Source organism: Melanaphis sacchari, unplaced genomic scaffold, assembly GCF_002803265.2.
Source record: "Melanaphis sacchari strain LSU unplaced genomic scaffold, SCAv2.0 Contig174_pilon_pilon, whole genome shotgun sequence".
In the NCBI taxonomy this organism is placed as follows: domain Eukaryota; kingdom Metazoa; phylum Arthropoda; class Insecta; order Hemiptera; family Aphididae; genus Melanaphis; species Melanaphis sacchari.
Window position 1 is genome coordinate 481,107 of NW_020270814.1, and position 144,179 is coordinate 625,285.

General features: G+C 28.0%; 8 protein-coding genes across 12 annotated transcripts; 5 read left to right on the forward strand and 3 right to left on the reverse strand.

Moving 5' to 3' along the window:
* The first annotated feature begins 1,338 nt into the window (after positions 1–1,338).
* LOC112592423 (mitochondrial-processing peptidase subunit beta) lies at positions 1,339–4,551 on the forward strand. The gene is made up of 8 exons (XM_025336459.1): positions 1,339–1,491; positions 1,558–1,776; positions 1,851–2,022; positions 2,521–2,677; positions 2,739–2,926; positions 3,023–3,306; positions 3,402–3,605; positions 3,669–4,551. The coding sequence occupies exons 1-8, from the start codon at positions 1,423–1,425 to the stop codon at positions 3,807–3,809; spliced, it is 1,434 nt and encodes a 477-aa protein (XP_025192244.1). The 5' UTR covers positions 1,339–1,422; the 3' UTR covers positions 3,810–4,551.
* Positions 4,552–6,306: 1,755 nt separating this feature from the next.
* LOC112592400 (probable ATP-dependent RNA helicase DDX47) lies at positions 6,307–9,285 on the reverse strand. Its single transcript, XM_025336429.1, has 8 exons — positions 8,913–9,285; positions 8,564–8,822; positions 8,332–8,498; positions 8,027–8,263; positions 7,741–7,964; positions 7,534–7,666; positions 6,630–6,758; positions 6,307–6,563 (listed from the first exon to the last, which is right to left on the reverse strand). Exons 1-8 carry the CDS (start codon positions 8,976–8,978, stop codon positions 6,432–6,434), a joined length of 1,347 nt encoding a protein of 448 aa, XP_025192214.1. The 5' UTR covers positions 8,979–9,285; the 3' UTR covers positions 6,307–6,431.
* A 1,570-nt stretch (positions 9,286–10,855) lies between these two features.
* On the forward strand, positions 10,856–22,292 carry LOC112592428. Of its 2 annotated transcripts, XM_025336471.1 has the most exons (13): positions 10,856–11,319; positions 11,849–11,936; positions 12,004–12,159; positions 12,226–12,375; positions 12,456–12,599; positions 12,709–12,882; positions 12,937–13,032; positions 13,100–13,281; positions 13,347–17,278; positions 17,368–17,447; positions 17,565–17,693; positions 17,755–17,870; positions 22,165–22,292. In XM_025336471.1, exons 2-13 carry the CDS (start codon positions 11,871–11,873, stop codon positions 22,166–22,168), a joined length of 5,229 nt encoding a protein of 1,742 aa, XP_025192256.1. In that variant the 5' UTR covers positions 10,856–11,319; positions 11,849–11,870; the 3' UTR covers positions 22,169–22,292. The 2 variants fall into 2 exon arrangements, with proteins under 2 accessions (XP_025192256.1, XP_025192255.1); XM_025336470.1 differs by lacking the exon at positions 22,165–22,292 and having other exon boundaries at positions 17,755–18,167.
* On the reverse strand, positions 20,881–23,631 carry LOC112592429 (coiled-coil domain-containing protein 47). The gene is made up of 7 exons (XM_025336472.1): positions 23,362–23,631; positions 23,021–23,300; positions 22,833–22,957; positions 22,595–22,753; positions 22,345–22,535; positions 21,158–21,467; positions 20,881–21,089 (listed from the first exon to the last, which is right to left on the reverse strand). Exons 1-7 carry the CDS (start codon positions 23,542–23,544, stop codon positions 20,988–20,990), a joined length of 1,350 nt encoding a protein of 449 aa, XP_025192257.1. The 5' UTR covers positions 23,545–23,631; the 3' UTR covers positions 20,881–20,987.
* Positions 23,632–39,819: 16,188 nt separating this feature from the next.
* Positions 39,820–41,667, forward strand: LOC112592411 (heterogeneous nuclear ribonucleoprotein L-like). Its single transcript, XM_025336441.1, has 2 exons — positions 39,820–40,757; positions 41,102–41,667. Exons 1-2 carry the CDS (start codon positions 39,820–39,822, stop codon positions 41,448–41,450), a joined length of 1,287 nt encoding a protein of 428 aa, XP_025192226.1. The 3' UTR covers positions 41,451–41,667.
* A 17,509-nt stretch (positions 41,668–59,176) lies between these two features.
* Positions 59,177–79,643, forward strand: LOC112592397 (xaa-Pro dipeptidase). Its single transcript, XM_025336425.1, has 11 exons — positions 59,177–59,371; positions 59,498–59,681; positions 65,218–65,409; positions 68,323–68,370; positions 71,205–71,266; positions 71,334–71,378; positions 76,148–76,417; positions 76,949–77,097; positions 77,794–78,089; positions 78,395–78,546; positions 79,468–79,643. The coding sequence occupies exons 1-11, from the start codon at positions 59,358–59,360 to the stop codon at positions 79,514–79,516; spliced, it is 1,461 nt and encodes a 486-aa protein (XP_025192210.1). The 5' UTR covers positions 59,177–59,357; the 3' UTR covers positions 79,517–79,643.
* A 140-nt stretch (positions 79,644–79,783) lies between these two features.
* Positions 79,784–112,215, reverse strand: LOC112592432 (UDP-glucuronosyltransferase 2B17-like). Of its 2 annotated transcripts, none has more exons than XM_025336482.1 (5): positions 111,881–112,215; positions 81,673–82,580; positions 80,959–81,172; positions 80,267–80,486; positions 79,784–80,131 (listed from the first exon to the last, which is right to left on the reverse strand). In XM_025336482.1, the coding sequence occupies exons 2-5, from the start codon at positions 82,576–82,578 to the stop codon at positions 79,882–79,884; spliced, it is 1,590 nt and encodes a 529-aa protein (XP_025192267.1). In that variant the 5' UTR covers positions 82,579–82,580; positions 111,881–112,215; the 3' UTR covers positions 79,784–79,881. The 2 variants fall into 2 exon arrangements, with proteins under 2 accessions (XP_025192267.1, XP_025192266.1); XM_025336481.1 differs by lacking the exon at positions 111,881–112,215 and adding an exon at positions 83,383–83,692.
* On the forward strand, positions 88,121–120,124 carry LOC112592431 (C-Maf-inducing protein-like). Of its 3 annotated transcripts, none has more exons than XM_025336478.1 (15): positions 88,121–88,614; positions 107,280–107,952; positions 114,857–114,985; positions 115,124–115,174; positions 115,250–115,321; positions 115,407–115,496; positions 115,594–115,785; positions 115,885–115,988; positions 116,174–116,350; positions 116,535–116,627; positions 117,553–117,709; positions 118,240–118,500; positions 118,920–119,114; positions 119,211–119,316; positions 119,391–120,124. In XM_025336478.1, exons 2-15 carry the CDS (start codon positions 107,287–107,289, stop codon positions 119,513–119,515), a joined length of 2,418 nt encoding a protein of 805 aa, XP_025192263.1. In that variant the 5' UTR covers positions 88,121–88,614; positions 107,280–107,286; the 3' UTR covers positions 119,516–120,124. The 3 variants fall into 3 exon arrangements, with proteins under 3 accessions (XP_025192263.1, XP_025192265.1, XP_025192264.1); XM_025336480.1 differs by lacking the exon at positions 88,121–88,614 and adding an exon at positions 103,851–103,891; XM_025336479.1 differs by lacking the exon at positions 88,121–88,614 and adding an exon at positions 104,005–104,106.
* The last annotated feature ends 24,055 nt before the right edge of the window (positions 120,125–144,179 follow it).

Genomic DNA, 144,179 nt, shown 5'->3' on the forward strand with positions numbered 1-144,179 from the left:
TCTGAAAGGATGAATAATTGTGGCTCAAAATGTTAACTAAATGTACACATAAATATTTTCTAGATTATATTATCTTATTCTTAAATTTTAAAATACATACATGGAACATTTTAATTTTTGAACTATTTATAGTAATTTGAATTTTCTTGGTTTTTCGATCTATTTGTTAACATATTCATTTCGTAATTAAAAAACTATAACATAAATACTCGAAAAATCGAGTTAGAATTGTGTATTCACTCATTTATCCCTTGTATGATTTGGTAGGATAATATATATTTTATACAAACAAAATAAATTTGGTAAGTATATACATATCTAACATCTAAACCAGTTATAGATGAAGAATATACAAGGAAAGTATTTTTATTTACACCAGTTTCATACGATAAATGTACGCATTGAATATTGATATATTCATACTGGTCTTATATCATTATTATAAATACCTACTAAAAAAAAACTAATAATGCTACTAATATTAGTATTTATAATAAATGATGATCTATTGTTTTGTATTTACAGATATTTTAAAACCCATATAATAAATAGGTACCTACTAAACTAATTTTAGAACTATTTAGTATTTAATATATCTGTAATTACATAGGAAAATAGCACTCATAAAATGCAGACGAAGCTCTCCACAAGATGGTACATGACTACCCCTAGGAAGGCTACAGCCCCCCCTCCAAAAAAAAAAATCTTACCACCCTACATCTATGTCTGTAAATCCATTTTTAAAAACTATTACACTTCGTTTATACAATTTAAACCAATTGTTTACATTTTGATTATCTTTTGAGAAAAAAAAGTTGGTTTCAATTAAAACTTAGAAGTTTGCATTAAAACGAAAAATTCCTTAAATTATATTAATACTTTTAAAATGAACATTTTGAATAACATTTTAGTATTTTACTGACAACTATAAGTTATTTTTTCATTCGTTTTTAAGTGGGATTGAAACTTGAAAGATTAAAATTCTTTAGAAGTCCTTGCGAGTTTCCAAATTTTTGTAATGTTTTGTTGAATAATAAATATTTTAATTTTAAATGAAATTACTATAGGTATACTAATTAGCCACCTAGATTTTATAATAAACATTTTTATTTTTCGACTAATAGCTGTAGGCTGTACTGCTGTAGCAATGTAACATTGCTGCCTGCTGGCGATAAGTTAATAATATTATTTGTTTGTTCTTAGACTTGCAGTGTAGCTGATGGTATAAAAAATTAAAAAAACGGCCAGTGCATAACACGAATATTGAATAAACGGGGATACACTGTAAACGGCGTTGAATTGATAATCATATGTTTAAGGCGTTGATAACGATTTTCCCAATTTTTCTCTGTACTTTCAGTCCTTGGAGCGTGCACTCTACATTTTACATTAAGAACGTAAAGGTTGTAGGGATTTTCCAAAATGGCTTCTCGTTTATTAACCATCCAAACGCCTTTGAAGGCTCTTTCATTAAAATGCGGAGTCACCCAGGTAAGTGCTAATTACGGCGCACATACGTGGAATTGTTTATCTCATTATTCACATCGTTTTGTTCAGGTACCTAATTGCTGGAGATCTACTGCGGCATCGTGTGCTTCTTCCCGGGTGAACGTGCCCGAGACAAAGGTCACGACACTCGAAAATGGTATGCGAATCGCCACAGAAGATAATGGTTCGCAAACAGCAACCGTCGGTTTGTGGATCGATGCTGGCTCAAGGTGGGAAACTGCAAGCAATAATGGTGTTGCCCATTTTGTTGAACACATGTTATTTAAGGCAAGTATCATCATTTAAACCATTTATATAAATCTATATATTGCTGTTCCTTACATATTACATAACTTCTATAGGGAACACCAACAAGATCACAAACTGCTCTTGAATTAGAAATTGAAAACATTGGCGCTCATTTGAATGCATATACTTCTCGGGAACAAACTGTATTTTATGCCAAATCTTTAAAAAGTGATGTTCCTAAAGCTGTTGAAATTTTAGCTGACATTCTTCAAAACTCAAATTTTGGTAAGTTAAAAATTTCAGTTTAAATAAATGCTAGGTATGCTTTTATAACAAAGTCACTAAAATATTAATAAATAAAACTTCCATTAACTGCATTTCCCTTGTACATTAATAATCAACATCTTTAATAATTTATTGTTAAATACCTGACACATAATTTAATATTTAATTAAATTGTTTTGTTTTTTTTTTTTTGTATTCTATTATTTTGATTAATTGTTTATTTTTAATTTATTAACTATGAATTATAGAAAATATTTATTTTTTTCATCAATTATGTATAGCACATTTCTTTCAAATTTTATCGGAAATAATAAAATATTAATAATACCGTTAAAATACTGAATCTGTCTTTTTTTATACTAATTAAAACTTATATAATAATAATTTTAATTTTAATATTATTATTATGAATTTATATTTAAAGTTGTTTTAATTTAAATACAATCATTTTAATAGAGAAAAAATACATTTTGATATGTTTAATTTTGTAATTTACAGGAGAAAATGAGATTGATAGAGAACGTGGAGTTATTCTTAGGGAAATGCAAGAAGTTGAAACTAATTTACAAGAAGTTGTATTTGATTACTTGCACGCTACTGCTTACCAAGGAACACCTTTAGGTCAAACAATTCTAGGACCAACTGAAAACATAAAGTAAAACAAAATTTTTTTAAATAAAAATAATTTACAATAATTTTGTCTTTTTTGTTTATAGTTCCCTTAAACGTAAAGAACTTAAGGAATATGTAGACTTATTCTACAGACCAAGTCGTCTCGTATTGGCTGGTGCTGGTGGAGTAGACCACCAAGAATTAGTAGATTTAGCCAAAACATTATTTAAAAACCCAAAAAATTTGAATATGGAAGCTGATGTACCTCATTACTCTAAGTGCAGATTCACTGGTTAGTAAAAATATTCTTTATTTTTAGAGCTATTTTAAATGCACAATATGTATATATTTATATGATTAACTTAATTTTAAAATTATATGAATTCAGGTTCTGAAATCAAAGCTCGAGATGATTCCCTACCCTTGGCACATGTTGCAATTGCAGTTGAAAGTTGTGGTTGGGCTGATGCTGATAATATTCCTCTAATGGTAGCCAACACCATTATTGGATCTTGGGATCGTTCTCAAGGAGGCGGTAACAACAATGCCAATCGTCTGGCCCGCTTTGCTGATTCGTTAGACCTATGTCACTCTTTCCAGTCATTCAACACTTGTTACAAAGATACTGGTTTGTGGGGAGCATACTTCGTATGTGATAAATTGAAGATTGCGGTAAGTTAACAAAATTTATTAACATCACATTAAAAACGAGATGTTCATTTCTAGATTAATCAATGTAAAAAACATTTTTGAATTTGTTTTACTAGGAATTCACATTCCACTTGCAAGAAGAATGGATGAGACTGTGTGCTTCTGTGACTGAAGCTGAGGTAGAACGTGCCAAGAATGTTTTGAAAACTAACATGTTATTGCAACTGGACACATCTACACAAGTATGCGAAGATATTGGTCGTCAATTGTTGTGTTATAACAGACGTATACCTCCTCATGAATTGGAAGCTCGTATCAATGTAAATATATTATTTTACATAAATTACTGTTCAACTGTACTCATGTATTTATTTATTTTCCAGGATATCAGTGCCAAGAACATTCACGATATCGCTATGAAATATCTGTTTGATAGATGCCCAGCTGTTGCCGCTGTTGGTCCAGTAGAACAATTAGTTGATTACAATAGGTTGAGAGCTGCTATGCGTTGGGTAGTTTTGTAATTTTGTAAGAATAAGTTCTTTTGTTTTCATTCATACCAATTTTTATGCCGTTTCTGCATTAACATATTATTCTGTTCGACCGATATTCAAGTCATCAATGTATGTAATTATCAAACATCTTTATATTATTAAAATTCAGTAAAATTTTGTTTAGAAACGGTGTTAATTGTATTTCTGTTGATTAGGACAATATTTAATACAAATATATATATATTTTGTGAGACATACATTTTAGATTTTGGACTTACTATTAGTTTCTACTTCAAAATAATATTTTTATTTTGTTTTGTATCCATATATACACTTAAGTTGTATGTCTATTGCCTTGGGTTATTATTAGTTCTAAGCATTTGAATTGTAGCACTCTTAAAAATCTTTTAATCTTCATCTATATTATATAGGGCCTAGGCTATAACAATACCTTTAATGGAAATGTGTACCACAAATTATTTTACTAACATCAGATTAAAAAGTATTTGAAATAGTGTATCTTCATGTTTGAGTCCAGTGGTTATTATAACTGACTATGAATTTGATGAATTTGAGTTTACAACTTAAATCTGTCCTATCCAGGCTAGATTTAATTATAGAACTTCACATAATTTAAATATTGTAATATTTATGAAATTTCATGTCTAATATACAATAAATAATTTACCAATCTTTTATTGTATGTAAAGTGAGGTACAACCAAAGTATGTGGTTAAAAATGACAAATATTAAAATTAAAACTATCATCAAATGTTTGATCTGCTACACAGTTTTTTTTATATTAAATATTAAAGTTGGGTTAACAAGTAGGTATCACTTTGCTGTACATTAGGTATTGAGTGGAATACTATTATGAGTGTATCAAATTTAAATTTAATGATGTATCATTGTACACGAAATATGATTCTTTGAGGAAATGGTTTGTTAGTCTATATCACTAAGCATATTTCATGTATGTTTATGATAAAGCTATTAAATTCATAATCAATATTATTCTATGAATAATATAATAAAGATTACTGATAATATAAAAAACACAATTATTTGAAATTTTGCACCCTTACACTTTTTAAATATTAAAATACATTATATTCATGCAAGTATTTATTATATAAAACAGTATTTGTATAAATATGTTGTTTATAAACTGATTGTAAAAAACATATAGGCAACTTCTACATTTTAATATATCAATAATCAATTTGGGGTTTTTAAGTTAATCAGCCAGAATATTATATTCAATTATCAATTAATATTATATTTTAATGGCACACCTGAAACAAAAATAAGTTCTTTTTACGAGACACTTTAATTTTAAGCATAGCTAATGTAATATATGAATCAGATAATTGATACTTGATAGTCTATTTTTAATCTTGTAGAAAGGGGGGATTAAAATTTCTAGAAATTTTTACACCCCATAAATACTGAACACGAAAGCTGAGTCCGCCTATAGTTTATGCATAGTTTGAGAATCTACTTTTAATTATATTTGAAAAATCACTACCTAATTGACTTAATACATTTTATATGTTTTTAAAAATTTACTTAAGTAATTTATCACTACTATTATAGTAAATTGATTTAATTGTTGCAGTAAACATTGCATTTATTATATTATTAATACTTATTTAATTATTATAATAAAAAAAATGTGTATTTATGCCATATTATATTGTTATTAACTTTTGAATCAATACCACACTTACCATAAAACAGTACAAATAAAATCATACAAATAGGTAGAATGTAATATCTTAAAAGTTTTAAAGAAACTATGGTTACAAAACAATTATTTTAATAATATTAGATTGGCGTAAAAATTCCCATTTTTCTATAATTTTATTGTTTGATTTTTCAGATGATAAAAAAAAAAAATAGAAAATTTTAATTTTGACCTCTAAAGTACAAATAAATTATATAAAAAAAAGCACGTCTTTGTAAAATCATTATATTTATCTAACTCGCCTTAGAATCTGATAATTATTCATGATTATTCAATCTAAAACAATTTTATATCCTAATAAATATTATTTATAAGTTAAATTAAGCTTAAAAATTAAAATTCTTTGCTGATTGGAGTGATTTTGAATACTCAACAGCATCTAAAAGCACACAAATACACAATAACTTGTATACTAAAGAAATAATATTTTACTTATTTTTTTTTTTTACTATAAAATATACCAAAATTAAAAGTTAGTTACGGGGAAGACTGCATAAAACATTAATCTATTGCCACATGACATTAAATTTTGTGTGTAATGTATATCAAATAATCTTGATTTAATATAAAGATACAGAAAAAAATAACAATTTGAAAAAGTTTAATTAAATTACCATATTCTTTTTGTAGTAAATGAGCTAAAAATGCTCAATTATCAAACTTTAAAGTTAAAATGATTAATAAGCATTAATCACAATATACATAAACAGAAAAAAATAAAACCTTTGAATAAATAAAAAGTATAATTTATTATATTCATATAAAAGATGTAATCACTTTATCAATTAGATAAAATCAAAAACACTAAGGTTTTCAGGGTTGAATATTCAGAAAAATTGAATAAATTTACCAAACAAGGAAAAATTGTTTTAATAATCATAATAATATAACATATTTGTGTAGTTTTATTTTTTTTTAAATTTTTTCGATTTATTAGATTTGTGTCTACCAATATTCTTTTTTCTAACACCCATTGCACCTTCTTCATCGTCGTCAAGGTCTCTTTTACCTTTCTTATCACCCATATCTTTCATATTCTGAAATTTTAAATAAAAATGTTGTATTAAAATAAGTGTAAAACCTATGAAATTAGGAATATTAACCATTTTGGCTAGTCGTTGAGCCTCGGACACTCGTTCTTGTAAACACATAACTTCATCATCCTCAACTTGATATAGCGGTAATTTTTTGCCAATTAGTTGTTCTATCCTTTGATACAATTCAATATCATACTAAAAAATAATTAAATGATTCTAATATTTAATACATCAAATCAATTTTGATACACATCAGTAAGAGTCAAATTAGATTTATTTTATTTTGAAAGAGAACTATAGTAGTTGTGTGATTATGAAATTTATCACAAGTAGACATAATAATGCAAAAAAAAAATTTGAGATTTTATGAATTTACTTTTTTTTTTTTCATTTGATTGCATCATTCAATTGCAGATTACCGTCATTCAGTTGTTTTAAGCATAGAAAAAATATTACATGAACTCTAGTACTTTCATTTCTGATAATTGTTGTTTCAATTAATAAAAATTAGTAACAAAACACAATATAAATAAAATATATTTCACTAATTCAATTAAATTTTCTATAAAAGCTTGAAATTAAATTAAATTTTGATAAAGATATTTTATAAGTTGTTCCAAACAAATTAGATATAATTAAAGAACTTATATAATTTCAAAATAAATATATTGTACAACTTATATTTACTGTGATTTTTGACTGTATTTTTTATTTTAGTGCAATCTGCAATGCAATGCAATAAACATTATCAAATAGTTAAAATTTAACTCATAATCATTTTTATTTTAAACATATCAATTGTAAAAAAATTAATTTAATAATTAAATTGATGAAATATGTTAAAATGTTTTATGAAGTCAATAGATTTTTTGCTTACTTTTACAAAACTTAAATTATTACTAACTTAATCTCTTTTAAATTGTAAGGCACTAACACTTACTAAACGTAATCAATAATAATACATTTATACCTGAGTCACAAGTGTAATTGCTTTTCCTGATCGTCCAGCTCTGGCAGTTCGTCCAACTCTATGAATATAATCTTTACTGTGAGTAGGCATGTCAAAATTGATTACAACATCAACATGTGGAATATCCAAACCCCTAAATTGCCACAACACAAAAAATAATGATTAGGAATAAAAATAATTTTAAAAATATATAAAATAGACACTAACCTACTGGAAACATCAGTTGAAATAAGTATTGATCTAGATTTTGATTTAAACTTATTCAGTGAAGCCAATCGCTTATTTTGTGTCATCTGTCCATGCAATGGTATAGCGTCTAAACCTAAATTTCTGAGTAAAAGAGCTACACGAACAGTTCCATTGCAAGTGGCCATGAATACCATAAATGAATTACCAGCCATTTCATTTAATATATGTACTAAATATACATCCTGCAAATATTGTATAACAAAAATAACATACAAACACAGAATTTATAATTTTAGATATTTACTTTGTATTTAACAGGAATGAACATGTAATATTGTTGCAGCTGTTCAACTGTTTGAAATTTAGTAGATACTTCTACCCTTACAGGATCAACCAATGACGCTCGATGCAGCTTTTGTACCTTTTTTGTCATTGTAGCAGAAAATAAAAATGTTCGCCTTTCTCGGGGAATGACTTTTAAAATTTTATCTACTTCTTCTTCAAAGTCCATATTTAAAATTCGATCAGCTTCATCCATAACCTATTCAATATCAATAATAAGTAAAAATATTACAATTAGACAATTTTTGATTACAAATGGTAACTTACAAGCATTTTTAAATTTCGTAAGCTAAATCCTTTGGTGTTTTCGAGATGATCTACAAGGCGACCTGGTGTTGCAATAATAATATGTGGTTTCTTAGCTAACATTAGTGATTGAGCCATCATATCCATACCACCAACAATTACAGCACATTTAACACCAATACTCGATCCTAATTTTAAAAACGATTGCAGTTAATTATTAACAAAAGTAATGATTTTATTTGTAAGAATTTACCTAGGGCTTCTATTTGCTCAGATATCTGGAAGGCAAGTTCCCTTGTTGGTGTTAAAATAAGAGCAAAATACCGTTGAGGGTTTTCTAATAGTGCTTGTAAAATAGGAATGGCAAAGGCACCTGTTTTTCCAGACCCAGTTTCGGCAAGTCCAATAATGTCTTTGCCCTGCAGAGCTACTGGAATAGCTTCTTTTTGTATTTTTGTAGGTGCATTCCATTTAAGTGTTTCGCAAGTCTCACATAGTACGTCCGTTACACCCTATAACAGCCACAATAGAAAAATAAACGTTTTATTTTATAATTATGATTTCGTATTTTGCACATTCTAAAAGACACTATTTGTACTCACTAAGTCTTTGAAAGTGACTACCGCCTCGTCGTCGTCGTCTACTTTTTTGGGTTCTTTGGAGCTCATAGTTTTCGTGACTGTAGGATATGAAATTCAAATTTTCAACGATTCGGATAGTCGGGTACAATATTATTTTATTAATTAATTGTTGTTATTCTATTCTAGAAACAAAAGTCTATACTGATTACTGCAGCAGTCACACGAACAGCAAAATACAACAAATGAGATTGACTCAAAAATACACAAAACATAGAATACAGTTGGTCTGTTCTTAGATAAAATTATTAGTTGCACGTGCTATTAATCGTAATCAAATTTTGTTAAGAACCGTGGCTACTTATTGGTTGGTACAGTTTCTCCACAAAAAAACTAAAAGCAACCAGAGCAAATATAAGTTATCTTCTGGAAGAAACGATGAAATCATACCAGATCAAAATATATTCAGGCACTCCAACTTTTAAACGTAAAAATTCAATTATATCTAGATATTATACGATATCATAATTCATAATTAATATTTATTAAAATTATTATGAATTATATTTAATTCACAAATTTATACTTTTTTATCTTAAAAATATGGTTGTTATATGGTCTTTCCAGATTTAATGAGCCTAAAACGGAGTAAATAATTAATCTACAAACACGTACAAATGTACAATGCCGAACTTAGGAGTCTCAAGACTAAGACAGTAAGGCAGCTACTAAAGAACCTTTTAAATATATATTAATAATAACTGCTTTTAATTTTTATATATTCAACATAGGTACTTAATAAGAAATTATTATCATGATTAAAAAATAAATGCATATACCTTTATCATATATGAAAAAAATTGACAAGTCTTAACGACACTGTATACTTAATTTAATTTTTAAATGACATGAAATTTATTTTGCGAAAGAACGTATGATTTTATTATAGTCTACTGATTACATTATTTCTGATTCAAAATAGTAAACATAATCGAATGGAAAAAAAATAATTGCAATCAACACTATAAAAAAGAAAAATACAAAATGTATAATATAAGTACGGTTCTAATACACATTTATACATCCATAATAATATAGACTATAGTGTAACACAATATTAATTTCCAAGTTATTACCTTCTGGCTAATTCACAATAATATTATTTTAAGCCTGTTTCTAAGTTTTAAAAAAAAATAATTAAATAAATACCTAATACCTACTGTTATACATGAAATATGTTTTCATTAATGTGTGACATTTTTTGGTACTTAGCCGGTGATCTGGGCCCCTGAAAAGTAAGGACCTTTAGGCAGCTGCCTAATAGGCGTAAGAGAAAGTTTGGCATTGGATATGTATAAAATTTGTCAATTTATTACATATTGACCGCGGCACTTAAATGTGTAAAATGATTTTAACAGTTGATTTTTAGAATATTTACAAATTGAGTTATGCTATCAGTAATAGTTTTTAATTTTAAAGAAGTTTACAACTAAAATTGTAAAAAATAATGTTATAATTTGGGATTTTAAGAATTTAGATCTCTTTTTGTCATTCGATACAATCAAATCAACTAAAAAATACGACAATTTTTTATGTTTTATATAACTGTGTCTGTATGCTTATGCTATTAGTAAGTACAAAGTAACCGCGTTAAGTTGCTGAATAGGGTTTTGACCGTATATCATAATGATTGTATGATAGATAAAATAATAATTATTCATTATTATTTAATTATAAATAGAATGATCTATGATCTACCATCAATATTTTTAATTGTTGTCTTGAATTTTAATGTCCACATCCACATGATCTGCTAATCAGCTATAATTCTTATCAAGGAAAGAACTAATCCATCCCATTTACCGCTACGTCATGGTAACACTGACCATTGGCGTCCTTGAACTCGGCATATCACATTGGCTAACCTGTCACATTGTCCGTCGGACATGAGTGATTTGTTGTAAATTTTGATTATTTTTGTGTATCATTTGTATTTTGACAAATTTTTTATTATTATTATTGTACCCCGAGATTCTTATACGTACAGTTTCGGCGAGTTTTCCCTACTATTTTAACGTAGGAAGACTGCTGTAACACGCCTATTTAAAGGTCCCACAAGTACACCGCGTGAGCAACAGCCGCACCGAAGTCGTCTGATCATAGCTCGCTGCCGCCGCCGCTGTGTTCGTCGCCAAATCTCCGAAGGCCGAACACCAAAGTCTACTACGAGTGTAGAGTGAAGGGAGTCCAGGACAGGTTTTTCTGGCTAAGCGATATTGTCCCGAGGGAAGATAGCCTGACGGCCTGCCACAGTGCCCTTTGCCAAGAGACAGTCGGCTGAGGGATGTCGTCGTCTATCTCTCACGGGACACTAAACGTAGGACGACACCATTCCATCCCAGACTTCGTATCCATTTGAAATATATTTAAAGTATGTATACAGAGTTATTGGTCATTTGTAGTTTTTAGCCTTCTAATCACTAGTTCCACATTGTCACGCAAAGAAACTCTTAACAATATACGTTGACAAATACTTCCTCGATTGTTCACTCTGTTAGTGTAATTATCATGTTGCGACTTTGTTAATACAATTGAGTTAATTTTTCAATCAGTGGTTGACAAAAATTTTAAAGTGCATTTATACAGTTTATTTAATATATATAACATGTATATTGCTCTCAACTTTAATTATTGTCGTTTTAAACCCATTGATACTAGACATGAATGATCCACTTATCGTCCTATTGATATCTGAGCTTCTCTTTTAAAAAGACTACTGGTAATCAGTTTATTACACATAGACATAAGTATTAATTTAGGGTCGGTAGATTAGGTACTTTAACTATCAATATAAATTTAATATATTTAAAATGTTTGCAATTACTAATAAGTTATTTTTTATTTTAACACATAGTCTTATATTTATAGTGTACTCTTGTTTATAATTATATTATTTACAGAATTAATAGTCAAATCACAAAGATGGCAGATTCTGGAGACAGTGATAGTGACACAAATATACACGTGTATAAGCCACAGAAATCAAATGTTAGTTTTATCAAAATAATATTCATAGTTTTATGTTTTTTATTTATACTATAATTATTATTTTTAGATTATTGAAAGTGATGAAGAAAGCTCATCCATTAGTTCTGATGGCGAATCTGATAAATGTCCAATATGTCTCACCCGACTAGGACAACAAGATTTAGCTTCACCAAATGCTTGTTTACATACATTTTGTTTAAATTGTTTAACTGAATGGGCAAAAGTAAATTATATTTATTTATAATAAAATAATAATATATAATTTATTATACTTAATTTTTTTTATTAGAACGCCAAGACATGTCCTATAGATCGTTTGGATTTCAAATTTATCTTTGTGCGGAGTGTTGATGGACAGTTATTACAGACAATTGATATAAGCCTTAAAAATGAAGCAGAAAACCTTACAACAAATTTTGAAGACTTGACATATTGTGAGGTGAGTCTTACTTTTTTTTATCGTAATTAAAACTCATACAGTAATTATTATTCATATTGAAATTATATGAATATGTTAAGGTTTGCCATTTAAGTCATCGTGAAGATGAAATGCTTTTGTGTGATATTTGTGACTGTGGATATCACATGGACTGTCTAAATCCACCTATTTATACAGTCCCATTAGAAGAATGGTATTGTCCTCAATGTGAAGCAAGAGAAGAGGTTGGCTTCAGTTTCTAATACACTGAGCAACATTTTTATATTTTATAAAATATAGTTATTAATTTTAAGTTGTATTATTTTAATGGTTTATTTTTATTTGATTTAATAGCAAAGTGACAATGATATAGATCGTGAAGAAGTTATTGATTTATTAAATGATTTAAATGATGATGAGCAATTACCTAGACCAAGGCAGACTAGAATACGATTACAACAACGTTTGGTACCACGAACAAGAGCTAGTGAAAGAGTGCGAATGAATACTCAACGACTACGACAAAATGTAAAAGTTTATATTATTAAACAAGGATAATTAAAATAATTATAATATTTGTAGGCTACTGAAGGAGGTATAGTACAAACAACTTCTAATGGGAAAAGGACAAATAAATATTCAAAAAGAAAAGTCAGGGTTAAAAAATGGAAAAAAAAAGTAATCAAAAAATGTTGTTAGTAAATAAAATTGATTATGTATATTAATTTATGTTTATTTAAAAAAGGGTATTAAAACTGTAAGAAAAAAGAAAACTCAGTTAGCCGAAAAATTAGGAATGTGTTCATCGAGATGGAGTAAAAACTCTTCTGGTGATAATAGCTCATTGGGTACTTCATCAAATTTTATAGATCATACATCATTAAGTATATTTGGAAATCCTCATGAATTTGATTATGTTTCTGTAGAGTACGTTATCGAAACTAAGGTATTTACATGAATAAAATGATCTTATATTGTTGGTTACATTTTAGGTCTGATGAAGAACGAGACATAGGTGGTAATGGGCCTTTAAATATGTCAACAATGTCTCGAATACGTATTTCAACTGACTTGATCTCTCGAAAGGAAATCAGTGAAATTTTACATCGGCCAGTACGTAGAAATATAAACATATCACATAACACTGATTCAATCAATATTTTGGATACCATACTGAGTGTACAAGAAAAAATGTTTAAAAAGAAAACTATAGAAAATATTGATAAACACATCACTCAAGCTCCAATGTATTCAGATCATAGAACTGATAGGAACTCTGATAATGTTGGTAACTATTCATCAAATCGCAATAATAATAGAAACTATTCTAGAAACAATGATCAATCATACAATAATGCTGGAAATCCGAGTTCATATGAAGAATCTCATCAATTAACTAATGAACCAAATTTTAGTGAAAATCAACCAGTCAATCCTTTTCCTTTTAGAAACTCTGGTCCTATTAAGTTTCGTATGAATGTCACTAAAATGGGAGAAAGGAAGCAGCCTCGTACTCCTCCTAAGGCAGTCACTACTGAGTACAATGTTGAAGAAGAAAGTGGCCCTAGTACTCAAGTAGAAGAAACTTTTAAAGCACTTGAACCACCTCCTGATCCACCAGCTTTATTATTAGGTATCAATTTAGAAGATGATGATGCTGATAATCTTATAATTGACGATAAAGATTATTACGATCCTGAAAATCCCAGTGATAATGATGAAGAAACAGAGGTAAACAAACAAAGTGGAACTGCTTATATGCAATCACCAACATATGGTGGTTACATGGAACAAGTAGAGAACAGATCTATACCGCATATACCTATTTCTAATAGTAACAATATATTACGTCCTGATGATGAAGGCATGTCTTCTGAAGAAGATGAAAAAGAAACTAATGATGACTGCCCAAATATATCATTGTATTCTTCTACTAGTCTTAAATTATCTGATTCACCCAAAGAATATGGACCTTTTTTGGAACATGAAAAAGTCAAAAGTGATAAATTAAGCGGAGAAGCAGAATTACAGTTTATTCCTATGCCACCTGTTAGTCCAGAAATAGATTTGTTATCAGAACAAGGTGAAACTAGTTCAAAATCTGAAGATGAATGTTTGGAAACCATTGAAATTGTTGATGACACAAAATTATCTCCACCACACAATGATAATAAGTGTGAAAATATTGATATCACTGATGAAGATGAAAATAAATTAAACTCTGATGACAATGTAATTGATGTAATAAATGAAATTCATTCTGACATGGAACGCGAGAGCGAAGCATCTAAAGCATTAGAAAATAAACAAGAATCAGATTTAATAGATCTTGAATGTGATGATACTATTGTACCTATAGATGATGATACAGTTATAGATCAAGAAAATATAAATTTAACTGGAGATGCTGCTTCTGATGTATCATGTACCACATTAAATAGTTTAGACACTGATAACCAGAAAAAAGAAACTAGTAATCTAAATTTTGATCCAATATCAGATTCTGAAGACGAAAAGAAAAAGACTAAGGATGAAAAAAGTAAATCTGATAGTAATCAAAGAAAAGATAAACTTTCAAATGGTAAAAATGATGCAACTTTAGAACCTAAAGGAAATAAAGATAAAGATAGCAAAAATAAAGTAAAAGAAAAAGAGTCTGAAAAAGAAACTGTGCCATGGAAAAAATTATCTAAAAATTCTAAAGATAGAAACTATCGCTATGGAAAGGGAAAAGATAAATTAGGTGAAGAAAATGATCGAAAAGAGAAAAAACAGAAAAGAAAAGAAATAGAATTGTATGATGTTCGAAAAGTACTTGAAGACAGACCTAGACGCAAAAAAGATAAATTTGGAAGAGATTTATCTAAATCTAGTCATAGTGATTCAGACTCTAAAGATCGAAGTAGGCGTAAAAAACGTAAAAGAAGTCGCTCCAGGCAGCGAAGACGATCTATTTCTTCTAGTAAACCCAAAAGTCGAAAACATTCTAGGGGTCGTTATCGTAGTGAATCTAAAAATAGACATCGTTCTAAAAGTAGACATCGATCTAGAAGCAGACATAGGTCAAGAAGCTCAAAACATTTAGGAAAGTATGAAAAGAATCAAACAATTTCAAAAGAACGTTATCGGTCTCCGGTTTTGTATGAAGAGCGTGAAGTATCTCCATTATCAAAACGCCAAGCAAAAAAATCAAAAGAAAAAACAAGTATATACTCTAAAATAGAGAAAGACTATGAGAGAAAACTATTGAAAAATGATAAAATTTCTAAAAAAAAACTCAAGAAAAAATCCAAAGATTATCAGTTTTCGTCTCCATCCCCAAGATCATTGTCACCTGGTATGCCAGCATGGCAATCACCTAGAGATCACATGAGTCCATGGTCACATACTGATATTTCTCGTACACCATCACCTGCTTACACTCGTCATGCAGCAGATATAGATATGAATTATACGACTAGAGATCAAGAGTTTTCAGAGTATAATGACAACATTGCATTAAATAATTTAACAGTTATAGTGAAAAACGATACCTCCAAAAAATCCAAGTTCTCTAAACGACATACCACTCGTCAAATAGCTGTTCCACCTGTCAAAGAAGTATTTGCTTCTGGGGACAATATATTAGTAAGTGTAAATTTCAACAAAGACGCTACTTCCAATCAAAATTCCCAAGAGCCATTGAAACGTAAATGGCAAGAAACTGTACCATTATTGAACTCCAAGAAACCGAAAAACAATAATGCTGTGGCAGTGCCAGACACTACTTCAGCAAATCAAAAAACGTCCACGAAAAGAGCTTCAAACCCTAAATGGCAGAATCGTAAGAGAATTTCTCGAACAATTGAAGTGATTAATGCTAAACCAGTTGCAATCATAGATTTAAATACTTCACCTTTTAGAGAAATAGAAATGTCTCCGAAATCTATTATTGTTTTAACAGACAGTGATGAAGATAAACAAGTTACAAAATCAGAGACTAAGAAGGACAATAGTCCTGAAAAGTCTAAAGAAATTGTTATTGCTGAACAACAAAAGCCTATAGAAAAAAATGAAAATAGCACTCAAACATTATCAACAATCATGATTGGTGGTCCAAAAACTCCTCCAGAACCAGTTATCACCATTTCCAAACCAGATAACATATCTACTAACAGTTGTGAATTCAATAGTCAAGATGAAGATCACACTCAACCTCCTCATGATGTACGAGGCCGGGGACCTAATACTCCTCCAGAACCTCCTCGGTCTGTGGATACAGTAGTCAGCGAGACAGCATATGATCCTTTTGAACCTACAAAATCAAATTCACCAAGTCCACCACCAAGAATTGATATGTTTGAAGATGATGATGATGAGAATAATGACAATGAAGGCAATCATAATGATACATCTGCACAACCTTTAGAGGAAAACAAAACTACTGATAGTCAATCTTCTATTTCACCTCAGATAGTAGCTAAATCTATAACGCCACCGTTTTTAGAATCCCAAAGTTCAACTCAAACAGATAAATCCCCAGAAAAACTTGCTACCACCACTACAAATACACTATTTACTAGTCCAGTAGCAGCTAAAACTCCTAGCCCTGTTCAACCAACACCTTCTGCCACTAATCCAGATGAAATAATCGATTTAGATGATAACGAGGACAGTCAAACGTCAGCATTTGATAATGGTGCTGATTCACCTTATTCTCCTGGTGAAGGTTTTGTAGATGAAATGAAAGGTTCATCATCAGATAGTCCTATTCCTCAGACTAAGAATATTGTACCTATGTCACAGAACCAAAACAAAAGTGAAACGAGAAGTAAATTGGATACTTTGCTCAGTATACTACCACCGTCTAAACCTGGAAATGTTTTTGATAGTATAATGAAAATTAAGAACCTACAACCTCTAAAATTTTCGTCCAAATCAAAATGTAAGCATATACTGATTAGTAATTACCCTTTATATTATTAATTGCTTAACAGTTAAAGACTTATTCGTAACATTTTTATTCACTTATAGATTCTAAACATAATACCTCTAATGAGGATAATGTTGATGATTTACCTGGATCAGCTGTTGAATTGGAATCAAAAAATAAGGTAATGTTTCTTAATTTGTTGTCTCCTAGAATATTATTATATTTATTACTTTGGTTAATTTAAAAAAAATGTATTGTCTTAAGACACTCATTAATAATTTTTGATATGTTTATATAGTTTTTGGAAAAGCTAAATCGACAGGAGCGTGTTATTGATGAAGTGAAACTCGTGTTGAAGCCTTACTACAACAAAAAGCAAATAACAAAAGAACAGTACAAAGATATTATGAGGAAAGCTGTACCTAAAGTAAGTCAAAAGTTTAAAAAAAAAATAATTTCTTTTTATTAATATTATATTTTGTATGTAGATCTGTCACAACAAGAGTGGTGAAATTAATCCACAGAAAATACAGAGTCTTATCGAATTGTATGTGATCAAATATAGACACGCGCATAGAAAACAAGTACAACGGATCGCAAACAAGTAAATTGTTTTTTTAAATTTATTTACATAATTGTACATAACATACAGTATAGCTTATTTCTAATCATAAATAAATTTAAGCTGAAAGCTCAAACTCGATTGTTAAATGATTTAGGAAAAAAAGTTTTTTTTTTTTATTTATACTTTGTGTTCTTACCATTGCGTATTAGTATTAATATATTCTTATTATTCATCATTTTTGATAGATATTTTAAAACCAGTGTTGTTTTTGACCGGTTTGTCTCTGACTTACAATTTATTAATTGTAAAATAACAACATATTAATTGTACATTTATTTATTGTGTTATAATTTTTATACTATAATATGTTTATGATAGGGAATATAATATAATATGATTAATATATTATTATTATTATTATTATTATTATTATATTACTTTCATTATTGTACTGTATTGTAAATATCTTTAACCTAATTTGTACATTGAATAACATTACTTATTTATTTATTTAATTAAATACCTTATAGTTTAATCGTTTTATATTCAAAACTTTTTAGTCATAAATATAGTGAAAAATATTAAATTAGTTGGGCAAGATTTTAAAATTTTAGATTTATTTAATTTAGCCCGATTAAGAAAATATATTTATATTTATTATTTACCTAATATATTTGTAGTTTATTTTTATTTTTATACTACTTTCAAATTGTTTCCTATTTGTAGGTTGTTTCAAATAAGACTTGGACAAATGTTCATAATAATGTTTGGTTTTGTTCTTATTTATAATCTACCCAAAAATTAAGTTCACGATAAAAAAAAAAAATCCAAATTAATTATTTAATTTATTGTTTTAAATTTTAGCGAATACCCCCATGTTAAGTAACAAATCACTCAATTATCTTGTTTGTTGACTTAAAGTATTGCTTTTTTATTTTTAAAATAATTCATCGTTTACAAATATATAATTAATCAGTAAACATAATACCTAATGTATTATAATGTATAAATATTTAAACTCAAAATGTCTATAGTTAAATTAATTTGCCTTAAATTATATTGAGTTAAACTGTCCTTGGAAATTTAATCAAAAATCTATAACTAACCATTAATTAAAACCAATTAAAATAGTTTTTAACTTTTTAGTATCATAAAAAAAATTGTGTTTGGGCACAAAGTTGATTAATACTTCAAAATATTGTCCCTTTGAGTACTTTGAATATGTATATTCTATATATATTTATTTTTAACTTGTTATTTTATATATTGTATTATTAAGAGCATCTTTTCTATTGATGTTTGCTAAGTCATTTAAGATTTTTTTATCATACCAACTTGAAAATAGTAAATAGAAACAAATATTGAAATTTATTGTGGTGAGTCTTAGGAATTTTGATCTAAGCTTTTATATTTTTGTATGTTTTGGTAAGTCCTTTATAGTTTAATATTGTTAAATTTATAGAAACAATGAGAAACCCAAACTTTGGAGGCATGTTATCCTCCATTTTTCCAACTTATTTTATAGAATTGTACCTTCAAAAAAGTAATAATATGCCCAGTTTGATTATTTGAAATGTATTTTTAGCTAATATGTTTGTATACTATTTTAGAATTTATAAATTTTACTAATTATAAAAAGAAATTTTTTTATAAATTTATTTTAGATTCTGGGCGGAGTGTTAGAAGAAATTGATTTTTTAATAATGTATTTTTTTTGTGTTTATCATCACTCATAACCTTATGAGTTTTGAGACGGTTAAAATGCCTTGATTACTTTAGATTGGACAATGAATTATATCTAGTTACTACTTTTGTGAGGTTAAAAGTAAAAGATCCCCAGTTCTTAAGCTCTTTTAATAATCAAAAAAAAAATTAAGGAAAAACAGTAATTTTTACTCTAAACCAGTTTTCGAGAAAAAATGATTTCTTTATTTTTGTTATTATTCAAAAACTAACATCTGTAGGAACTTATAGACATTTTTATTAAGTATTTTATATTATAATTTTAATATATATTATTACAATTGTTCAAAATATCTATACTTTTAGCCTCCTATAACACAGTACTCAAATAACCATCGTACCTATAATATAAAATCAAAATTGAAGTCTCATTTATGAGTGGCTTTTCCAACAATACCTTTTTTTCCATGCTATTATTGTTCATATTAATTTATGAAATATTCTTACTGTGTATTTCTTGTATAAACGGTTTACTTCAGTATAAAAATATAAAAATAAAAGTAAAATTGCAATATCAAAAATAAACTATGAAATATTAAAATGTACTTAGTGTCTAGTCTGTCTAGTGATATAAGCTGACAAACCATTTCCACACAGAATTGTTTTTAGTATATAATGATTTTTGAACTTTTACTATGACAATTGAATACAGATTTAACACACCAATAGTTACGTTGACCCACTCGCCACCTACTATTCAGCTGAGTGATTCTCACTCGTCCATCTATTAAATTTTATTCAAAAAAATGTTCAAATTGGTGTAGTTATATTTAAATAGTTTAAATCATCAATTGTATTATCCATGACTTATCACAAATTATAACTCACACTGGCTACCGTCATTATTTCTTAGTATGAACAGTTAACATGAATTGAGAAAAACTGTGATTCGCTGTTAACTTTATTCAAATATCAAAGGTGTTATCAAAATTAGCAGTCATACCTTACCATAATATGCAAAAGGTAAACAATGTAATACAAAAATAAATTTCGATTGATTATTTATTTTTTTTACATTAATTAACATTTAATTTGATTCAATATACTTAGCTTATACATTTTTTGTCATGACTTATGAACAATAAAATGTAAATAAAATTTTTTTAAAACGAATGGCAGTCTGTTTATAAATATACCTAACTTTTACACACGGGTAACTTGCTTATAAATGTAATGAATAAGAAAAGAAATATATTATTTAGTTTTGGATAATATTAATACAATTTGAAGGTACATTAAAAAAATAACATAAAAAAAAAAAATGTACTAAAAATATATAATAAAATAAATTATTAAAATTAAAAAAATCGAACAATTCAAATAATAATAATAATAAAATTAACTACTTATTAATGTAACCAAAGACCAACAATTAATAATAAGAAAAACTAAAATAAAGCTCCACATAGTCTTTTACATAGACTTTACTTTTAGTTGTTTCATTCTTGGTGCTTTTTTCCTTTGTTGACGTTTCATCTCTTTCTCTTCCCACTTTCGTTGTTTTTCTGGATCCTCCTAAACAATAAAATTATAAAAGTTCATTAATACTTTCATAGAAGAATATAATACAAATCAACTTTTACTTTTAAAATTCTTTCTTTTTCTAGTTTTTTCTTTTCTTCTTTTCTTGCGGCAGCTGCTTCAGCACGTGCTGCATGAGTAGTTTTCAAAAATGCTTCCTCAACACGCAGTCTATTTTTTTCCGCTTTACTTTTGGCCTCTTTGCTGATTCTTAACCGCTTAATACGTTCCATACATTGGAATACGAATGACATTAACGGGTAAATGGCACTTATAGCTTCCTGAGGATCAGCATATTTATCAGTAGGAATAGTAAATGTAAATATTAATACTTTTTTCACTGCTGGTAACTTAGTGGGAACTGCAGTTTCGCTAGAATAAAAAATACAAATATATATTTCTATTAATTTTATTAATATAGATATTAAACAGGTGGTACTAATGGGGAGCTTTTCTAATTCATAAGTTTAATAGTTATTGAAAAAAAAAAGGCATTAAAGAGAAAAGGAAATTAACAAATTTTATAAGAATTTAACTCTTTAAAAATATATAAATAGTACTCTTGATTATCTGTGGTCTTCTGTAAAACCATGTACAATATACATACAAAATAAATATTATATAAATCATTATAATTCATTGAATTGGTTTAGTTGGATTGCATGTTAATTAAATTTGATCATTATCTAGGTCTGGCACATGTGCGTTATCATAATTTTGATTTGAATAGATTGATCGAACTATGCATTAACACACTATCTGTCTACTGCCATCTGCTATGAGACACTTGAGACACACATAAAAAATAGAACTACATCAAACTTCTTTTCAGTTTTATTATTTTTTATTACAAATTGAGTGTTCTTAATTAATTTTTCTTAAATACTATATAACAATTATTTTAAAATATAATCATTAAATTTGAATTTAGCAAATTATCTTGAAAATTTGCTTATCTATAAATGCCAAGCCCACCTATTTTGTTGATAATCAAGAGTATACTGTAAATATAATAGAATTCAAACATTTTTAAATATTTAGTAAAACATTGTATTTTTTTTTTTTTTAGGTGATAGAAGTTACTTTACCATACCTACAACACACTTATTGTGTTTTAATATCTTATAAAGAGCAAGCAAGAAGCCAATTTCATATGATATTAAGTAATTAAATAAATAATAGAACCAATTTATTTAAATTCCCAGTTAAAATAATACTTAGCATAGAAAATTTCATGAAAAAAACTTACTCTGTTAATTTAAGTCCTGAATATCTATCAGAAAAATGTAAACAATCAATAACATCTGAGTATTTGTTAATATAGTTGACAGTCTTTGCATCCAATATTAATGAAGATACCTCTCCTAATTCGCTGTGTACACTAAAACTATCAGTCAAACCGTAATTGGATCCAGGCTTACGTTCTGGACAAAATACACTCTAAATATAAAAAAAAAAATTAGAAATGAACAAAGTTTAAGCATTTTATAATTTCTAACAAGGTCAGCCATTTCTTTTGAACACCGAGCTGCTGTTTTTTTAGATGCCACACAAAAAACAAATGTATCCATGTCTTCTTTGTTCATATCAACTTTAATTTGTACTTCGTCTTTTACAGGTCGCAAAAATTGATTTAACATGGAAGCTAAATCTTGTCTCTAAAATACGTGAAAGTTAATATTTTGGTGTTGTTCACTGAAATGTGAAAATACTAAATATATATTTATATTTTATTACCTTAATAAATTTTAATTCAACCAACATTCCTTCACAGCAAGTGCGACCACTGCACCACAATGTATAAGTACTTTCAGTTTCTTTGATCAAGCCACTATTTTCTATTTCAATTTTACCGTCATCACCTGTACCAACAAATTAAATAAATTCTCATAGTAAAATACTTTTCATACTTTTTATATACGAACCAACTAAAGAAAAATTATCTTCTAATAAAGACTTATGTGTCTTAAACCATATATCTGCTAACTGAGCATTCTTTGATCGGCCATAGAAAAAATTAGCAAAATATGCAATAATACCAACAATTAATAAAGTTTCCATTATATAATTCGACCACTTTGTATGGAAAGGTACTGGTACAGAGGCAATAGTTATTTTAGGATCCTTGTCATCAACATGTAATCGTTCAGTGTCAAAACCTTCAAATTCTTCTTCGTCGTTAAAATGTTCGAATTCGTCATCATCCTATCAAAAAACATGTTAAAACATTTATACTCGTTTCGAACAATCTATGATTTAAACATACTTCGACGGTGATTTCAGCCTCGGTTTTTTCCAAGATGGGAGAAGAGTCATCCTTCAATTTCAGGTCAGGTTCAGTTCTGGGTAACTCTTCAAACTCCTCAAACTCGTCCACTTCTTCGATTTCAAATTTACAGTGAGCTAAACATATTAAAATTGATAATGATATGACTAGAAAATACTTCATTTTGTACAAATTATTGAAAAATTTATATTTCAGAATAGACTTAAAAGGGCCGAGGGGCCGAGTAAAAAAATGTATTAATCAGATAGTGGTTACGGGTATTCGGCGTTAATCTTATCTTGCGACAAATGGCATATTTTCATGGAAGAGCGCATGGTATCTTTAATCTATGCTTCCATGGTCTAACATACGCCCTTCAAATAAAGCAGTATCGATTTAAAAAAAAAAAAATCCTGTAATTACTTATAACTATTAGGTAATTAAAAAATATAAAATACCGACATATCATGTAACATTATTCTGAAAACTAAACCACATGCTGTGTGTCTGTGTAATAGTATGGATATCAGTCTATGATGCAGGATGAAAATAAAAATTGTGCGAGGAAGATTTTGGATAGGTTAAATGGGGTCTGATTGCGGTCAATAATATAAATCTTTAAATTTGTTTTCTTTTATCATTTATATTCTTTTAATGCTGGCGATGTCAAGAAATTTATGAACATTTTAATTTGGAACGCTCATAAAAAAATCATTGTCAAGATATTTATTAAATTATACAATAGGCATGTACCTATATCAAATGCTAGTATAAAACATTTCGTGAACATTTCAAATTTATATGATTTTCGTTTTTAAAGCACAACAAAATAAGAAAATCAATTTTATCGAAAACAATTTTTACGTATAAGTATAATAAAATTAAATTCATTTTCCTACAAGAAAAGATATTTAAGTTATTATGAAGTATTTTTTATTTTAAACGAACAATACATAAAAGACGTGTAAAGAATGATTGACATTTTCCTATAATACGTGAAGTATAAGGATTTTAATAATTTTACATTTATATACTCGTATGATATAAATGTATTTATTATTTGTTTTTTTTTTTTTTTTTTATACATATAATATAATTGTTCAAGTTTTAAATAAATTTCAAATTTAAATCACAATCAAAATATATCTAGTAGTTGAATCATTAATACGGTTAGGTTTTATTCATGACATGACTTTAATAAAATATTGATACATAACTCATTTCTAAGTTCTAACAAGCATCAACAAATAATTATTATCGGTCTTTCATAACTCGTCTATCAAGTTCAATGCTTTTTAATCAATGATTGAATGATAAAATATAATAATTCAAAAAAAAACTTCATAATCAATTAATTTCAAAATGCTAACAAACCTTTATCAATTTTTAAAAATGCCTACCTATTGCAAATGGTTTCAACATATTGATACTGAGTGTGACATCATTGCATCGGTTTAAATTTAGGTACAAATCAAAATTAAATCCGCCAAGTTTGGTAAATTATAGTTAAAATTACATATTACACCTTATTATTATAATAAAAATCACCATACATTTCAAAATATACATTGTTTTAATTTAGGTAAATTGATTGCAGAGGAAATATGGAATCACAAATTAGTTGCAGCAAATATTTGAATGGATTTGGATCATACAAAGTCTTACATTTTTTCTTATTAATTTAATTTTTTCATAGATAATTTCATTTATTCGTTGAAATACTGAAAAATCGACGATTCTAACTGGCATAATTAACTATATTTATTCTGCTACTGCGAGTAAATAGTTGGTTTTAAATATTATTATTCGTTTCTGCGATACATTAGAATATCATAGGCATTGAGCCATGCCGTAGTAAATGAGAATACGGAATACAACATGCATGGTAGATACAAAATATACGGCGCATTAAAAATATGTAAGTTTCAATAAAACGGTTATAATACTATGAATTATTACATTATAAAAATATACAAATCACCAACCAGTTATTATAATGTTATTAAAACGTCGTAATAAATTATGTATATTTATTGTATAGTCATATAATATATTATATAGTTATAGGTACTTAATAAATTATGTCTAACATTTATGACTACTGAAGTTTCATGAAACATTTAAATATTATTTTAAAAATTATTATTAAGAAATTTTTTATTTCAATGCACAATTAGATACCTACTTTAAGCCTTAAGGTAAGACAGTTTTTTTACGAGTATTTAATTAAAATATTATATACAGTAGAAATATATATGTCAGTTAAAGGCATTTATAAATTATATAATATCAAATGCATGTCACAAACCTGGCAACATTTAAAATTAAAATTTTTACTTTATTTTTTTATAACTATCTGTAATAAAACGCTTTAATCTAATCCCAGTAAAACTTTAATGGTGTTTATATATATTAGATTAATTGCTCTAGCACTGTGGAAAAACTGAGTGATTGTAAATTCTACCAATTTAATTTTTTTACCTATAATTGGTATATAAAAACTTCACTAATGTTAAAGCTGACATTAAATACGTTGACATGTTTTGAAATTTCTAACATTAATATTAGCTTAATACGTTGAATTTATTAATTTATTGATATTTAAAAATAGTTTTATCTAAAAATTGTATCACATCATTTTAGTTCACAGTTCAAAATATTATAATATATCTACATTTTTTATGATCATTACGATTATTTATTATTTATTTAATGTTTTTTACATGACAATAACATATTTAATGTTTTTGAATAATTATTATAACTATTTTTTTTAATAATACATACAAAGTAATTTTATATTTTTATCTATAACTTTCTAGTTTTATTTATTATTTTAGCATATTACACGTAATTATTCGTTAATTGGACCATTACTAATTTATTATCATAGAAAATTATGATTTATTTTTAATAATATAACGTATATACATTTTATACTGTCACTTAATTTTTTCTCAGGTAAAGTTTACACGAACCCAATTGTACCTGTTTTTTTGTGGCGGAGTTTATAATATGCGTCCGGAAAAATTACGCACCAATGGGCAATAGGGCTTTATTACTATCGATCTTGTGTCAGTTCCTATTGCTTTTCATCTAAAGATATGAGCTAAGTATAAAACATGCTTGAACAATATTAATAAATATTATTAGTTGTTGAAATAAAATATTATAGTTGGTAATAAATTAAAGTAAATGTGCAATTGATTTTGAAATATATAATCATAATTAGATAAATTGATTATTAAATTATAAAGACAAAAAATTAAATATAAAAATATACATTAATATATTTGTATCTATAACATTTTAACTTATAACTTAATACGTTATATTAATAGTATAATGTGCATACAAGTTGAGCATACAAGTTGTATAAATCATTATTAATGAGTTAATTTTGAATAATTGCGAAAAAAAAAACAATTAAATGAAATTTTTATTTTCCTGAAATATTAATGATTGTAATTAATGTACAAAAATTAAAAATATAGATAATATAAGTACTTACTTTAAATAAATAAATTTATAATGTATATTTTACACTTAATACCTATAGCTGAATTTAAGCAGTAATACATAATAAACATAAAAATATTTCCTCCTTAAATTCATATTTTACTCTTATTTAAATTCTTGCTGTCATTCAATTTGATGATTATTGATTAATATCTAAGCTTTAAGGTTATAAGTTAGATCTTTAGACAGCGTGAATGTGTGATTAATGATATTTGTATTACTGATTTTATCATGTGACACATTCTATATAATATTTTATAAATTATTGATTAATCATGAATTACATTTCTGTAAGTACTCTTTAATGTTGTTATTTTATAATTTAGGGGTCTAAATGAAAGTTATAATAATTAATAAATAAATTATACAAAATAGATTGCTATATAAGACATACATTTATAAAAGTAAACAGTTAAGTAAACACAAAATATTAAACTAAAATTTAATTAAATACATAGAATTGCAGAAAACGATTTGATTGATAATAAAATGACAAATCATTAAAAGTTAAGACATACATGATCATATATTTGATAGTTGATAGTATAAATAAATGTAAACAATATAAAAAATATTAAAATATAATAGGTATGTAAATATTATAGGCACATAATTTCAACTATCACAGGAAATAAAAATATAACCTATATCGTATTTTTATAAAGGTATAAATTATTATTACTTATTTTTATTATTTTTTTCTGAACAAAATTAATTGATTACAATAATATTATTATTACAAAATACTTACATTTTGTATTTTAATTTATAGTGATTTACTTTTTATGAGTTTTCGTCAAAGCTAATTAATTCAAATCTACATTATATACTTATCTTATCATTTAAAAAACATAATTATTCATAAATAATTGGCTAAAACTTTTTAATTTATAACTATTATCTAAAAATTACGAAATATTACGTTAAAGAAACTAGCATCCAGAATATTGATAAATTAATACTGAAAAGATAAAAAATTAAATTAAATAACAAATTACCTATGAAAGCAACTTTGCAACTAAATTTAGCACACACGGGGAATTAAAGTAACAGGGATTTTATTATCAATATTATTTTATTACCTACAAAACAATTAAAATTTATAAGAAAACGTTTAAACAGATTTTTGATTCACCTATAATCGTTTTTTGCATATTTTGTTTATATGATATTTGTGCTTTAGAGTAATAAAATAATCTGAATTTATTGATTTAACCAGAGTTTTAATGTTAACGTTTAAATTTGATAATTTATTCAAAATTTTGAAATAATATACAGAATAACATGTTAAATTATTAAATTAAAGATGATCATCCCTAATGAGTATCACATTACTAGAAATACTTTAATTGGTAAAAAAAAAAATAGTAGGAGGTTGAAAAATTGTAAAAAAAAAAAAATATTGCATATTTAAATGTCCTATAGGTTACGATATAATTATAAGGATTACCCATAAATATGTTTTAAAGACTCTCTGTCACTCCCAAGTCTTCTCTTCAATTCAATCACTGCTTTTTAAAAACTAAATTTATGAGTAAGATTTTCAAAATACTCAATCAACATTATTATGGAATTTCTATCCATCAAACAAAGATTAAAATAGCTTAACAAATAATAACTGATATTAAATATAAACTAAGCGTTCGGTACTATAATGTCATTTTATCCTAATAGACACATTCTACGGAAATAATGATCCTGTATTACTACCCTGTCTCCTGTAGAATTAACCAAATTCAATTTTACATCATTTTTAATTTAATTGATGTAATTATTCTATATCATTTAACTCTGATTTTAATATTTTTATTTTAAACTTTATGATATATTTCTTTTAAAAAAGACAAATTTAAACTTTTTTTCATAAATGTTTTTACTTTATACCATTATTTGAAATAAAATATTAAATCAGATTTCAATGTGTTCTATAAAAAGTCTTTTTCTTTCAGATAAAAAACAATTTACAAAATCCATCAATTTGACGAAATTTAATTTTTTTTCCTGAAGTATTTTTTGTAATTAATACAATACACCGTACCCCCTTAATAGGTATCAACATTCAACAATAAAATTAGTGAAAAAGTATTACTATTAAGGTGATGATAAAAGTATAAAATAAAATTTTCAAATTTTATAGAATTATGGAGAAATTAGATAATCACTACCCGGGTCCTTTAATTAAGTTAAAAATAATACCATTTCCTTTTTTTTTTTTCCAAAACATTGTTTAAGTAGCAGTGTGATAGGTAAAAAAGCATGCGATCATTGCCATCCTAGAGTTATCTCTTATAGTTGACTTCTTGCCAAATTTTAAGTGTTAGAATATCTTTTTATGCTACATATATTAGCTACATAGCCACCATATTCCAGCTATAGTTTTCAACCGTGGTGCACGTGAATTATGACTCATTAACTCAAGCACGTGTATTTGTAAAATGTTTTAAATAAACGTAGAATTATAAACAATTTTAGTACCTTTATAAGTCAATATTGATGTATTTATAGTATTCATACCTTATAACTGAAGACCGGATTTATATGCATTTTAAATTTTAAAATATGCATGCAAACATGCACTAAAATAAGTTAAAATATGCAAGAAAAAGATGCAAAACATGTAAAATAAAATTTCAATTTTTATTACATTTTATATTTGATTTTAATTTTGCAGTGATAATTATTTATTAGTTTTATTAAAATTCTCATAAACAAAAAGTAAGATGTACTCACTACTCGTATAATATAACAAATATGTAGTACAATAATGTAATTTATTAAATTTTAATTTAATTTTTAATCATTGATACATGATACATTGTAAAAAATTACAATGTCTATTGTAATTTTATTAAAATTAAATAGTAGATATATATTGATGATATACTGATATAAATTGGAAAAAAGTATGAACAATTGAATGTAGTATGTTAATTGGAAAAACAATAACCAAACCTATTTTTAGCGTCCGAATATTCTTTAAGATGTAAAATATTTGATATTAATATTATATAAAAGTAAATATAATCTGTTTTTTTTTTTGCTCAACACTTTTTTGAATTGTTAGGTGTATATTTGTACGGTTTTTTGTTATAATATGCAAAAATATACAGAACATGCACTAACATGAGAATATGCAAAAATATGCACTATAAAATTTTGATATTTAATCAATTAAGTAATGATTTGTGGACACTTATTGACTGCATATATATGAATTTAAAATATCAACATGCATTTTATACGAAATCCGGTCTTTACTTATAACGTTCTAAACAAGGTTCGCAGTAAAAAAAGCTTAAAATTGTATTATGTACAGAAAATTATAATTAAAGTAATGATGACATATTTTAAGTTTCTATGGAAAATATTTTTTGAGTTATAAAAAAAATAAGTCGTTTGAATAAAAATTGTAATTTTAAGTAAATTCTATCATTTTACAATTTCGTCAAAAATTGAACTTTAAATAAGGCCATAAAAAAAAAAAAATAATAAATAATAATAAAATAAATGTAATAAATAATGTAACAAATTCAGTTCATGCAATAAAATACAATTTTTGTAAATTTTTCTCTAATTTAAAAGTGTATTTTAAGAAAAACATAATTATTATTAAACAAACCGTTTACTCTTCACCACAGTCAGGTTTTTAATTATGTAAAATTTTGATCTTAAATATTAAAATGTGCTTAACATAAAGTATTATCATTTGATGGCATTATACACGCATGACATAACATGTCTGTCATCATTTAGGCATGCATGGTAAAACAAGATTATGTTAAAATCTACACATACTCGTATGCACGGCCTTAGACTATCGCTCGTACGTATTTATAATTTATAACCTATGGAGATAATTTATAAATATAAAATAACAATAAAAATTAAATAATACATTAATTAAAATAAAAAATCGTATAGGTAATAATACATATGTAAGTTATATACGAGTTAGTTAACAAACATATTAGAAAATATATAAATAACACATATTATACTTTCAAGTAGAATTATAAACAAAATTGTGTTTTACATTCCCTAAGATCATTATAAATTTATAAATACCTAACAACGTATTTTTACTTCACACTACATTATCTAGATTTTGTAAAGTATTTTCACTAGACATATTATTGCATCGATTCAGTACATTTACTTATATATGAAGTTTGGCAAGTGCCAACTATGTAATAGTGTGTTTAGATTTTAACTTTATTTGTTGTTTTCAGAAACTATTCTTATTTCTTATACATAACGTAGGATGTATTTAAGTATTTTTTTTTTTTTTTATCTATTTGCCGTAATTCATTTTTGCTTACCTATTTGATTGGCTATTAATTTTAAAATTTATACTTTTTAATATATTATATTGAATATACACAATTATTAAAATTATTAGTAAGTATAGCTGTAAAACTATTTATTTTTTTTTTTTTTACTGTAACTCATATCAATTATTAAAATAGTACCTACAGTAAGTCTTATAGTTAAGTCAAGATGTAGGTTAAAAGTGGAAATAGTAACTATATTGATATGTGGAAAGGTTTATACTATAATAATTATCATGAACAAGGACAATACGTATAATAAACTCGACATCTTATAGAATAACAGGATGATTTACTAACAGTTAGTATGTCAAAAACTATTAACGTCTGTTTAAATTCACTTAAAAACTATTTGTTTTTTTTTTTTTTTAAATTGATTTTTTTAATCGTTATGATTTTTTAAGTTTTTCATTCTTTCGAATTACGACATACGTACAACTAATTAATAATTAATTAACTACTCGGTAAAAATATAAAAATTAAACATTTTTTGAAAAATATTCTGCTTCAAAATATAATAGAAATATTTGTTGTCCTAAAAAAAAAATAAAAAAATAAAACTTACTAAATTAAAAAGATAAAAATAATACAAATTCAATTTATTGTCTCATCAAAGTTGTTTTGTATAACGAATTTAAATTATATGATTTTTTTTTTTTCAAAAAGCATGTACTTTTCAAGTTAATCAATATTTACAGTTATAATAATCACCTATTTGTAATATATTTTTGTATTGTATGTTATATGGCATACGCAATCCTTTGCCGTCCATATGTCAGGCAGCACTACAGAGCTTATATAGTTAATTATATACTCTATATAAAAAACTTTTAAATGACATAATAATCTGAAGACCACTCGAATGTTCCAAAATAAAAATTTAATCGATTATTTTACTAATTTTTCTCATGATTTAAGTATATAATCCGTTCGAATAAGACAAAGCATAAAGAAAAAAATTTGAAAATACGACAAATGTATACATGATGACCATTAATGTGTTTACTTGACTGTACAAGCGCTATTTTATTGTTTTATTAAATTTACACACAAATCAGTAATAAATAATCACAAACAGTTTTAATGAATCGAAACGGATTTGATGATAAATTATCAACACCTTATAAGTAATTAACACGGAATTACATTTAATGACTTTGGAGTTTAGATTGTGCCTACATTAGTACTAACCGAAAAATACATCAATAGAGGTACCTATAAATGATTGAAGGTTATCAATTATATTATACTTTATCCAATGTTTAAGTATAATTTCGAAATAATATCATGTTTTGAATTATAGCGGATGTCGAACAAATAAAAATAAAACATTTTGGGAACTGATGTAGAACATTTTATAAATTAAAAAAACACCTAATACATCATAATATTGTTTGGTAGGTTTGATATTAAATGTTTCAGTCTGTATGAATTAAATATAATTACTCACATGTGGGATGTTTGATGTATATAATTTAATTATTATATTCAACTGTATACTGACCATGTGTGACTTTGAAATATCAATTATGATGTTTTAATGATATTGGATAAAGAACAAATTGCTAAGAACATTTGGAACGAGCTCAAAAATGTTTACAGCGTTAACACTTGTGTTGTTATTTATTGTTTATCAGACAAAAAATAAAGTAGGTAGTTCATATAGGTATATAAATTATATGTATATATATGTATACTTTATTTGATATTCAGTAATGCTATGCACTTAAATCATGCAATTTATTATAGTTTCGTACATTTTAAATTAAAACATGAAAAGACGTGTAAAGATGTCTAAAAAAACGTCTTATACATGTATACATATCATTAGATGTATAAGTAATATATTATATTTAACTAGGTTAGGACAGAATGATAATACGTTTTATGTCTTACGTATTATGTTTTTTATATTTCAATTTCGTAAATGTCATAAAAAAAAAAAAACTTTTCTAGTAATTTTCACATTTATATCGCTTGTGATAGAAGTAGTATTATATAACTCGATCATATTATAAATAAGCGTACCTAGTACCCATATGGGTGCAGATCATATACCTTTATGTACAATAAAACAGGCGTGTATCGCCTCTATATAGCGGGTCATCGCGATGTTTTCCAGCAAATCTAACACGAAAAAATGAGTTAATACAATGACTCGTCGGCTCACCTGGTATGTGTTTGGTATATATTGTGTATTGTGTGTATAATTCTGATAGCAGAGTATTATTATTATCTTATCGTTTGGTAAATTATCACGAAACTATAAAAAATATATTCCTTAAATATTTGTTTAATTAGATAAGATTCCTTAGGCATGTACCAACGGTTTCCGTTAACATTTAAAACTACCGTTTCTGCCATAGCTTTATTTCTGCCTATTTCAAGCAAGTTTGATTCCCGTTTCCGCCAATACCTATGTAAGTACCTACCTACTTTGGAAAAATATTACTCCTTGATAACTTGGACTGGATCCGTTTCTATAGTTCTGTAAGCTGTACATATCTTGATAGAATAATATCACTTTAACAATGTCATACATACATTAATGATAAGTGACTTACAGTAAATACAAATTTCATATATATTTCCTATTAAATATTATTTTATTTTTTGGTATTTTTTGTTTTTATTTATTTTTTTTTATTTTAGATTCTAATAGAAGCGAAGAATGTATTGATTTTGCAATGATGTTTTTTTTTTTATTGTGTCTAAAGGAGCCTTTTATGTTAGAAAAATAGCTCAAATTATATTTTGAAATCTGGAAGAAGTTTTTGGTATCAAATTATAGTAATAATATAATAAATATAGTAGTGTATGCCATTATATAATATAATTATTTTAATTGGACGAATTAAACGCTAAAATATTGTAATAATTATGTCCTATACGTATCATCAACTCCATATATAATACACCGTAATCACAAGTGCATCATCCTTACACAATTTTATTTTCATACAAATTGGTTTCTAAATACCCAGATACTAGGTAGTAAGTACCTATTTAAGATTCATGGGCATTTAGCTTCCTTAGCTTCATATACATTATACAGAGATACTTATAATATTTAACTTACTAAACAAAATATGCTCAAATATTGCCCAGTCTGTGCCTCATTGCGTAGTATAGATATTATATAAATATATTTGTTATTTTTAACAGCTTCCCGCGGTTGATGAAAACTGAATACGTACGGAAGACCGAAGGATATAGACACCATCAGACGATTTAAAGATAATTATTATTGCATTTTTATTTTCCTTTTTATTATACAATAGCTTTTAGTTAATATCACATGTGGAATTTATTAGGTATATTTTCTAAATTTTGTTTTTTTGATCCATTTCAATCCAGTTTATCACACGATCGTCCATGCATAAATTACAATGTAACTAAAAACTAACTTACAAGGATATAGGTTCCTTAAAAAATATACCAATAAATCTTTCTAATCTCTATCAAGAATATATTACATCACATAAATCAGTAAACTTCGAGCTAAGTTCGTAGATTTATTCTCTACGGGTGATTTAAAAAAATATAAATTAAAAAATATTAATAGAAATGTAGAATACTAGTATATAGATTAAAGATATTTGCACCATCCTTGATATGCAACACTTTTATAAATAGTTAATATATATTAAAATCGTTTAAGCCCCTCTAAAAATCAAATCCCAAGTTCTCATATGAATACAAAACTCGGTGGCGTGATTTTATTTTTGCCATGATAAAATAGTAATTTAATTTAACAATGAAAATTATTCTTAATATTGAATAATCAAGAAAAAGGACATATTTGGAACTTAAGAATATAGACGTTTATTGTATACAATTCTATACAAACAATTATTTTATTAGTTTTATCAAACATTTATTATTTCAAAATCTATAAACGTTTTTTAAAATATTTTTTACATAATTTCCAGTTGAAATAAAACATCACATTTACAGTTATAATTTATAATTTCTTAAAGATAACATATATTTTGAAATTCATATTCTGAAGCAGAATATCTTTTGTGGTATTTCGATAAATAAAAATCTTTATTCGGATAAGTAGTTTACGCGTTATAACTATTTAAAGTTAAGTTTAGAGGAGTGGAATGTATCCATCAAAATTATGATAGTTTACTATTTCGTTCACCGAAATTTCAAATATTTATAAATAACATATAGTTATAACAATTATAACTTATAAATTAGAAACTAATCATCCGAAGTAAGGATTTTATGTATCAAAATACTTGAAAAATATTCTGCTTCAGAATATAAATTTAAAAATGTGTGTTGTCATTAAAAAAAGTAAAAATCTTAAAAAATTATAAGTTATAACTATAAAAAATATTAAAAATATATATTTAAAAAAAAAAATGTTTTATTTTGATTGAAAATTATGTAAAAAAAATATTAATAGATTTTGAAACAATGAATGTTGTTCGATAAAAGAATCACCTACTATACTATATATAATATATACTATACTATATGTATATTGTTCCCAATATATAATATTATATATGAGGCACACCTTAACATAGCAATGTCTGGTATAATAGGATAGACCGTGTAACTATTGTATCGATCAATGGTGGAGGAGGAGGTTCCGGTAAACTATTTTTTTTTATACTATACGCCAGCAGTTGATGGAAGTAAGGGGAGAGGGGCATAAATAGTCTTTAGAATCAAACAGTGACTAAAACAGTTAAAATAATCGGAACTTCTAAACGTTTCGTACAGAATACGTACAGAACACGTCAATACATGTAATTTTTGTATTGCAATATTATTTATACGTCCTAAATATCATCAAAATTTAGTGTTTTTCCATATTTTTATACCATTCATTAGTATTCTTCCACCCACCACTAATAAATTAAAAATATGCAAAAAGTATAAACAAATATTATTCATAAATTAACATATTAAACACATCACATTTTCATATTTAAAAGTGCTATTGTTACATTAAATCCCACCAAAACTAACCAAAAATGTTAACATGTATATAAAATAGTACAAAATGAATATAATTACTATGAATAAAATATAATATAAATCAATAAGGACGGTTTGTATTAAAGTTTTTACGATGGTAATATTATGACTAATATAATTTTTAAATAATTAAAAATATTATTGTGTATTATTATTTTAAAAAGTTACACAAAACGATTTATCATACATATATTATCCTAAATCTTTACTGAAATCGATATAGGTATACTAGAATTACTCATGTAAACTAGTGTCTTAATGGAAAACCATATATTTTAATCAAAGTTGTACATTTATTATTCCACTATTCTGTTAAATTATTGTTTTATAAGTAATCATCCTATAGTTCGTATAGCTTAGTTAAATTAAATTCTTTCCACGGAAAAGGACTGAAATCAACCAATATAGTATACCTATTGTATATTTGTATATTAAGATTAAAATAAAACAAATTGTCACATTTACATCGATAGTGGGTAGAAAGCATCCAGCAACTCGATAAACAACAACAGAGGAACACCCATAAATATTATATAACATTCATCTGCATCATTGATCTTTTGATCCATTTCTCTAATCAAAAATTAGTAAACATTGATTATTCTATACGCAATGTAGATCACTACAAACACGAAATCAGTAATACAGAATATGTTCCGTGGTTCGCAGTATATAAGTGAATCGTACATAACATGGGTTACGATTTATTGAATACTTCAAAAAGCACTGAGCACTGAGCAGCCTAATCAAGGTCAAGACTCACGAATTTTCACGGTTGCAATTATAGGTATAGTGGAAAATACAAAACAATATGAAATGAATATGCTTTTTAAATCCAAAATAATCCACAATTCTACTTAAATACGGAACCCGACAAATATCTACAGAATATATGACTATTATAATATGTTTATTTTAAACTTAAAATTTCAAAATTGATATTATTTCATTAACTTTTTTGAATTTTCAATACTTCAGTATCATTTATAAGAACTAGACAATTGTTTTCAATTTAAATATTTTCATCACGTATACCAAGTTCTTTTTTATGACTTGTTCTGACTATGATCTATCTTATACTTACAAAATACAATTTATGGGACAAGCTGCGCATGTTTCGTGAAAATGTACTCGAATCATGCGTGCATTTAAAGTAAACGCGACACAATAATATGAGGTACTAGGCTACTCGCAATGACTACACGCACACACCTAGAGAGTCGTTCAAAAGTTTTTTAGGACTAAGGGCAAATTAATTTAAGGTCTTGTAAACCATCATAACATGATATAATAAAAAAAATAGTCACAGAAATTTGAAAAAATGTTTGCAAATTTGACTAACTTAGGTCATTGAAACTTATAATATAATTGTTGATGAAACTCGTAGTTTTTAGTATCGAAATAATAACATTCTAGTAATCGAAGTCTATATATTATTAACTGTAAGATACTGTAAAAAATAAAATATAAACAATAAATAATAAAGTACTTAACAACGAAAACATTAAACATTCAATAACGTTGAACTAACTAATAAGTAATAACTACGATCAGTAGTCACTGTCCCGATGCCACATCGATACTTGGCACATACACTAACAAATTTATACAATGAAATTTGGATATTTTTATCCATTTATCTTTCGTATACTCTGGCATCGCGACAATGATAAATGTAAAAGACAATTGAAAATTTAACATTTTCGAATAACGGGTACAATTCGAAATACGGAAACGAAGAAATATTTTATCGTTGCATTTTTATAGGATAAAAGATTTTAGTTATGGTGGGTCCCAGTGGCCCTGCGTGTCTATATAACCATGACGGATAACGCTGAGTAATCACAAATCCCAATCAAGACGTGTTATCGACTAAACAGTTAACACCCAAGCCCATCTAGAATTCTTTTTGGGATTCCAAGAACCTGTCCTGAAATGAGGCACGGGTCAAAATGTCCTTGCCGTTAACTGCAGCCCTCCTCCAACCACCGCCACTGAACTACAGCAGAGCAGTACACGCAAGTATCCGGAGACAGACACCTATAGGCCGACGCTCCCTCGTCGTTACAGATACCTCGACCGCCGATCGCCATACTTACTAATAGATAAATAGTGCGCATCTATATAGGAGATAAAATAAAACACGTCTTTACGATGTGCGCGTTACTTTAGTTCGCGTCGCATTGTAATAGTCCTATAAATAAACGCGAGTCATCCCTCCACCCATCGCCCTGCCAACCGGCACCACCTCACCACCTCACCGCAGACCTGACGACCGTCCGAAACCAAAAGTGCCGCAGTACCTCTATACGCATTATTATAATACGGTACGTTCGCGCGCGCGACGCGGGCTAAGCCGCTCTCATCTACATCCTTTTCCGCCGGCACGGGCGATGGCTCGCGTCCAAGGAATTTCCCTCGGAGCCACCGGCGGCGGCGGTGGCGGCCGGCTTCGCGCTAAATTACGATAACATAATTAAAGTCTTTTGTATTCTGGTCCACGTCCCGCTGTGGGCCGACCGGCGGGCGGACGGCCGAGTACCGTGCGAAAGTGTCGGCGCGCGTCGTCCCTAAATGGGCCGCGTTTATCAGCTGCTGCTTGCGGCAGCAGGCGTGCAGGCAGCAGCTTGCGCGTGGACGCCGCCGAGGGGTTCTCAAATCGTTTCTCCGCGACCGCGTCTCCCCCCCCTCATTTTTTTCCACTCATTTGTCGCGCGACACGCACACACGCCAAACGCCGACCGAATAACGCGCCACTCGCGCGCGCCTGCCTTATCGTCGACGACGTCGTCGCTGCTGCCGCCGCCGCCGCCGCCGTCGTCGTCATCATTTACGAACCCGAACCTTCCGACCGTCCGATCGGCGATCACTGATCAGTGCGCTTTCGATGTTCGAACGTTTCCGCCACACTCCGTTCAATCACCCGAGGCAGGTCATTAAATTTTTTTTATCGTCGTTACTGTTGTTGTTGTTGTTGTTATTGTTGCTACGACCTGATTCGATAGTATAATTCAATAATAATAATAGTAATAATAATTTATAATTATTATTATTACTACTGACATCGTCGCGTGTGCGCGCGCATTTGCCGCGTGTTAGTGCGTGCGGGTGAGTTTCGCGGTTAGTATTGTACAAAGTTGTGTGTGCGTGCGCGCCTCCACGAGAGATATCGAGACAAAATGGCGTCGGTCTTATGATAGCGCTGGTCTGAGGTGCACGATATATATATTATACTGACTATTATCGTTTTAATATCGTGAATTATATTCAAACGTCGTTTTTTTATCGCTGTCATGCTCGACGCTGTGGGAATGTGAGATGATGTTGATAAAATGGTCTCGATCGACGACCGTGACATCATCGTTGTCGTCCGTACCGTTTTGACGCGATCAATTTTTTTCGGCCTCGTCGGAAACGATTCGTCCGCCCGAAGTGCCATGTAGTCCTTTGAAATCCGTCTGAGCTCCGCTTCCTCATCTTATTCTCCGTTTTTACTCTCTGTCTCTCATTCTCTCGGTATCCGTACTTTGGACCATGTCGTCCGTCGTTTCGCCGATGACCAATAAATAACGTTTTTTCCAGAACCTGGGACGTGTTTCCCTCGAAAATTATGATGTCATTTAACCATTACGGTTACAACAGTTTGAAACACGAACAGACCAACAAACGGCTGAGGACCGCCGACTACGACCGAGAATCACGAACCACCAACAGTTCCGTGTCGTCGTACGAAGACGGCCGCCGCAAGAACGCCGAAACGCAGCCCAATCACATACTTTTGTTGACCATCACCAAAGTGACGTACCCGATAAACACAGACGTCATCCACACCATTTCCAAAGACCATGGTAACGTTCTGCGCATAGTTATATTTAGGAAACGTGGTGTACAAGCCATGGTAGAATATGAAGAAGTGGAACAGGCCATACGGGCCAAGCAGTTGATGGACGGTGCCGACATTTACCAGGGGTGCTGTACACTACGGGTAGAATACGCTAAGCCGTCCAAGCTTAACGTTTACAAGAACGACTCCGAAACGTGGGACTACACCACACCGAATCCTGGCGAGAAGAAAACTGCACCTTTGTTACCGGACCCTCCTAGAGCTCCTCTCATATCTACTCGACCTACATTCCCTCGATTTGATTTCGAATGTCGGGGTGGACTGTTATCTACACCACATGATTTACCTAATAATAATTATGGAGATAGCTATCCAGCAGCACCTGGGCGTTGTGTACTAATGGTCTATGGTTTAGATCCTGATAAAGCAAATTGTAATCGACTGTTTAATTTGTTTTGTTTGTACGGAAACGTAGTTAAAATTAAATTTTTAAAAAGCAAGGAAGGTTGTGCAATGGTACAGATGGACAACGAAATGTCTGTAGATCGTTGTATGGATAATTTGAATAAGCTAACACTTATTAGTGGTAATGTGTTACAGCTGCAAGTATCAAAGCAAATGTATTTGTCTGACATTATGGTACCATATGATCTGCCTGATGGCACTCCATCATTCAAAGATTATTCCAATTCAAAAAATAATAGGTAATATTTAATTGGCAAACCATTATATTAATATTGAATGTCAATTTAATTTATAAATATAATTTTGGTTGATAGTAATATTACTTGATAAAAAAAAAAATCTTAGTATATATATTATTTAAATGGTATATAGTGATTTAATAGTTTTTGATGAAATCACTGCTTACCTAAATAGATAGTTTAAAAGACACATTTAAAACTGAATTTATTTTAATTTTTCAACATTGCAAATAGTTATTTTAATCATTTAACAAACTATCCTATAACTTATAAGTATTTTAATTTATTTTTTAAATTGCTCTCTAAAGAATTAAATATTAAGCAATGTATAATTGTGTTTGCAGGTATCATTCAAATTCTAATGGAAAAAATCGGCGTCAGACCCCATCCAGTGTGTTGCATTTCTTTAATGCTCCACCAAACATATCAGAAGCCGATTTATCCCAGACAATAAGCAAAGCTGTAAAAGATGTTGATCCAAAAATTATCATTAAGATGTTTCCACCCAAAGGTACAGAAGCACGTAGCTCATCTGGGCTTGTTGAGTTTACAGATATGGCTGTAGCTGTGGAAGTGATAATGGCTGTCAACCACTGGCCGATAAAATGTGAATCATCTAAGTTTCCATATTTACTCAGACTATGTTTTTCATCGCTACCCAAAGGAATAGCGAATGCCGAGATGGCACAGTGACATTGCGCTGCTTAATGAACTACCGTATCTCATGTTTGTCAATTATTACTTTTTAGTGCATAATATTGGGTTATTTTTATTTTTTAAAGAGAAATCGACTATGTTTCACATTTCCTATTAATAAGTTAAAAGGACTATGGTTAATGTCTACCACCCACTTAAAATGTTTTTCATATATTTATTATTATTGAATATAATAATTGTTTTTTTTTCTGTATTTGTATTATTAATTAATGTAGACTTGTCAATTATGAAAATCAAACCATATCTTTGCTATTTTTGTTTCTATTTATAATTTATACTTTTGTGAACTTATTTCTGATAATTTAATTTCAGAATATGTCGAAATTAGGGATAAGTGGTGGGACCAAAACCATAATCTTGCCAATAAACTGTCCTAATAAAGAATTTGAAACATATTTTTTTGTCACAAAATGCTAATGATGCGTGCACATATAATATGATACTGAAATATATGATTCCTATTATTAATATTATTATTGATTATGGTACTGGTACTATTTGTTTTAGGAGGAATATTTTTCCCAGAGATATTTAGCTTGATAGTAGATTGTTTTTAAATTTGTTAATACTTGTAAGTAAAGACAATTCGTTTTAGTTTTGTTTTAATAGTAATAGATCCATCATAGTTGTTTTATGTTTTCTTTATTTTGCAATAATTATAAAGATTTAGTTGAATATTTAAAATGTATATTAGACTAGTTACAATAAATTATTAGGTTGTATTTATTTTATTTTTAATTTTAGAATAAAATTGATATATGATTAAATAAAATTATGTAAGTTACCACTTTTTTTAGTTTCCTAGCAACTTGGGTCATTGAATGTAGTAACTTCAATACCAAATAGGCAGTGAATTTGTTTCATATTGTTTTGACTAGATAAAAGTTTTATATATTTGAATAAGTTATATTGTAGTATTCTTTTTATTTTTCATTAAATTTTCTTAAAAATACTTTTGAAGTTATTGTGTTCAATCCTGTCTAGTTCTTAATAATTATTTTAAAAATATACACCACAAATTACATTATATTATCGTTGAATTGTTAGGTATATGTTTTTCACACTAAATTAAAACTATTGTTATTATTTTAATTTTAATTATGTTTAATGATTTTTTTTTTTTTTTTAAACATAAAATAATAAGTCGACTGAATTCTATTTTTGCAGTTTATCTCTGCTACTTACAGTTATAACTTATGATATATATTCTTAAATCATAATCGTAATGGTAAATTGTAGTATTTTACACAAATATACCTTGATGAGTCAAAATTTGACCTGCTCTTACAAATTCAATGACCTTGTGTTATTTTAATTTATGTCTATTACCTCTCAATATTGAATTATCTATTTGAAGGTAAGTATTTAAGACTTGGAAGAAGTATCTAATTCAATTATAATTAGTAATTTAAAAATTGGTAAATAATAAATTTAATGCTAAGTCGATTTGGTAAATTATTGTTATTCTTAATAGCTAAGTAATTAATACTATTTTTTTGTATTAGTTAGGTAATGTAATATTCTTTTATTTTATTATTTATATAAGCATAAGCGCTTAATTTTAAATAGGTACATCTAGACTAAAATTTAAAATAAATTTTTACCAATTAATTTCTAACACTTTTATTTTTAAAAGGTTACTACTATTAAGTCATTAGGCAAGTATCCTTCAAATAACATTATATGAAAATAGTAACTACTAATATAGATTAAATAGAACTAAAACAAGTAATATTTCGCCCAAGTCCAAGTCGTCTGCCTATCTGGTATCGGTGATTTTTCATGACGTGTCTATCTACAGTCTATTATAATTTATGGGTATTTAATCTATACTACTAATTAGTAAGTAGTAAAACAAAATATTGCTTTCTAATTATTAAACGCGATTGACGAATTCCTACAGATTTTATATTTAGTCACCTCTTTTAAAAACAATGTGATGGTAAAACATAATCTTTGCAATAATATGCAAATGCTATGAAGAACTCTTTCACAAGAAAAGATAAGTAGCTAGGTGGTAGGCATATCTATAATAGATTTAAATAATAGATGAGTACATAATATAAAATACCTAATGACAATTGACAAACGTTTCAAGTTCTTATGGCATGTAATTAATATTTTTTAAATATTCAATTTTATAGAATTTTGGACTTCAAATGTTTATAAAAAAATCATTTATATTAAGATGTATATTTTCAATGTTTTTAAATTGTAAAACAACATAAAATCTACTGTCGATAACTGGAAACGATGTGTAAATATCCCGTTTTCTCGATTATTTTAATAATTATAGGTAGGTACCTACTGAGTATTTCTTATTATTAATCCTCAAGACCCGAAATACCAACTATAGATTCAATTTTCGACTGGAAATCATTCAATGTTTAAGATTGAATCATTTTTATTAAAACTAAAAGTAACGTTACTACCTACGTCTGGCGTCAGATATACAAAAAAAAAAAAAAAAAAACACATTGTACAATCAATAGTTGTGTTCAATGCTCCGCTCCTAATCTAAAATGGGACCAACAAGACAACAACATTCCATTTTATGTTAGACTGTGAGTATACAATATAATTATACTAATTAGTAAATAGTAATTACTAAATACTAGCTACGGCAAGTTGGTAGATATCGTGTGGCTTGTCCCTACATAGTTCCGTGATGTCGTTCATTAATTTACTATCTATTGAACTATCAAGAGTTTATAGTTTATACCTACCTACCTACTGCATATTAAGCATACCTAATATATTATAATTTATGCGCGAACCTACAAACAAAAATTATTTTAGTAATATTAGCACACAGCAGTTCTCGTGCAAAACAATTTTTTATATAACAAAAGCAGTGATTTCGTCATGTATGTTTGTCATATTAGATTTTATCTAATAACTATTAATACGACTATACCTAAACATTATTATAGTCAATAGGTAGGTACCGCTATAGCTTTATTATAATATTACCTTTTCATACCAGCTTTTTCAATTATAGTTTTATAGTTCAAACTAGAAACTAGATAGCTATTGTTATTGGGCATGCAGTTTATAGCAAACTCAAATTTATAAATATTTTAAACTTATGATGTACCCGAGGACAGAAAACAGAACAAGAGATTTTTATTAGACAGGGCCACTTTTTCTGATCAATTCAGTTGTCTACGTATTTATAAACTGTGGGAGGAGAGGTGAAAAATTCTTAATTTTATTTTTTATTTTTTAATTGAATTTGTTGTATTAGTACCTACACAATTTTGTATATTTGTATTGATTATCTACGAATTTTTATTTAAAAATTAAAGTAATAATGTATATTCTATGTATAATAATGTATATATATATATATGAGTACTTACACACTACAGTTCACTATTTTTTTATCTTTAAAGTCGAAATCCGAATTTCTTTGATTCAATATATTGCCTGTGTACTGTTATATTTGTATAGCATTTTTATATTTAAAAATTACTAAATTCAAACAAATTATATTTCTTAAAGTAACATAATTAACGCATTTTAATATTATTTAAATCAAGAGAATACTTTAAAAATATCAAAGAATATTTATAAAACTAATTAACTAAATGACTATAATATTGGAACCATTTTTTTTTTTAAACATTTTCGATTACTTAATCGACGTTGATATTTTTTTCCATGATTTATCTCAATGTATGGAAGTAACAAATTGTCTATAGACGTTCCTGTGTCATAGTGGTACAATAGGTTTAGTTTTAACATGTATAGGTGCTTGTGGTTGTAGTAGGTACTTATACTCAAGCCCGGATTAAAGGGGGACACGGTTTATCTTTATTTCCAACATAAATATATATTTTTAATGCATTTAAAAAAGTTTAAAAAAAATTATGTTAGTGGGTACAGTAGATAATTAATAATTATAAAATAAAAATGCTCTTGATTTTATATCACGAAAAAATTACTAAATTGTTTTTCTCATAATTTTATTGATAGCGTATAAGTGGTAATAATTTATATTAGGTATTCTTGTTCTATTCGCAATTCGCATGAGATGCCCATATTTGTATTAAAAATAATTATTCGGCTGAAAGAGCATCTTCCAAATTAATCAGAATAAAAAATAAATATAGAACAAGCCAGATAGCGAACAATTTAACATCATTAATGATATTATATTCAGAAAATTATATTTTGCAATTGATCGATTTCAATGAAACTATTCAATAACTTACAAAAGAAAAACCAGGGAAAAAAATGTAAATAATTATTCTTTTTAACTAATACAATTTATATATATATATATATAATATGTGTATAATAAATTATTAAATAAATATTAATTTATATAGCCTTATACATATTTTTTTTTGTGCTGACAAAATTATACTAATATACAATAATTTACAGTTTTTAAAATATAGTGATACAATTTTTTTGAAGTTAAAAAGTTGAAAAAGGATCCACTAAGTTTATGGTGTCCTGAAACTCAATCGATCCTAATCCGGGTTTGCTTACATTATTTTAATCGAGACCATTTAAAATGAGCGAAAAGAATAATAAAATATAAATGAAACACTACAGAACATAGGTAATATTATTTATGGGTTCCACATTATATTACATTTTCAAAAAATAAATAGGAACAATGTTTAGAATTTTAGTTATTTTTAAAAATTTCAGCTAGATTATAATTGATTATTGTTTTACCAAGGAAAAAATCATTTTATTTATTTTGAAAATTTTCACTTATTTTCAAGCACATTTGGTACATATGATTATGTCCATTTAATTTATTACGTGTACTGTAAATGTTAGTACGGTGCGAGATTTGCCTGGACCAAGGCCGAGTATTGACCCAAGCCGCGGTAGTTCCGCCTTTATGGATGTACCAATGTGGCAATGTATGAATTATGTGGAAAACTGCAAACGCGGTGACCAATAGCGTCTAACATGCAGGTGTTCCTATACACCTAATATAGAAATTTTAAAATTTTATCCATTAATATATTGATATAGGTAGAGCTAATCATTAAAAGTCTTAACATATTAATATATGTGAAGCAAATGAAAATTCGTTCTAATATCTTAAAAACAATAAATGTAATTTATATTTTGGTGCCAATATATTATTGGCATAGCTGTAAACCAATGATTTATCAATTTTCTATAGAATATTACAATGTATAAAGAACAAACATTCAATCTGTAGGTAATATTGGCAAAGTTTTCGCATACCATTCGTAGAGGACCTCTAAAATAAGGAATTTATTGTAAATTAATTGTAACAATATTCAACTCGGTTTTAAAATAAATTTTGTTGATAATCATTTGAATTTGAACAAATTGGACTGTAGCGGAAAATATCTATAGGTATAGGTAGCCCATTATACATTATATACATTAATTTTTAATAAGTATACAATTTACCTAAATCAGTTAGATTAAAATGTTGCTAATTATAATTTTAGTGGAATTTTGAATTATGAATTTTGATCAGCAAATAGGGGAGACATTCAGACTTGCGGCAACCAGGCAGCTTATAATATACCTAATTACTTTATTATTTTTGACTTAGGTATATTACTATATTATCTAACTCAGTAGCACCGAATAAAAAAAAACGAAACAGGTAGTTTAAATAATTTGATTAATCCACTTATCCTTCAAGACATTATTTTGTTTTTAAAACATAGCTATTAATAAATATACAATTTTAAATATAAATAATTTAATGACATTCTTGTGTTTAATAAAATTGTAGAAGAAAGACTTGGCACACTTTGCAGTATTCTACTCAATTACCAAAAGTGTGTGTTCGGCTCTACAATACCTATACAAATTTTAATACTAGGTATACAATAATATATTATTAAATGTTAAATATTTGAAATTTGAAATATTGAGGTTATTTTTCTCTACTTTACGTACCACAGTCATATAAATTACTATTTGCATATAGGTAAGTATACTTTAATTTAATTTTATTAAATGACAATAAACAATTTTATTGTCGTTTAATAATGGGCATATAAATCTAAGTAGGTAATTTAAAAATTCTAGAGCTTTGTAATGCATAAAAATAAAACATAGTATAAAAAATATAAATAACTAATCGTTTATTAAAAAATTATGTTGCATTTATAGTATTAATAATTTTGAATTTACGATTTCAATCTTATTAATTTTAATTGTTCACATTAAATTAATATTAATTGAATAATATATAATAATAAAACTCTCTCGCAATGTAAATATATATATAGTTCTAGTGGCACCGAACCCTATGTTTATACAGGTAGGTTAGGCCATGGCCTGAATATGTTTTTTTATAAATGTGAGACGAGGGTCGAACAACTATGATTTGCAATTAATACTTGAACATGTATGTTTACTTGATGAAAATAAAGGATAAGTTAATACTTATTTATATAATTTTTATTTTTTAGCGTCACTAATTGTAAAAAAAATTATTTGTCCCGCTATTTTGCCGTAGAATTACAAATAATTATGAAATTAGATTTTAAAAGTACAATTTTTTGATTATTTTATTTCAAAATTATAAGCATTAGACTACTGGTAACTTGATTGTATTAAGTATTTTTCTAAGAAATAATGCATATATAGTTACTAACACCCTTAATTATTGATTCAATATTTACTATAGTCTATAACTACTTATAATAATTATTTAATAACTGATACTTATAATGTGATATTCAATATTTTCAAAGCCATTAAAATATTTAATAGGAATTGTTTTATTTAATTGTCTGTTTATAGTTTATTATTATATATTTGATTTTAATTAGCTTATTTTATCCTCCAAAAAATTATTTAGCTTTAATAAAATATAATTAGTAATTAGTAATAACTATTTAGGTATTATTTAACTTAAATGGTTATATACGATTTACAATTGTATAAATAAAGTATAAACACCATGTAAAGTAATTGAAAACAAATTTCTAGTATCAAAATATTTAAAAATACACTGAACTTTTTCAAGTGTATCTTGCTTCAAAATAAACAAATGTTAGAACAATATAGATAACCCATAATATTTGCGTAAATGGTTTCAGTACTAAATATTTCAAATAAATACGTAATAATTGTTTATTTAAGATAACTGTAAATGGTTGTATTGCTGCTTTATTTATTTATTTTGAGCTTAACAGTCAAAATTTACAATTAACAATAAAACGTATAAAAAAAGTGTGTACCAATGAACAGTATTAACTGTATATTATACACTATAAATTATAATACATTAATACATACTTATTTGTATTAAGTTGTTACAGTTGATGGTATACTGTTTTTGTTGGTACGTAAAATAAATACACAATACTACGTATGTCGTATAGCCATTACCTAGTTACCTATTCCTATACGTTAGAGGTTACCAAACTTGTTTTTGCGTACCACTCAAGTTTATTACGTATCAGTCACGTACCACTATAATAGTATGGGTCTTCACTAAAAATTAAAACTGTTTAAGTATGATTGAACAGTAAAAAGTGTATTATTATAAATAATAATAAATTGCAATTTATTGAATTTGTCACTAAATTATTATTACAAAATAATATTAGATCTATCGACTACCACATACATTAATAAATAAAAAAAAAACAAATTAATGTTTCATACTACCGTATGATCATCGCATAATTGTCGGATATAAATGTATTAATGTGTATTTTAATAATATAAAATATTCAGTATTAATGTATCATATTAGAAATTTTAACTTTAAACTTTAAATAAATAAGTAAGTTGTTTTAATACAACCGGCTAGAGGCAAATGTTTAAAGTTTCAAAACTTTCATAGCAATTAATTTCTATCTATAAAAAATAATATTGATAGATATTGTAATAAAATGTTTGAAAAGCTTAGCTTTTAAGCTTATTTGTCACTTCTGAATTGTGCGTAATGTGTTAACTTGAAGATATTCACAATAAATGTGGTCTGGAGTAACACAATTTTTGATCAGATAGCCCAGATTGTACTAAAAATGAATAAAAATTCAAATTTTTGTCAATTGATCAAAAATTGCAGTAGTTTTTGATAATACTTGTACAATTTGTACATACATTTTCATCTTAAAATACCGTTATTTTAAAATATTTGGTTAAATTTTAAATAACTAGCTAATCCTGCACGGCGTTACCGGTGGATTTACCCCTTCTTAAACTTTATTAAATGTAAGCTACATGAATTTTCAACACAGTAATTTGAATTGTTTTACCATATATAAAAGGCGTGTGTAAAACTATATTCAATTTACCAATAAGTATATATAATTATTCTTATTGTGTCTATTATGTCTATGTCTAATAGGACCTAAATAAAAAAGTGCTCCACATGTACGAGTATGTAATATTATGTATGATAAAAAATCTTTGTCATTCATTAATGTGTGTATAAATAATACATTTTAATAATTACAAACTATCTACTTATTCTGGCTATTCCTGTTTGTAATCTGAAACAAAGTTACGTAGTAATCTCGTATAATTATAATTAATATAAATATATCAATTATTGCCTGTTGGTATTTATTATTTTGTAATAAGTTACGTGGACAATTTATTTTAGTGTTGCATTAATTAATATTTATACCATTAAGATTTCAGTTAACAAGTCGTTCATAAATATATAAATATAAACAGAACGATTCACCAAGGTTCTCATTTAAACAGAAATTTGTGTCACCACAGAGCGCTCATTATTATCTTAAAACATTACTTACAGTATAAAAAATCTCAAGAATTTAAGGGTGTGAACATACTTAGTGAAACTCCCTGTGTGTAGTAAACAGTTTATATGTCTGTAAATATTTATAAACTATAATCGCAATTCGTACAACATCGTATACATTATATACCTATTACCAGCAACGTTGTCATTTGAATACACATTTTACAGTAATTCGAATTGTTGACTCTAACATTTTTTTTCGTATAATACATATTACATATGTACTTACATATTGCACATATATAGACTTTTAATTGCTTAATTATAAAATATTTTTATCTAAATTATTATTTTAAATTTGATGAAAAACCATATTTTAATTGCTATTTATAATATATAGAATGATTCATTAAGTATGTTAATTTTTTTCCTTATTAATTAATTTTTTTAAATTCTGATTTTTATTCTTTTTTATTATATGTATTAATAAATTATTAAAGGAAAAAGTGTGAGAGTGATCAATGAGCACGCTAAGTGAACAACTATGTTTATTAGTGAGCTTTAGGTATAAGCTGTACCTAGTAGCTAGTACTTTCGTTGGGGGTTCGGACTGTTCGGTAAAGTTTGGGGGTTTGTATATCATTATATCAATATTTCTCATGACACGTAGTTAGTTTTGCCTATCCTAATCCCTTTGCACAATGCTGAACATACTAAGGCAGTATAAAAAAAATTACCAATTAAATTTTTAAAATTTAAATAATATATTTATAATGTTACGTTACACGATAAAATTTATTGTTATCACTTATTATCATTAATAAGGTAAAATTTGTTTCTCAATTATAATTTACCGTGACTATACATTATACACAGTATTCAGTATTGTGAGTATAATAAGTATATAATATACTAGCATGGTATACATGCCACGAAAACTTAATTACCTACTTCTAGTTAGTTTAAAAATATAAAATAATATAATATAACATCGTATGATTTTAATGAATATATCAATTCTGTTTAAAATAATTTAGAATTAAACATTTATTATTTGATTTTGAAAGTACTTCAGTGTTTGTTATTTATGTCTTTTATAAGTTATCAATGTTATCATTTTGTAAGATTATATTAGTAAATAACTATAGTTTAATTGAATTACCTGATGAATTAATTTGATTTAGATAAGTAATAAATTTATTTATGATTGTTTTTTAAGAAAGAACTCGAGTACTTTAAATTATATACGTGTCTATTCATGAATCAATGAATAATGTTAAAAATCTAAAAAATCTAAAATTATATGGACTTAGTACAGTTACAATTATAACAGTAAAAATCTCGATTATTTAAATTATTTTATATTGCATTATATTATACTTAATGGAGTTTTTCATAAAATAATCTATATTTAATACAATAAAAATACTACATACATGATACATACAGACTAGGTACAACTTAATACTTATGAAATGATTAAATATGTGTATGTCATACCTACACCTACTAAACTTTTATACCTACTCACAGATTTATTGATGTTGTTTAATATCTACAAACATGTAAATAATATTAATAAATCATTAGTAAATATTTTTAACGTTTTTATCATATTATTCATTCAATATTAATAATTAATTAAAATTTTGTTGAACCAAAATGAGATTTTAAACAGTTTGTTAATAATACGGTGTTGGATTAGAATGATTATATATATAATATATTATATATACCTATACATATATACACGTTCGTTTTTCGAACATGATAACACTAGTTGTATCGAAACAAACAAATTATACACGCTTAAATCACTATTTTTACTGTATGTAATTTTATATTTTATGATACATTATTAATAATCAATATGTCAATAATCTTGTATTCAAGCAATCACGAGTAAGTATGTGTAGCTAGAAGTATAATGGCTAGCGGAACGTTATCTTATCTATATGAATAATAGCTGATAGAATTTATACGTATATATATATATATATATGTACAAAAACAAATAAATAAAAAGAGTTATCTTTTTTCATCATAAAAAAAAAAAAAATTGGTAGTTACTATGATTTACGAGTTGGCCATTAAAATATTATGTAATTCACAAATAGGTACGTTAATTTTAATATCTACCTGCTGTTAATAGTCAATAGGAATTGTGTGTATTGTGTACACAGCACCATTATCGCAACATGTTGTTATTATTTATATTATACTTTATACTCGATAGAGTTTCTTCGGTTTCTCGTGTGCCAAAAACATTTTAAGTGTGTTTTAATACCTACGTAGGCCTAAATACCCATGTTTTACGCAGTAGTGCGTAATATTTTAAGTTTTAACCAAACTGCCGACTGCCGAGCGTGCAGCGACTCGTTTAACAGGTGTTGCCGAAAATTATTTTTACTAGATAATATTTTAACTATTCGTTGAACTATAGTCCCATTACTCCTTTCAGGTTACGTGATCGCAACGCTCGGAATTTTTTTTCATATCAAAAGTCGTTCGTAATCGTTACAATAATAACAATTATTATTGTCGACGCGTTATTTAAATATTTATTAATTCGCGTACTGCGTTGTACGAAATAATTTTTGCCAGCGGTATGTCAATACGCCGCCTCTAGAATCTAGTGGCTAAAATGATGGGCCATATTTTTTTAGTGTCGTTACTCGTTGTGATATTATGAATTCCGCGCACCGGCGCGTTGTTCGAGGAGCGTTCAATATTAACGATAAAAAAAATTTGATGATCATGAATTATTGCGACGCGATGATGATGATAGTAATAATAATAATAATAATAATAATAATAATAATAATAATAGTGGTAATAACAATAACAAAACAATAATAACAATAATAACGACGACACGGCGACTCGGCCGCGCCCCGCCCTCCGAACCGTCGCATTGGTGGAAATAATATATACATATTATATTATGTACTATACGGTAGAATAGTAATATCACCATTATTATTACTATTATTATTGCAACGTGTTATAATAGCGCAGAAGAAGAATAGATTAACATAACCGGTGGCAGAAAGCCGGCAACGCGGCACGTACGAAACGGCGCGACGACCGCGGCGTTGCCGGATCGTTCGCGGTGTTTATAAACAACAGCATATTTTTACGACGCACGCCTATTATTACCGTTCGGCAGCCGCCGCCGCCGTCGTGTTTACGTTTCTCCCGCCGCCGCCGCCGCTACTGCCGCCGGTGGTGTTTGTCGGCTGACGAAATAACCTTGGCCCCATACGTGTACCCGGCGTGTGCGTGTCCCGTCGACCGTCGTCTTGGCCCGCACCGCAACAGCAGCGCAGCAGTGCAGCACCAAGCCACCAGCAGCACCACCGCCGCCGCCGACACCACCACACCGCTCCAGCGACGTCACCCTCTCTCTTTCTCGGCCAGTCGACCAGCACACTCGGCAGCGCAGAGCCACAGACGCGGACACCCGCCGTGCGACACACCGTGCGAAAGCGATACCGATCTGCAATCCAATCGAGTTCCGTCGCCGTTTGTAATTCGTTAGAATATTTTGTCCAAAACAACGCTGTCACGTATTTTCGTGCTAAACGGCGCTGACGACGACGACGTTGCACGACGCTTTCGTCTTCGTCGTCGCCGCGCGAGGGCCGATTTCCGCCGGAAAACGCGTGGCCACCGCTTACTACCCGTTTTCTGCACGTCGAAACGTCGTTTTGGTCGGTCGCCGCGGCGCCCGCACGCGACGTCGTTCGTTTGATGTGTTTTGTCTGCGAGCATTGGCACCAAAACAATAACACGAGAGTTGTTGCCGCCTCGTCTGCGGGTGTACGTGCGTGCGTGCGTGTCTTTTACCCCTACCCCGCGGACGTGAGTCGTCACTAACCATATCGAGAAAGACACTCGCACACACACTCACACACACACGCAAACCGACATCGGTGCCGGTTAGTCAGTACTAAAAATTAATTCTCCTCCGCGGTGGTCACCCGTACGACGACGACTACGTCACGTAAAACGATATTGTTGTGTGTAATAATAATAATAATAGTAACAACACTATACAGTACACACGTATCGTCACGTAACAACCACCTAGCCCGGTTAGCTCCCTTTTACGACGAACAACACACACGCCCTTGTTCCGTCATCGCAGTTGTCAGTTTATCGTCCGGTCCGCTTGTCGGAAAAAAAATAAATACTTCGACGTCTATCCGATGCGCGTCCTCGATTGATTGGCGTACGACGACGTAGACGACAACAACGAAGACGACGACGACGACGACGACGACGACGACGATACGACGTTTCCCGTAAGTATGTGCGACACGATGCACAGCAGGGACGTAATGACGTCTGCAGCGGCAGCCACCGAAAAGCCAAAGTTGTTGTCGTTGGACGTAGAACATCTAGTGTCCGAGATCAAAGAGAATCTGCGGTTATCGGGGCTCAAGTCGAGACGCCACCGCACCACCCACTTTGCGAGGGTGAAACCTTACACCACTAGGCCTGTAGCTTGCGACTCTTGTGCCGCCAGACGACCGTGTCGATGCGATGATGACGACGACGATACGAACGACGACCCGTACGAAATGTTACAGGAGCTGTTGCGGGAGGGCAGTCTTATCAAAGAAGCAGTTCGCCGGCTGCAGATCGGTCTCTCTCCCAAACAAAGGTATTATTATGAATCGGACGAAGAGTCTTCCAGGAGCCCCAAGTTTAGATTGTGTTGAGAAGTGTAATTTGATCACGCTATGTCCATAATAATATATATTTGGTTCCTTTTTATAAAATTGTTATTAGGCTGTTTATAAGTTTTTCAGATAAATACTGATGTATTGTTTAGAATTGTCTCATAAGTAAATGATAATTAACTGCGATTTCAGAACAAAGTTTTATACTTGACATTTCACATTTTTCACTAAATTTTTTTGGTAACTATCGATTAGCAAATCTGTAATTTATATCTAGTCCAAAGTATAAATTTGCAATTTGACTTAACATTTAAAGAATAAAATATAAATGGTAGATACATTTTTGTAGATGAAACAAACATGATCAATGTTATTAATACTAATGTATTTTGTTTATTTAATATCTAGTTTATTTGACAACAAATAAATATATTGTAGTAATCATTGATTTGTTTTATATGTGTAATCAACAAAAATAAATTTTGCATCACATTTTGAAATATTCATTAACAAAACAGATGTTTGAAATTTGATTTATTAATCAAGCATTATTATGATAAATATTTTTGACTTGTTCTGATACATAATTATTGTTTAAACATGGTATCAAAATTTTTGTTATTATTTTATTAACTGTTAAAAATTAGATTTATTAATTTTATTATTTAAAAATTAAAAGAAAACTTTCAATTCACTCAATGTCTTTCTGAGTATTAAAATTAGAGTCTAGTTGACCATAGATTTTTAAAGTTACCTTATTCTAATTAATTCTAAAATTGTGTAAATACTATTCAAAATTATGTTTCTGTACCAGTTAATGTTGGGTAGTTTAAGATGCCATGTTATTATCAATATACTCACATATGTATATATTTTTTATGTTTTTTTTTTTTTAACAAATTCATATTGCAAATGTATTGTGGATTGCTTGTTTTATTTAGTCAGCATTCAGCAAGGAAATAATTTAATTGTTTTGTTAAAAGTCTTATAAAATATGATAATATGTACAAGTTCTTTTTTTTTTGTTCATCAAAACTTATTTGATAAATGTTATTTAAACCTCATATTGTTATAAAGATCTATTTAAGTTTATATATTGTAATTTGTATATAATGTGTGCATAACTCAAGTGAATGGACCAATACCATTAACCTAAACTGTTATTTACAGTAAGTGAAAGTATCATTATTTTCTTTATTCAACAATGTTAGTAAGTGCTTAAAAATCTGTAAAATAACTAAAAAAAATGTTGTGATTTTTTTTTTATTAATAATCTACCTATTTAATTCATCAAATGCCAAATTCACTTTCTTTTATTTATCTATATTAATTATTGTGGTAATTTATGTATTTATATCATAGTTAATAAAAAGAATAGTTTTTATAACAATTGTGTACAAAACCTTGTATAGTATAATAATTTTATTAAATGGTGATTTAAAATAGGTATTTTTTGTATAAATTTAGTTATGAATGGAGACTGTTTTTTTTTTTTTTGTTTTAATTGTAATCTTAGATTTAACAATATAAGGGAAAATATATATTGACAAGATATTTGTTATTACTATTTTTTTTTTTTTTTTAATATACTATCTATCTCCCATGGCTCAGCTTACATATTTTTAGTAGTTTCGTTATGATGTGTATATAAACTAAAAAAATTAACCCATGTCATTTTTTAGAGTTCAAGTGATGACTATCTTCTTACCAAATTTCATCGAAATCAGTTCAGCGGTTTACTTATAAAAACGTAACAGTCCTAGTAACTTTTATTTATTATTTATATATATATACAAATATACTATGTATAATTTGGATTTTATTCCTAATTATTTTTGAAATTACAATCATTTTAACTGTGATATAGGTAAGGAATTTGGATATTCACTTCTATATGATGATAATAATAATAATAAAATCTGATTATTCACAGTAAAATTGTCTACCATGCAAGTGGTTTTTTTAATTTTCTCAAGTATCAGCTGAATTACAATACTTTGAAGTGTAAACAATGATCAGCTGATGATAGGGAGTTTAATATTTCTGTTTGTTCTATAGACTGTTGAGCAGTGGTTCTCAACCTTTTTTTGTTCACATCCCCTTGGGTGTTTTTTTATAAATCATGATGTATCTCATATATTATACAATATATTTGAAAGTTTTTTGTTTTGAATAATTTCAAGGTACACAGGTTGAGAATCACTGTTCACTGTTATAGTTAGTAATATAGTACAGTCAATATTATGCTATATTTTGCGCTCACTCAGTTCCCCTTTGTTTTACTGTGTTTAGTTGTAAGTTGTAACTACAATGTTTATTTAACCTATAATTGATAAGTGATTAGGTTTTTTGCTTATATTTGGGAGTTTTATTAAAATAGAATTATTCATTATTCAATCATAAATTTTTAATTAATGTATTGGATGATTTTATTGAATCATCAGTGAATTAAAAATGTCTACCAATCATTCTAAATCCTTAAATAATGTAATAGAAACACTTAAAATCGATTATAATTTTGTTTTCTCGTCAACCTAAATATTATTTAATTTAATTATTTTTAAGTACAGCAAGTAGTATAAAATTATTTTCAACTTGAATATGTTAGGTACGATTAAGTTCTTAAAAATAGTTCTGCATGACGTGTTATTATGTTGAATAGGTAGCTTATCAATGCACAATGTTTATTGTGCTTATGCTTCATAAATTATATATATGTATATAATATTAACCATTAAATCATCTTATCAACAAATGGTGTAATTAACGAACTAACTAAAGAGCAAAGACAGTTATACTAAATTATTTAGTGTAATATTTTTACTGTTTCAGAAGAATCGTATCTTCACTCTTCAGTAATAGTTGATTTTTAATTATTATTTATAATTTATTTAGTTTCTAAATAATTATTCGTTGATATATAATTATAAAAACTATAAGTAGAGAATATAATAATTTATAGTATATTGTATGTGTTTAATTTTTATTTCTGATAAAAAATTGACCTCCCATACACAATTCCTGGCCTCTATATTTGTCATTTGAACGTGTTCACTAATATTTACACAAGGAAATTAATCTGAAGATTGTCACCAAAAATGAATACATTTAAAATTAATATTTTACAGATATGTACCTACTACCTAGTATCTATAATCTATAATATATATATTTTAAATGAGTATTGCAATGAAGTACTGGGTAGTATTATAGGATATTATGGTTACTATTAAACATAATTTTTGTTTGCGTACGTTGAAACATGTTCATAAATAAAATTGTTCTTTATAGTGGCATTCATTATTTTATAGATAACATACCAATAGCTAATATAGGTAGGTGTACCTATTTTCAAATAGAAAATCAATTTTCTCTGTGACTGGTTTTATCTTTATCGTATTAATTGTTTGTTACTATTAAAAACTGTAGACGTTATTATTGTTAAAACTAAATAAATACAAAAAATTGATATAATGACGTCAAAAAGTTGATTATTATTATTATTTAATTCAGGTTAAAGCATAGACTTTTTATTCAGATTAAAATGTCTATAGGTTAAAAGGTTTAACATAATTAAATCTTAATATTACTATCTGATTTGAAATTGTATTAAAAATGTTTTCATTATTTTATAATTAAATATTGAGAATATAAACCAAAGTCCAGTAAAATAAAAATATTATGGATAGGTATATACTAAATAAAATAATAAAATATACTACAATATATTTCAATAACTTTATTTTCATTTCTTCAAAACGTCTAAATGAAGTGTTTACAAATTATTAGGTAAATAATAATTAAAACAAGACTAGTCATTTTGCTCAAAAATCAAATTTAAATATGAAACAATGTGTATGGTACCTACATCTAATTATTAGTCTATAGTCGCTATTTTCAACAAATATTTTGATTATTATAAGAGAAAGTAATGAGAAAGGACTTATAGCTTGATAATGTTTATAGTTTATAACAGCTAGGTATCAGTTTTTGTTTATGATTTAACATTTATTTCATTTAAATAATCTTAATAATACAATATATAAATTATAATTTCAATATTTTTATTTTTTAATGATAATAATAATAAACAAATGTATTATTTTCTACAAAAATATACTAATATAGTATTCTTTATATTTTATAAAATTACAAATATTATATCAAATTATATTTGGTTTGTTCAATCCTTCATATTTTTACGGCTTTAGACACTATTGTATCTATAATTGTGATAATTTTTATCGTTATCACTTATCACTGTTATCAGTGACGATGGCACAGTACTTCTGTCTCATTATGTAAATATTTAAATAAATATTATATTGTTAGTTGTTACTGCCTTACTGGTTTAATTTATAAACACCAATTACCTATTATTTGTTGTCTATAATTGCTAATTGAAAATTGGTAATAGTTAATTAGAACGAATATTACTTAAAGTGATAAGGTATTTTAAAAGGTAAAATATAGATTTCATTTACTGTATCAGTTTCAAAAAATAATACAATGACATGTATCAGGTAGGTAGTAATTATTTTAACATTTGTTAGTAATGTTGTACTAACATTTTTTTTCAACGATTGAATTAACATGCATTAATTAATTTTTTGGAATTAATATTTTGATATTCATTATTAAATTATTAGTCAAGATGGAAAATTCAGTTTGGGAGAACATACGTTGTCAGTGCCTATGGAATTATTTAAACTTAATCGAGAAAGACTTTGTAAACGTTTATCAGAAGTTGTGGACAAGGATGCTTATGTACTATTACAAGGTGGATCAAATGTATCCCATTATTGTACTGATGTGGATTATGTATTTAGACAGGTTAGTTTATTTTGTTTGACTTATAGGTAATGCATTTTTAAATTTATTAATCATGATTATTTATTTATTTTTAAAATTGTTGTTCTATATCTGTAATCATATTAATAATATATATATTATAATTCAATTGGAGCTGTTTGATTTTTAAATTTAATACAACTGATTAACGATTATTTATTTGAGTGTATATAACAGGTTTGACCTGCGTAAAGAGCCTCGCGAGCCTCCCAATATATTAATAAATATGAAAGAGTCAAAATAAAAATAAAAATGTCATATTAATATAAATACAATTATCGTAAATAATCGTAAATCGATTATTTCAATTTTTGTATACAGTGGTAGTATGTCTATATTTAATTTTAAACAGGTATCTAGTTATTCATTTCTTTGTTAAGTTACATTATATTTTTTCTATAGTGTATAACATAATATTAGAATAAATCTGTGCAATTGTCACTCAATTTTCATGTTTAATGATTTATCTTAGATGTTATGATGATGAATGATTACTGATACAAACATTTGTCATTTCTTATTGTCAAAATAGAACTGAAAGGTTTAATTTTTAAACCTGATTAAAAAAATATTTGGGTCACGGAGTTACTGGATTTAATATATTTCATTTGTTTTTAATTAATAATATTATCTGTCATTAAACAACCAAATTCAAAATAGTTAAATAGTATGCTGATAAAGTTAGTTATAGGTAAATTAGAAAATGAAATGAGTATTATTTTAGTTTTTTTATATATTTTAAATTTACTTCTATATTTATATTAAAAATGTGTAGATATAAAAAAAATAAATGCAGATATGTATCACAAAATTTATACCAAGTTAGCCATTGGTATAACCCTAGATAAAATAGTTACTGATATATCCATCTAAAATCATAACAAAAGATATTAAATACTAAATTACACCCCAATCTATTTTAAAATCGAGATTTTTATAAAAAATGAACTTTTAATATTCCATAATAGTTAAGAATTTGGTTAATGTGAACATTTGGAGCTCAACTTTTGTTGTATACCAAACTATCTCCATGAATTCTACTTCTTGGTTCGTTTCAAATCACACTCTATTTATATATTATGCAGATTGTTAATCTAGCCAAAGTCTATTATAAGAAAATTCATTTTGGATTATCTCACCTCTTAAACCCAATAATCTTAAAATAATAATAAATAAAAGGTATTCATTTTTTTTTTTTCATGAAAATAATGTGGACCATTTTAATGAAAAAATTATAAATCTAAATAGGAAAACTATAAAATATTTAGACATAATAATAGACAAACATCTAAAATAAGTACTATAATATATGTTAAAAATGTAATAATATGTACCAGAAAATTCTTTTGTATATTTAAAGAATTACAAAATATTTTAGATATTAATAGGATATAAATTATATATCTTATATGTCTATCTTTAGTACAATTGATATTGATATAAAACATATGGTTTAATTGTGCGAGGGTCATATTACAAAAATGCTTTTGAACTACTTAAAGACTTAATGTAGTACAAGAATGGTAATTAGCATTAGGCTAAAACTAAAAAACATTATTATTAAAATGAACTATTGCACAGATGACTTATTCAAAATGCTTATTATTCTAACTCTTGAATATCTATGTAGAATAATGTTGATTTTAGAAATATCTGTATAAAAATAGAATAAATTTTAAATAACAAAAAAATTAAAAGAACAAGAAATACTAGCAATTAAAATTTAACACTAACAGCCAAAAAATACCATATTAATTAATTATTTTTTTTTAAATAGAAGAATTAAGCTATTTAATTATAATATGTTTTATGATATAAAATTATTCAAAATAAATTAAAACTTAAATATGAAATAAAAAAATGTGTATGCAATTATTTTATTAAATGAGATCATTTAATAAAATAATAAAATTACTAATTAATTACTAATTAATCAGTAAAATTACTATGAAAAATCTTACCACTGTTTTTGTATTTTATTTTATTTAGTTTCTATACTAAATAATTGTAAACTTCCTGTTTTCATTATAAGTATTTTAGTTAAAAGGAACATTGAACAAGTATCAAATAATGATATATTTATAAGAATATGTTTATATTATCATAAGTTTAAAATTAAAAATTTGTTATTAAGTATTTTATTATGTTTGTGTGTGTATTAGTATTTTAATTTCAATAAAATAAGAAAAAATATACTAATATTCTATTAAAATTCTATATAGGTAATCCTTTTTTTTGGCTCAAAATACACTATATAGTGTTGTTGAGATCTTTTTTATTCTGCTCTTAATGCCAAACTTAGTTCAAATCGGGTCTTTTCATTGATTAGTTTCTCATAATGCTGTTACTCAATCTCAATAAAATGTCTCAATTTATGTATTACTATAATTTTTTTTATTAACTATTATATTAATTATATATAAAGTGTTTTGATGTATATTTTTATGTTAATTTATATTTCATAAATTTAATTACTAAAAGTGTCTTGACGGAAAACACATTATAAGAGTGATAGGTAACTTAAATTTTTAATAAGATATGTGGCAGATATCTGATGGGCTGGGTAAATTGTGAAGAATTTGGTTTACTATTCTAGGTGAGTAATCCAACATAATATGTAAATAACATAGTTAAATATTTCACTAATAATTTCAATAGCTACTTTTTATTTTAAATCAGTTAAAAAAATTATTAAACTGATTAATATTTATACAGGTTTTAGTTTTTCTTTTATACTATATTAAAAATGTATGTATTATATGTTTTTTATTTTTCATTTTTCTTTTAAGTTCTAGGAAATCGTTAAATTTTCTATTATTGATTTATGAATGATAAAATGTATGTTAATTATTTCTTATTGGTGATATTTTTAACTATAAATACTCATTGTTATTTCAAGAAGTATAGTTTTATAAATATTTTTTTTCACATAATCTGAGATAATAACAAAACAACAATTTTGAAAAAGTTATATTTTTACTATTTTTTTTAAAGGTTTTTACTTATTGAATCATCATACATTTTTTGTTTCGTTTTTTGAAGCAAAACATTTTTATAATTACTTTTATTTATAACAATCGAATTCCAAAAAAGTAGTAAGTCTGAAGTCATTAGTGTTAAAAGTTTTGGCATGCAAAGTTGTAAACCGACATTTTGAGGGTAGACACTACCCTCAACTCTACTTAATAATACTTTAAATATACACTTATAAAAATATGTAAATAATTAACGAGTCACTCAAATCATATAAATTGAAATTTTAAGAAAAATATTCTACTTATTTAATTTTTTGCTTTGGAATATGAAATAAAAGATCTTCATTGTTTATCAAAATGGTTTATGACAAAAAAATATTAATTTTTTAATTTTTTGTATTATTAAACTGTTAAGAAAATAAATTCTAAAACGTTAAATATTTTAACTTATGTGATAATGAGTGTTAATGTTATTACTTAAAGGATAAATATCCGACTTCGTGTGTATGAAAAATGTAGGAAATAATTTAATTTAAATACAACAATGTTATCTGTTGTAAAATCTATTTATAATTTATGTAATAATTGCATATAGGTACAATATTTAACGACCAAATATCTTTTTTATAAACAATGTAACAACAACAATAACAAAAATAACAACAAATCACAATATCTATTTGGTGATGTTTATGATATTTGTGGTGGCTAGAGTAGTAGCACACGAGCATTTATGAATATACTAAATTATAAGTTGCCCATGTGTAGAAATTCAAGGTTTGTATTTATATAGGTATATATAATTTTTGTTTACGTGAGTATGTGCCTCTATCAGCCAAAAAACATATTATAGATATAAATGGGATTTGAAACTAATTGATATAATATAGTTTCAATTATTATTTAAAAAAAACATGTTCATATGATACATTAATTATAAATAAGTGTTACACAATAACTACGTTTGCTGACGCACATTGAAAACGTGTTTAATGCATTAATGCATATTATAGGTATATTGTAAGACGGTGTTTATTATTCTTAAAAACAATTAACATAAACTATTTATAATTTGATAATTTGTACTATAAGCAATGTGTCTTACATAAGGTTCAAACTTATAAACTTTCTAAATAAATATCAAATATACAATGAGAAATTATACACTTAAAGTATTAAAAATTTTGTTATTTTTGGTAGCAATAACATTTAATTATTAATTAGAGTATTAAAAAGTAAAAAATTCCCAGTTATTTTCAAAATAATTGGAAAATTATTTTTTTGTTTACAATAATTGATCATATTTTAAAATTTAAAAATATAAAACAGTATTCCACCTAACTTATAAGTTGTTTTTTTATAAAAATTTAAAAATCTTAAGAATACAAATGTACAATTTTTTATAGACTTTTTAATTAGAAATTTTGACAAAATTGGAGATCAGTGATTTTAGTTATTTTATTAAAATTAATATTATTCGTAGAGACTTACGTATATTATTCCTTACTATGTATATAATTATTTGCTATATATACTTAATGAAATATTTAAAATATTTAGATTAATTATATGCTATTTTTAACATGCACTTATCTATATACATCGTTTAACAATGCATTGTTATTAATTTACAAGTTAATAAATAGTTATGCTATTTAACAGTTTTTTTTCTCTATTTTTTAACTCTGTACACCAACTGTCATTATTTTTTTTGTAATTGAACATTAAGTCCGTAATTTTAATTATTATAAATAAATAATAACGCATTTAATAATAAAATATTGCAGTATAATATGCTATCGGTTTTTAACAAAAATTTGTCCAACCTACCGTAGCAATTACTAATAGAAAAATAATTTACTTATAACAATATCATTGTATTATAAAATACTCTTGGGTATATATTATGTATTATACTGATAAATAAGTAATGACAGGACGTATAAGATGGGACTTATTTAATTTTAGGTAATAGGTATACTCAATATCTAAATATCTAATATATAACAGAGTTCCTCGATTTTTATGCTTAGATTAATATGTTTTTAAATTGAACATTTCATAGAAACCTTATTTTAAATTAAATATTTTTTAAATATTTATATGATTCTCTATTCCTTCTACATTTAAATTTTAATTTTCTCAGTTATTTTTTAATAACTAATAAGTGTTACTAAAAATAACTACAAAATTTGAACATTGAAGAAAAAAATAATATTATTGGTTATATATGAATTCATGACATGGCTATAATGTTAAAATATCAAATCGGTGTCTTTATTTTGAATTTTAATCTTTAAACATAAAAAAAAATATGTACTAAAAAACTCTAGTATTTGGTTTGAAAAATCATGAAATTAAATTATAACTTAAGTACCTAGAAATAAGAAATACATTTAATAATCTAAATAAAAACTTAAAAATATACTATAAAATTTGAGTTTAAGTTTTACATATATATATATATTAAATAAGAAATGATATTCATAATAACATATTATCGTTTTCTATTCGTTTGTTTAAAGCTTTTATGTTGGTTTTAGGAACCTTACTTCCATTGGACTTTCGGAGTCAGCGAACCCGATTGTTATGGCCTAATACATGTATCCAGCGGTGAGGCGCATTTGTTTTTCCCGAGAGTTGGAGAGGAGCATTTAGTATGGTTGGGAAAACCGTTGTGTTTAGATGAATACAAATGTCGGTATAAGGTCAACTACGCGTCGTACGTGGACACGGTAATAAATAATAATTGTTATAAAACTGTAATAGGTTTCTGTTTATTTTGTTGAAAGAAGGTACGCCAGGAGAATCATCCCACTGGTTATATTAAATTATTAGTAGACCTAAAGCACTTACGTGTAACACTGTTATAGGATTACACATAGTAATTAAGTATTAATACATTCTTATTGGAAATATTTAAAATTGCCATCAGTTAAATTGTGAAATAAAGATAATAACTTTTGTAGTTTCGTTTTCATTGAAAGCTTTTTTATATTTCGCAAACGTTTATAGGTTTGTGTTTATTCATATCTTAAATATTCTTCAAAGATAATATTATGTTTAATTGTGATGCTTGTTTGACATGTATTGCATGTTATTGAAGGATATTTGCTATTTTAAAAAGAATTTAATTAAATTTATTCTTAATTACTTCTTTATTGGGGATTTAACTTCAAACATGTTCATGTTACGTATAAGTCTATGTAATGAATTAGGGCAGCTTATTCTGCTTATTAATATATATATATATATATAAATCATATTCTAGTAATAGCAATTAATTAAGACGTTTTAAAATATTAATTTTTTAGTATAGATTTTATTTCTGCTACAAAATATAGAGTAATCGTTAACATAAATTATATGTCTAGAAATTCTAGAAAAATATTGTTCGTAGCAATTATCGGAACATTGTAACGCTCAAGACTGAATGGAAAGCCTGTTTTATATGATATTAGTGTTTGAAAGTTTGAAAGTTCATTTGGAGCTTTTAATTGAATTGAGTAATTTTTAGTAAAATTTTTTGAGGAACTAGAAAGATTTTTTATTAATGTTTCATTTTTAAATAATTTGTTGGACATGTACTCTGTTGTGATACACTATATGTCCTAGGCTTTTTTAAGGTATAATAATATACTACCAGTATAAGATATTGTTTATTGTGTACTGTTCTTCAGATATCTGTATAAGTAGGTATTCTCATACCTAGAGGTGGTTTAAGATTGGAGGTTTCACCAAAATCCACATTATTCGCTAGGTAGAAATTAAAAGTTTTCAAGGTATCAAATTAAACGTTTGTTTACAATTTTCACCAATAGTTAATAATTGATAAAATTAAATCTTTTTTTATTGGTTTAATTATTGCGTTCTATCACTGGTCTGGGCAGATAAAAATTATTGTGTAAGCTCGTATCTATGTTATATATTTTTCTTAGGATATATTATAATATAAAATAATGTTGTATAGGTACCTTTTTTTATTTTGTTTTTTGTGATTAACCACCACATGGTATTTATACTTGTGATAGACGCGTCGTCAGAAACGCATTGACTGTTGACGAAAATAGCACCTTTACAGCATAGGTATATATTATGGCATCATACTAATGTTATTTTCTAGGACAGATGCCCAAATGTTTCGCGTTAAGATCGTGTCTGACAAGTAACGATGAGTGACAATAACCAAAATTTTTACAATATGATCAATAGTAGATACAGGTTATAGAGAATTAGAGTAGGGTTTTAAATTCCATATTTTACTATACATACTCAATACTCATATATAGGCAGGTGCGCTTTGCCTAAACGAATTACTATTCTGGCGTTTGTAAGCACGCTAAAAAAAGCCACAGTTTGGGACATAGGGGCAAATGCTAAGGGAACCAAAATAATTGACCTTTTTAAAAAAAAAGTATAAGCTTTCTTGAAAAATTAATGTGTGCTACATTAAATTATACTCATGTTTGTTAGTGTATTTTTTTTAATCGCCGAAATAATAATTGATAATTATAAAATATATTTAAAAAAAAATATTTTTCGCCATGTTACGTTAATATAATTCTATAGAACTAGTAGAAAAAAATACACGAATATTATTGCAATTTAAAAATTTAAAACTTAATATGTGAAGTAAGTCACGAGTACTTACATTAGATACACGATACACCCCAGTTTTTTCTATATATGTTATAACGCATACCTTCATATGATCATTGTTTTATTTCAAATTGTTGCCGTAGATTTGTTTTGTTATATTATTATAGAAAATTATCAAACTAGTAATAAAATGTTGTTGACAAGAAAAAAAAAGTAGTACATTACATTAATTGTTATTTAAAGGAACTATAATAAAAGAGTCCGTGTAATAAACAATTTTATCTTAAGTATTTTTCATTAAATATTTATTTTAAACTTTTTAAGATAAGTGAATTTATACAGATTATTATTTCTTAATATGATTTATACTTTTAAAAATTGTAGTTCATTATTTATACTCTACGTATTGAATAATAATTTATAATAAAAAATCATCAGTAATACTATAATAGTATAATCTTAAATATTTAAAATTATAGTAATGTGAGATTTTAAAATTTTTTGAATGTAAAAAGTAATATGGTTGCTACAATCTTAAATGTTAATATATCGATTTTTAAATATATGTTCTATGAACATAATTCATGTAAAAAGATTTAAATGAAACAAAATTTCTGATCCCAATCGCTTCTATGACGTTTGATAATATAATAAAAGCTTTGATGTTTTGATTCATCTTCTATTGATATAGTATAATAAAAAAGTTATGCTCAAAGCTTAAAAATTTTTAATTTGAATCTTATGAAATATTTTTATTAAAGTATCAATATAATTTAATATAAATTGAAATTACTGTATAATAATTATTTAATTAATCTATTGATTATTTGTTTGGTATAATCAATGGTATAACACAGTAATGAAAACGAACATAATTCATATCAATTTAATAATTTATTGTAATAAATGTGATTAAATTATTTAAAAGACAATTATTATGGACAAACAAATTTTTTTTTGCTGATAATTTTGTTTAAGCACATACGCACACAGATATTTGTACGATTGTTTATAATTATAATAATTGTTTGTCTTATATGTTTTATTAGCTTGGTGAAACACTGAATACATTGAAACCTTCATTGATATTGACTTTGGTAAGTAAAACAATTATAACTTAACTATATTTAATTATATTTATTATGTTTAATTTATATATACCTATTTTGCTATGTCCTTAATATGTACATATATTGTGTAAGTTTTCTTAATTTACTGTATCGTTGATTTTATATTAAAATTAAATTAAAACAGAAAACAAATAACATTATATCTGTATTGACATTTAATATAACGCATTCAGCATTGTTGCCAATTTACGTTGATTAAATCTACTTTCTCGGTAAGTCGAGCCTCTCAAGTAAATTGTGAATATGTACTATTACAATATTTCAATGTATTTAGTATAAAATTATAATATCATTATTTTTATGACGGGAAAGTACTAAAATACTAAATAGAGTAAAATTGTGACTTTTAATAATATTATTCAATGCAATTTTGTTATGTGTAATATAATATTATATGTATATAGGTACTATATAAGTATTTGAAATGTTAACTGAGTAATATTTATTTAATATACTTTTATAAATATTTCTAAGTTTTAACTAAGTTTCTGTATTGATGATGGTCTTAGTGCCAGTTTCTTTATTGCCTTAACTAAATTATCGTTTTATTTTTAATGTGTCATACATGCAACGCATAACATAAATAATTATTTTATTTGACGATTAAATATAAATTGTTTACTAATATTTCTGCCATAACTATTTGCCAATATAAAAATATGTGACACAATCATTATCTTTTTTTCATCGGCTTTAATATAATAACACTATAATAGCAATAACACACGAGTTACTGAAGTAGCGTTAATGATAAACAATTTATTTACATTGTTCGTTTATTTACCCCGAGACTAACGATTTATACGTCCTAATTTCGATTTCTTTCTCAATTCAAGATCTGTGCGTATGCAATATTAGTTGAATGAATAATGAATATTATGTTTTAATGACTGATCGTTATGAATTTAATCAATATAAATGCGTACTTAATTATAATAATTAAATGTTCTTAGATATTTATGGTTGATGTATTTTATTGCGTTCGAAAAATTTAAGTAACTGATAAAAAAATTCAAATAGTTTTGAACATTTATTGAATGTAAGCTTGTAGTTATACTGATTATAGATAAATATATTCTTTGTAATGTGAATAATGAATATGATACATAATATGACGTGTAAGTGTAACCTTGTACAAAATCACCAAACTTAATGTTATAAATGTGATTAAAAGAGATTTTTAAAAATTATTTTTATTCAAACTTTAAAGCTCAATAACTATATTTTTGGTTTATGGTTTTTTCATTAGTTATATGGTTAAAATAAAAAATGATTATTTGTTTTAGATTTTTATGTCTCGTAAAAATGTAAATAGTAATTTAATTAATTATGGTATGTTAAACCTTAATTTCTCAGTGATTTACTTTTAATTTGTTTTACTAAAATTGTTGGATCAAAAGCAATGATTGAACATTTAAAAATATTATTTATTTTTTTTAGATTATTTACTTTAAAGAAAATCATTGGGATAAGGGAGGGGAGTTTTGTGTACTTTATATTTTGTAGAATTACCATAAAATTATTAAAACTGCCATCATTATAATGTGTGGTAGCTATAAATTAAATTGATTTGCCAATTATTGTATAGTTTAAATGTATGTAAAATAATAAAACTTACCAAAATAAATATATACTTCTATTTTAAAATGCCTTTTACATTTATAAGTTATATGCTACAATTAAGTTTTAGCAGATTGGTGTGAACAATTATTTTGGGGCTCTTATTAAAATGTCTTATAACAAGTTATTATTTTTATTAGCCAAATTTTTTTACAATATTGGTTTTATGGTGCAAATAAAAATATTATTTTTATTTTTTTTTAAATAGACATGTATTCACAATCTGTAATATAATAAAACAACAAGTAAATTTGATAACTTTTTTTGTTCAAGGTTGGATGCTTGAGTAAAAGGGGCATCCATCGACACTACTTCAATACAAATATTTACAAATTTACTTTTCTAAATGTTCTGTATTCTGTGGTGTACCGCAGTATCATTAATTTAATGATTCAAAATAATTTTAAGTTTATTATATAATCAATGGATTATATAATAAACTTAAATGGGTATTTAATGTTTTATATTTCTAAGAATAATTATTGAAATATATTAACTAATTGAAAAGTTTTATATTTATTCCTTAATAAAGTAATATAAATATATTTATTTTACTAAATATTTATATATACAGAGTAGATAATTTAACATAGGTATTGATATTGCATAAAATAAAATATCTAACAAATAAAAATTTAAAAATCAAGAAATTTTATTTATGTGTCTATATAAAGGTCTGGAGATATGTGTAAGACTTTATATATAGAAATATAATACTTAGTACTTAACAAACATTTTTTAAACTATATACTAATCTAAATAATTTTAAATGAATATAACTTCTTTAAGTAGGTACCTATTTGTAACATGTTATTTTTTTCGTGGTGATAGTTTAAGTTTAGAATATTTCAAATGAAATGTTGATTAATAATGTATAAATAACAACTATTGTTCTGTTTTCAATATTGTTTATGAATTATAAGTATTTCTTGAGCAAGGCAATATAGTACAATTTCTCAAAACAATGTTTTCCAAGAATTGTATTCTGCTTGAATTTACATAACATTTATTATGGTTTATATATTATGTAATTGGGATTAGAAATGTTTGGTTTTAGTATAATTGCTGTATATTTGTTGAATGCAATTTTTTTATTGTTTTTAATAAAAAATTTTAGGTACCTACAATTTTGAAGTTAATATAGTCAATGATTTTAATACTTGTTTCTTCTTTTTTTTTAGTTTGGAAAAAACACTGATAGTGATTTGACATGTAAAGAAGCACATTTTGAAGGAATAGACAGGTAAAAAAAAAAAAAGTTTTAAAATATTGTATTAATATTAATTATAATTATTCTTTTTTAAATTAAGGTTCATATTGGACAACAAAATATTACATAAAATCATTGCTGATTGGTGAGTAAATAAAAATTATTAAATAACATACATAGTCTTTTGAAAGACATTAACAAGAAGTTAACATATTTTTATATCTATTGTTAATATATTCAGTCAGTTCAGCAGGATATTTGAGTTCTAATATTTTTTCGTAGTTGATAGTCATGACATTTAATCCAATTTTTTGAAAATGTCGTATTCTAGTGGTTTCAATACCAGTTAAGTGTTCTTTTCCCCAGCAATAGTGTTCTGGTAAATGAACTAAAATCACAGTGCATAGACCAGGATGTTTCTTGAAATTTATGTATCTACTGTCAAGTTTAAACTTGATTGGGTGTACTAAAGCATCAATTATGTAAATACTCATAAGTGGTAGTTGACTTACAATGGTCGAGTAAGAAATTTTGTAGTTTTGAAAAGTGTTTTCAAGAGTATTACTGATTTCTTTTAAGAGTCGTTTTATTCTATAGTCACACCAAGCGCTCTTTGCAAATTTATCCTTGGGTAACACTGGCCCACGATAATGATCACACTCTAATGTCATACACTGGTCAATAATTTTTAATTTTATTTTTGTGTAGTCATCTATACTTCCATTTTCATATAAATTATGTAAAAAAGAAGTATTAAATACTCTGTGAACAAAATTCAACGGATGTTTCTCTAAATAAACACAAGATAATAATATATCTATTGTTTCTCGTGTCTTAAAGTTATAAAACTCTTTATTCATTATATTTTCCACTTTAATCCAAAACTCAAAAGCTGATTTAGGTTTATAGTTAAGCTGACCGAATGGCCAAAATAAATCTCTAAATTGAGAAGGAGTTATGTTTGAACCATATTGAATTATGTACTTAGCACATCCTTCAAAAATATCTTCAGAACGTACATTAAATTTAGAACAGTAATTCATTATTTCTACCATTAATAAAGGACTATTTATCATACTATGTTTGGCTTTTATGTAGCGTTCTAATGCTCTTACAATACCAATATCCACATAGTTGGAATTATTTAACTCGTTTACAATTGAAGTTAGATTATTTTCACTCATAGTGTGTATGTTTGTATTAATCCACCTGGATATAGTCTTAAAGATAATAATTGAATTGCATTTTGTTAATCGTAATGTATATAACATTTCTATCAAGTCATCAGTAGACAGATGATGCCAAAAGCGCTTTAAAGATCTCTCTAACAGCTTCATAATGGTTTTTCTACTTTTTTTTAACAAGTATAAAATTCTAAAAACTTGAATTACATTTTTTTCATTTATTTGATCAGATTTGTCCATTATTCCAATCCATAGCTGATCTGCTTTTTTGACTTCATTTAATTTAGAAAATGCATCAATTGCTCTGCATAAATCATCTATATTAAGTTTATTTTCAGTTACTCGGCATAAGATTTCTTCAGATATTTTATTTTTAAAAATTTCAAATGGTAATACTCGAGCACGATCAATAGATATTAATTCTAGTATTCCAACAACAGCAGAGTTATTATCTCCCTTCATAATTATTTCCAGCAGTTTTTCTAATATTGGTGTTTTGGTATAATCTATATTTGGTTTTGTATCTATAATTGATGGAAATTTATTTGATGCTATATGCAATTTAAAGTTCTCTAGTTCTACAATTTTTTTTAAAGCACATACCGCTACATCTGGAGTTATTTCATCTAGCATTACTATTTCTAGTAGATCTATTAGTGATTTTACTGAAGAACATTTTTTAAAGCCTCGAATAACATCCACAATTTCTTCATCAGCTTTTTTACGATCTGTTTCATTCTTTAGATTATTTAATTTATTAACTAGTTCATCATTTTTGGTGTCTGTTTTTTCAGTTGTGGTACATTCGTTACAGCAAATTTCATTGCTACATACGTTACGTACAATCAATGGTAGTTCTCTTATTTCACTTCCATCTTGGATAAATGCAAACGTATGTCCAAATTTGTCAGCTTTATATCTGTATTGTGTGATGTTTATTGTTTTTAATATATTTAAATAGTTAATCCTATTAAAAAAGAATTGTTGGATTACTATTCTTGACATGTTTGATATATTTCACTACTTCAATATTCATAGAACTAAATAAATACCGGAACTAAAAATATTATTAAAAGATTATTTAATGTTATCATAATTTTGTTAAATTTACATAATACTATGCAATAAAATAAGAAAATGTTTCGTATTAACTATTAAGTAGGTATGTAAATATTTTATTTTTGAGTATTTACTATTTTGTATTTGAGTCGTAATCGTAAACTTGGAACTAAAAATTGATAATAGATAGTATATGGTTATCAGAATTAATGTTTTTACCAATGACGGTTATAGTGATAGTGTTGGTGGTATGATTAGTTTGGTTAAAAATTTATTGCGGTAATTATAACTTTACTGCTAGATATCACTACTTAGCTATATTATTGTAAATACAAAATTATGTTCACAAATCTTTATTTTTTGAGACGAATCATAACGTTTTAATAATATTGTGTATTAATTACTACATAATTTACAATAATTATCGTGTATTTTATATTTCAATACATATTTGGGATTAATAATAAGCTATATTGTCATTCGTGTGTGAAATATTTGTCATCTTTTAAATTCCGATTAAGTGGCCAACGATTGTTTATAAAATACAATATCAATGTTTTTGAGTGTAACGCATGAGAATACGACCAAATTAAACATAATATAGGAAAGATCATCAAAATTAAAAACATTCCTCATCGGTGCTTATTGTTTAGTTCTCAGTAGTAAACTGATATTGATGTTTTTTCCTTTATTCTTATAAGGCTATACACGTATACTGAGTATGGTCAACTTATTTAAAAATTGTTACTTAAGTTACATTATCACAATTAAAAAAGAGGCGTTTATTGGGATTTAGCAACAGTAAGTTATAAATTAAACCTGTCAAAACATAGAATATAGATACTTAAACTAATAATATATACCATAAGAAAAATAAATATTGGTTATAGAAAAAAATTAAGTTTATTATAGGTACTTTTATTTTATTTTATTATCTAATAATAAATGATGCGTCGATGTACTCATGATATACGAACTTGTTGAGTGTTGAAAAGATATTACGTTTATACATAGTTGCTAAGTTATAACGAATTTGTTTAAAATATTTAAACAATTAAGCTTTACGTGTTTTCATTTTATTGACTATATTTTTGCTATAATGTAAGGTCACTTTTTATTTTAGCGTTTATTTATTTTTTGTTATAACTATATGATGCCTTTGTTAAATAACTTGAAGAATTATTTTTTTTATTGACTATAAAACAGTCGAATTATGAATGATTTTGAACATTTGTTCGAATTTCAGATAATAGGTTAACAATGTTAACTTAACATAGATCTCGGTATATATCATCGTGAGTAGGTAAATCTGGACCATTTTCTGTTGTTTTTAAAATTTATCCAAAATGTCATTTGAATACTCCAACGTATTTATTTATTTTTTATCTCGCTACAAAATCTACTTTTTACACAATATAAATGAATTGTTTTAATAGAATACTTGAAATACGATATGAGATAAGTAAATATTTTTTACAACATTCGGATTAAAACTAAAATAAAAATGGTACACTTTTAATACATTTTTTCAAATTCTATAGTAGTATTTATTACTTATTTTATAATACTTGAAAAATATACAGTAATTTTGACTGTTCTCACTAACTCATCGAACTCTTGTGTCTTAATTTTTTTTTTTTTTTTTGTAAGTGTATGTACTTGATCGTTGGTTCACTGACAAAGAGAAAAGAATTGGAAACGTGTATCCGTTGTTTTATGTTAGAATATAGAAATTATTATAATGACGCATCCATATTATTATTATTCATTATTCAAGTAATATATACATGAATATAGTTGCAGAATAATTAAGTTGTATTACGCCAATTGCTTTGTCATGAAATAATTTTATTAGTTTTAAAATCTTAAATTTTTTTTTTAAGTTTTTAAATTATTGATTAAAATTATAAGGTATGGTCTAATAAGTCTTATTAAAATTAATGTATAGATAAGTATAGATCATATTCAAACGTTTAACTTTGATAATAGATTAATTTACTCTAATATTTAAACTAATGAAATACAATTGATTTTGACGAGTGAAAATTTATGTATTTGTAAGACGGAGACAACAAATAGGTACCTAGCGTCTTCTTAAACCTGTTAAACGTTTTATCGTTGATAATATATATTATATCTATTTAATGGTATTAGTGAATTTCTATTTTGTTTTAAATTAATACAATATAGAATAACATTCTTGTAGTGTTGATCGTTTCATTAGAACGTTATATAATCACTTGTGAGTTTAGTTGCCTAAATTTTTTAAACCGGTATACGTTCTGACTGTTATAATGTAATTTATATCTAATATTAAATAATTACATTAGTGGTATAACCATTGATATATAAAAATAACAAAATATAATATACAATAATAATAATAATAATAATATAATAATATTATACTCTAATATACTATAATATATTATAAAATCAATGGTATAATGTACACATATTATCCTTACAAAATTAATTTGAAAGAAATCGATTTATTATTTATTTTGTCCTATGAATTGATAAACAATTTAGTAGTGTTTGTTGTGTCAGAGTGTATGTATACTTATAATTTATTAGATTAGGCGATTTGTGTAATTCGTTTGTGCGTAGTATATTATCTAAACAATATCAAAGGTACTTATACGTTATTGTCGTTATTTGTTTGTTTCAGTCGCGTCATAAAAACGGATTATGAAAAAGAAGTTATGAGGTACGCGACGAAAGTTACTTGTAACGCTCATAAGTCCGTGATGACAAAGTGCAAGCCAAACATGTATGAATACCAATGCGAAGCAAATTTCCTGCATTACGCATATTACGTCGGGGGGTGCAGGCATGTGGGCTATAACAACATATGCTGTTCGGGCATGAACGGTGCCATTCTGCATTACGGACACGCCACCGAACCCAATTCTAAAAAGATCCACGATGGCGATATGTGGTACAATATTATAATATTAAAATTAAAAATACAATATTAGATTTTGTTTATACTTATAGATTTTGAAGCATGAAAATGTATTTAAAACAATCATGTGTTTATGTACGGGTATACCTATTAAATAATGTTTAAGTATCTATTTATATTATATTGTGACGATAAAAAACACAATATTCATAAAAAATAATTAGCGATTCTTATCGTTTATTGTCATTTTTTATATACGTTCCATTATACGGATTAAAAGTCGTACAGAATTACCATGCTGTGTAGATATGCGCGAAAAATTGAATAAAAAAATTTCGTTTCTGACATCAATGCTACGATTATATTCTATAGGATACAAAGAACACTGTGCGAGATCGATTCGGATTAAATTTAATAAATATGTAAATCTGAAGATTTTTACTTGTATTTTGTGCAACGTATTATGTCGATAAGCTATATTAGTTATTAGGTTATACGATTTAATATTATATTGGTTGTCAAAATAAATATATTAAACATGTATATTGTATTTGTTATTTTTAGTCTGTTCGACATGGGAGCATCTTATTATGGCTATACGGCGGATGTGACTGTTTCGTTTCCGGCTAATGGAAAGTTTACTGATGATCAACGTGCGATTTACAACGCTGTGCTTGCGGCCAGCCGTGCTGTGATGAACGCAATAAAACCAGGTATACATTTGTTAAGCTTTTTATGTGAGTTTACTCGAATTATTCTAGATTGACCCTCAACTTGCCCACTATGATATATTTTTATTAAATGAAAGTTACTTAAATTTTCTTTAGATTAAAATTATTATTTACTCAAATTAGGAAGCCGATTCTTTAGTACTCGTATTGTTTCTAATTTTTTTTTATTGATGTAAAAATTAGTGGCTGTAATATATTAATTTGTAACTAAATAATTACTTATCATCATTATTATTGATATCATAATATAAAATGTTAATATTTTGATTGATTTAATTATTATTTAATTTATGAAGAGACTTTTTGATTCAGTAATAATGTGTTAAGAGTTATTGTATTCAATTAAACGGTATTTCAGTTTTGAAATATTGTTCTTGTTAATCTTAGTTTCATGTTGTGTAAAAAATAAAGCTATATATAAGTTAGGTATTATAATTGAGGCTTATTTTTATTCTTTTGATAATAAGTTAGAAAATTTATATGATTTAGTTTGCTTTAATTGCTTACATTTATCTTTTAATGTATAATTTGTGTATAGAGAATAAAACCTCCACGGTGGCGCATTATAACTATTGTTTAATAACAGTACAAAAAAAACTTTTTTCATCCCAATCTACTAAACACAAGTATCCATTATCATTGGTTGAAGCTTATAATATTAAAATAATATGGTTTTAGGCGTTTCTTGGGTGGATATGCACATATTGGCTAATAAAGTTATCCTAAGAGAGCTGCGCGAAATCGATTTACTTCGTGGCGACATCGATGAAATGTACGAAGCCGGTCTCGCTGCAATATTCCAACCACACGGGTTAGGGCATCTACTGGGAATCGATGTGCACGATGTTGGTGGTTACTTGGAAGGACACCCAGACCGGCCGCTTAAGCCAGGCGTCAAGGCCCTGAGAACGGCCAGAAACTTGGAAGTGGGCATGGCACTTACTGTTGAGCCAGGATGTTATTTCATCGAACCGGTATAACAGTATATTTTTTGAAATTTGTTTTCAGTTTTATACACTATAATGCACCCTTGATGTTTTGCAAATTGTTTAGCCGTATACACACGGAACAGTGACTACTAGTGAGTGGAGAGGAGGTTGGAGATAATCTTCTTCCCAACATTTTTTGGATAGGCAGTTTATTTTGAAGTGCTTTGTTTTTTTATGGTCAGAAAAGGTCACACAATTTCTATATTTACTTCTCCCCAAATTAATTTCTTAGTTTATCTATGCTTAGGAAAAATATCACGATTTTAAACTTTATCGTGCAAATGTTTTAGCTGTTAAAACGAGCTCTTGATGATCCAGTATTATCCAAGTTTTTGAACGAAAAAGTACTGAAACGGTTTTGGAAGTTTGGCGGCGTGCGTATTGAAGACAACATTTTTGTTACTGAACGTGGAATTGAAAACTTCACTCCAGTGCCAAGGACGTAAGTTTATAATTTGTAGTATAGGTTTTTGTTCTTTTATTGATGAAACATCGAAGTTTATTTACGTTTTCTCATATCGGTATAGAGAAAGATCACGTGATCTGTATACAATAGCGGGTGTTGAGCCAATATTATTAGAATAAAAATATCGTTTTCTGTTGTGTTAAACGATGAATAATGATAACTAGGGTCAGATTTTTTATAAAAATTGGTATGACGTGTTCTTTGTCACGTTCTTTTAAAAATATATGTAGTAGGTTATGTTCATAAATCGCCTAATATTGACATAAATGATTTATTTTTTTATTCTGTATATTTTTGCATATTTTAAGAACAATGCGTATTATTAAATATTTTAATTATTGTAAATAAGAAAAATTCATGTTTTATGATATGAACATATAAACGAAATTAGTGTAAAAGGCTAGATACAATTTTGTATCATTATATGATTCTAATTTAAATTTTATAAAATAAATTATTTTGAAAATTTATTAAAAACGCTTTATATTTGTTTAAAAATTAGATTGACAAAAATTGATTTAGCTTAAATTAAAATACAGTTATTTGATTGACTTTAAAATTATAAAATGCAACTTTTTCACTCGACGATAGTGTGGAAAATAATTGGTAATTTCATTGTATATTTCATTATTTTATATCGGATATAAATTCTAGCTTTAGTTGTTAAAATTAGTTATCAATAATAATTATTGTATTTTCATATCTAATATTGTAATGTATATCACACTGTTATTGACGGCTAGGTAGAATAAATTTTTTTTAATATTGTTATATTGCTCGTTGAGAAAATACTGAACAGAGACTACTAAAATCGTTTTATAATTTACTGTGCAGTAACTATACAGCAGGCAATGTTAATTTATATGCGTTTAATTCATTTTTTTTTTTTTGTGTTAGTGTTGAAGAAATCGAAGAGTGGATGAGTAAAAAAGAAATGGTCGCTTAATTCTATGTCATCGAAGACGACACGTTTACGCAATTTCATATTGTTAATAGTTAAACGATATTATTTATTTTAATCTAATAATCAAGCATAAAATGTTTAAAAAAAATTATACTTATTTTCAGAATTATTGCTCAATGTGTTTATTTATATACTGTTTATTATATTATTATATGGATGTATAATTTTGTTAAAAATTACATTTTAGCTTCAGTGATAAACTCAACAAATTAATTTAATATATTTTATGAATATAGTATAGAAGTGATATTATAATAAAATGTGTTATACATTTTTTATTATACCTAATAATATGTACATTTTAGTTTTGGGTATTTATGGATTTCATCAATCGCGTTACGAGTGTGTTATAAATTAAATCGTATACATTTTTTTATTCGTAACGCTATATAAAATAAAAATATAAAAATCAACAGTCCGACGCCAACTACATCTAATAAAAAATATTGATAAAAATCATAATCTATTGCCGGAGATGCGGTATTGGTCGCATTGCCGTGTGTGATGACATATTCGGTCCAAAACACAGCTGTTTCCAGTGGACTAGTTGGCCTGTCCCTGAATCTTGCAGACAACTCGGATGCCTTTGACCGGTATCTTAAATCAATTTCACAAAGTTATAATATTGTGTACATATTGCAATGGTTAAGTGTAAAAATAATTTATGATAGTAATTGGTATGTATTTAGTGTTGATTTTAGGGGTTATAAATAATATCAAGCAAAGGCTCACTTGCTGTCCGTGACGATGGCTTGAATGCTTTTGATCAGTTTTTGTGTGGTGATCAGTCGGTGATCGAGTCTGATGGCTATGCCTTTTGCAACACAATTGGCGACGTTTGACTGTTGATCGCCGAACACAGGTATACCAATCATCGGCACTCCAAAGTACACGGACTCCATAACGCCCATGAGGCCACCGTGCGTTATAAACATCTTGATGTTCCTGTGACCTGTGAAAGCACAATTATAATAATTATAACTATAATAAAACGCGAACACAGTAGTTTTGTATTAATAATAGCCTATCCACAACGCCGTATGATCAAAATATAATATATTATGAACAAAATATGATATACCAAGTGGTGTATAATACGGACTCAGAATTAGGACGTTTCTTTTGGTATGTTAGCAGTTATTTTCTTTTAATTTATAACGATAGGAGTTTTAACCTTTTTCCTCTTAAATCAAATGAATAACACTCTAAAATGGTCGATCTCAGTGTTATGCTATAACCGACAATCGTATTTATATACGGTTTTAAATTTTTTGTAGTGTAGGTATAGGGATGTAGAATTTACTCAACCACCACATAGTTTTTCTCAACAAATAGTCATACTTTAATGTATTTCAATTATATTTTGTAGACGATATAGTATGCAATTATCAGTATAACGACTACGTTTCCGTCGTGAGTCTTACTCAGAATCTGCTGTTGGGGCATCCATTTGGACACTTTAATCCGTTTGGATATCAATTCACCCTCATATTTCCATAGAACGCAATACGGTAGTGCTTCGAAAGCCTGCACGAACGCCGTTGTGAATTGAACTGAAAACGACGATCCCTTCAACAACGAGCCAAAAGACACGTAAACGACGCCTTGGTCACACAAATCGCAGTAATCTGTCCATTCCTATTACATCACCAACACATAAAAATTTAAATAAATAGTTTGTGACTATATAATTATGTGATAGGGGGTTTACATATTTTATTGAGTGAATTTACTACGAGATAGCCGGTCACTACCAATGTCGTTATGTGGGAGATGCGCACCGCCAGACAGATCGTTAACCGGTCGCCACCCGCTGTATTCTCTTTTAAAACGGAATATACGAATGTCCGATAGACAAACCTTGGATAGCGTAACACTTCAGATTGTATTAAATTGCTTCGTAAGACCCGGTTTTACATACAAACAATGATGGTGTTGTATTCCAACAGATACTTCAAATATTTTCAAAGATAAATAGAATTTGGTCGTCAATCATCTTAACTTGGACGGTAGAAGTTAGTTTTTTAAAACGTTTTCACATTCCTAATATAATTTAATGTTTCGAATTTTTTCTATCCGTTCCCCTCGAGATTCCACTGCACAATACGAGTTTACCGTGAGTATAGGCAGGTACTTACATTTGCCGCGTTTTGCAGTTCCGCGGGCTGTGTGATGTGCAAGCCGCCCACCTCTATCGCGTTGGGCACCGTTGGACGGGGCTGAGACAGGCTGTGGTGGCCGTTGACCAGCACGAGCGCGGTGCGCCGCCGCGCTATTTCCGGAACGGACGGCGTACCGCGCCCGAAGTGCCGCCGGACCAGTTCGGTGGACGGGTCGTCGGAGAAGGCGTGGTAGCCGACCGCGCCGAAGTGCGTGGCCAGCGTGTTGATTAGCCGCTGGACGAACGACATGTCGTGGCCGGTATACTCGAGCAGGTGGTTGACCAGGTACGCGGGGTTCTGCGGGTTGGCCACGCGCCGGTTGAGCTGCGGCGAGTAGTCGGACGTCCGGACGGACACCAGCGGTGCGTCGTACGCGTGCGCAAACGCCGCGAAACAGTCGGTGGAGAACGCTTCGGTGAACACCACGTCGAATGCGCCGGGCCCGCGGATCAGCGCACGGACCCGCGGGTGCTCGAAAGTGGCCTCGCACACCCGGTGGTTCATCTGGCACAGGTTTCGGAGCCCGGTAATCGGGTCCACTTGGTGCTCGAACTCATCGGTCACGTTCATCTCGCTGATGACCGGCGGCAGCGCGTCCGACACGTCCACGTCCACGTACCGGCCCGCGCCGCCGCCCCTGTCTTTGCGTCGCGGGAACGGGCTGATCACGGTCACGTGGTGACCGCGCTGCGACAGGGCGACCATCAGCGGTTCGACCATGGCGAAGTGACTGTAGCCGTTGTACGGGAACACGGCCAGTACCCTGGCGCCGTTGGCCGCGGACGTACACGTCAGCAGCAACGCCGTAACCGCGGTCACCGCGGCCGCCCGTAGCCTTACCTCCCAATGACCAGTGACGGGTTTTACGACTGCAGCCGCCATCTCTGTGCGGAAATGATATTTATGTTAGGATTACGTTATTTATATACAATATCATAAGACCACGAGAGGCAAAACTTCGTTATAAAATCGAATTTCCAGGAGACGTATGCCCCCGTACAGTCAACATTTTCATAAACGCTCAAAAGACCGCCCAAAAATAGGACTAATAGTTTTGGAGAGAAAAATACTCTACGCGTGATCAGATGTTTACGTGTGTCGATACATTACGCAGTACTCGGCTAGTGATGCGTGGACCGCCCAGGGGCAAAATATTTATGATGTTCAAAGTTACAGTTATTTTTTATTTTACTCTTATATTTGTTCTTCAAAATTTGTTTCATTGGGTCGATTGCCCAGCTTTAAACGTTGGGTACACACCGCTCTAATACGAAAATTCGTAGGCAATTTTGATTGTTTATTATTTATTATAAGAGTTAAAATGACACATAACTTTTGCACACTTAATTATTTTCTGCGCTATTAGATTATATATAACAAAAAAAAATAACAATATTTTTCTATCATTTCTTTCGTTTTAAAGAAGCAATAAAACTATCGGAAGTCGTTTTTGACAATAGCACAACCCTTATTTTTATTCGTTTGACATTTAGATGCGTTTGAAACACTCACATTTCTTTTTTAATATGATAGTACAAGAATTTTATTTTTGACTGTGGAAAAATGGTTAAATAGAAATGGGATGATAATAAAAAGTATAAATGTCTAGTCCAAGACTGTGTACGTATATTATTTATAACAAAAAAAAAATATATATATATATATCTAGTGAAAAAACGCACGTACTTGTCTTCGCATTCTCGTTTATTACCAGGAAATTAGACGTCCCCTGTAACTTGGATGATTATTGCTGAGAATGATTTTCGTAGAAATTCCGATTCACCAGGATAGAGTGTGATGAATAAAAAGAAGGTTGTATATTGACACTGCGACAGTGTACCTCAAATATCATCTGTAGTGCAGTCTGTTTCACGAAGTCAACGACAAACGCACACTGCATGTGTAAATACTGTATCAGTTTAACGAATCGTCCGTACGGTTGTATCGCGGTCATTCGTTGTACCAGTTATGTAAAAACACGTCGACCCGGTTCTAATATGATATAATATATTGTAAGTAGATACATAGTATTAGTATATACTATAGTTTGTTAAGTTTTAATTTAACACGCAGTGCCGGATTTATAATTTGAAATTCACAATAATTTTATTATTTTGAATAATATTAAGTATTTAGTATTTTCTAAAAAAAATTTGGAAGCCCCTTTTCTGGCTAGGTCATGGTTTCCTCTTTCCCCTCTAAGATCGATTCTGATAGTGTGTGTATAAACTTATAAGATCCAAGTAAACCTTGGTAAATCATACCATTATAGTCGTGTGATGCCCTGCATAACTATTTTTAGTGTAAGTGTGTAACTACTGTACATGAGTACCTATATCATATATCTACTAAACGTATTACATAATCTATACGTTTGTGAATCGTTATTGCAGCTACGCATTATACAATTATACAATAATATGTTAGGTTAGATTTAAAATAGATCTCATATGCATCACGTTTAATGGCAAACACCATAAAAAGTTATTTTATATTTATCATATTGTCTAGTCGACAATGATATCACTGGGTAAGATACGAATTCGACGGAATAAAGATGAAGAGGCTCATCTAAATTCTGGCATGGATTAATTGCGCCTAAAACAAAATTTTTATTTAGGGTTAGTGTACCGATTTTGCTTGTATTTAAATTTTCCTATCTTCAAATATAAAAATATTATTGTTCAATCTAATTCCATTAACATCGACACAAAAATGCTTATAAATTAAAAACTTATTTATTGATTAATTAATTACTGGTTTAAGTGACTAGTTATAATATATTTTATAACAGTATCGGGAATTTTACAAAACATTATTATTATTACGCACATTTAATCGTAGGTACAAATATGAATTTGAGTTATAGACGAAAATAAGGTTTCATTTTCGTTGGATATTTATCAGCCTAATAATTGTTTCATTACACAATATATACTGTATTATATATATATGATATCACATTAACACATTGATGATATAACCGTTACTTATATCTTTTTGTTTAGTATTAGTTCGAGTTGTTTGACATTACAATATGGATTGTTTTAAGCAAGCTCTTAGTGAAAAAGGTAAACCGTTGTTACTTCTCGATGAATTTAAGTTTCGAAAATGTACTAAATCAAAAAATGAAATTAAGTGGAGGTGTACAGTTAAACCATGTCCTTAAAATTTATTATTTGATGAAAGTGAAACAGTGCTTTTAAAATCTAACTATAATCGATGTGTGTATTAATTTTATATATAATTATAACTAATTAATAAGTTTTCATTAAGTATTTTAAAATGTATAGAGCGCAATTGTTATTTGTTATATAAAATAGTAATTTTAAACGCAATAATTGGTAAACTCTCGTAAATTACACCGTTTGCGACCTTTTTTCATGTATATTCTACCAATTCATTTTTTATTTGAAAAAAAATCATTATTCCATCGATACGTTTTTTTACCTGAAAAAACATCTTCAGAGTCTAAAAACTAAAAATACTAATCCAGTAGCAAATTCTAAGCCAGTCACCTACTTTGGTTTTTATTTTATTCTTTTCCGTGTGGTTAGAGTTTTTTAAATATTGTAAAATATATTTATCATACATTTAATAAGACCAATAAAATCTAAAAAATTACCATATATCTATAAATAGTTCAATAAGTGTGCTAAAATGTCTTGAAAATTATGCCATAACTAGTGAAGTAGAGAACAGTAATAATGGTGAAATTTTTATTATCTATGGTTATTTTATTTTGTTGTCGAAAACTGGCGTTACGTAAAATATTCTTGTTGTTCCTTCTCTTCTTAACTTGATTAAATTGAAATGTACCGAATATTTTTTGTTAAAGTTTTAACTATAAATCTGATTAAATAGGTACCATGGGTCATCCTCAACAATAAAATTAGACATGAAAAACAAAAATAAATTATTCGTTATTGTGAAAATATATTTTATGCTTCGCTTAGATTCTAAAATATATGTTAACGGTAATCAAACATTACATGCATACTGCTGGTGAGTTAAGTGGCTATACCCAGTGTCTATTTCAGATTTTCTATCCGGGAAGGGGGATATCATACATTTTGAAGGAGGTATAATAAGATAAGAGCAAATAATGGAGGGAAGTAAAAATAAATCTAAATTGTATACACAATCATTTTTGTAGATTTTGTTCACACAAGAAGTGAGCTTAATTAATAAGTAACTGCATGTACAACAATACAACCTATAACGTCTAATCATAATATTTATTTTATTTTATTTTTGACGTAGTAAATCTTACATTTTTTCTGGGGTGAGGGGGTAAACATTTTTTTTCAGAGGATAATACCCCTCCTCCCAGTTACCCCTCTGAAATAAACACTGGCTACATCTACTCTCTTCTCCAGTATACGAATAGATGATAACCGTGTTCGGTAATGATGAAACAATAATCGCATTGTATTTCTGTGGTGACTATAGATAATTTTCTATTGTTATGTATGGCGGGTTTAGGGTATAAACTGCAGTATAGGTACCATGTTTACTAAGTAAGAACGTTGCACCGCAGTGCAGTGGTGTGTGATATATCAATTTGTAACGTTCGTTGGAATGTAGGTAATTCAAAACAAATTGTATAAATTAAATTCATTATAATTGCGCATAATAATAGAATAATATTGTATCAGAATGAACATCGACCGATTGTTGGCGACAATAAATTTCGATATCTGCGGTAAAGTCGAAAAACGCGAACGCGACCCACATTACACCACCACAGGGATGCCTCGAACTACGCAACGTATCTATACAGCATAACGATGGGGTTTTGCCTAGAGGTGGATGTAGTCGTCGTGGGTGGAAGGGTATGTACAATTTATAAATTATTATACACGGATCCACATCAAAGGGGCTCATCTGCAGCGGGCAGGCGTCCCATGGCGTCTTCGGTGGTCGGGTGGCGATCGCTACTGCAGCAGTCGGCGAGCGAGTGTAGTATAATATACGATATGATTCAGCAACCGTGCTCACCCCTAATTTTTCATTAAATAATAATTTTTTTCAAATTTTGTCTTTTGGAACTTTTAAATATATTTTAAGATTATATTTTCGAATTTTTAAGATTTCTTGTACTATTTATGGAGTGTTCTGCGGCGATAAAAACTTTTGTTTTACAAATGAGAACTATTTTTTTACTATAAATTATTTATTTTATTGGATAATTATATGTTATTATTTTTTTTTAATTTTGATGTACCGAAATATGATTTAAGACGAACAAATAGCTTTTTAGTTATTAAAATGTTTAAATTAAGGATAATAGTCCTGAAAATAGTTTTATAAAAACATAAAATAGATGTAATATCAGATATAGTATATTTTATTATATTATTTGGACCATTTTAATGAACTATAAATATATTTATCGATTAATATAGATCATTAAAATTTCAAAGCAACCGTAGTCCCTATATTTTTCAAACTCATTATCACGGAATTATTCTTTAGTACTCAGAGTTGAACAACTCAAAACCTACTAATTGTTCGTATTTTGATTTCGATACGTCAAGATTTTCAGGAGAGTCATTCGCCAAGTAATTAAACGGTAGACAAGGCAGGTCGCGAAGACAAGAGCTCGCATTTCTACGGGATCATTCCTCGAGTCGTGGAAAAAAAAATCTCAGATCGCACTCGAAAATACGGACGTCAATATTTAAAAGTTCAAAATCAAATCCCGAACGCTGCTGGAGAAAAGCCGGCAGGGGCGGGGAGGGAGTGCGCTCGGCAGAATTAATACCTGCGACGACGAGATGGCGGTGAGAGGGGGTGAAAGCGATTGGTCTGCACCATTATACGGCGGCGTCGTGCGGTCGAAATTGAGTAACCGGCCGCCGTCGCGAGTCGATTCGATCGTGCTGGGAACGCCATCTGCTCGTCAAACAGCTGTGCGCGCCTCTGCCCGTCGGCCCTGGGAGGCCGCTGGCGCGCGGCGGCGTGTTCCCGTCCGATCGATTTTCGCTCTCGAGCGGCGCGGTCGATGCTCGTGGCGCTGACCGGCAGCGATGGCAGCAGCGCGCGCGTGCACCGTCACAGTCCGGGACTGGACCGCCGCCGCCGCCGCGAACTCGCGACCGACGGAGCCAGACCGCGCGCACGCAGCACCGTACACCGCCGACCATCGTAGATCCGCGCGCCGTACAGCCACGTTCACCGAATCGTTTTTCACGCTACAACAGTCACTGTTGCTGCCATTGCAGGCGAAGGATTAAAAACATCGAGATTTTCGTGCCAGACTCCCGCGGTCAAATCGTGCGCCGCGCACCGCCAAGTTTCCGGAGCTGGTGGCGCCTCGTTTGCGCTCGTTCAATCGCCGTCCCGCCGCCGCCATGCCGACCCGCTCGCTGCCGTATACGCACGTCATCTACTATTATTATTATTATCGTCAGTCAGGCATCGTAGCGTCGTACTGCAGAGCCGACAGACCGCGCACACAACCGCGTCCTATATCACCGGCGGCGTGGACGCGGGGCCTCGAACACCGTCCGTCGTCGGACTGCAGCGAGCAGAGTCCGCTGGCCCGCGTCCGGCGGCGTGCGTGCTCGCTTCGGCCCCGAACGCGCTAGCGAGCGAGGGCGCGCGCGCACATCGCCGCCGACGGCGCACGCAGTGAACGCGCGCGCGCGCGCGCGCCCCTCTCCCCTGTCTGCTCTGCGGCGGCACACTGCACTTGGCGAACCACCCACGACCACCCCGGCCATCCCTGCGCCGCGCGTTCGTGTGCCGGCGGCGCCAAACACGGTATATAATACGAGCGGCACGCGTAACAAGTATAAATGGTAAACAATGGCCGGCGACCAGTCCGGGCGCAGGTAAACGCATCGGCCGCGACCCGACGAACAGACGTGGACGACATCATCGCTGCTGCCGCGGCCGCCGCCGACGTCGCAAGTACGTATTCGCATCGTGTGTATATTATTTTGTATATTGTGTAAGCGACATCGAGACGTGTACCTACACCGCGGTCATGTCTATGCGGGTCGCAATAATTATGTGTGTCATATCATTATTGTAATAACATTATGTATACTCGTCGGACGGCATAAAGCGGCGGGACCGCATACGACGCGGCGACGTCCTGCGCTCGTCGTCACCCGGTACCGCCGGCGTTGCTACATAATATCGATGAATGACACCGCATTACGACTTTATAATATAATATCGTTGTTTGATCAGCTGCTCTCGTTTTGATGTTGAAATCAATCTCTAGGCCGTTCGCGTCGTAACGTTTCGCGTTAATTTTTCTTTCGTCGCAGCCCCGTGTTATTATCGTATAATTTTGGTAACGAGAGACGTTTGTGTTCCGCTTAAAATTTTACCGTCCCTGCTGCACGAGATAGGTAGATATACTATAGACATGTAGAGGTACCTACGTGATAATAATTTATCATGGCCAATCGGGCGCCGCGAGTATGGTATTATACGTAATGTGCCTTGTTAAAATCAATTTAAAACAAATAAATAGGCCGGGTGTATACATTTTTTACGACACGAGCGGTGTTTGATTCGGAAAAGAAATATTAGATACCTGCGATGACAAAAAAAAAAAAAAAAAATTAAAAAATATTCGATTTCCCCGCAGGGTGATTATAGCATAACTAATGAAACCGTCGAGAGATTTCCCCTCATATCTCCTTAATTATATCATAAAAAAATATGTCACCGCGAGTCGACAAGTATTCCATTATTCGATATCCTTATTTATAGATAGCTGATACTCTAAAGATATTTCAACTAGCCAATAGACTTTTGTTGGAATTTGAGACGATACTGGTATTTTTTTTTAAATCGATTGTTAATAAATATAGTTTTAATATTTTAGTTAAGTTGGTTATTTCAAATGTCAAGTGTATTCATGACCAAAATCAGTCCCAAACTATAAATAATAATAATAAGAAGAAATATTCAAGAACTAATTAACTGTCATCCCCAAGAGATCTCTAACCTTTTAACGGAATTAACATAATTAATTTAGTATTATAAACAAATAATTTTTATTAATCTTCGTATTTGATAAACTCCATAAATTAGGATAATTTTTATTTATAATAAATATCTTCTTACATAGAACTTTTGTTATACTTATATCACCTTATATACTTTAATATTGAACGTAATTATTACATAGTTACTATGCATCACTTCATTAGGTATATCAATACTTAAACACATATTTTGTAAATAGTTTTACCTTTTATTTATAAAAATATTAACTGTAATTTTGTAAAAATACTTAATAAAATACCATATTATGTGTCGAAAAAATGTAGGGTAGGTATATTAAAATATTCATTAATTTAGTTGGGGTACGCGGTTCACTTACGCTTCTCTCTAAATCGCTCATTTAATAATCATGATGAAAAACCGATTGCCTTATATTTCGTTATTATTATTGTTGATCGCAATTCGTGACACGCAGTGATTTCGTTTGTGGGACGAGGGCGATGGAGGTCCCAGACTTTCGACCGATTAGACGATGCGGGTCTCCCGGCTGCCGCGTTCGCCGCCGTTTCGAGGGAGGTACGCCTGACCTCGACGTTGGGTTCGGGTCGTATCCGAAATCTGTTCACGATATCGTTCTGCACGCGAGCGTATAACGTTTTACTGGCGACTAACTGACGCTGAACGCATAACGTATATTATGTTCTATTTTGTCGTAGGTATATCGTATCTCGTATCATATACCTGTCCTAATATCATATATTATTTATTTATATCTGCTCATTGAATTGCGCATTTGGTCTGTTGCGCTGATACAAATATTTTACGCCTCTTCCCTGTGCGGTAGTGTTTGACGCGATTTATTTTTTCATATTTTTCCATGGATATTTCCGTGGTGGTTATTTGTGGCGTACGGGTGTCATATTTGCGTTCATATTTAATTTCTGCAACGATATAACTTAATAATGGATTTGACGTCATTGAAATTAATATAATATAAATGTATATGTAATATGTATATAATTTATATAATTCCTACGTCGGGCCATTTGAAAATGTGTGTAGTCGTATAGTGTATATAGTATAATGTATTTTGCACTAACGTCTCGACTCTCGACCGATTTATAGACTTTTTAGTTGTATAATCTCACTTATACGATTAAAGTGACAGATTCACTCGATAGAAGTGAGCTTATAATATGAGTTAGGTTTTAAATAAAATAGCGGTTTTATAATTGTGTGGAGGTAAAATGGAAATGAAACGTGTGTATGATGTGTGTTTCTATGCGCATTCATAGCTTTCTAAGTTCTAGTAAAACTGATATCTAGCAAAGGGGACGATTCGTATGAAAAACCATGTTAACATCTTGATGTTGGATCAATTTAATTAATCAATAGAATTTGATGTTCATATTATTAATGTAGGTTGTTGATCTTCAAACTAAGTGTGGACGATTGTGAATGACTTGTAATAATCTGTATTGTTTATAATAAATGATAATATTGTACAGTGTGGTTAAGAAATCTCGCTCATGGATTTTTTTTTGTACGGACCGTGCTAATAATAATTATTGTTTATCCAAAAATTACATACTAGGTACTGATATTATAGTGGCGAAGGGAAGTTTTTTGAAATACATTTAGATAAAGAAAGAAGTTTTTTTTGTGTGGGGAGGAGTTGTGACCCCTTAACCACTCTCCCGCTATACTGTTTGCGCGCCACTGATTGTATCATCTTAATTATCTTTGAGGTAAATAATATGTCTAAATGTGATTTTTTAGCAGTAATCCATATCATATTTATGCCATTAAAATGGAATTTTCTTATCAATATTTTTTGAAAAACAACTGTATATATCTATGTAATTAATTTCTATATAAAACACTACCTACAGACACAGTGATAAATTTTGACTGAATTGTTCGTTCAATTTTATCGTTTTATATGTCTAGTTTGCTGTGCATGTATTTTTTATTTCCTCATTTTGAATCGATAAATTTTATGTTAAATTTCCGTATTGTTGAAATTATTTAATACAAAATCACAGTTTAAATTATTATTATTATGTTCATACGTCGTATATACTCTTTAATATACTATCTGTATTACAAATATATCTAGTGCTTTTAGAAGGTTATTGAGCAAGACAAGAGTATAAGTTTTGAACTCTACTACTCCACTTGGTATCGATGATATTTTTGATTTTTCAATGATTCGATTTTGTTAAATATAATATTATATTAAAAATAAATTACTAAGAAATAAGTCAATAATAATAATGTTTGCATATATAATTCCTATGTGTTCAAGAAACGTCTGATTTAAAAGTGTAAACGTTTGAATATGAACGGAGAAGGACACAGTTATACTTTCCTGGTTAATATGTTAGAGAGTGGGTTGTATCCCTTTTATATTATGTGTACCGTACAGTGCATATGTACACTGTAAAGTTATGTATCATGTATGTAAACACATTACGTTATTAAGATGCAATTACTTTTATGCACGACCTTTGTGAGTCAGACCATTACGCTCTATTTGACTTTTCTATTCAGGACTATAAATTAACAGTACAATCAAACATACACAAACAATTATATTTACACTATACAGGGTGCAATAGAAATAACTAACAATCGATTACATTTGCTAGTTATTTCTGTTAATCCTGTACATTTTTCTATAGGTATATAGTGAAACCACAACGGTCTAATTCAAAGTCTCCAGAGACGATTTGGGATACCCCGAGTATTACTCGGGATGACCCTACATATTGCTTACTATTTAATACATATAGGTACAACGATATTCCCTAGGTGAATGTAAAACGTATTTTTCTTACACACAAACTTGGAGTGTACGAAACGTATGTATACATATATTGTACATTCTATGTTATAGTTCTAGTAGAAAAATTGGTCATTGTAAACACTGACTAAGCGTTGTACGTGCCTATACAAAATAAAATGCATGGAATATTTGAGTAGCATAAATTATTAATATTTTTTTCCACGTAGACTAGTCATTATATACAATGATAAAACTGGCGTGGTGTAACTTCTCTTAACACTAAGAACTAACTATAAAACGCTTTGTATATAATTTATAATTTATGAAACATAATATTAAACGTATATAAGTTTTTATTATAATTATGAGATTATTTTTTTTTTTATTGATTATGATGTATTGAGGGAAGTATATAAAAATAAATAAGAGACACAATTATGTTGTATTTGAACTTATGCAAATCATGTCAAGAAGCACAATTAAAAAGAGGTTATTGGTTAAATATATTATATATGATTAGAAATGAATTCATGTTGCCAAATAGACTTGATTGACGTGCAGACATAGTCTGATGGTGATTATACATTTTTTTTAGTCTACCAAGACTATTATTTAACCGAATTTGTGAACGTACGCACTTACTCATAATTCATAAACGTGTTAAGTATATTGCGTATGTATTATTGGATACGGGGAGATGCAAATTTAAAGCTGTTGGCGTTTTATGTAACTCCAAATGTCATAATGGCAACACATGACAAAATAAATAAGTATTTAAATGTATAATATTTTAATATTCACTACGATTTTTTTTGCGACACATGTAAAAATTAGTATACATTTTTTTTCACTTGGCACCGTCAGTACTGGCTATTGTATATAATGTCTAGTCTACATACATAATTATTCACATGGATTGAAAAACTTGAGCATTGTACACAACTACCAGTTAGTGTTTGCAATGACCATTTCTCCACTTGAACCGTAATATATATAGGTATATTTAAATGTATATTTGTATACCTATAGTTAATTTTCATTATACGCCTACATATACTATTTACGGTATCAGCCATATCCACGTAAACGTATATACTATGTGTATATGTGTCAACATATCATACATTATATTTGTAGTATTATATAGAGTGTTTATACATCTATTTTTTTCCTGTGATAGTCGTTCTTAAATTTCACAAAATATTCGTTTGTGCAACGATATTTTTGAACAAAGTGGCGTCAATACACACATACACATTTACTCACGTAGATATCAAAGGGGGTTATCCAGTTACAAGAATAAAAAAAAAAGAAACACGAATCTAGAGTGTTTTGCGAGTGATAAATTGTGCTGCAAAAATAAAACATCATGTGCGTCATATTATTCGAAACGTTTCGACGAAGTATATTTTATATATTACTATGTGTGTGATAAAATTAAAATGATATGCATATGTCATATTAATACTCTGTTTTTCAGTAACAAGAAAGTAGCATAAATAAATAGTATACACTAATACACTATGTCACTATACATAGTATCGTACATGGTGTATTGATGTATTATAGAAATATGACAATAATTTTACATTAAAATGTGTCAGTTTATTGTGATAAAAACTGTATGTGTTTATAATATTATGTAATACATAAATATATACTATAAAGTTTATACATAGAGTACTTAAACCAAGTAGGCTCACTCCCGTTTTATACTTTATGTATTTATTCAAATTCTGTTTTAGAGTACTTAGGTTAGGGTATACCTATAAAGACTAAAATCCATAGATTTCTTATGACATCATTTAAAAAGTTTTCCATGGTGATAAAAACCCTTATATTCAAAAAAGAACTTCTCTTCTTTTTTCTGTAAATTAGTTATACAATTTTTTTAATGACATGGTTATGATTTTTTAATTTATCGAAATTGTCTGATTAGTTAGTACTCCACTAAATATTACGTATTTTGTTCCATGTTATATTTAAACTAATACCCTCACGGCTCACACCCTTAATTTCACAAACCTATTATACGTTGTCAATTATTCGTTAACAAAAAAAAAATTAATCAATTGAATTACAATTCAAAGTTTAAATCAGAATCGGCTGTTTAACAATTTACAATAAAAAAAAAGGAAAGTATTTGAAAACAATTTTTTTTATTAGATTTTTGTAATTTTATAAGAAAAAAATTAAGGATTTGTAAATAAAATCTTTAACTATACCTACATAATTGTAGGTACCTATAGTTAAATATAATACGTTATAGTACATAATGCATAGTTACAGAATAAAATGGCGATGAGCTTTGTTGATGCGTTCACAAGTGTGAGCCAGACCCGTATAAAGCCATAAATTCATAAGGTTTGATGAATGTGTAGGATACATGTATATAATATAGTGGTACGGTTATGCCGGTAATAAGGGCTTAAATATTGAACCTTTAATAATTGAGTCTTATACGAATAATCAATAATCATTCATACGAGTATAATGCTATTATAAAGTGATCACTGATCATAATGGCATACAATCATAATGTTAAACATTATGAAAAATTTAAGCATTAGCAATCGGAAATTTAGCAGTACTAACTACCAATCAATTATAAACATGATGTTATTATAATTATTGAGCAGCAATGATACACTTACTTTAATCAAAAATCGTTATACATGGGTTCTGGTTAAAATTATATTTATTTACCGGCATTTGTATGTATGTCGAATAAGCGTTAACGCACATATATTTATGTTATGCAGAATTGTAGGATCATTGATTATTATACATTATTTTAAACGCTCTGTATAGAATATATTGGCGGTATAGATTTAAATTGTTTTGTTGAAAATGGTAAACAGATGTTGTAAACTAAAAATCAATTATAAACCAAATAATAAATTATTTATAAAACTGCGGAAAATAGCCCAGAATTACCAACTGGACGAATCACAATGTTTTAATATAATTTGTAGGTACCTATATACTATTATAATGTTACGTAGACTGTAGACTAGTGGTTTAGTGTAAATCAATATTCCATTAGATGAATTATTTATTTAATAACATATTTAATGTTTTTACCAAGTTATCGAATTATAAATAATATGATTTAATGAGTAAATGCAAATACTATTTATTATGTCAACAGTAAGATTATGAATTACTGCTGATTATTCGTTAAAGATATAAATTATATTATGTACTTATATATTTTTAAATAATATGTTGTTATATAAAACGTAAATACGACGTACGAATAACCTGTATATTATTGTCTTAAATATAATATGGTTACCACTGATTCAATTTATACGCCTAAAGTTTTATTTTTTTTTTTTAGCAACACTAGTTGAATTTTTTTTAATCTTTGAAACTATATCAGTGAATTCTATTTTAATAAAAGTTAAAAGCTCAATTAAGTTATCAACGCATTTTTGATTTCTGATAAGGTGGAGTATGAATAACTGCAAGACATTATAATAACATTATCCATTTAAAATGATTAATGCGATAAAGTTTTATTCGGATTAGTTCTGTTTGGTAAAACAAACATGTAGCTTTAAAAAAAAAAAAATGTTCGACTTTTAAAAAAATACCGTTAAAAATTAAATAAAATGGACGATTTGATAGACAAGAGTCTTTGACAGTGATCGATTATAAACATATTATATATTATTATACGCATTATACGCGATAAACATCCAACTTAAATGATAGTAAACAAAAATAAATTTATTTAATGTATATATTATATATAGGAATCTATACAATATTTACCTGTATATCCATACGTGTATACGAGTTAGTGTGAACATTAAAGCCATAAATATTTTTTTAAATTTATAAGAGTTACATGCATATACCGCACTGGCGCTGGTTAATAATAATTCTTAACTGTATTTTAAAATAATTTTTTAGTCTAATTTACACGCATAAACAAATATGATTTATATATTATTGTGTAGATTTAATTAGTGTAAATATTCAGTTTTGCACTTTGAATACTGTGACGGGTAAAAACTTACAGTATAACTTCATTAAAATGTTTGATATAAACATATAATACATAATATGTACAACGTGCGTTTTTATACTATTAATTACTAACTTATCTATTACCTTTTCGTGAATATGATTCATGTTAGGTCATGTAAAGTTGCTGTCTTAAATTAAAACAATAATTTATTGCTATTTACATCAAGGCGAACATATTATAATGACCAATGTGTGGGATCACCTGCAAATGGCTGTCAAAATACTGAGTCCGATAAATCATAAATAGTCAGATATGACATACACTTCCGCGGGTCTTGGCCTTTGGGTAAATAAATTGAAGTTCAATGTGATATTTAATACTTTTTACATAAATACTCGATTAAAGAAATACTTCTAAGAAAAAAAAAAATTATCTCGAAATTTTCACAATATAATATTATACAGGAAAAATTATTTTTATTAATTAATTTATTTTTTATCCATAAGCTAAGATTAACATGACGTATTTTAATAACAATTATTATAATTTTATAATTATCTAAATTTTACTTTTAAATTACGTAGTTACGTTCAATAACATAATAATTAATAAAATTATATAGTAATCAGCAATAATTGGTATTACCATTTACAAAACGTGCAGCTCGCTACTATTTTTAACTTAATCGCAATTTTATAAATTTTTTTTTATACTTTAAATTTCCTAAATTTGTTATTGGGTTTTATTAGATTAACATTTTATACCAGAATCTAGATTTTAGATCACTAAATCACTTTCTTTCTGATTGACATTCAATTTAATATTATAATATTAATTGTGATTAGTATATTTAGTAATATTTAATCGTAGGTACATTGATTTAGAAAAAGCAAATTAAAATAATTGTAAATAATTAGACTTGTTATCTATAGTATATTAATAGTTAAACGCTTATTCATTACTTATTGTTTTATTTGTTATATAAATTAATATTTTCTTTGATACTTAGTTGTTTTTTTTTATTTAACACTTGTGAAGTTTTTAAAACTCAAAATATGCCACTGTATTTTTCTATCAAAGAGTTCATCTTTTTAGTATTAGGTAGTTATCTAGTGCAGTATTGCAGTGTACCTAAATATGTATGGGTTAGAAATGCGTTATAATTTCTGGCTTCGGAAACCAGATACAGTTTACCCTTTAAACTCTGTAGGATAGTATAACAATAACTTAATATAAATGTATTGTAACCTACAGTTAATGATTACAATTCGCCGTAAAACGTTGCGTTAATCGATTTTTTACGATGTTGGGTCGCATATGAATATCGTTCAAATTAAACACTTTTATGTATTTATGTATCTATCTTATATGCGTATATATAACTATGAGGTATATTTACAAACAATTTTTTTATTTATTGCGCATATGTTGCGTATAAATTCTAAAATATATCACGCATTTTGTAATCTCGTAATGAATTACGTCAATTTGTGTTAAACATTATCATTGTTGATTATAGGTAGTAATTATTTAGACATATTTTAACCGATACAATCTGAAAATTAAAATATATCATCATAAAAGCATTAAGTCAGTAATCCATGTTCAGTATTTGATATTCCAGTGACTAATCCGGCAATTGATATTTGAAACATCGAGAAGTACTTGTTTTTGAGCCCAATCTCTATAGTTTTTCTATAGGTATGTTTCATTATCACTTTCGCGTATTGTTCATAAGTGTTATTGCAGTGTTAAATTTCTATATGACGTGTGTAATAATTACTAATTAACTTTTAGAGTTTGTATTGTGAATTTGTTTTTGTTTTATACGTATGTTGTATAGGTGCACTCAGTTAGGAGTGTCACAGTAAAAAAAATATGTTCGACTTTTATAAAAAAAATATCATTAAAAATAAAATAAACGAATTGCTGGATGCGCATATTTGATATATATTTTATGTTCTAGCAGTGCCGTCACCGCGATCACAGAACTTTTATAAATTAGAATAACATAAACGTCCTTTGATCATTAAATTTATTAATGATTGTTCATTTATAACATGTTAATGACTGGTCCGGTTACGTTTTGTCAGAATTTTATGAATATGATTAATAACTGTTGTGCTTGGTGTAATCATAAGTAGCATTTTGAGGTAGATCTTGTATCCTTTGCTCACAAACAGCTTAATCATATTCTTGTACTTTTAATATATAATCAGTTTTAAGTTTAAAATCGTTCAACACGTGACAATGCTACACGGGTATAATATGACTGTGCGAAGTGAAAAAATGCTACTATAAAGCACGTGTGTATGATTTGGTATTATTTTGATTGTTATTATTGTATAATAATTAATACCGTTCGAAATTGTATTATTGATAATCCACAATTCATAGTACAATCTTCTAGTGCCACGTCTACTGGATAGGCATTCAATGACACAGAAATTCAACACGAATACTATATCTGTATCATAAATAATGTGTGCACGCGGTATCAATTATCAGTATATTTTTATTGTTTTAAACGTCCATTTAATAGTGAACAGTACAATAGATTTCACCGTTCTTCAGAAGAATTTAATATTCGATAGTATCCGTGTGTTTAGGTTTTAATAATGATCATCACATTAAATTACATTAGATAATATATAATTTTCTAGTTATTATTGTACACATTTTATACGCTAATGGAAGTGGATAAAAAAAAAATTAGTTTGAGAAAAAAATCAACAAGTTATCAACTTGAGTCTTGTCTGCTATGTCTATCCTACTACTAACACGCTATAATTGTTCACGAACTTTTTTGTGATGCATTTACAGGAATTGTGTAATATTATATATTATTTATACGTTTTAGAAGAAGGGTAGAAAAAAATGATTCAAAAGTTCCGCGCTACCTTAATTATTAATTTGAATTGAGTTTTGAAAAAGAATTCTAGAGAGGTTATATTTTTTATTTCTTCATTTCTTTCCTTTGGCGGATAAGAAAATTTATTTCGGAATTGCAATGAAACTGTGAAATTGAAGGCAATCTATAGTTTTTGATAAAATAAATATTGGTATTTTTATTGAGTATTTCAATAAATTATGTATTTTTCGTTATCAAAAAAATTAAATTATTTTTGGAGTCGTAGATTGTGTTGCAAAATTAGTGAAGACAACAATATGTTAGCCAAGAATCTTGATGATTTGTAGCATGCCAGGGCATTAATTGGTATTCATTACGCAATGAATAACATAAGTAGATTGCTTGTATCAAGAGACGTAAATTCAGGAATATAGTAAAATCTAAACTTTTGGATTAGATATATATGCAATTTTGAATGATTGATGTTTTATTGGCTTATAATATTAAGGTTAAGATCTGAAATTTTCACAAGGTTTAAGAATAATATAAAGATATCTTAAGAAATTGCAAGTGTAAGTTTAGAATTATATTTATACAATTTGTTGATTTATAATAAATTTAATGGTAATATCTTATCTTGAAAAGTATTTATGATGTATATTGTATAAGTATAGCTATAAAGCCTAAAACTTTATACAATTATTGAATTTATTAATTCATTTTATAATATTAAAGTAATAATGGAATGATACTACTTTAAAAATATAAAAGGAAATTAACTCTCAAAACAGTCAAAACATAATTATTCATAAATATTTCAGTTAATATTGTAGCTACACACTTTATTGATTTATGAACCATTAGTTACGTGTTAGTTGACGTAGACATATTAAAATTGATGTAAAATATTGTACACATCAAACATAGAACTCATAAAGTGTATAGCCGTATTTTTAGAAATAAATAGTAGGTATTAGGTATATTTGTTTACAGTTTTAACTAAGAATATTATTACTTGGTCTTAGAAAATTTACCAATTTAAAAAATTTGAATTTGGAAGGTCTTAGTGTACAACAAATTATTAATTAAACATAGTTTGCGTATACCTAAATACCGCATGTAACAAAATACGATTTATTTTTATTTAAATAATTGAAAAAAAAATCATTAAAACCGTTATTTTATGTATTTTTACATGGTTTATTTTAAAGTGTTGATTATTAAGTAATAAACTCATGCTTAGCGTTCTAGGATTCATTATACGATATTCTTATACTATATATATATATATCACGCTTTACACTATCGTAATAATATTATTGTCTTAGTTTTTCTGATTAGGCATTTAATAATGGTATTTATATATACGACAGCGAGAAACGTCGTCGCCACTAGATGTATTTTCGTAATTTTTTTCGAACACGCTTAGCAGGGGCATTGGACGCTCGCCAAAACAGATGTTTGGACACGGCTTCGGTGGAAGAATGAGAACTATGGAACGATGTAGTATGTATAATATTATGTGTAAATCATTTTTCGCCAACGGCCATCGTCCAATTTTATAACCATGTCGCTGGCCAATTCTTGGTGCATACATGCGAGAAAGAGTGTGAAATAAAGTGATCAAGAGAGATCGAAGGGAGGGATGTTTTCGGGCCCATGTAATAAGGTCCATCGCCTACTCGTTTGGAGGAAAGAGCCGTTCAGTTGGCACACGCCACTGGTCAGGCGGGGGCGTACGTCCTACATCCAACGTCCCTAAACGCATTCATGTGATTTAACGATTTAGGTGCTCGATGGTCACGCATAACTATTATTACTGGGTGTCGATGTGGTATTAAACGTAAATATTAAAAATATAATACTAGAAAAATTGGTTTTAGGTTATCTGTTAAAATTAACTGTTATTTAGACTTGTAGTGACAGTGATATACCAGACGTATTACAGGATTATAACTTATAATAATATCAAAATGAACCCCTCCACTCAACTAGGGGGTTAAGAAATATTTACTTCCGTGAAAATTGAAGTTTTTGTTGAGATAAACAAGATAACTACAGGTAATTTTTAAACGCTCTTCGATGTTATGATATTTATAATTAAAGTTATAACTTATAACTATTGTCTATTACAGGTTCATACCATTTTAGATACTGGTCGAATTTTAATTTCGTTGAATTGCAAAAAAATATCTTTTTGTATAATATATTGTTATTTTTTTATGTTTGGACCAACTCATGTATACTATAATAATTGTTCTTTTCTATATTTTCGTGTTTTTTGAAGTTATATTTTATCCGTCTTTTAAATTGCCAATTTTATAGCGTTGTCATTAATCTCGTCTACGTCCTCTTTGCTACACGTCCCTTCAGAGTTTGGGATTTATATATAGGTTTATCGTTTTCTACTCTTTCACATTCACCTCCGACAATCCCCATTGGAAAAAATTCTTTCTTGTTCATCCGCATTCCGCTTCAATTCGGTTAATTGTTCTCCAAAGGTCCCATGAGAGAGTTTTCCCTGTATGTAATTCTTCTTTTGGTTCTATTAATACAGTGTCATTTTAGTTACTTCTCCCTACTATAGCTATTGATATATATATTTATTACCTTGTATAATAATAACGTATACACTCTTTTGATCTAAACCGTAATAAAAATTGGTTTCAAACATATTTAAAATAATAATGACAATCATCAGTGCACAGTATAACAATGCATGCAGAGTAAATTTTTATATTAAGGAGCTCTCAAAAAGTATGATAAAATTTATTTTAAAAATTGATGTTGATTAGTCCAAAAATTGAAAATAAATATACAGAACGCGAAAAAAACTAAAATCCTTGATATTTTAGTCGTTTTGTAGACATAGCGTGTAAATATTTTTAGAATGTTAAGCAATGCTTATTTAAAAATAAAAATAAATGTAGAAAGAAGATGATGTACTAAGTATTTAATATTCACGTACAATGCTAATTTTATGTAGAATATAAAAAATATAATTTAATGTATTTCTTCAGAGAAATGTCAACTATTTGCAATAGGCAAGGTCTTTGACAATGTTGATATTGTGAATAGATAGTCGATTAACGCAGCAACTGAAGATAATTATTAAAATTTCAATATATTTTATCCTATTACACATACCACGTATCTAAGTTATTAACCATTAATTATTACTAATAAAACTCGAAGAAAGATTTATAGGCATATAATCTATTTATGAGAATTTCATTTTATTATTGATACTATATTTAATATTAATTAATAATTAAATTATCTTACGATATCCTATTAATTCTTAATAAGTTTAAAAATGATTTATTTCCTGGTTTTAAACACAATATATTTTATTAAAAAGATTTTTTTTTATCAAATTTAAATTTTCCAATATAAATTAAAATTTAATTTTTAATTGAATACATTTTAAGTAAACAATTAACAATTTGATATTTTAGTACTTCATACATCCATATTTATCGATAACGTCACAGACACTATTTTTCTATAAGACTTAAAAGCAAAAATAAATACAATTTATGAAAACGAAATTTAAAAATAGAGAGTCTACCGGCTAATTTTTGAGTCTATTACCTGTATTTTTCCTTTAAAGAAAAACAAAAAAAAAAATAAATATTTGTCAGGATCTTTCGACATCTTTTTAAACTTTTTTTTTAGTTATTATTTGTACAATACTTATTACACGAATCAATAGAACTCGTAGAATATAATATGACTATTCAAAATAATTATACACGCACAACTATATAAGTATAGATTCTGTAGTTTATCTGCACGTGCACACGCGTATTAGGTACGTATGTTTTGTACGAATTTCAACAAACTCTGAGTGGCTTCATCATAGTCGTTATAGTGAATAAAGGCTAAAAACGAATAATACCCTTAAATTTCAACCTCGCACGCGCGGGCCTGCTCAATATAGCTATCGGTTTAGTCACGGCACTGGCAATACGCGTAACATCTATACGCATCTATATGTATACATATATATACACGTAATACGTATTACATATTTTAATGAACAACCGATAACGATAATGTTATGTGATGAACAATATATTATAAATTATAACGATGTACCTACAGCCGTGTTACGTAGCTATCGCGTTTTTACATACTTACGTCACACTACAGCCGCAGCGAACGCGAAATAGACGCGACCGACCGAACGCGCGTTTATTATAACATCAATTTGTATGTCGTTCGGTGCAGTTTTACATTTCAGTGCGAATCGCGTCCGCGGTGCGCAGTATAATAATCGTATTATACATTCGTACCTAATATTATATTCTACGATATAGTACGGGCTGACCGCTGTCCGAGAGTACTTCTGTGTTATGGACGTTATGGTATAACACGATACAGTGTATTTTACAATATTACATTATTATCATTATCGCGCGGTCGACGTGTGTATTTAAGCCTCAGTCCGATTCGACGCGTCGTCGCGAACAACAGTTTTATAATAATATTATAATATTTTTATCGAAAAATATATTATGTTCATGATATTATGTTATATGCCATACGCACATAATATATAACGTACGTCCGTGAAACGGAATAACTATATATATACCTACAGGTACGCGTTATCTATATAATATACAGTGTACGATACGTCTCTTTTAATAATATGAATAATAAATGTATTGCTATTAGGGGACACAGTTCGATTCGATTCGATTATTTTATTTTATTTTTTTCCACCAGCCAGCATCGATCACCGTAACATCAGTTATATTATCTCTGCTACACGTGCACAATTCCGATAGCCACAATATCATATTATATCGACGGGTAAAGTGTAATATTATATTATTATTGTATAGGTATATTTGTATATCTATTACACACGCACGTTCGCACGTGAACGCGTTCTAGCGTTCAGGTGTACACATTTTTTATTTTATTTTCACAAACATACTTCCAGATTGTACAATACTCTATAGGTATAATAATTGTTGGGCATACTATATACTATGGTATTGTGAATTTCCATGAAAAAAAAAATAAATAAAAACACGAAATATGTAGGTATATAATATAATTTAAGTAGGTATAGTTTTGCAGTAAAAATAAATTTCTTATACCAATAACACCATACATGATCAGTGTTACAATAAGTATTTAAATGGAATTTTGTTTCGTTTGAAAATAGGTATACATAGTTATTAATTTATTCACTAAACATGCATGCGTGATGCGTACTTTCATTTTTTCTTTGATTGTCCTGAGTTTTTGAACTCATAAATATACTCAAGGAACATATTTTCAGTTATTTAGATTTTTATACTATTTAAAAGAGTGTTTTTTTTTGGATGGTAAAATTATTATTTTAAAATGAGAATCTCCTATTTTTCGTGAGAGGTAACCAGATGAATTTTTAAGAATGTTGATACAGGTACACCTATTTAAACAAAGAAATTAAAAAGATACATTTTTAAGTTATTTAACCTTGTGTACGAAGGTTCATGATAATGGATGCAGAAGAGGATTTAAAGTTTTTAAGATGATTTTAAAATTTGAGTGATCAATATTAATCTATTTGTGAGAATGCCCAGTGGACCTAGTATAATAAATATTAGAACCAATGTTATGTATATTACACAAATAAATTTGTTTTATATTTTTTTTTATATTATTTAAAAGGATTATTATCTTTACTCTTTAGTATATAATATATATTAATAACTCAGAAATCTCTTGTTTAAATTTTTGATTTATAAATATATATAAAAAAAAAAAAATTATATGTTCAATAATTTATAGTAAAAGATGTTGATTTTTAATTGAAAAAAAGTCTTTGTATCATTGGAAAACATTAAAATCGAAATAATTGAAGACATAATGAGCATCTACTTATGTAAACTTAAAAATTCTATTAATCAGAATTTGAATAAATTAATCACCAAAGAAAATAAATGAGGTGAGCATACTTCGGTAAATCCAGTTTCAGTGGAAATAAGAATTTTCGTGTTGAGAAAATGTAACAAATATATTTTTCATTAGAGTTCGATAGATTTTTTTTTTTAAATTATAACTTAATTCATGAATATTATATGCTTTTGTATTGCATAGCGATAAATTATTTTACCGATTTCGCGTTTTCGTCTGTCGAGTTATATTTATGATATAGTATTTTACCGAATGATCATATTTTAATTTAGTACATAAAATGTTCGCATATTTAAACGATTTTTTATTTTGCAATTGTATTTATGTATGATAATCGGTTTTTGATTTGAAATGTTTTTCTTACTGACTCCTATGTTTTCAAATTACTATTAAATCCATTGCCATAATGTATAATAATTAATATTGGAGATCAAAGCGTTTATATATCAATTTAAATGCTATACTTTATTTGTCTGTCAGTTAAATGAATTGTAGAGCATACTATATTATGGTACTATATGTTTTATACGGACGTGCAATAGTAGTATATTATTATATGCGCGTATCCTGTTGTTTACACATGTTTTGTATATTTATCGACATATTATTATGCGTATGGTAAGGTATGTATTCAACCTTTATTTTTTATATTTTGAAGGATTCAGAACAAATAATAATTTGCAGTTTATTTATTATAGTGAAATTAATTTTAAAATGATAAAACTCGATGTAGATATTTTGTCATATTACAAATTTTATAAAGTTACACAATTATATGGTTGTCCAAAAATGCAATCCAAGACAATTTGGTAACCATTTAATAATATTATGTCAATATTTTATATCTTATATGTAAATAGTATTATATAATATGATATTGTATCCTTAGGAGGTAATATTATTATGGCTATCATCTGACGTGGTTTCCCAGAAAATATAAAATTACAATTTACTTTAACTAACTATTTTTAGGCATAATATTGTTAGATTAAAATTCATTTGTATTGAAGTGCCATTGGGTATTTTCGTATAATTTTTATACTTTTTACGAAGAATTTATCATGTTATTTCAAATTGTTGGTTAAGAAAAATTCTTCGCTACTTAGCATATGTATATATAATATATAAATAGGTATAAATATATTTTTAATTTTTACAATTTTCATAATAAAAAATAAAGTTATGAAATTTATTTTAATATCATAATAAAAAATCAAAGAAACTCATTCTGCTATAAATTTCGAGTGTGACTCGCTGAGTAATTCATTATTAGTTTATTACATTACACTATTACGCAAGTGTCAAATTAATATTTAATAATTTAATGTGAGTTAATAAATCACTATAAAGATTCTAAACGAAAATCATGTCAACAACATCTATTGTTAAAGGGATATTTAGTAATAAATGTATATTATTTTAAGAAATTAATTTTTTTTTTTAATGGATTCATGAGGTTCTTGATATAAATAGCTTAAAATTATTCTAAATTATAAAAAACAAATAATATTAGGTACTTATAGAAAATAGTATAACACAGAATAGAAAATAATTTCAAGCTTCAATGATTAATATTTTTAAAGTATTATAAAATATCGTCGGTTGGGGGGGGGGGGGGGGGGTATTTTTTGTTTATGTATCTAATTTTGTTAAAATTTGAATTTCATCAATAGGTAGATACAGATAAAAAAAAATGTTGCTTTTTATTTTTGATAAATTATACCCAATTACACGTGTATTATGTTACTAATGTTTTTAGTTATGAGTAGGTACTTATGACTAATATTACATATGTTTACTATATCACAGTAGTATTGTGTTTCTAAACCTTTGTGTTACAGTGATACACTAATAAAATATTTCATACTTACGAAATACCACGTAAATATATTGAAATGACGAAAAATAAGAAAAACCTGTATGATGTATCAATATTAATAATATTGATACGTAAATTTGAATAAATATCGCGATAATTATATCGTCGATCGTTGTTTTTGAGTTTTTGATTTTTTAAGTCTACAATATAATATATCTACACCAACATAAGCCTATTTATTTCGTAATATTTTCAGGGATTAAATGAGAAAATGCTTTTGCGGTCAGTGGCGGTCGTTCGTCGTGCACGGTGAACGGCACTGCGGCGCTATGAGTTGCGAAATTACGGTCGTGGACGACCTTCGGACGGACCCTCCGACGCGGAAGTGCAGCACGAGCAGCACAAACAGCTCGAGCAGCGCCGGAAGCGTAGCCACGTCGGACGGGGAAGTGGACGCGGCCGCGGTGGCCATCCCCTCGTCGGCCGTCGTGATGTACGTCACCGACGACGCCGTTGCCGCCGTGGGCGTGGTCGGCTGTCGCGGGGACCGCACTATCGCGACCGTGGCCAACGTGGACGCGCCGAGTTCGGACATCCACACGGACCGGGACGAGTGTTCGTCGGACGACAGCTGCAACGGGCCGGACTCGCCCACGGGGCTGAAGAGGGTCGGTTCCGTGTACGACTTCGGGCTGGACGGGGCGGACAGCCCGACGCCGTGCGCCAACCACCCGTTCGCCGGGGGACCGGACGCCGACCTGACCAAGGTGGCGCGCAAGCAGTTGCGCATGATTCGCGAAGTAGACGTGGCCGTGTGCCACCTGAATCACACCAACACGATTATCAGCAAGATACTCAGCTCCAAGTATCTGAGACGGTGGGAGAACCACCAGATCCGCTTGCAGGACGATTGCATCACTTCGAACACGGTGGGTGGTGCATAATATTAAATAGAACTTGTGTGGTATTGTTATCATACCTGCAATAGTACGGGTTTCGTACCGGACGGTTAACTTAGTAACGAACACCGACTGGATATTTCAAAAAGTATTGCCTAAAACGTTTCTGAAAGTTTGTTTTATCGCAGTTTTATCGATTTTCGAATAGAAAAAATATTTTGCATCGTCATAATTTTTAAACTTGAAACATTTTTTCAAACGATAATATTATATAATATCTCATAACTACTCCGCTCATCTATAATCTTTGAATACTATTATAGTTTATAAGTTATAAGTTATTACTAATTATCTAACTGTTTGCTCGATATTTGATTATAACGCATAAACATTTTCAGAAATATAATTTGCTTTATGACATGAGATTTAAAATATAATATGTCGTCTTATAGAAAAAAAACGTGAAAACCGTTAAAGACGATGACGATAAAAATTATGATATTCATTCAAACATTTTACACAATTAAGAATTAAAATTATGTAATAAAATATTTTTAGCATTTGATCAAACAAAAATGTCGTTAATGATTTTAAAGATAATGATTAACGAGTGCTGCTTTAAAATAACCACTCTCTGTATAATTGCTTTATGAGATAGATTGTTATTTAATGAGTCTGGAGGAGATTCAATAACTGAATATATTATATATATATTTAGACGTATATTATCATAAAATAATATAAAATTGACTGAGCTGTACCAGGGATTTATAAGTCGTTGATGAAAAAATGAATAATGAGATGCCAACACGGTACAACTGAACTTACTGAGAAATCGGTTAAAGTAAAATCCTAAATTTTATTGAGAATTATTTGTATGAGTTAACTATTTGAGCATATCACATGAATTGTATTTATAGGAACAATGTAATACGGACGATTTGAATATGAGATAAAACCCGGGTGAAATTATTAACAACCATCATAATTCATAAATTAGATTACCATTGCAGAAATTAGAAATATTACTGCACAATAATTTTTATCACTTCCAGACATTTTTGGGAAACTGATACTTTCCAGCAATATTTACCCGCGCTCACTTTAATTTTAAGTTTGAATAGTATAATAATATAACGTTATACAGGTATATTATCGCGTTTTCTTCAATATAATAATAACGACTTACATCAGTGGCGAGTTAAATAAAGGCCTAAATAATGCTTGTTAAAAAGTTTTAAAGTGAAAAACATTTATCCGCCGACTATGATTTAGTATCTGCGCATCAAATTTGTATGTAAAAACTCAGACGCAGTTTTCAGTGGGGTTGGGCAGTGGTGATAAAGCGAATTGAAATGGTAACATAAAAATGTTACTCTAACCACGCCACTGCTTTCCAAAATATTTTCACATATGGCACATATGTATGCCTGTACACAGTGTGCACAGACGCCACAGACCAAGAATGTATTTATATGTTTAATACGGATTTATGTGTACCCAAGTACAATACGTGCGCGAACATTATTTAAAGTAATTGCGCAATTACTCGTGCGCATAATATTATTACCTAAAAGATATATGCACTGATCGAAAGAAAAAAAATGAATATCTCTGTTTTGAGCGAGATTTTTAGTTTCACGAAAAATCGTTTCACACCTTAAAATTCCGCTAAATTTATTCTGTGTACATGCGTTTGTTCGTTACGTTTTCATAATATTCATATAGATATACGTATAGTTATTATGCACTCACGTATAATATTATGCACCTATATTAGATACTTTTGCAAAATTAATGCAATGACTGATCCGTCCACCTGTACACACGTCAATAGTTAATACCTAAGTTTGCTTTCTAATTACCTATAGTTATTCAATCTACTGTGATAATAATATAATATTGTTTTTTTCGCAATAAATTTCGAAATTTTTTACAACATATTTTTCCACAATATACATACAGAATCGTTTGAAATATTACTGTGATGTCATGTAATGTAATTTAATATCTGGGAAAACTATTAATACGCATGAGGATTGCGTGGTCTTTGGTAAAATTAAATCTGAAATCGTAATTTAAGTTAAAATTTAAAGACCTAACGAGATTACAAGAACACGATGTATTATGATTATGTTGGTTAAAACTAAAACATTTAGATACATTTAAATACCCAACATATTATACAATATTTCACGTGCATTATTTTTTTTTTCACAAAATATGAATTTTCATTGTAGACAAACATATTCAATTTTTAAATAAAAAATATAAAATTTTAAATTTCTATTTATAGCTTAAGAAATCAAAATATCAAAAAAGGTAGACAAGCTGATACCTGCTATATATTAGGTGTCAAATGGGTTACAATTTTATTGTGTACACATAAAAAAAAGAACAAATATTTTTTAAAATCATTACTTTCATAATTTCGCTCAGAATTTAAAACTTATATTTAATCTAGAAAATGTTAATATGAAAATTTGATGAAATTTCAATTTCATAGATTATATATGCACAGTTTTTTTTTTTTTTTTTTTTTTTTAATTAGCTTTTAGTATGTAACTATAATAGCTCAACAATTATTAAATATGCACAGTTATTTTCATGTTTTAGTTACAACTAAATAACATAATAGTCGATTTTGTCGAAAATTGGTGTTATGTAAAAAATTTAGTTTTTTTCGATTACTAAGAAAATTAGGTATAAAAAAAAATATGCAATTTGGCATTTGATATTAGAAACCACTTTTAAAATTGAAAATTTAAGCATTTTTACTGCTTCTAAAGAAAAAAAATCAAATATACACGATAAAAATAAAAAATACATATTATAAAACCAATATATTCATCGCTCTACCCAGAATATAAAATATGATAATCTTAAAGTAGACTTCATTAAAATAATCTGATATTATCTTGAACCTTCTAGGTATCTAATGTTCGAAAATAAAAATATGAAAGTGTATTTTCTTAAAAAAATATAACTTTTAATAGAAAAAAAATGATTTTTGATTTTAACCAGGAGAATAAATTTATTATGCTAATTTAAAATTTCACTTAGAGATTATATTGTTTTATTGTATATCAATGTTCTTATGACACTTATAAATACGATATCATTGTTATCACGTTTTATTTTTCCTCCGTTTTTGTACCACTTCATCGGACTTATTAGAATTTAGTTTTAATCTAATCAAATTATTATCTATGTTTTATCATTAAATGTTTTTTTTCCATTAAATATGATCCATACGAGTGTATTGTATACTTAACAAATGAAATATTATATTTCGACGATAATTAAATTTAAGTTACATTTTTTAATTTTTGTAATAATAAATGTCAAATAATATTTATAACGTTACTTTTAAATTAATTTCTAATGATGTAACCAGATAGTTATTAAATAGTTAATACATTTTAATTCTATATTTTATAGTGAACACTTAAGCACATCATTTCGATTATTGACTTTACAATTAATAAGTAAAGGATTATTAATTTAGATAAATATATTACTTCTCGAAAGGTTTTAGTTTATGTATTTATATATATATTCGGGATAATTATGGATGGGTGGATTAGTAGTTCCTCTCTTCCTTAGACATGTGTAACTATGGTCATCATAGCAATCAAAACATAAAACATTTAATATAAATAAAAACTATTCTGTATAATATAGTTATGTATTGTGAAGCACATAAAATTATTTTTTCTGTGACAAGAAAAAAAGTGAAATATTTTCGAAGCCCAATGGGACATGTCAAGAACTGCCCCTGATTCGGTGTGACTATAATATAATTAATGTTTTCTCTGGTTGGATATTGGTTTTAATGCAGGAGAAGCAGAACACGTGACATAACGTCGTTTTTCGTTAAGCTTTTGCAATAGGCCCTGTCGATATTAATATTATTGTATATACGAGCAAAACCCGTGGGTATAAACATTCAACGTACCTCTCGTTATTTTTTTTTTTTTTTTTTTGATGTGTGCCGACTTCGATAGTTATAACTCGCAGTGTAAGCTGTAGTTGCAGTCTGCACACGTATGTAACTCTCTTTACTCGTCGGGTATAGGTCAGGTTAGGTTGTCTCTGTGCTTAGTATATTATATAGCTGAATAATAATATATTGGTCGGACATTATAATAATATTATAACAGCAAACACAACATAATGATATACAATATTTATTTATTTTTTAAACTATAGACACACTAACAGTATTCTACGTTTTTAAGAACGACGTTATATAATGTTTATCGCACTCTAACTATATAGTTTGAATTTATGTCGGCTGACGCACGGACGTAATTGAACTTTATCACTCTGTTACAGCTGGTTATTTTTATTTATCATGTGTGCGCGTTGGAACAGGCTAATAATATATACATATATATGTATATATATATATAATATGCTATTCCATACGGCCGTGCCCACACTGCGCTATGGTATGCGTTAACATTAAGATATAACATAATATTATACTGTGCCCGGAGTAGTTTGATGAAACTGTGGCAGCAAAAATTTATAGCGAGTATACAATTTATTTAATGGACGTTTTCATTATTGTTTCTGATCAAAAACTGTGAAGACGATGTGGCATTTGCAAATCGTTGTTTTAAACAGATACACGTGTCAATAATGATAATGATAATTGATTTTAATAATATTCTTATATTAATATATTATACGAGATACGGTTTTTTTGTCCGTTTTAATGTTTGCTGAGGTCGTAATTTGGTTTTCCTCGTAGATCGAAAAATAATATGTAGTTTATACGATAAAATTATATTCAATAAATACGTCCGAAATCCGAATATATTAATAAATTAATAATAATAATAGTTTAATAAATTTAGATTTTTATTTCAAGAAAAATTATTTTTACTACTTTAATAGAACGCCACACCCATTTTTTAATGGGTGTAATAAAGAATATTTTAATGAAACTTTAAATGACATGAAAAGTGAAAATTTTTAATTTATTTAAATACTAATTCAAATTATCTTTCTTTCAAAGTCTTAGAATTCCTACATTGTTGGGTCACTCATTCATGATGTATATTTATAAATATTTTATTCTATAGAATAGTAATATATTAATATTGTACTGTATTATTTAAATCATTATTGCTAGAAATTATCCAATTTATTAAATGTACAAAAAATAATTTTTTGATGAGAAAAACGGTTTCATATAGGACAGAACTGAGAAGACTACATTTAGTGGCGTAACATTAAACCTGGTGGCGAAGCTAGTGGATACCTTCTTAAATACAGAAATTAAATTATTAAATAGTGATGCTTGACGCTAATTATAATAATAAAAAATAATTCTTATTATTCTTAGCTAGGATAGACCTCAAGTGATTTGTGTCTGTGTGAAGTGATTTTTAAATAATATATGATTTTGTGGCATTATATTTAGGAAATAAAATGTTGAAAAAAACCACTTAGACATATGTATCGTTACATTAAATTACTATGGTACACTACATATCATATTTGTTAAAATTTAACCGTATAGGAATTTATTGAGTTTAACTTTATGAAAAAAATATAATAAAAAGATTAAAATGAACCTTTATTTAGTTAACATTTATTTTAATAAATAATATATGAGTTTATAATATAATTATTTAAAAATTAAAATGTTTTATTAATAAAAAGCTCAAAAATGCTCTTTTGTAGTAATAAATTAACTTTAATTTTTTATATTACCATATAAATGTTCATATAAGTATTTATAAAATATAGCACGAGATTAAAATTTAAAAATGTAAAATGATGGTCGTTTAAGATTGATTTATAGAACCCTTAAAGTCCTTAGGGAATTCTTATAAATAAAAAATTGTATATTATTTAAATGTATAGTATAATAATACTGGAAAGATACATATTAATTATTATAACGTTAAATATTTATCAGTGAAATGCTTAAAAATATGTTTTTCAAAAAATTTTTTACTATTTTTTAGTTTGTTTTTTGATACCGTGACTTAATAAAAATCCATTTCATAATATTATAATATTATTTTATCTATATGAAAATACGAGTACCTAAGTTGTTGCGTGTTTGTATCGACTGGCGACCGATATAAAATGACTAATAGTTTCGGAAAACATTATTATTTATTACGTTTGTCCGTATATTCAGCTAACTAAAATCCATATCACAAAATTCTTACGTTTGAAATGATGTACCAATATTATTGTATTGTGTATTCATACAATTTTTGTCGCTTGACTTTATGCTCAATAATAGCATATATATATATATATATATATATATATATATCTGTTTACTAATAATGTATTAATCATCAATGCTTGACTTGTATGGAGGACTGAATATCTAAACTAAATTTTCATATATTTTGGTGTACCTATTTTATAACCTACCCGTATTTTTTTTTTTTAAATTAAAATGCATAGGACAATATATAATTACGATTTTCAAAAAAATTATCATTGTATTTTTTTTTATTAAAAAAAAAAAACTGTTCATAAAATGCGAGCAAATATTGATAGTTGATAGTTGATACAGTGATACACGATATTTCATAAATACGTTTAACTTTTGGGTATTAAGTTATAAATAGTCATGGTTGTGATTCATTGACATGAAATATAAAATATTAGAAAAATAAAAATATTTATCCTGAAAACAAAGAGATGAACGTTATAAATTAAAAATATTTTTCATTTATAGAGTTAATTGTGATAAATACAATTTTTTTTTTTGTTTATTGTTAATGTATAATATTGATTTAAATTATCATTATTTATTAATATAAATTTGGATTGTAATTTTCTTTAATACGAACTGCATAAAATTAATTTAATTATTATATCTTTTACGAATAAAATTTGCTTTTTTTAATATGAATTTGAGGAATTTATTTTTATTTTGTTATTTGTTTTTTAGCCAAATGGATTTCTTAGTAAGACTATTGGGTACGAAGCTATAAAAGATTTATATCCAGTAAAAAGATGGGACTCAAATTTCAAATACTGTCTTCGTGTAGTGGTCACTAATGGTTCTTATTTGCTACAGGTAATTGATTTTTAAAAATTTTTAACAATATTAATAATTGTTTTTCGTGTACTATTCGAATTACTTCTTTTTATACTTGTGCGTGACGTTGTTTTGCATAACCAATACGCCGTATTAACTGTTTATATTTGTTTACAGACAACTAATCAGTATTTGAGAGATCAAATTCTTTATTCAATCCTGTGGAAGGTTCGTTTTAAACTTAATAGTATGTAAAAACTATTAAAGAGTAGTAATATATATTTTCTTAATTTTAATTTACAGAAAAATGTTCAGGAAACCCAAACACTTTTAAAAAGTCAATCTGATCCAGATGATATGTTAAAAGAATTGCAGGTAACGCATAATAATATTATATTTGTTTTTAGTATCTAATTGCACTGTTTTCTCGAAATATTTAAATGTGTTGTGTATTTAACAGAATATAGTGGATTTTGCCAAAAACATTCCATTGGTCGATGATGAAATATTTCATATGCCAACTTTTATTGCCAGTACGCTAATGACTAGAGTATGTTTCTATTTGTGTATTAAAATAAACTGATTATTATCACGATTTTTAAACTGACACTATTTACACGCTTAAATTCATTTTTTTTTATATCTAGGACCAGGAAAAATATTGCAAACAATCATGGGAAAAGGCACTAATCGGTACGTTGCGCCCATTGATTGAAGACTGTCCCCCGTCCGCCGAAATGTGTTCGTTTTTATCGCATCATTGCAAAGACCAAAGTAGCCTACCTATCATTAAAGATTCCTTAGTTTACACCATAACAAGAATACTCAAACATAATTTTGTGAGTGCATGATGTATACAATAAATATATTTTTAATACTCCACTATGTATATGTATAATATTGTATAATATATTTCCCAATTTTTTCGGTCTTCGTAGGACTTCGCAAGAACACTGACGGCTCGTACATTAGTACAAGACTATATAAAGGCTCTTTACATCCAGGACCAAAGTGGCGAATCAATTAGATATTTTTTATCGAGGTAAGCAAAGCTGCGTGTTAATTTTTTATCCGTATCATCTCTATATTATGATATCTATAGTAGTAATATCTATACACAGGTAATATTGTTCGTCTGATAAATGTGTTTGGAATCATACCATTAAAATAAATGATGTATAGATAAAATGTAATAAATTGATAATAATTTTCGGCGTACGTGTTTAGAGTTCACAGTGCCAGCGCTGTGTGCCCCCATAACAGGGTACTACCGAACATGGTATCCACCTGTATTACTGCCATATACTCCGCATCAGAGGAGTTGCCGGCTAACTGTTCGGAAGCCGAATTCGATTGCTATTACACCAATCACCTGAGATGCTACATTGTTGTTCTTCAAAACATGTAAGACATACTCAGTACTATATACATGTGTATATACTATATTTATATTACATTTGAAACGTCTTATAAATCCTATCCTGACGCTACACCACCGTCACCCACCCATACCTATAGAGTATATTACTTTATAGCTATTATTATGTATTCATTAATATGCGCCAAAACGAATTGCATTTGTCAACAGATCAGAATATAGCGACTGGCTGTACGGACTTGCTCAATTGTTGCGTCCGTTGCCGTTTCCCGCATTGCTGTTAATTCGTTCAATTTTTATGGAGTGAGTATACTATTGTTCTATTATTCAGATTTTTGACTATGACCAAACGAGTATTTTACACAATAACTATTCTAAGCATATACATTTAGGAATATAATTAATACTTTTTCAAATATAAGGCGTTTTGATTTGGTTTATAATCTATTTGGTACTTTAAAGAGGTAAATTTTGATACAGTACTTGAATGTACTAAGATATAGTACTAGATTAAATATAATCTAAAATTTGTCCTGTAAAGTGCCATTTTCCCGATGATTTGAATTTTCCCTCGATTTTATCATAATTGTTGAAATACATATCTGCATTGAGATAACAGCGTATAAAATATTAAAACATGGTATTCAAACAAAATATTAAAAATAATAATGTATTATACTTATTTGCATATAAAATACATCGACATAATGCACATACATACATTATGTCGATGTATTGTGCCTGAGACATATAATTATCTTCGAATAATTAATTTGGTAACTAGAATAGTATAGCTTCAATTTAGTATATTTATATTTTTCTATACTATAATCCTATTTAGGTGGTATAATATGTTTGTATTAAGTATTTTATTTTACATCGAATTTTTATAAATTATTATATGTAAAATATACTCCTTCGATAATTTATAATGTACATCGTGATATGTTCTAGATTATTATATTTAAATTAACAAAAAACAGAATTTTTAAGTACGACATGCTTATGACACAAAATAATGTATATTTTAAAAGAGTTTGACAACCATTCTGATTCTGACACCATAATGAGTTCGTCTAAAATATTAGAACCCATGAGAACCGGTGCTTGATTTCTATTATATACGGTTGCTATTTATTGTTTCACATTATGGGGCGGCAAATTATGAAAATTTAAATTTGTGACACTTCGTAACCAATTGATCATTGTTCTTTTTTTTTAACTTTAGGGACATTTCCTCTGTGATATTAAAAATAGGACTGCATGAAGATTGTGAAATTCATAAGCAAGTATTAGCTGTCCGTGAGACAAAAGATGGCTGGTTCGATTTGTGTTCGCCGATCGAAGCTGTGTTCTGCGGAAGTTCAATTGTCTGGACTCAATTGGTATGTTTCTGAATCAAGCATTCACATGCACTGCATAACAGCATAAAATCTTAACTATATAAAAAATTAAATTTATAAATTTTATAAAGCTCTTGTCTCAAAGTCAATGTATAAATTAAAAATACGTTGAAGCGATTTTTAGATTTTTTAAGCGTATATTATATTATAGTATGATTTCTAGGATAATATTGTAAAATAAAGCACTTGTTCTGACTTCATAACTATTTCCAAGAGCCGTTGATGCTACCTCCTTCTATATATTCCTATTCTACAGAGTTTCTCTCAGATCTTTCACATATAACGTCCTTAATCTTGGCTTACTCCAACAATTCATGATTTTCTTTGTATATCTACCGATCCAGCCGTTTAATATTTTATAATTGACCTCACAGCCGTTGTTTTAACTCTTAAGTTCAGAAAATATTCAAATAAAAGATATAATACTATCTTGTTAATAATTTTTATTTAATTATAAAAATAAAGTAAATAAATATAATACATAAATCTATTTATATATCTGTTTAAAATAGCTTAAAACGTTAATGGATTGTGAGCGTTGTAAAAAAAAGAAACTGTTGAAAAACTTGAAAGCCAAGCATTTGGGAACGTGCGTTTCGGAAGCGTTAAAAAACAACAGAATAGTGATGGACGTTTTGTGCTTAATGCTTGAGTGGATGGTCGTGGAAGACTTGCATCAAAGAAATCAGATTGTTGACACACTTAAGTCTACAGAATTTGGTAAAAATGTATACGACGAGTTTATGTCAAGGCAGAATCAACTACTTGAATTGGTAAGATATAAATATATAGGCACAAATATTGATTCTTAATAATGTTTATACTAGGCTGTTTGAATACCACGACTTTATTGTCAGGATTCTCAGTAAACTTAATTCAAGAAAAACATTCGGTTTAATTGACGAATTATCTATTTACGATTTAAAATAATATTTATTATTTATCATTAATCATTAAATTACATGACGTACGGTGTATGTTTCATGAGCCGTGGTAGAACGGCTTTATTATATAAGATGCGTATAGAAAAACAAAGAATTTAATTTAACCGTAATAAATATTAAAATTAAATATTTTTCACTCAACTTATTCGGAGTGATTTTATAAGTAATATTTGTTAATCAAATTTTAGAAATCTAGCTTTTTCGTTACATGCATCCTGATAAACGAATTGTATTAATTCCATTTTTAGCAACGAAAAGGAGGTCCACAAAATTTATCATTACCGGCACGTGGCACTGACTTGGATCTGAACTCCATGTTTGATTGTGGCCCTTTCGGCAATTTAGAATCGGTCGACTTAGCTTTTACCAATGTAACAGATACTTGTGCCAAGACGTTGATTAAGTTACCATCTTTAAAAGTTCTCAATTTGTGGGGTACTCAGGTATGTCGATACTTTTCAAAAACTGTGTATAAAACGAATAAAAACAAAAAACGTATAAATTATAAAAAAAAAAAAAACTAAAATATTTTTTTTCAGTTTGGTGACTCCGGGTTATTAATCATATCGGATCATCTGACCAACTTACAAGTTTTGAACTTATGCGAGACTAAAGTTACCGACAGGGGAATCGTATCGCTCATAAGTAAGACACATGTTTAATATTTGTTTTTTTTTTTTGTATTAATAACCATTGCTTAACGATATAAATTTCTGCAGGTCTTATTAATTTGAAAAAACTGAATTTGAATAGCACTAAAGCGACAGTCCGATCAGTGGACGTATTAAAAAAAAAATTACCGGGCTTACACGAAGTAGACGTCAGATACTCATTTGCCTGGTAAAAGGTATTTTTTTTTTTTTGTTATATTATATTATAATGTGTTTAACATGAAATGGTTCTTATTATTTTTTATTTTTGTTGACAATCTGCCTGATAAACACATTTACACGCAACTATTATAATATATAATAACAAAATGACATTAATATATTTAATATTATTATATAACCGTTTTACTCTTCGAGTATAAAAAGACTGTGGCCCTGTTTTTTTTTTTTGTATGTATAAATATATATATGCATTATTATACTTTTACCTTTGTTTATAATAATATTATAAAATAAGTAAATTTTAAGGCGATGTATAATAATCGTTCATTTAATATTTTGTTAAAAAGAATTAAGTAAGTAATGCTTAAGTGAAATCGCCTTTGAGAGACGATACCACAATGTTATATTATCTATAGTCGTGCCTTTTTTCATTAAATTGCTAATTATATAGCGTATAAGTATATAATATTATTATATTACTCGTATTAAATTTTACTTATAGAAACGCTCAAAAAATTTCAATTTCCATTACGATTTTATTCTATTCTTAGATAGTCGAATATTGTGTTATAATATTTATTAATAATTTTTTTGTTTATTAAAATTTTTTTATCGTACAATATTCGTATACATGTGTAATGAGTAATGACGAATTTCAACAAACAAAGCACTTTCACGGCGGGTTGTTTGTATTTAGATTCTGTTTTTTACGTACCATAAGTATTATATTGAAACTAATATACACGGAATATTAATTATGTGTATGTTAAGATAATACGAAATTTTTACACTTAAGGGTACGAACTGTGAGGGTAAAGAATAACTAAAACGATTACACCAGGTAAATTGATTAATACCTGTGTCATAAAATGTAAGTACTTAGCAAAAATATGATAAATTAACTACAATATAATATAATATAATCATTATTATTATTATTATTATTTATTATTATTATTGTTATTATTATTATTATTATTATTATTATAGCTATTATCCTTCATTTTTTTATTATTATTATTATTATTATTATTATCATTATCATTATTATTATTATAAATTATTATTGTCTGCTATATTGAAGCATAAAATATTTATTATTATTCGTAGAACTCACATACATTATTATGTTGAAATAACTTGTATCATGTAAAATCTACGATTAATCTCTAAAGTGCTAAACTAATTAGTACATATCGCTATGTTGTTTTTCTTCTTAAATGTATACTTTTTTTGTATCATCCACGACGTATAGAATATAAGTGTAAACATTAAAAATTAATTTATATAAATCTAATATCAATATAAAAAAATAATTACATGATTTTGAAATTATTTTGTTCACCTTTATTTCGGTTGTACTTTTATCCACCGTGTTTTTTTTTTTTAATCCTTTTTCAAATCTATGTTATAGCTATTTAAATGAATAATTTCAACGATAGGTTGAGGGAAAAATTGCGTTGATTATATTGGTGTATCATATTTTATTCATGTACTGCTGCATAGGTATATGCAGTTGAATCCGTATAATATAAGAATTATAACTAAATGTACAAACCAGAATCATCCTAAAACGCGTTACTTTTTTTTCTTTTTTAATGATTTGAAAATCGATATTAACCACAATTTCTTTAATTCTTCTTCTTCTTCTTCTTCTTCTTTGGGGCTTGTCGGCCATTAGGATTATCCTCTTTTTTTTTTAATGAATTAAAAAAAAAAAACATTTTTGTGATTTTTTCCTGACAATTGTACAGAAATTAATACTGGCCCGGCTTAAATGCTTTATTTTCATCTATACTATGATGTTAGTTGCTTTTTAATTTTTTATACGTTATTTACCTACATACTTCTACACAAATAGACTATTTTACGATAGTTGCTATTATATCAAAATGTACCGGTATTCGATGTAATTTACATTCTAATCTTACAAACAATTTTTGTTTATGTCATTATTATGTGTATCACTAAAATAAGTATAATATAATATACACCATTAAGTATAGTGTGAATGCTAAGGGTATATAATTACTTTTCTTTGTAGGGTCTTTCAATGCATGCATATGGCAACGAATATCATTTATATTAAAATAAAACTTTTGTTGTAAAGAAACCTTTGTGATTTTGATAGTCAATTATTTTTGTTTGCACGCTATAATAGAATAAATTATATTGATCGGACATTAAAATATCACTAAATTGGTGTTCTTGAACTCTTAAAGATTGAAGACTATCATACTATGTGCTTAAATTTTTAAAAAAAACTGGCTAAACAGGTTTAATTTAAAACCTACTCGATTTAGATAATATTTAATAATAAAAATACCATACTTTTATTCTAAATAAAATTAAAAATTATAGTTCAATGATTTAAGTTTGAATTTAGTATTGTATGGAGTAAATCACTTGTAATACGTAGTATAATATAGGCTTGCCAGATTTTAAAATCACCAAACCGGGATATCATATTAAAATAACCCTTTTTTTTTGTATGTTAGTATAATTATATGGAAATAATAAACAGAAAACATAATACAATAATCATGTAATTATGTAATAATATTATGTACAATATTATCCCATGTTTCAATATTAATATTAAATGATATAATGTTTAAGTTATTTTAGCTCGGCTTCCATTAACCGGAACAAAATATTGCACTATAATATAATATGCTCAATTTCTACTGTACTACTCTTATACTACTCTAAATTTTATTAAGTACATTATCTAATTAATATAAATTATATGATTACAAAAATACCTATACAAATTGATAAAATGTCGATAGTTAGTAATGAGTACCCAATATCAATAATAACCAATTTGGTTTTACATTATATATTATATTATTAATTTCAATTTATAGCTTTTAAAAATATAATGTATGATAAAATCAATTACATTAATCATTAATTAATAAACTATTTATGTCACTTTGAAGGATCAAAAATAATATATGAGTATTTTCTTTAAATACACGATATATTTATAAAATATATATATATTGGCAACTTTTGAGTGATTAATAAATGTATACAATTTTTTTTATTTAAAATTCTTGTAAATACATTATTTCTCATAAGTTACTCAGAATAGTTAAAAATATTCGCACAATTTTTGTTTAACAAGTATTTGAAGTTTAAATAAAAGTTTTTAAATATTTTGTAGTTCAAAATTCATAAAATTGTCAATACCTTAAAGCTTTCAAGCTTAAGACAAGATTTTTGATAATTTTTTTCTTATAGTAATTTAATAATATTGAATATATAAAAAAAACAAATTGTATAAGAATTTGAAACTCAAAATTTTTATTTTGATGTACCTAATTGGATATTATGTAAATTAAAAAAAAAAGGTTTTTGCTCTTTCTTTTTAGAAATTAAAAATATAAATAATAAAGATTTAAAATTTTCCATCATTATATAATCTATACAAAAATAATTGTTTTAAATATTTAAACTAATTTTAAGTTGTTTGTACCATATACGTATTCACATTATTCTATGGTACATCGAAATTGACCTGAAGTTAGCATCAATAATATAAGATACTTGTATATTATTATGAATTTTTAATGACTAATAATTAGTGTAATAAATACGATATTTTTGTTAAAATTTAGTTTGTCCCACCATATTACTAATAAAAAAATAACTTACTAATAACACTTATTATAGATTAATTATGAAATATCCTTAGAAATAGAAAAATATTATTTCCACTAAGAATTAAATTTTTTATAAAATTATTTATCATTTAATTCAAAATTAACACATCTATTACAGTAACCTATTCAATAATAAAGTTTACATCTCACATTAACTATACATCAAAACGTGTTCCCCGATTTTTTTTTTTATTTAAAATTATTTGTAGTCATTATGTGATTTTTTCGTATAGGTATGATATTCATATGTCTAGCCAAAGTATTATTGGGACTTATGTTGATGTTGGTTTTTATTATCTACAAGTCAATCTCTTATACACGCAATAATCATTACTTACCTATATAATAATGAATCACTGATTCGTTGAAACAACTTTGTGGACGGCCAAGACTGAGACTAAATCTTCAAAACATTAATCTCGATTGAACAGTTATTCGTATGATTATATTATTTCGATCGTCAGCAAATTCCTTGAGTCATGGTATTTATCCGGTCTACAACAAGTCGTTTTACCGAAGGTCATTTATAGTTGCATTCCGTGTATAACAATACGTTGACTGGAAACAAATTTCCAAGTGCGAATTCGACAAAAAGTAATTGTAAAAAAAAAAAAAAAATTCATTGTACCTTTAGCTTTGTCAACAACAGTGAGTTATTAAAAATAATAAGTATTTTTGTGATTGAAGCGAGAGTTAAGTATAATTCTTATTATTTATAAAATTCTCAAACTAAAAGTTCTTTATATCGTATAAAAATTTGACTATAATATTGTTATTTTGTAAAAAGTGTTCAGATTTTAATTATAAAATTACGCGATAAATTTTGACGATATTTTAGATAGGTACTTTTAATTATATTAAAGCTATTAAGTATTTTGTTTATTTACTTATTCCCATATTCGGAAAGTAACGAATTCAATTATATTTATCGAACATTAATATTAATATACAATTAATGTTGTTGTAGTCGTAACAAATAGCTACCGATAAAATCGGTCGAGGAGGATCAGCTGGTCACACACACACACACATATACACATTATTATTGTTATTTCCATTATAATTGTACTTAATTGTGTTTGTGAATTATATAATTATGCAATTATGTATCGGCGCGTTATCGCATGCCGCCTCGTCGGCTGTGCGAATATTAATTAGCACGGCCAGTGTGATTTTTGTCTTCTGCCGTATGTCGTTACGCAAGGATCGAGCGTTTGTGTCTTTTTTTATTATACCACGTATGAGCGAATCGCTTCCTTTTTAAAAATATTTAACTATGTATATTTTTTATATTACACTGCGTGTGCGCTAATCGTCATAATTTGCTAGTTGAATCCATTTTTTTATATCAAATCGCTATTATTATTATTATTATTATTATTATTATTATTATTATTTATATCATATTATAATCAAAATGGGACATTTCGCCGTGGTCGAATAATTGTGTATAAACACAAAATTAACTTTAAATTCACCCTATAGTATAATGTTATAATATATTATATTATTATTGGATTTTTCTTATTTATCTTATCTTATCTTAAAATGTCTACACATCGCCCATGGCCTTCGATGACGACGATCACGATTACAATTGTTGCAGTAATTTTTTAATCAGTTCTCATCTGGCGACACAACTCGCAGTAAATTGATAAGCATAACATAAGTATAACATAATAAAATCCCAAGTAAAATCTACTCGTGGTCGTGAAATATTTGTATAATATGATGATTTTATGTATGTTTATGATAATGTTAATTTTAATAATACAATATGGTTTTGGCGTTGCCGTAATAGAAATTTTTACAAAGCGCGAATCCATACAGTCATAAAAACTATTAACGAACATTGTCATGACTCGGAAGCGTCAAAAATCGAAGCAAATGTCGCTGTGACAAATCTAAAAAGAAAAGATACTGAATGTATGGAGCCTACGTCTACTTTGATTAACACGTGTATTGCTCCATTGTCTGAAGCAGCCAAAGTAAGTAATAATAAAAAAAAAAAAAAAAAAAAAAACTATTATTTAGGTGAATATTATATTTTATAACTATATTATTTATTTATCGGGCAACATTACAAAATAGTGCTGCATTAAAAAAACGAGTTCGACGCAAAAGACGAGAAATGTATTATTATTATATTTTTAATTTTGAATATGATGAAAATATTTAATGACCACGTTAGGTCGAAACGGCCACGGCTAAATGTATTCGCGGCGAAATGGCCACGGCGAAACGGCCACGGCGAATTGTCCTAGATTAGATCCTATTATAATATTATGTGCGTGAATCGCCGTCACATATTATTGTTGTTACGTGTTTCGTATATTATTATTATTTATACTATTTATTACATATATATATATATAGCTAAAGGACCAGCTGGCCAGTCTGCGCTCCACAAATTGTGAGTTTTTTCTTTTGATTTATTATTATTATTATTACTTATTTATTACGTATTTACATTTTTATACGGTTGGGCCAAAAGGGCTAAATATTATTATTATTTTACATTGTAGCTCTGCTAGCTGCCTTTATATTAATCGAGCCAAGAGGACAATTTTTTTTCTATTTATTTACTATATTGTTATATTATTATTATTATTATTTAATTGTAGCTCTAATAGCTGCTTATATTATTTTTATATCTATATTATTATTTTGTTCTGCTTGGCCGTACAGACCGTGCACATATAAACTTTATTTTTATATCTTTATTAATTAACCAAAAGAGCCATTTATATTATTATTTTCGGTGTTTGTCGTTTGCGCATCATTAGTACTTCGGGTAAGAAATTTGATTGGTCGTTTGCGCATCGCGAAAATTAAAAATAAAAAGGTATCTATACCTACCTACTATAGTGACATGACATGACCGGATGATACACCGATAACATATAGGTTACGATAATATTAATAACTGATGACTTATGAGTTATAAGTTTAGGAACCACAGTTGTAGATTCAAGTGACAACAAATATTAAAATGAATGAAGAGTCAACCCGTTTAATAAACAAAGAAATAAAAAATATACAACTCGTAAACGAACATTATTTTAAGTATACGAGTGGGTAAATAAATCGACAATTTTTAAGTATAATGGGACACGGGTTTAAACATATTTAGATTATATTTATATTTTAATAATTTTGTATTTTTTTTATAAATGTAAATAATGCGTAATTTATTAGCAATTTATAACGAATCTAATCTAATAAGATGATTAAATAATATGGTAGTATACGTTCAAAAGTATTATTTTTTTTTTTTGTTTTTGAATATTGACGATTATTTTTGTATACATTTATAGTTTTGTAATTATTGAAATCATAATTTACGTAATAATAATTAAAACAAATTGTTATATTATATAGGAAAACAATCTAAGCCTTTTTTTAACAATAGCGATGCGCAAACGTCCTACGCTTATTATTTTTAAATCTGTATTATTGAGCCAGAAGAGCCTATACATAGATTTATCATATTTATGCTGTGGCTCTAATGGCTACCTTTTATGTATTTTACATGTTGGGCCAAAAGAGCTGTAGATCAATTTTATAATTTGTTTTGTGTACCATTTCGTATAGCAACCAATAGTTACCATTATAGTTAAATGAGTTATCCTTTATTATTTTTAAATGTATACACACCAACAATCATACACATTCAAACACACACATATATATATATTATTTGCCCGGTGATCCCGACTACTGTTCGAGCTGTTTACACCGTAACACACCCAGCCAGTCTTCCAAATTTTTAAGATTTAGGTGTTAGTGAGTAAGTATTTTTTTTGAGTTGGTACCCGGGCGCGCGTATTATAGCTGTACGCTTCCGGTCCACACAAATGCAATTGAATTAAAATTTTAGATATCATACCTAATTATTGATCAATATTCTATAGCATTAAAATGTCTGAATAAACAAATTTAGAAAGAAAATTTTTTTAAATTAATTTCCATGTTGAGTATTGAACAATTTATAAATACTTTTTATTAAGGAAACAAATGATGACATTTTAATGGATACAACGCGTACTAGCATTGTAATAATAATATATAAAAATATTTAAATTTTTGTTTATATGTTTCAATTTTGGTTCCCAACCATGTTCTACTCCGAAGTAGGGGGAAGCTAATAGCCGATAAATCACGCCATACATTCGCTTGCATGTGAAATGTGAAGTATCTAACCATTTACGCGAGTCAATCGAAGCTAGAAACTTAAGCTTTTCCAGGTCGACAGTTTTCTTGAGTTATTGATTGCTTAGAATGAACAGCTGACGTCTATCCGTCCACTAAGTCTTTTCCATGTGGTATAACAAGAAAAAGCATAGTATTACAACCATCATCTAGCTCATGGTCCCAGTCGGCTGTGTTCTTGTATCATCATTTTGTCTCTAGAGAGTTCTGTTTTGACAACCAGTACTGCAATGTTATGCCCACAACTTGAATTTCCTGACCATATAGGTAGATTCCCCAAAAGTGGCCGATCCTGCAGCAATATGTTTTCTTACGACTAGAACTCGCTTGGCAAGTCTGTCTAAATTTAATAATTTACATAATAGGTATAACGTTATTGTAACATACCGATTATTATTGATGTTGTTAATTTATTATAGTATAATATGACGGGTTTAAAACCATTCAGTAAAATATTTTATTTTTAACGAATATTTTTTTATCGCAACTCAATTTCGAAACTGTACCTAATAATGGCCTGCTGTCTTCTCTCGAGTTTAATATTTTTTGACGTGGTATGATTTTACGTAATTTAATGAAAATTACAATATTCAATTGTAGTATTACAAATTATCTATAATGTTATTAAAGCTATTACATCAACAGAAGAAATTTTTCATAGATGGTAATTATTTTCATTGTATTGGCTCGACATGCGTAGTTCGTGTAGTATAAAAGTTATTATATTAACATTAAGGATTATCGTTTAAATTGAACAGTAAATTTAATGAATGAATTGGTAATTATAAAGTAAGATTTTTCAACTGTAGTACCTGTTGGGATATAATGTATGAGTATAATATAATGTCTTGGTGAATTATAGGTACATACACATTATCCATTAAATAATTTATAACAAATAAAAGTTCTCATTTTAAAATAGAAGTATATATTACTACAATACGTAGACACTTCTTATGTAGTAAAAAAAAATATTCAAGAATTAGAAAATATGGTCTTTGAATATATTAAATAATAGATTAGTATGCTTAATAAATCACCAGTTTGTTATTTATGTATAATACCTATATAGTATAAAAGTATACCAAAAAAATATTTGTTTTATTATGATTTATGAATAAAACCAATTTCATTGTATAAACAGGTTTATTGGTGTACATGCATTCATACAAATTTACCATGCACAGTCGTATGTAACGCGATATATATAAATCCAATATAATATGGTATCTATTTACCGATTTTTCACACGAATTTAAAACGCCAAGTATATCGATTTATCAACCGATCTATCGAGATGTATCAAACACAACTGCAAATAATCGCGACTAAATTATTATATCTAGGTTTCGGTCCACTGAAGTACAAGGATTGTATGGTGTTCGATTTTCTTCATCCATATTGTACAATTTTTATTATTATATTTATTATCTATGAATTTCAAAAACAACAATGGTAGATTCGTCATAATAATGTAAATAGTACAAAAATATGTATAACATATAATATTATACAAATCTGCAATGACATCTTGAAAATATGTGTCGTCAAAGCGTATTAATGTAACGGCATTTGAATCTGATACGTTTTAGGAAATGCTTGAATATTATTCTATAGGTATTGTACAGGCTGAATCGCTGCTGTAGTAGATATCCTAGATTTGTGACCGAATTCGATTCGATTTCTGTTCCAATTTCATACCATTGAAAAACTTTTTATCGAATTCTATTGTATCGAGGGAGTTTAATAATTATGATTATATTGTCAATATAATTTTTCAATGAAGGTTTTATATTGTACGATTTCATAGTTTGTACCTGTTTGAAATGTTATTGGCAGTGTAAACTGGTAAAATAAAAGTAAATGAGATTAAGACTATATTTTAAGATTATTAAAAATTAAATTAAACTTTGAATTTAAAAATATTAATTTTAATTCAGAGATAGTTTAATAAATATTTTAACTCTTTTAATGATTTTCTAGTGACCGTGACCTGTTTTAGTCGTATCTATACAGCACACACGTAATATTTAATGATGACTCATAGTCTTCTATAATAATAGTATATTGATACTTTCTTAATTATGTAATATTGAATGATTGGTTTTCTTTTTAAACAAAATAAGTATTTCCGTCATTAAAGAGCTAATATATAACAAACTATAGGTACCTAAACTAATAAAATTATGATGATTATCTCTATTTGATGAATAATTTTTTTAAAGATATTAAATTTAGATATATGCTTAATATTTGACTAAAAATTGTATTAAATAATATCAATCAAATAAATAAAAATTCAAAAATTAATATTTAATTTTTAAAGCTATAATTTATCGTGATTATAATGAATATAAAATATAAATTAAATATGCATAATAATAATATGTAATCGAATTTAAAATAGATATTTAAATAACAAAATTGTTGATCATATAATGTAAATCGTAATAACTATATTTATGTACAAGATAAATTATGTTAGAAGATGACTAAAATGTATTGTTTATTGCAACATTAACTAGGAAATTATTTTCTACAGTAATTATTATAGAGTGTCTTTCAAAATCACACAGCTACTATTCACAACCACACATTTTAGACTATTCAATACCGCATATATTTGATTGACAGTTAAAAATTAAATATTTGTTGTTATTAAACAAATCGTTGTAAAAATAATTCAATGTACGAGATTTTAAAATTTTAATATTAATTAAAAATAATTCAATACATACTCGTAGTAAGATATAATAAAATGTGTATAGTAGACAATACTGATTGAAAAAAAATTTTATAAATATACATCCTACTATCCTAGAGTATTCAATTATTCTATTCTTCTTCTTCTTCTTCTTCTTCGTGTTAGAAATATTCTATTCAATTAATTGCGTTGCTTATGATTTTGCAATTTTGATTTAGTATGATAACTGGTAAATAAATAAATAATATTCATTTAAATTTTTGTAAAAATTTTAAATCTTTACAGTTATTTCTTTTTCAATTACGAATTAATAAAAAAAAAAATTAAAAAAATACGATTTCGTCAGAAACTGGTGATGCGTACATATTCTAGTTTTTCAATGTTTTTTTTTTTTTTTTTTTAATTTTTCCTGATTTTCAAAAAAAGAAAAAGAAATACTTTTGACCACCCAACATGTATTTAAAAATGTATAGTTAAATAATATTAGTATAAAACTATTATTTGAGAAATTTAATTTCTTTATGAATATTATTATAGGTTAATATAAATTATAAAATGATTTGTTGATTAATACCATAGTACCATAGTATTACGTATTTCGATTCCGCTGTATTATTGAACCTTATATTTATAATATAATGCATATACTGTATGTCTGTATACATTGTAAATTGGTAATACTTGAAGTGTAGACGTAGTTAAATTATATATTGCATAGGTATTGTATAGGTGTACAATGCATTATACACCTTTGTGAATTGTGGGGTCAACAACATGTGATTAGCACCTGTCAAAAGATACATCCCTACGTAAAAAAAAACTCTCCTCGATAGTCGATAGGGTCTTATGGTCGGGTCTGAGTGTCTGACTATTATCAATTAAACTCAATAATCGTGATGATGTTCAAAAGAGTTTAATTGAAAACAATCTAAATGGTTCCCTAATCATTTAGAATTATATTTTGGAATTGTTTTCAAGTTGACCGTCTTGATTAATTTTCATAGCAACTAAAATATAGGCTACGTATATCATTGTTTGCGTTCATGTATACTAAATATGTTGAGGAATTTCAAAGAGTCGTTTCACGTGAAGGTATACCTATAACTTATTCATTATATATATATATATATATATAATATATAAGCATCTAGTCAGATGCTTTTGGCATATTCCCGAACACTAACAACGTACACACATACATTTATAAAATATATAAATGAATATGTCTGCTTGTTTTTTTATTTTACGAGGGAGTGTAAGAGAAAGAGAAAGAGAGAGAGAGAGAGAGAGAGAGAGAGGGGAATATTTATCAGATAGTTTGTTACAACCATCATCTGCCGGACGGTCTATGGATAGACTAATGCTATCGGTGTGTGGTTGGGTAACGGAGGGGAAAACCGTTTCGAGTTTCACATCACCGCCGCGCACACAGTGTCAGTGACTTCGACGCCCGGCTTAGTTTCTGGCTGTCGTTCTATGACGGTAAACCGCGTGCGCACTGAAAGTTTCCGTTACTCGCTCAGTAAACGATAATAATAATAATATATCGGTGATTTTTTTTATTATTGATTTATAAACATTTATTTTTTATTTTTATTTTAATAAAAATAATAATTAAGACCATAAGTTCGACCGATTGGCACAGTTTATTTTTTTTCTCGCACGGTTGTTTTGTTGACATTTTTTCTTGTTTGTCCTGCAAACAAATTAATAATTTTAATACTTAAGTATTGTTTTTAAACTCGAATTTTGTGTAGTGTGTGTGCATGTGCGCTGTACGCTTACGTATATATTCTGTCTGAAAATATACGTACAAAAGACGTCGTAGTCGGTGTGATCGAAACAAAAATGTGATTTAGCGTCACTACAACATGATGTGGAGGATTAATTTTAAAATAGCTATGCTACTGCTGCTTATCATCACCATAATAGGTAAATTATTTTTATATTTAATATTTTGTATATCGTATCGAAATGTACGGATTTGAATTTAACCTCATGACTGTAAAATATGTTGTACTAAAACTGTGTTCTTGAGTTTGTTTCTTTTTTAAAGATTACAAATACCTAAATATTACATTTTTACAAAAGTAAATTAATTTATGGATAGTAATAGTTATGATATGAAATCTACTACAATGACTTAAAAAATGTTTAGTTCATTTGTTGTCACAATTCTTTTTTTAAATATTATGTTCTTTTAGTAGGTTAACTTTAGATCTTTTTGTACAAGAATACATTAGGATTTAGAATCGTAGTTGACAATTAAGTTGGTGTAAGGTACTATGTTTATACATAGAGTAATATGTATCTATATTATATTATATTATATTTATATACATACGAATGACCATATTCAAATTCCTCCTTTATGCGACGAGTATAAAATGAATATAAATTTTATTACACAAAACCAAAACGAAAGCGAAGAAAAAATTATATTATTAGTCAGGCTTGATGACCACACATGTGCATATAATAATATGTCAAACTATTGTATATTATATATATTGTTTGTTATATACATGATACATATTACATACATATCATACGGTGGATAAATGTAAATTGATTGAACACGGTGATGGGAGAAACCGAATAAAAATCCATGGTTTGGACCTAAGTTACATAATAATGTACACGAATAAAACCATACGATAATATTATAATATAATAATTAATATGTAATACAGTACGTGTAGAGATATTGTACGAGAAAATCGATAAATAAATGTTGTACTTTTTTTTTACTATAATTACACGCATTGCGCTGGGAGACAGTTCGTCACATATAGTAAGACATAGCTGCTGACCTGCACCTATGTGTAATAGACAATTATTTATGCTACTGAATTGTAGGTTTAATAAAATTATGTGTAAATTAGTGTAATGACGTAAACAGTTGGTTTGACAACTTGGAGACGGATTCGCTGAATCATAGCAGTGGTCAACGGTGGTTGCAAGTTTTTTTAAATCTGTGTGTGTGTGTGTGCGTGTGTGTGTGTATGTGCGTATAGAATACAGAAAAAATTACACATCGAGTGAGAAGACGCGTCAACGAACGCGCAGAGAATTTTTATGAAAAACCCGACGACTGCCGCGGCAGAATCCAGTAAATCGGTTTCCGGTGTTTTACTACGGTCAAAACGCAATGGCCGCCACTTACATCGCCGATGGTCGCTCATACGTAAATAATAATAATATTATTATATTACCAAGAGCACCGTAACCCGCGTTCACCGTCGTCTTACCTTTTGTTCTTCTCGACACAAGAGAAAGTGAATTCTGTCGGGTATAATACTATTATAATATACTGCGCGTGTGTATAAGATCGTCATCGAAATTTCCATGCGCTCATACGGAACTCTCCAGTGTGGCGTATATGTATGTATTTGTTTAAATACGATTTCGACGTTTACGTAACGTCCTTCAAGCGACCGAGCGCCGCCGTCTAGAACGGCCTACAACCGTCTCTGTCATTCGGTCTAGGTCCTGTGTCTGTATACATAATATACAGAATGATTCACAAGCATACTTACCTGCATTTTTTCCTTCAATAATGAATTTATTAAAATGCTGATTTTTAGAGTTTATACATATTCTTAAAGACCATATTATTTTCGTGCCTTGTAAGAATACAGTTTTTTTGTTTTTCAAATGAAAAACCCCCTTTTTAGTTTTTACTGTTAATTATTGAATGCATATAGTATTTTTTTTTTTTTTAATTTTGATGTATCATGGCATTAATTCAAAATTCAAATGAGTAGATTTTCAGTTCTTAAGATATTTATACCAAAGACAATAGCCCTTGATTTCACATAAATATATTTAATATATTGATCTGGTATTTACAATTATTAAGCCATTTTTACAAATTATAATAGTTAATAGATTAATATTAGTTATTAAACTTTCAAATCACCATAGACCCCATATATTTCAAATCCGCTATCATTGATTTACGGATTATCCTTAGTACAACAAAAAAAGGTGTAGGAAAGACTACAAAGTAGTATTTTTTTTATACACTATTCCAGATTTAAATCGATGACCATTGCACCACACTACCCAAAAATAACTGCATTATAGTTAGTGAATCACTCTGTATATACACATGACACTTTTACGTTGAATGACATGTAATAAACGTGAATGACAATGAGATACCGCTATCATCGAATGATCTTATATACTGCATAAAATATTGAAAAACCGATAAAAATTTTTGTTTTAATCTGATTATTTATTGAATTACGATTTTATCTTCGTGATTAGAAAGTATATATGTGCTTATTTTCTTTACTGGTTTTAAAATTCGTTATGTGCAAATAAATTGAACTATATTAAACTATAATTCCTTATCAATCGAATGATTTTAACTTTTAAGTGCCCAAATAAAAAAATTAGTATCTGTAAATTTGAAATATTTCATTCACAAATTAATTTTACTTAATAAAAATCAATATGTTTAATAACAGGTTCGTAATGACTATCAGGTAAATAATAGCCAATCGAATAAGTAATATAATTTTAATTGACAATTCTATGAAACATTTTTTTATTACCATGATTTTTTGTTTAATTTTAATATTATTTTACATTGACACGGTATAGGTGACTGACGAGACTATTAGATAATGTTCTGCAGTCTATTTATACATTTTATATAAACAAAATTATGAATATATCTACCGAAAACTAATATGATATTGTATGGATTGACTAACATGTAATAATAAAAACTGTGCATTATATTATCCATAGTATTTTCGCGGTAATCAATCGTTAAATCGTTATAATTATTGATTAGGATAGTATAAGTATATAGTATACACACATTAAATTAATTTTTTCGGAAAAAATTTGTCAATTGATAAAAATATAAATAAAAAAAAACTAAACAACTATCGAATAAATTAAAATTATTATAAATAAAGTGAGTTTATTATAATGGAAAAATATTGGTTGTAACACATATCATGCACGCTATATTATATACACTATGCGTTTAAATAAAAGTAAAAAAAAACACATATAAATATATTAAAAAATTAGTTATTTTATGACATAAATATAACCTTATAAAAAATAAATCATTTTGAAAGTTTAATAAAAAAAAAAAAAATGTTTAATTACAGTTAAAAATCTTTTTTTAACATCAATAAATAGAATAATTAATTTTTAAATGTAAAAGAAATCGAAATATATTTTCCATGATCTAAGTTAAAACTTTTAAAAATGTAAACATCAGAAACAATTTTATTTATCAATCAAGTGCACATATATAATGTATATATACTTATATATTAATTATTAACGGTATCTCCATCATCTGAGGATCCGTAATTACTAATTAAATTAAAGCGTATTCGTATATTTGTATAGTCGTATAGATGTATATAGTAATTATTACTGCAAACAGTTTTTTTTTTTTTTGTTATTACAAATCTTAAAATACAGTAATTTGTAGACACGCCAAAATTATTTTTTTATTGTATTTATCTATTAAGTATTAATTAATTCAATGAACGTTTACTCCGTCCATTGACCTTTTGATGGTAAATCAATTGTCATATTGAATAGTTTTTTAATTGTAATTAAAATATACAAACATTAAAAAAAAATAAAAATATATAAATAATTAGTATAACTGTATTATATTTTATCTATGAAAACAAATAGGTAGATATTGTTACATATTATGTTTATTTAACATGAAAAAAATGTTATAGTATGTTGTAATTGACAAAAAATAAAATTTTGTAGGTATTTTACAGTAAACAGTTAGTCTGAGTGAATCTATTTAATCATGTAAGTGTGACATGGAAATTCCTTATTTACGAGATAAACATTTTACAATACCCTACGATGATATCAAAATGATCAACATTTATGTGTAAAACACGCATTATTCCATTCATAACATTCATAACAATTTTACAATACTTTTAAGTATGTATATTTTTTTTATAAATGGAAATATTTGCATTTTTTTTTTTTTTATAGCTGTCGTGTGTATATTTTTGCGGTATTCAAATGTGCATGTGTATTATACTATTGTATACATATAAACTACAGTATTATCATATTATATTTTTATTCGTAAATAAAATTCTATATTTCCAATAAATAAATATTATTTTAGGTTGGTTATGTTCGGTATAGGTAATATGAATAGTATAATACAATGGTTTTTATTCGTTTTCTACTTATAAAATAATCATTAAATATAATTATTTTTTAGGCGGAACAACATAGACGGACTATATCATAATTCACCGTGAAATAGTTTAATAGCAATCGTATATACAATAACAAAATGAGACTTTCATCCTCATTTCAATAAACAATAGAATATACGAAAAATAATAACATTTCGTCCATCATAATTAGATCTTATGTAGCGCGCAACGTTGACCAAGTGCACTGATCTCCCTGTTATCATATATACTCATAATATATATACACATAATTTAGTCATAAATCCATGCACCTGTCACGCTTAATAATGTATATATGTACGTACTATATTATAGGTAGAAAGAGGAATTTATGACTTGAAATATGCTTTCTTTTTACCTGCTTTACACGCAGCTTAGTGTTGTTTATAAAATAAACATACCACCGGTAAACCATCATAGTTTAACCGTACATTACAGCACAGTGAGAAAAATATCAAAAACTCTGAGGTTGCTTGTATGTCCCTGATATTTTTTTAAGATACCCCGCAAGATAACAATTATGAAATATAGGTGTCATAGAAACTATATTTTGAGATTATAATATGGAGTGTAGTTTCAATAACTCGCAGAAGCCGTGAAAAGTGTACGTACAAAAACCATTTATCGAATTAATTTCCGATTTTAGTATTTTTGTTCACCTCACCGGTTGTGTACCTCTTCCAGTTTATATATATATATTTTTTTTTTTTTTGATACTGATAAACTGCAATAATAATGTAGATACTTTACACATGTACCGAACTTGTTGCAACAGACGTCGTATCGACTAGAACTGATTCCAAATGACGACAATAATATTATGTTGATAATTTTATAAATTGCATTGGCCAACACAAAGTAATCGCGGGACCTTCTCCACAGTCCACACACCATAGCATAGTATAATTTAATAATATCATCATGACGGGTGCAACTGTATAACGGTAGTTGGGTAACCACGATCGAATATTATTATGTTTATTATCGTATAATATTCGTGTATGCCGATATCCGGCACGGCTCGTGCAAGAATAATCGCTTCCGCCGTAACGCCGCCATGCGTACATAATATTGTAGCCGACAATAATATGGCTTGCCTACCCGTATTTCAATAAATATCGTGAGATGTGCAGAGTACATATATTATTATGTTCTAAGTCGATTTTTGTTTATTTTCAAAAACAAAAATGTTAATTATATTATGATATATTTTTTAATTTAAATTCTCCCGCGCAATTCTTGATATATCCCTTACAGGAACATCAAAAACAAATCTCGCCTAGAAATCTCCTAAATTAATCTCTCTGGTTATTACTAAATGCTTTCTCAATTTTATTATTCTTGTTGTCGTGATATTTACTGTGTTATCAAGATTACTTATCGTCCTTTTTTGTGAATAAATTATGATTGTTCACCTTTAAATAAATCTTATTTTTATTTTTATTTTTTTATAGTCAGAATCAATTCCTAAAATAGTTAAATATTGAATATATATATGTAACAATTAATAGTTTTTTTGTTTAATATAATGAATTATTATTTAAATTTATGTAGATTGGAATATAATGGAATACCTATAGCCCCAAGTGTTTGATGCGGTAGCTTAATAGCCATTACCCTAATATTTATATCATATAATATAATATGTAATATGTATATCCGTTCTCAGCTCACTTCACTCGTCAGAACTTATAGAATTCCAAGTATAAAATTTATTTGTTTGCTGTTTGGTATTCCATTCAAAAATTTTCATTTTAAAAAACGTAGTGTTATAGAAGCAGAGACCTCCAGGTAATCATGTAAAAACGTGTTGGTTTTTCGACAAAAAAATATCTGCATGTAGTCGCTTGGGCGTTAACACTGTCTATATTCGTGGTTATAACTCGTAAGTTAGTGTAGACGCTGTTGTGATCCAGCATGACAATATCGTACACCACTCGGTTCACCTCTTGGCTATATGATATTACACGGCAGATTACGCTCGGCATGGGAATTCTTTTTGCGTGCGACTTACACGATATGTTATGAACGGACATATTGTATACGCATAATAATATATACGTACGTATACTCCGACGACGACGAGTCGCGTAAGTGCGGACAATGGTCAGAGGCGGCGATGGAACGATGACGAAGCGATGACCGCCGTATATTATGCTGCGTGGCGCCCGTAATTGCATTTCCTTCTACAATAATAATAATAATAATAATATCGTCTTTTCGTTTTGCGACGGTACTTATTGGATACAGATAGGTAGGTACGTTTGCCCGGACGAACACCCGCGTGTCGTTGAACCGACGGACGACTTGTCGGCCGAGGAGATGATACTGTGACGAGAGTGACGAGACGATGACAACGACGACGACGACGACGACGACGACGATAATATTACCTATATTGTTATTATTTTCGTTATTGTTATACGCGTGTTATTGGCGATAGACAGTCCTGCAGATGATGTGTACTGGTTTTGACAGCCGTAAAACAGCGCTGTGATTCTCTCACGAACTCGTCCGCAATATAATGTATATAATACCTTTGCATTGTATTATACCAGTGCACTGTTCGTGTACAGGACGACGGCATCGGCCGTGTCGTGTCCGGTGTCCCCGTCGCTCTGTGTACAATAAATAAAAATAAAAATAATAATAATAATAATAATAATAATAATATAATATATAGGTAAGCGCTCACGCAGTGAAGTCTCTCGGTGTCTTTGTCGTAATGACAACATTACGGTACATCGGCACAAGTTTGATATCATATATGTCTACGACGATTCCTGATTTCGGACACGTCAATATGTGTGTGTGTGTACACGCGCTATGATGTTGTAATCCGCTATTATCGTTTGTGCTGTACAAATCGTTTTCGACGAGCGACCGATGTTTACCGTTTTAAAACGATGCTCTAGTTGCAGCAGCTGCAGAAAGAAGATAATAATATACCTACATTTATACGACGTCAGCTCGTTCGCAGTTTACCGACTTTAAGTAATCGGCAAAACGTCCGACACCCCCGACCACCCCAACACTGATTGACTGTACGTCGTATGTGCGAACAGTAACGATAATACGCGACTAACGACTCTGTGTGAAAATCACTAGAGTTAGGGCCTCCAATAATTATAATAGTGAAAATAAAAATCGGCCAATTTGTTAACACTTTTTCGAACTAATATTTATTTATTTTTTCTTAAGCTGAATTCCACAATTTTACACTCTAAAAATAAAGACAGTAATAATAAAAAATTACGTACCTTCAATCAATTAAAGAAAATATCCTTTATATATGCTTTCTAGTTTGATGCTATTTTTGTTATCAATGATAAAATTTATACACGTACAATTGATAAATAAATATATATTATACCTAAATTTTCTTTTAGAAAATGTTGTTATTAACGACTTAAATTTTTGTAACAATAATATATTCAACAACGTTAATGGTTTTGAAATAATGATTGTTTTATGTTAAATGAATTATTCGGTCTATATGAAAAAAAAACACTATAGTATTTAAATTTCATATGATATTAGTACCTGTATAGTATATTTAAGTAAATTATCAATGTCCCTTATTCCACATATCATTTTCACAAAATAATTCTAATATTATTATTAACATACAATTTTTTGCTATTATTGTTTTTATGGTTATTTGTTAGCGATTTTAACTGACAATCCAATAAACGCATTTTAAACTAGAGACGCTGTCGGTTTTTAAAACGAATCCATAAAATAAAATTTAAATATTCAAAACGAATTTATTTTTTTTTTATACAAACGTCTGATATACACAAATAAACAATACCGATAAAAAGTGAATCAATAACAGTTGTACAATAATATGGTGCACACTGCACTTGCTGTGTATATCGTTTTATGTTTATCATGTAAAAAATAATAGTATTCATTTTTATTTGCCGACAACAACGACGTCTAAATTATACTCATAATACCTAATATTTTTCAATTGCATTTAGACATGTTTAATTTTGTTTTGTCTAGCTTCAAATAACGTGAAGACTAGTGTAAATATCTATTATCAACCTATAATTTTTATCATAGTGTCTTTGATGATGACATATTCTTAATTATTTAGTTAGTGTATACATTAACTTTCTATTTATAAAGGTACGAGAATAATAAATTAATAATTATTATGATTATTATTATTTTTAGTAAGCAAAGAAATGTGCATATTTCACAATATAGATAGTCTATAAATTATATTCAATTTTTTACATTAACGTATAATGTTTATTTGTGTCACTTATAACTCAGTTGACTTGATTAAATATCAAATTCAGATGGCATTAATTATTGACCATTAAAATTTAAAACCCATAAGTGAATGTACCTAACAGTATTCGTTTAGGTACAAAGGTCTCAAGAATACTAATTATTTGTATAACTGTACTAGCATCGTCAAGATTAAAAACATCGTTATGTACTCTATTGTTTATTATACTAATATATTAACAATCATATTTAATTGCAAGAATACATCGGTTAAAAATTCGTTACAAAGTACCTATCTCATTTTTAGAATATGGAATTCACAAATATTTTTAGCAAAAAATTGGAAATATTATTGAGATTTTACACTGAAAAAGTATATCCATCCGTAGACAATTTAAATTGATACAAAATTAATTTTAGTTGCAACTTGTAAGTAGGTATTTTATATATTTATCATGTGGGGGTTTGTTAGAAAATATAATTTAAATAAAAGCTGAATTTTTCAGTACACATCTATATTTCTTGTGCAAGTAACAGTTGTATATTATACGTTTATGAACAAAACTATTACAACTCAAATTTTTTAACGATACATTCAATGAAGTTTTTTTCTTGTTATAATTCCCTCATTCTGTTTTACATTTTATATTCTTATTGCATTTTTAATATTAAAACTAATTATGAACAATATCCACCACGTATGCAATTTAAATTTTTAAGACGACAATTATACCTATTATCTACCTATAAATTATAATAAAGCGTTATAATACTCATTTTAGGTTTGTTTCGAGACTGTATTTATTACACTTTTTTTTTATTAATTATGCGATCGGTGGATGTCTAAAGAACAAAGACGAATGACAACGTTAATCGTATATAAAATAGCTTGCTTTGGTATCAATTACACTGAAGAGAAAACAGAAGTTCTTTGCCCTTTCATTCAAAGAAATACACATTAGGAAACGGTAGATACAAATCATCGTAATAGTATGGCAATGACTTAACATGAAAAAAAAAACTTTATGCAACGGAAGACAAAATGGCGACCTTGTATTACTTTGTTCAGATTTTTTTCTGTGAAATGTTTCTCAGAATAAGAAAAAAAATATAAACGTCCGCCGATCGAAATGCAAATCGATCATGGTAACTAATTGGAAAAACGATGGGTGATTTGAATTCACTACTATCAATGACAACAACCCCTTGAAATAACTGTTATGGAGGATCAAAAAAAGAAAAACCAATGTGATTTGACAGGAAACAGAAATGAACGATCAGAAAGAAAAAAATATAGTTTTTCGGTATTATACTATAATATTATAAAGTATATACATAATACTTAGTCAAATCACGTTTACTATATATATAGGTATAAATAGGCGTAGTTGTTCATCGAACGCATGACTGTCTCAGTAAATATGTAACAATCATACCTACGGACAACGGAGAAATAAATTACGTTATCTTAGTGCCATATCTAATTTCATCCAATATAAATTCCAATAGGTTTCTGGGAGCCTTGATCTGAACGCTGAAGCAGTATGTCAGATGAATAGATAATTTGTAGGTAGATATATATGTATATCATAACGTATTGTATTATTATGCCGAGTCCATATACCTTATCAAACGTCAATCAAAAACCTCGAAAAAAATAAAACATATACCAGCGCCTTTCGGTGCTATTTCCAATACTACATAAAAATCAATAATACATAAATAGTTTTGAACATTAAACTAATATATAAGCGATTACTACGTCTAATACTCATTTGCGTTTACATTATATGACATAAAAAAAAAAATTAGTTTTAAAAATAATAGTAAATGCTCCGTGGCTTATACAAAATGAAAACATACACAAAAATCTCGTGATTAAAAAAAATCAAGATCACATATTCAATACCTACTGAAGATGTCCATAGTTCACTACTTAAAATAACAGGTTCACTTCACTCCAATCTAAATGCTTATCCATCACTCTAACAACTAGAACAGCAAAACGGAGTTGTCCACACGATCTTATTAGTTAATTTCTCATTTATTATAAACGCCTTAATTATCTATTAGTTTTAATATTTAGTTAACTGTGTTATACTCATCGCTTAATATTATTAAATTATGCTCATCAAGTTAAAAAAAAAAAAATAATAAACTGTAAAGTGTAAAGTTTAAAATGCACAAAAGTATCATCGATTTGATTTTTTTTTTCATATAATATCTGTCATAAATTAACGTTAACTAAACATACATATGATCGCATTCTATCGAGACCACGTACAATAATTACTTGATGATGCTCGATTTTAATATACTCAATATTAATATCTAATATCTAATTGTGTATTAGTTGGTTACAGCCTATAGTCAAAATATAGGTAAACGTAGCGACAACTGCACAAGATATGGGGTATTTATTTTTTTTAAGTGCGAAAATCACTTATCACCCTCAAAGTGATGATATAGGTGGTGGTGAATTACCAAGGCGTCTCTGCAGTACGGCGATTGAAGGTAAAATCTTTCAACGCTCGTGGATGTAAAAAAACAAAGGGTCGTGAAATAATAACTTATATATCGACTATATAATTATAATATACCCGTATATTGTAAATCGTTTCTTAAGCATTCTGTCACCAAAATTTGGGTCATAGTTTACGGACGATTGAACGTCGGCGGCTGTACGGCGCGTAATTATTAATAATAGGCATGCTGTTGGTCACCTAATTCTACGCGGCGTGCATGTGTTATTCGGGACTGCGTTGATCCAGTTACCGACTGAAAAATATTATTTATGTGGTTTACACGCACACGAACACAGCATGTAAGTACATTATAAACCGTGCGGGCGGGCGCCTGGGAAACCGCGAACAAATAACAAAATATGATTCGTTATAACTTATAATATACTGTATCAAAAATAATAGCATCATAGTCGGACAGGCGGAATGAGAGCATAACGCATAGTGGCGGGACTCCCGGAGCTCTAATTCGCCGCCGCCAAGCTTATGCAGTTGTGAACTAATTACGATTAGGTGTACCGAGTGAATCATAATGATGAGAATGACATTAAACGTGTCAGCAGACGAGCGGTTCGATAATTGTTGCGCAACTGCAGGTCAAAGTCAAATAATACCTCCGTGGATCCGAGGCACACGTTGTTATGTATTTGTATTGGTTAAGTTATTTTATTTACTTATTTTGTTCTTGACGTTATAAGTACGCATAATCAAAATTATTTATTTAAAATATTCGAATTTTTGCAATGATTTATTTGCAAGATTTATTTAACAGTCCGCAGTCCGCATAGTTGATAAAACAACTTCATAGCCTTAAAGTTATGCTGTTTTTTTTTTTTTTTTTCGTTAGTTGATTAGGTTTAGTATCAATGTATCATGCGTGTGTGTACATATGCGTTTAATATAGTTACAACTGTTTAACTCCTCCGAGAATTATCCATGATTTTAGTGCCTCCGATGCTTAGGGCACATCGTTTCTCGATTGTGCCACCGAAAATAATGTACACAACGACAACGAATGACGATGTACGAGAAAAAAGAAAAATCATGACAATATGTCGTAGGTATTTACTATGTATCTATTTATTACGTTCTCGTTTCGG

What these genes read in the sequence shown, in the direction of transcription:
- LOC112592423 (XM_025336459.1), top strand. Translation starts at nt 1,423, where the DNA reads ATGGCTTCTCGTTTATTAACCATCCAAACGCCTTTGAAGGCTCTTTCA. An exon ending in TAAAATGCGGAGTCACCCAG is followed by an intron (nt 1,492 to 1,557) that starts GTAAGTGCTAAT and finishes CGTTTTGTTCAG; the next exon opens with GTACCTAATTGCTGGAGATC. An exon ending in GGACCAACTGAAAACATAAA is followed by an intron (nt 2,678 to 2,738) that starts GTAAAACAAAAT and finishes TTTTGTTTATAG; the next exon opens with TTCCCTTAAACGTAAAGAAC.
- LOC112592400 (XM_025336429.1), bottom strand. Translation starts at nt 8,978, where the DNA reads ATGAGCTCCAAAGAACCCAAAAAAGTAGACGACGACGACGAGGCGGTA. An exon ending in TCATTCCTGTTAAATACAAA is followed by an intron (nt 7,965 to 8,026) that starts GTAAATATCTAA and finishes CAATATTTGCAG; the next exon opens with GATGTATATTTAGTACATAT. An exon ending in CAATTACACTTGTGACTCAG is followed by an intron (nt 6,759 to 7,533) that starts GTATAAATGTAT and finishes ATTATTTTTTAG; the next exon opens with TATGATATTGAATTGTATCA.
- LOC112592428 (XM_025336471.1), top strand. Translation starts at nt 11,871, where the DNA reads ATGGCAGATTCTGGAGACAGTGATAGTGACACAAATATACACGTGTAT. An exon ending in CTCAACGACTACGACAAAAT is followed by an intron (nt 12,883 to 12,936) that starts GTAAAAGTTTAT and finishes TAATATTTGTAG; the next exon opens with GCTACTGAAGGAGGTATAGT. An exon ending in AATTGGAATCAAAAAATAAG is followed by an intron (nt 17,448 to 17,564) that starts GTAATGTTTCTT and finishes ATGTTTATATAG; the next exon opens with TTTTTGGAAAAGCTAAATCG.
- LOC112592429 (XM_025336472.1), bottom strand. Translation starts at nt 23,544, where the DNA reads ATGAAGTATTTTCTAGTCATATCATTATCAATTTTAATATGTTTAGCT. An exon ending in TCAGGACTTAAATTAACAGA is followed by an intron (nt 21,468 to 22,344) that starts GTAAGTTTTTTT and finishes TTTTTATTCTAG; the next exon opens with CGAAACTGCAGTTCCCACTA. An exon ending in AAAAAGAAAGAATTTTAAAA is followed by an intron (nt 21,090 to 21,157) that starts GTAAAAGTTGAT and finishes TTTATTGTTTAG; the next exon opens with GAGGATCCAGAAAAACAACG.
- LOC112592411 (XM_025336441.1), top strand. Translation starts at nt 39,820, where the DNA reads ATGATGTCATTTAACCATTACGGTTACAACAGTTTGAAACACGAACAG. An exon ending in TCCAATTCAAAAAATAATAG is followed by an intron (nt 40,758 to 41,101) that starts GTAATATTTAAT and finishes TTGTGTTTGCAG; the next exon opens with GTATCATTCAAATTCTAATG.
- LOC112592397 (XM_025336425.1), top strand. An exon ending in ACGCGTCGTACGTGGACACG is followed by an intron (nt 65,410 to 68,322) that starts GTAATAAATAAT and finishes ATGTTTTATTAG; the next exon opens with CTTGGTGAAACACTGAATAC. An exon ending in GATGAACGCAATAAAACCAG is followed by an intron (nt 77,098 to 77,793) that starts GTATACATTTGT and finishes ATATGGTTTTAG; the next exon opens with GCGTTTCTTGGGTGGATATG.
- LOC112592432 (XM_025336482.1), bottom strand. Translation starts at nt 82,578, where the DNA reads ATGGCGGCTGCAGTCGTAAAACCCGTCACTGGTCATTGGGAGGTAAGG. An exon ending in AACTGCAAAACGCGGCAAAT is followed by an intron (nt 81,173 to 81,672) that starts GTAAGTACCTGC and finishes GTGATGTAATAG; the next exon opens with GAATGGACAGATTACTGCGA. An exon ending in GCCATCGTCACGGACAGCAA is followed by an intron (nt 80,132 to 80,266) that starts GTGAGCCTTTGC and finishes AATTGATTTAAG; the next exon opens with ATACCGGTCAAAGGCATCCG.
- LOC112592431 (XM_025336478.1), top strand. Translation starts at nt 107,287, where the DNA reads ATGAGAAAATGCTTTTGCGGTCAGTGGCGGTCGTTCGTCGTGCACGGT. An exon ending in ATGGTTCTTATTTGCTACAG is followed by an intron (nt 114,986 to 115,123) that starts GTAATTGATTTT and finishes ATTTGTTTACAG; the next exon opens with ACAACTAATCAGTATTTGAG. An exon ending in CAATTGTCTGGACTCAATTG is followed by an intron (nt 117,710 to 118,239) that starts GTATGTTTCTGA and finishes TGTTTAAAATAG; the next exon opens with CTTAAAACGTTAATGGATTG.